Genomic DNA, 134,774 nt, shown 5'->3' with positions numbered 1-134,774 from the left:
AAAATACGCAGATTCTTGAGAACAATGCCACCAGCTACATTGGCTCTGGATGTTCCCACTTTCAGTAGATTGTTTTATCAAAGAGTCTTATTTTAATTGAATGAACTCAAAACAGTGTTCGGGCAAAAAGGAGATCTTGATATGCCATTCGTATTAAAAAGTTTACAGTTTCCCGTGAGAATAGCTTTTGCAATGACAATTAACAAATCACAAGGACAAACATTTGAAAAAGTTGGTTTATATATCAGAGACAAAGAAATGATATTCACTCACGGCCAGTTATACACTGCATTATCACGCTGTAAGACCAAACAAGGAATCAAAATTCAATGCGATCTTGAAGAAACGTTCATTCCAAATATTGTTTTTACTGACGTTTTAAAATAAACATTGAACATAATGCATATGTAACAGTTCCCATGAAAAAAAACACTTTAAATTGTATTTCCATAGGACCAAACCTGGGGGTTGACGAGCGAAGCGAGCAGGGGGCAGACCCCCGTAGTTGTTCATATAATTCTAAGCAGGGAATCACACATTTCTGCAGGCAAAGAATATCTGCCTACTGTTCTGAGGAAACAGTACACAACTTCTCTGTTTGTTTATTAAGCTTCTCTTACATTTATAGATGGTATTCGCATTCACATTTCAATTATTTTATTTCTTTATCTCACTGGTTTTCTTTTATGCTCAAGCTTCATAATACATTGGCTCCTTTGTAGCCAGGATGTTTTTACAATTCACTTTCTGATGTGAATTGTAAAAACATTTTATTTATTCTATTAATTCTATCTGTGTATTCTATTTATTCAATTTATTCTATCTAGGCATTCTTTTGGGACAGTAAGCTGGAGTATCATAGCTCCTTCACATCTTATTTTACCTTCTTTTTTAGGGCCTGGGTGCTTGATTTCAAAACCTTATTTTTCCCTACAGGTGTCGGAAAAAATGCAAAGCTAAAAGCTTCCTCCTCTTTGTCACCCTCTTCTCTTAAATCTGTGTGTACCATCTTAGTTTCTTTATTTTTAATCCTAATTTCATATGACAGCGATCATTCCCTCTTCTAAGTTTACATAGCTGTTCTGATGAGCACTCTTTGTGGTTGTGTCTGATCACTCAACAATTTTTACAATTTTTTTTCTTTGCATTCTGTTGCTACATGTCCTTCATTTTCTGATTATCTGCAGGCTTTGAGTTGTCCTGCATAACATATGAGCCCTCTGTCTGCTCCTGTCTGTAGACTTAGAGGGAGCTGCTTGATCACACCTCTGTCCTCTATATGTCATTTTCTGTGAAATGTGTAGTATCTCGTATTAATACCATTCTTTTCTTTTCTATTATCTCTCTCAAGACTCTACACTTTCGTGCCAACCAGGTTGTTATATTTGACATTTGTACTCTTTCTGAAAACACAGCCGTTGTAAAGAGTCTCTGTGTCAAGGGGTGCATGCTTTACAATTTTACAGACTGAATTAATATTTTCTTTGTTATGGAAGGACTTTATATACTTCCCATAACAAAGTATTCAGGAAGAATTAAAAGACTTAAAGGACTGGCTTGCTTCTACTCCAAGAGCATCAAAAAGTACCTTGGTGGTGAAAGTTCTCCAATTCATCTTTGTACTGTCTTGCAACTAGAGCTGGAATACATTCTTTCACCCAGGAATGTCTCTCATTTCTTCTTCCATTTTCACCTACAACTTTCCAAGAATTTTTTCCTTCTTTCCTCAGTAGATAAATCACCAGTAGCTTTCATCAAACACCTAAATATGTGTCCAAAGGAAGTGTCAGATGAGCCAACCTACTCTCCCTTTCAACCAGAAATTGTTTCTCCCCTGCCAGGTAAGTAAAGCTGAATCAAATGACCAATCAACGTCAAAAGTTTGGGCAAGCGAAGTCAGCATTTGGTGTAAGAGATGTTCCGGTCATGAGTGTGTTCAGTTCACCCAGCTCTAAACATGGTGGACGAGGACTTGATAAGCCGTCCCATTGAACAGGTGGAAGCAGAAGAAGAATGAAACAATATGATATGATATCAGGCAAGCATAACACTTTGTCTATGTGACTTAACACAACGGTAAACCTTTTGAGTGAAAAGTTAAACATACTTCTCATTGTCTCAGTTAATCACTTCACATTAATTATGATGAAAGCTATGCTCGCTGCCAGAAAATAGAACTGTTTAGCAGTAGAATGCTTCTTGCCTCAGCCATAGACACCCGTAGCCCCACCTTTTGATGCTGATTGGTCATTTGATTACATTCAGTTTTGGAAGAATTCATTGAATCGAAATACAATACAGCAAAAAATATCACATTTGCTTTGCTTTTAGTCAAGACATACAATCTACGGACCTAAATTAAATGGAATATGCTTTAGTTATTGCATTTAAAACTGACACGAGGATTACAAGCCAAAGAGAAAAACAATTGATCATTTGTCTGATATGCTTTTAATTATAATACAATAAAAGTATGCCAAAATGAACTGCACCACATGCATGCACATTGCATTACAAAGTAGTTCACACGTTGGAATGTATTTCATTTTACCCTGAATAATCTTCCAAAAGGAGTTGGCTTTTCATTTCACATTTATAATCCTATAAATCACAGTACTGATAGATCAACTGGTATATCACCTTTAAATTTGGAAAGATAATTAACACCAGCCATGGCTTTTGGTACACAGCAGTTTCTTCATTTTCTACTCAATGTTAATTCTCTTGGTTGTTTCTTTTCATTAACTAGTAGCCTATAAAGTGAATCACAAATAATGAGGTAGCAAACATGTAACCTGAATAAACTTGTGCACATAATAAGGTTGCACTTCTTATCCAATATTTCGAGGATCAATTCAGGTTTATAAACGCAGTGCATTTTAAAATGCATTGGGAGGAATGGAGCAGCTGTTCTCGGTCAATTCAGCTTTCACGTCGGTCTTTCCTAAGCATTCTGCATTTGAGAAGTTTAAGATCTAAATTTTTTTTTCCCTCTCATCCACTGCGAGATGGGATGTACACTTATTTCTGCTTATTGTAAGATCCAGACCCATTGTTTGAGGCGGGGGTCCCTCTTTTATTCAGTGGATCCTCTTATTTGTGTTAAACAAACCCTTTCAGGATTGCAAGGACAGTAGCTTAATTAGATCATCAGAAAGTTATTCAGCAGTACTTTCAGGCATATTATTAAGAATTTAAAAGTCTGAACTACAACTGGGTATTTTGTATACATTTGCATATGCTACAACAACAATTTATTTCTAATATAGCTCAAAATCACACAAGGAGTGTTGCAATGGCCGTTAACAGGCCATCCAGCCTTCACTCCTTAAGAAGACAAGAAAAATTTCACAAAAAAAATCTTGTAGGAAAAAAATGGAATACATCTTGGGAAGGGCATTTCAGTGAGAGACTCCCTTCCAGGTATGTTGGGTATGCAATGGGTTTCATAAATTGGCTAAATTTAATACACAAAACAGAACACAAGTAAACCTCCTCCAGAACTAGCTGGCCATTTTCCGACATACAATACAAATGACTGTGTTCTTGCGCAGCGCTCCTCACCAACTATACTACCTTGCTCAATTTATTTTTGAAAAAAACAATACCAGCTTTCATAGTGACACCAAAGAGTGAGTTTGAATGGCAGATTTCTCACTTAGCCATCTACTGCTGTAGTTAAACCTTCCTCCCTTGCAGCTCTGGTAGACTAGGTTTAAATAGCCGCCCGATCACCATCTTTGCAGATTTAGCATAATCTTTAAGGTCGGTGTAGATTTATTCAAGTACTCTGACTTTACTCTTGCACTCTAAAGACGTGCAGGTTCAGTTGAATAAGCGAGTCTGTGCGTGTGAGTGAGCGTTGGGCTGTCGAGGGCTGGTTCCTGCATTGTGTCCAATACTGTCAGGATCAGATCTAGACCTTCATAAGCCGATACTAGAATAAAGAGGACTCCAAAATAAGTCTATGGGTAAGACATGGGATTTTTAAACCACAATGCTGCCAGCTCTTATGTCTCACTTTGTACTCCTCAGCAAATCACTTAATGTGCATGTGCTGCAAGTGTAAATAATCCCTGTAAATGGTTGTAATGTATCCTGATCTTGGAAGTGGCCTTAGATGAACACATCAGCCAAATATGCAATAATAATAATACTACTAAAATAACTAAATAATGGAGATATTGGAAACTAAATGCTGTATATAGGAGAACATACTGTACCAAAGTTGGCTTAGCAATGTGTTTAGAATGTATGAGGCCTGGCGAAGAAAGAAGGAGATGCATGTAGTAGAAATGGAGCAGGTCGAGTGCCGAATCTGATAGATGTTGTCACACACGTGTGTTTAGGAAACAGCCAACAAGGGACGAAGGGGTGAATCATGGCACTAATATCTCTCTCTCTCAACCAACAGAACCAACAAAGAAAAATAATGAATCACCGCATCCGACTCAATGACATCCCTTCCGGCACCCACATGACAACGTCGCTTCTGTCAACGAGCCGATGATGTTACTTCCGTCCCCATATTTTGATTTAATTTACTGATTTACTTTTGTATAAATAGGCCCCTATCAACCTCTGTTTTCCATCAAACGGTTTTTAGTTTTGATCCAGTTGTGGTGGTCAGCTGGAGGCTGTGCCCAGTCGTGACACCTGGACGGACCAGGAGAGGGACTGTGCCTTCCAGGACCACGAGAGGGCGGCCACCCTGCCTGGATTGGGGGCCACAGGGTTTGAACATGGAAGCTCAACCCTGTAAGGGCCTGTGGCCACCACGGCAATTATGGAGCCTTCGACGTTAGTGTTTCTGCCACACCTGGAGGTGCTGGCAGAAGGAATACCGAGGACACCCGGAGTGCTTCCAGGTGCTCATGAGACACTTCTGCTACACCAGGAATATGAGAAAATCACTTCACCTGTCTGTGCTCCAAAAGGGAAAACAAAAGAAATGTAATTGATTGTATCTCAAATGTTGTAAGTCACCTTGGATAAAGGCAGTCAATCCAATAATAAGTAAAAAATATGAAGTCCTGCAAGAGATTAAAACACGATTTGAAAGAGATCTCACAAAATATCACATGCTTTTCGAAAACAAATTCTCAGTTTTGACTCCTTTTACCTCAGTTGTATCTCGTTTTTTTGTATAGGAAAAAATATCTGTGACAATATTGCTTCTTTAATGAAACATACAAGACAATCTTTTTTAAGTCTCATGAGCCATGACGGATCAACCTTTGAGCAGTAAAATATTCTTATGAGATGTCCCCAAAGGTCTGGACAGGCAGAGGTCTAAGATTTAAAGCAATCCATTGAATCATAGCTTTAGCTGAAAGGCACCATAATTTAATGAAAAGATAGCATTTAACCAGTTTGGTTCAGGGAAATGAAAACAGCACGGCTTTCAGTACATCCATCATTTTTGGAAGCTTGCAGGCGGATGAGGAGTGCACTCAAGTACGGTCAGTGTGTCATGGCGGCCTGGTCTTGATGCATGGGGCTGGAACGTAGATGTTTTTCTTCAACCTTGAAGAGGTCACTTAAACCTCTTTTTCAACCTATAAATGTAAAAATATTTCAGTTCACTCACTTTTGTCAGATAGTGAAACTATGAATCACTCATCCCATTGCTCCTTGTGTTACATAGTACTTTTCACAGCACAACATCGCAAGGGGCATTATAAAGCACAGATGAGTACGATTCAAAAAGAATAAATTAAAAATACCCAAACTTAAAAGAGTCTACATAAGTAAAGATAAACAGACAAGACATGGTTGCAGATCAAGGGCATTTCTGGCATACAGATTCTAGAGGGTTAGGGTTAGGGTTAGGGTAGAACTCTATCTCCCATGGAGCCCTGCGAGAAACTGCGGCACCATCGTCTACCAAGGAGGCTGCCACCAAGGGTCCCTGGGGAGGTACTGAGGAGCCCATGGATGCTCCCCCGGAACATATGTAGAAGGGGCGTCACGACTGGTTATCAGTTAACTGATAATGTCTGTCCCTCTTTCGCTTATAACTTGTGAGATGTGCAAGTTCAAACGCCCTTCACGTCTTAAAAAAGCAATCAAGCAGTGGGATGCTGGTGCCTGGTCGGTCTCAATTGGCAACAAGTCATCGTGATACCCACTGACACCATCATCATCTGACAAAATACGACAATGTAGATTTAAATGTTAAGTGACTCAGGCCAGAACATGCGGTACAGTATATTGGCTAACTAGCTAGGAATGGATTATATTGAAACAGCAACGGCTCAAGTTTAGATTAGAATAGCTCTGAAGTGAAAAAGAATAGGCCATAATAAAAGAGAAAGAACATGTAGACTGCACGAGTCGAACACAAGAGTCCCGTGGCAGTGCTAACCAATGTGTGGTCAGATGTTTGCTGAATAGCACAAGGTCAGCAAACAATTGAGAAAGAAAAATTTAAACACTCGTTCTTTCTACCACATTGATTTGCAAGGCTTTCTTTGTGGCTTTTTCATATTTAGTTTTGTCAGGCAGTGTTCCTCAGAAGCAGGTACAGATCAGGTCAGAGTATTGTCTTGTACTCAATGCTTTGTTTTATTTCAATTACTAGGGGGCGCTGCCCCCTGTTCACTTTGCTCGCCAACCCCCGGGTGGGTGCTATGCGCTAGCCACTTTGTGGCTCTGCTGCTCGCGTATTGGGAAGTGGATGTTCAATTTAAACAGATTGTTATCTTCATGGGAATTGTTACATAGGCATAATAGAACTAACTATTTTATATTACAGCAAGTAATTAACCATATTCAAAAAAATAGCAAAACGTAATAAATTAAAAGAAAATTACGTTTCATGTTGCATTAGATGTATTCGTTGCATTATACGTTTTCATTCTGTTTGGCTTTGAAATTAACACGCAAATACTTTTTAAACTTACAATTTTACTGTAAAACTTCAGTAAAAACAATATTTGGAATTAACTTTTTGTCAATATCGCTTTGAATTTTGATTCTGTGTTTGGAGTTACATCGTGACAACACAACGCATAACTGCCCGTGAGTGAATATTGTTTCTTTTTCTCTAATAAATAAACCGACTTTTTCGAATGTTTGTCCCTGTGATTTGCTAATTGTTATAGCAAAAGCTATTCTAACGGGAAACTGTAAATGTTTTAATACGAATGGCATATAAAGATCTCCTTTGTTGTCTGTTATCTGCGCAAGATGTGTGCTACATTACCTTTCTTGTTGCCTGTTAACATTTTACATGTCAGAGTTGTTCGACCAATTTTGAATACAACTAATCTTGTCCTATTGCATAGCCCATCACTCAAAAATAAATTACGCAATAACATTACAATATATCCTTCTTCAACAGTAATTCGGCCAGTGGAAGACCGGACAGTGTTAACAATTATAGATATTCTTCGGGATATTCTGAGTTAATGTTTTCATCTTCCGCACAATCACTACAAACTGTTTCAGCATAGTTGATTGTTATGTATTTAACCAATTTGCCATGTAACCGATCAACAATTTTCTCGTTTATTTGTTTGACTTCATCATTTCTCTGTGCTAGGATTGCCTGTGTACTCATTTCTTCTGTTGATAACACTTCGTGATGAAATTCTTCAATAAGATTTGGACATAATAAGTCATCTTTTATTGGGAACTTAAAATGAGGAAAATGTAAAAAGGGCTGAGAAAGCAGGAGCTGTGTCTGACAAAAGCATTTACATTAATGGGAGTTGATAGGTCCGTGGGTGTGGGCTGTTAACCGTAAATGGTTGAGAGGAGAGCGGGACTTGAAAAAATCTCTTGGCAATAGTCTCATCTCGTCTCAAGATTTTCTTTTATAATAGAGAGACTATGGCTACCTTTAAGGCAACAAATGTTTACTTGGATTTCTGTAACTCTTCTCTCTTTTGTGCTGCATAGCCTTGACTGGGAAGATATCAAACAGGTAAGTACAAATGTGCATTAAAAAAATAAATAAATAAATAAAGGGTAGTCCACTTATTAATACTGAGAATAAGGGGATGTAACCGTCAGGCCTCAAAAGTAAACTGGACAGTTTAAGTTACACACAAAAGCAAATATAAACAGAGAACACTGCACAGAAAATAAAGGTAGCACCATGAATCAGAAATGGGCTTGAGGCACCTGGAAAAAAGATAGTTTTAAACACTACAGAAAGCAATACATTTCTAAAAGAGAAATTGCTTTGAACATATGATAGATAGAAACTATTAATCCCAAAGGAAATTGAGGGGTTACAGCTGCAGACTAAACGAAAGACACAAATATGCGTAAAACAAGACTATAATAATCTTAGTTAGGCTAACATGGTACAAATACACATATAACAAGGATTATCTACAGGCAGGTCCATAAATACTTCGGCAGTGACACAATTTTCAGAATTGTGGTTCTGTACACCACCAAAATGGATTTGAAAGAAAGCAATCATGTGATTGAAATGTAGACTTTCAGCTTTAATTCAAGGGGTTTAACAAAAATAGTGTAGGAGCTGTTTAGAAGAGATATTTGTATCCATGCACCCTCTATTTTGGGGAGCTCAAAAGTAAACTAACTAACTTAATCATAAATACAATGATAATTTGCAATATTTGGTTGAAAATCCTTTACAGTTCATGTCTGAACCCAATGTCATCTCCAGGTGCTGGGTTTCCACCCTAGTTCTACTTTTCCTGGCCTTTACTGCAGTTGTGGCTTGTTCATTGGACTTTCTGCCATCAGTTTCGTCTTCAGCAAGTGTAATGCATGACCAGTTGGGTTGAGGTCAGTCGATTCACATGGCCACTGAAGAATCTTTTTTGCCTTGAAAAGCACTTGGTTTGGTTATGCAGTATGTTTTGGTTCATTGTCCATCTGCACTGTGAAGCGTTGTCCTACCAGTTTTGTAGAATTTGGCTGAATCTGAGCAGATAGTATAGTCCTACATACTTCAGAAATCATCCTGCTAATTCCTCCAGCAGTCACATCATCAATAAACAGTAGTGACTGACTTTTATTTGCAGCCATTCATGATCATGCCATAAAACTACCTCCACCATGTTTACAGATGATGTGGTAGTCTTTGGATCATGAGCCATTTCTTCTCTTCTCCATACTCTTCTCTTTCCAACATTCTGGTATACATTGATCTTAGTTTACTTTGTCCAAAGAAAATTGTTCCAGAACTGGTCAGGCTTTTAAAAAATGTTTTCTGGTAAAATCTAATTTGTTCTTCCTATGCTTGAGGTTTACCGGATGTTTGCACCTTGTGGTAAACCCTCTGTCTTTACTTTAAATAAGTCTTCTCTTGATTGTAGACCTTGGCAATGATAGGTCTACCTCCCAGTGAGTGTTCTTAGTTTAGTTAAATGTTATGAAGCCATTCTTCTTCACCAAGGACAGAATTCTGCAATCATCCAGCACAGTTGTCTTCTGGGGTTTTCCTGGCTTTCTGGTGTTGCTGAGTTCACCAGTGTGTTCCTTCTTAAGAATGTACCAACTGGTTGATTTGACCACTCCTCAGTATTTTGCTATCTCTCTAAAGGGCTTATTTTGCTTCCTCCACCTAATGATGGCCTGTTTTTGCTTGCATGGACAGCTCCTTGACACTCATACTGAGAAGTCACAGTGACAGCTTCCAAATGCAAATTCCACACTTAGAATCAATTTCTGACCTTTTGCTTGCTAAATGGTTAATGAAGATGAGAGATCTGCTCCTACCTGGCTATGGAACAGCTTATCAGTCAAATGTCCAAATACTATTGAGCCCCTGGAAATGGAGGACAATGCAGAAAAATGGCTGTTGCTCCTAAATGGCTCACATGATACTTTTAGAAAACCCCTCAAATTAAAGCTGAAAGTCTACACTTCAATCACATAATGACTGCTTCATTTCAAATATATTGTAGTCATGTACAGGGCCAAAATGATGTCACTGTCCAAATACTTATGGACCTGACTATATAAGTAAAGAAACAAAGTGTAGTTATTCACTAAGTGCAAAGTGATTAGCACATACTTGTAAGTCACAATTTTCTGTTTCATAATGTAATGTTTCTTTTTTAGCCTCCCACTCCAAAATAACACGGTATTACAGATAGTGTGTTTGTGCGTGTGCAGAATTTGAAAAAGAAATTTTAAACTTCCCAGCCAGGGTCAGTCAATTTACATGAGTTCACACACGTGCGATTGGGAGACATCTGAAAGGCCTTAAGAACAGCACTACCACGCCAGACCAGGGGGTGGCGAGCTGCACCAAGTCTCTTTCTCAATCTTCTGCAGATAATCCACGGGAAATCTCGCTAGGTCCTGGCGCCAGTGATGACGTCGCTTCTGGTATCAAAGACATCACTTCTGTTTTTGGTGCCAGCGATGACGTCACTTCTGGTCTTGGGCTTTAAAGCCTGCAACTCTTCCTATTACATTCAGTTCAGTTTTGGACTCAAACCTGTGAACATCACAATCAATTTCTACCCATTTGCAGCCAAGTCACAATATACAGGTGGCTGCCCCAAACCTTTTTATGTCTGTGGTCTCCATTTGTGACAATGTATTAAGAGAGTACATTTTAAGTTGGTTAGTTAATCATCTCTCTTTCCTTCAGCAATACTGGTAATCAACCAAATAATTCTGTAAGCCTCCTACTTTATTTACCTTACCTTTCTCTGTTGTGGGAGATGCGTCTTTGGCTTTTAGGCTTATTATATATCAAGGTAACTGAGGCACACCCATTTTAAGAAACAGGATTATAGAAATATGATATACACTGTATTGACATACAAGATTGGACCTAGACATACATACATACATACATAGAGCATATAGGCTAGCTGGCCGTTTATCTATTTAGAGCTCTAAATTATCTTGGCACAGATAAGTAGTTTTACAATACGAAGTCTTTAAAGATGATGTCCAGTGTTGGGTGGAGTTGTTGCTTTGCTGTTGCTCTGGGTTCAGTTGGAAGATTTCTCATGTGTTCAAGTGCATTCTTTCTCATTGCCACACAATCCTTGTCAGTGCTGTGCTGCTGCTTCCTCAGCTTGCTTTCTGTTGTCTTTTGCCACTTCATAGTGGAAAAATTTGACTCATTCTGGCTCAAGAGTTTAGATGCTGAAGTCGCCTTCAAGGCTTAAAAGCCTTATCAATCTACTGGCACATAGCTTTGGTTTGACAGACTGGGTCTCAGCTTCAGGTCCTCAAAGACAAGAGTGTTTTGTCATTTTCAGCTTCTTGTGCAGAGATTGGCTCACAGCTTGTTAGTTTAAGAGAGGATTTTAGAAAGACATTTTGGAGAATGTGCAGAGTGCCCCTGGGAAGAGTCCCAGAGTTCTCTAGGATTCCCTAGTGACTTTCAGTGTGTTCAATTCACAATTTTCTCAAGTTTCTCTTTGCTTCTTGTCACTTACTTTGAGAGATGGGATGCATATGGTTTTAAAGAAAGGTTGAACCTTCCCCTTATTGGATTAACGTCATTTCCAGTTACAAAAAGAGCATCTTCTAATAGGAAAGCTATTCTGCCCATCATAGGTGTCATTCCTTGGTCTTGGTAGATTCTTGGAAGGTCTTTGTTCTTGCTTGAGTAAATTTCAAGCTTTCTGGCTCAAAAGGTCACTCAGTTTGGAATGCAAGTTGGGGAAGGCACAGCCGGATGCCTGCATCCCTGTTAAATCTGCTTTCTGAACAGGCCTGGTGTACCACTAAAGCCTAACAGAACAGGCAATTCCCACTGAAGAATTATATCATTTGATTAACAGTTCATAGCTTGAATTTCATGTGTTGTAGAAAGGGGGGATTTCCACTGTGGATGACAACAAACAGGTCTGGGATCTTATTGGGTATGCATGATTTCAGCGGAAGGGTTATAAATGAGGGCGGCACGCTGGCACAGTGGGTAACGATGCTGCCTTGCAGTTAGGAGACCTGGGTTCGCTTCCCGGGTCCTCCCTGTGTGGAGTTTGCACGTTCTCTCAGTGTCTGCGTGGGTTTCCTCCCACAGTCCAAAGACATGCAGGTTAGGTGCATTGGCGATCCTAAATTGTGCTTGACGTGTGTTTGTGTGAATGCCCTACGGTGGGCTGGCACCCTGCCCGGGGTTTGTTTCCTGCCTTGCGCCCTGTGTTGACTGGGATTGGCTCTAGCAGACCCCCATGACCCTGTAGTTAGGATATAGCAGGTTGGATAATGAATGGATGGATGGATGGTTATAAATGATAATATAACCATTAAGTACTACTCAATTTGTCCTATCAAATGAACTTACTAAACTTATTTGGTTACATATGTATATTAAATTAAAAATAAAAATTGCTTAACACCAATACTAAAAAAAAACCAAACAAAAAAAAACCCAACTTAATTTATGTAATTGCCACGTAAAATAGTAAAAGCCTATATAATTCAGGATATTTTCACCAACTCTTTTAATAACAGCACACTGTTCAAAGCAGGTTTGTCAGAAAAACACTTGCTATTGTGAGACTGTTGGAGACGCTAGCTTGGTAATAACACAAGACTCGAGGCAAAAAAGCCAAAATAGCTGAAATGCTGGTGCTTTAATCTTCTTTTTTATATTTGTTAGAAGTTTAATGCAACATTTGTGAATAAAATGTTGCATTACTATTATTACTCAATCAAACTTGTTAATTTAAGATTATTATTTCAGAATTCCTGCAAAACAGCCTTTATTCTGTTATTCTCCAGGGTGCTCAATTAATTGACTGGACTTTTTACTACTTATGCTTGTGTACTAATCCAGAATTTGCTGTTGAACTGGACTGCAATAATTATTTGTAACTGGGGGCCACATCTTATAGTCATGTCCATTACAATTACAGGATGACTATGAAGGCTCTGATTCTTTAAATTTGGTTCTGTATTAAAAAGCAATCAATCCACTCATCAATTCTACGCACTCACTCAAATGTGCAATGCTACAATTTACAACAACTACAATGGAAAAGCTGTAACTCTCAAAGAAAGCATGAGTTGGGGATTTTTATTTCAGAACCAATTCTATAAACAGAGAAAAGTGTTAATAAGGAATGCTGTTTTTGCCTTGAAAGCACAGCAGGACTTCTTATGCTCCATGAGCTGCTCTGACTCCTGCACAGTGGATTCACTCTCATCTTTCTCCCTTTCTCTTGGGCTTTGTCTGTTGCTCCTGACCATTTCCTTTTTTTATTGCCTCACCTACCACCCTGAAACTCGTACCACAGGTTTAGGACCACTGCTTTCCATTATTACTGTGAAAGGAAGATACTGTACAGGCCAAACAAACAGGCTAAAAATTTAAAACCAACACAGAATATATGAAAATCTTTTAATTAAGAAATGCAAAAACCACAACAGTAAAAATATATGGAAAAACACATATAAAAACAGGATATCCTTAAATCTCGTTCAAAGCACTAATTAATAACTGCTTTTGTTTAAAAAAAACATGAAGAACTTTAAATAAAACAGCATCTTCTGCAATGGCTAAAAACAATGACCTACTGAAGCCTATACTGGGACAGGACATACTGTACAAGCAGTGACATTTTCAGTTCAAACAGTTAATGAATCTTAAAACAGAATTTGATTGTAAATAAAATGGAAGCAATTTTAGGAAACTAATTCCTAAACTAATCCACAAATATATCAAATTTTATTGCATACCAATAACATACACAAAAGAGATTATGTGCTGGTGGCTCCGTTTAGAGAAACGGTCAGAGGTCTGCAGCATTGTTGTCCTTTCTCAAAAATGTCCTTAACAGATATATCATCTGCGCTTCTTTGCATGCACTGATCCATGTTCCCTATAAGGATGAGAGCGAAGTTCTCTTCCATGTATTTTTTGTGCATCTGCCATTTTCTTTTGAGGCCTTAAAACAAAAAGTATTATTGTAATGTATCATTAATTAAGAAATAATGAAAAACAAAAACCTTACTCAGTATTTGAAATTCAAATTGAGATAATGACATCTATGGAATGCAAATACTAATATCAATGAAAACCACTGAATGGTGTCAAATACTGACCAGGTACTGACTGACAGACAGACAGACAAGTCAAGTCAAGTTGGGGAGCATGCACTGGTACAGTGCATTGACGCAACCACTACACAACGAAACAACTCAACTTGGGATCCTGGTTGGCAATCCCCCAGGCAGACACGTGGTCCAGTCCCACCCTCTGGAGATGACCCTCCATCTGCTGCAGCCAGGTGTTAGGTGGGCAACCCCTTGGCCTGGTCCAGCCACTCGGATCCCCAACAATGAGGATCTTACAAGCTGGATCACCCTTGGGGAAATGCGTCACAAGGCCCTAGTGCCATAACTGACACTCCCTCACAATGCAGGTAATGTGCCTCATTCGGGACTCCACGAGCAACTGCTGATTTCGACACAAAGTCAAAGCAACGGTACCCAAGGATTTTCCGGAGAGACACAGTACCAAAGTAGTCCAGTCTTCGTCTCAGGTGACTGGATAGCGTCCATGTTTTGCAACCATATAGCAAGACAGGAAGCACTAAGACTCTTAAACACTTGGACCTTCATCCTTTTGCATAGATATCGGGAGCGCCACACACCCCTTTTCAGTGATCTCATGACCCCCCCATGCTCTCCCAATCCGTCTACTGACTTCATAGAAAGAGTCACCAGAGGCATGAATGTCACTACCGAGGTAAGTAAACCTCTTGACAAGGTCAGCACTCTCTCCGCAAACAGTCACACTGCTGACGGCTGTGCCCAAGAGGTCATTAAAGGCCTGGATCTTGGTTTTTATCTAGGACACTCGCAAGCCCAGACACTTAGATTCCTCGCTCAGTCTCTCGAGCGCTCCGATCAGAGACTCCATTGACTCCGCGAAGATCACAGACAGACACCTTTATTTAAATCAACATATTGTCCGTTATTTGCCATCTGGGTGACAATTGTAAGACTACCAAGCAAACATGTAGAACAACCTTAAAGTGTCAAAATACCAAACAAATTAATCTTTTAACGAGACATCATTACTTGTCACTTTAATAGATCAATAACAAAGACTAACGTTATCGTTGATATAGATCTCCAAGATATTTTTCCAATTGTTAGATGATTGGTATTGCTGTTAGCTGCTTTTTTATTTCTACATTTTAATGATTTGTTAAATCTAGATATGAAATTTGAATATTGCTTACTTTAAAAGATAAAGGTTGACAATCAAAAACAATTCAGTCCATGGTTAGCTAACAGGTAATTTGTCCCAATATCATATATACTTTAACAGATTTCACATTTTCTACTTGACTTGGTACTTTGTTTTAGATTTTCATAACCTGGTGTACGAGATATTGCTCATTTGTTTCCATCTTAAATGCAATAATTCCATCCTGAGAAAACAACTCATTGTTTAATTGAGATTTGGTTGATGCTTTGAAAATTCTGAGCATCTGCTTTAGGTCACCACACTGCCTACTTTGGCACAACACTAAAGAGGTTTAATTCTCCTAGTGTGTCAGAGTATAGTAGGCCCTTTACTCCAGTGATAAACTTGGTTGTTGTTCTCCACACTACGTCTACAAGTGCACTAGACGTAGGTAACTGCTCAATAGATTATAGCATTTTTCTAAATTATTTAAAAACTGCAGTAATTTAGATAATGTTAGACTTACCTCTAACCTCCCTATTTTAAGCATACTGTAATTTTAGAAAAAGTGTTTTTTTAACAATTGAATGAATAGTAATTTTATTCTTAAAAAGTAACAAGTTATGTTTTAGATATGCTATAATCATAACACAAAAACTGCTTTAGACAAAGCAGTAAATGACTTGTTGTTTATTACTGAATATAACATTATCTTTCCTTGTAGACTTGGCCACTTCATTTAATATTGTAGTTGTTCTCAATCATATCTCTCTATTATAAAAAAATCTTGGGGAGGCAGACTAGGGAGATGAGACGTGATCTTCTTGGAAGACAATTTGTCCCGCGAGAGACACTTTAACTTGCTCCCAGCTCTTAAAACAACGCCAAACATAACACGCAGCTCACCAGCAGATGATCCGACGGCATCTCCTTAGCGTGCGTTCAGCCCCCAAGACACCCCCTTCACAATGCGAGCAGCGTTATATGTCCTGTGAGAAAGAGATTTAACAACGCCCGGGGCCGGAAATAGAGGACAAGTATTGTTTTTACAATGTCACGTGAGACAAGTCAGTGAGCCATCATTTAAAACAAGTCCACGGACATCTAACCTAGCAGCTGTTGGATTGGTTTTGGCAGACATGCATCATGTGCTCCCAGCTCTTAAAACAATGACATGAGACAAGCAAGACATGCAGCTCACCAGCAGCAGAAAGGCAGCAGATGATCCGACCGCTTCTCCTTAGCGAGCGTTCAGCCACCCTATCCATCCCTCCCCCCACTTCACACTGCGAACAGCAGAGACATGAATTTGAAAAGGACAGCTGCTGTACAGGCTTTGAAATGATCGGGCAGCAAGACAAGCAGAACAGGAAGCTCGCCAGCAGCAGAAAGACAGCAGATGATCTGATGGCATCACCTTAACTCTTTTCAGGGATAGAGGGTGATAATCAGCTGTTAATGGCGACAAATCTCACTGTCACGTCACAGGCATTCCTTCTGTGCTTGGAGGAATGCTAGACTCGTTGACTCGGCAACTAATGCTAGCATGTGCGTGAAATTTTTTGAATCGCGGGCTGCGTTTGCATCGCATTCTTGTTTTTCAAAGTGTAAACCCACAACAAAAGACGAGATGAAGCGTGCTGTGGTATTACAAATAGAGATGGGACAGAACTGGTGAATAATTTCAGGGAGCATTGGTCCAAACGTGCTTTGTCCCCTTGTGGCTTTGGACAGGTTATGCAGCATGGTGATAGGTACGTGCTGCTGCAAAGTTTTATTCACTTCTGTAATAAACAGAAGCAAATCCCATGGGGTGAGCCAGGCTATAATGCCATGCATAAAGTTCATAAAGTTTCAGAAGATGAAAAGAGGTGACAATACGGTTTTCATGCGGGCAGAAAACTTGGTGGCAGTGGAATGGCACGATGGCAAAAGGGTGACTTGTCTCTCTACAGTACACACTAACAATATATGTGAGAAAGTGCAGCAACAGACAATTGAAAAGTAGGCACCAAAGCAACACGTATTGTAAGCAGTACAATGTGGCAATGACTGAAATTGGCTGCTTTGAGCAAGATCAGACTTTGCAGGACTTTGCTGTGTAAAATGTATGTGATATGTATGTGAAATCATAGAGTATGCAGGCTCATACAACATGCAAGACAGTAACATTTGTCAAAAGTAAATATTTTTTGTTGATTTGATATGTTAAACAATTGCTTTGTGTTCTTTTTTAAAAAATGTTAGTTTTTGGAAAAATATTCAGCCCTGGGAGATAAGAAACAAAAAAAAAAATTTGCCCTAAAAGAGTTAATGTGAGTTCAGCCGCACCCCCTTCACAACGCGAGCAGCGTTATATGTTCTGCAAGAAAGAGATGTAACCATGCCCGGGGCCGGAAATAAACGACAAGCATTGTTTTTACAAAAGTTTTAAAGTAAAAGTGAAAATAATGCATATGCAACAGTTCCCATGAAAATAACAATCTCTATAAATTGTATATCCGGTAAACTAAACATGGGGTGGGCGAGCGAAGCCCCCTAGTATAATTAGAAGAAAATCCTGTGAGAGTTCTGGTGACTGGGTATCAGAAATATCGTGCATGGTATGCCTCAGGGGTCAGTTCTAAGTCTTTTCATTTTTCTCACTTTACATACCTCCATTAAGAAAGATCATTTTAAACTTAAGGTAAATTACTATAGGCATGTAGATGATATGTAGCTATAATGATTCCAAAGATTATTAAAACAGTAGGAGGCTGAACGTTTAGTTTCAGGGCTCCAAAGTTGTGGAATGATCTGCCTGCTACTATAAGAGATGCCCCTTCAGTCTGAGCTTTCAAATACCAGCTTTCAAAGACTCGCTACTTTAGTTTAGCATACCCAGACTAGAGCTGCTGATTATCTGTGTATACTGCATCTCTGTGGTTAGTCATTAGTACTAAAACATGAGAAATATATTTATAATTTGTTACTAACACTCATTTACTGCTTCTCTTCTCTGTACTCACATGTGACACTTGGTGCCACCACTTAACTGCCAAGTTGTTTGCATGCCTATGGAAAAGTCATCTCAGATAAAGGAACACTGAAATCATTGGGTAGAAGAGTCCTTTCATTTGATTGACTGGCCCAGTATTGACTCAGCTATGGAATGGCCAGTGGTGGGCAGTCAGCTTGTTGGCCGAGGTCTCCAGGACTCTGAACAAATCTGAATCCTCACAATTTATTCCTGCATTTTGTCTTTGTAGTTTGTACTATTACTGTTCTATTGTATTGGAGGTAGCAATGGCAGATTAGCCATCTAAATCTGTGAAGAGAATTACTTGTGTTCTGTTTTGTGTGTTGTGTTTACCTTATTTTTTCATATCCACTGGCACACCCAACCAACCTGTAGTCTCTCTCTGAATTCCCTTTCCAAAGATTTCTTCCATTTTTCCCCCCTATAAAAATTTTGTCTTGTCTTCTTAGGAAGTCAAGGCTGGGGTGATGTCAAAAAACAGGGCATGTTAAGGCCCATTGCAGCACTCCTTGTATGATGTTGGGCTAAAGAAAAAAATTCTTCTTGTTGTTGTATAACTACATATAGCATGGCATGACCCAGTGTGTCTTACAAAGATTACAGAAAGTAGGATCAATAAATTTATTAAACTAAAAAGAAAAACAAAATCTCTAGTTACTAACAGTAGCAAAAAAAAAAAAAAAAAGTAAAATCAGAAGTAAATAATGTAACTGTTATTATGGATTCAAGGCTTAATTTTAATTCACATATTAACCATATTTATTTAAGAAACATGCACAAAGTTGATCTTTTATATCATTGTAATATCATTATATCATTTATATATTTTATATTAATACACTCCTGTTAGGACATAATGAAAAAAGAACACATTTCACCATCATTGCTCTGAATGCATCTTTTAGGATGAATTTTAAAATACTCTTAATTGAACATAAGACTCTAACAATTTTGAATCTCTCGACATATTAGAATATCTATCCTAATACATCCTTAATTGTAATCTCAGATTTTCAAACACTGTCTTGCTCAAAGTTCCTAGAGTGAAACACAGAAGAACTACTTAGGTGACCTTTTGTTTTTATGCACTGAAAATCTAGAATATTTTAGGAAGAGAGGACCGCAGACTAGTACTATATGTCAATTAAAAAAACTGTTAAAATTGCACTTTTAAAATCAGGTTTAAAAAAAAAAATCAATACTAGTGCTCTACACTATAAGGAATGCCATACTTACAGACGGTCTTTTTTCTTTTCCCTTGCTTTCAAGGTAGCAGATGATAAACACGGTGATTTCTGAATGGCTCTTTTATTTTTGTTAACCTGATTAATCAAAACACAAAACAGTAACTTTTGGTAAATATAAATGCTTAATCACATTTTTTAAAGAAATGGCTTTATATTCCACAGGTGAAAGTGAAAATACTATTTTTTTATTTCATCAGATATTTTTCACTTTTATTTTTTAGTAAGCTAATAATACAATTAATATTATTCTTTAAATTAAGATTACTTTTTATTTGTTACTTTTGCAACCATCTTAATAAAAATTACAAGAGTGCAATGGGCAACAAACTATCCTGTCATCATTGGGTACAAATTAGGCTCTAACCCTAGTTGAAAAAAAGGAAAACAAAACAAACACACATCCACAATCACTCATCCTGGGCCAAATTAAACTTAGTAATTAACCTAACATCCATGTCTTTACAAAACTGAAGTGCCTGGAGAAAAAACCATGCTGACATATGATATATGAACAGATGTCACATATACAGTAATTAGGAGGGATTACATCTGTAGATGCAGAAGCACTGACCATAGTGCATCCCAAGAAATTTTTGAAATTTGGTAATTAAATGTATTGAAATGGGGCTGAAACTTCAACTTTGAGTTTGGCAGATGTGCATATTTTAAACATCTCTGAAAGCAACACGACATTGTAATGGCCAGCTCACTCTCCCAGACCTGTGGCCTGGAAAGCTGAGGACATTTGACCCAACAAGCCATACTTCCAAATACAGTGCATCTGGAAAGTATTCACAACGCATCACTTTTTCCACATTTTGTTTTTTACAGCCTTATTCCAAAATGGATTAAATTCATTTTTTTCCTCAGAATTCTACACACAACACCCCATAATGACAACATGAAAAAAGTTTACTCGAGATTTTTGCAAATTTATTAAAAATAAAAAAAAATTGAGAAAGCACATGTACATAAATATTCACAACCTTTGCCATGAAGCTCCAAATTGAGCTCAGGTGCATCCTGTTTCCCCTGATCATCCTTGAGATGTTTCTGCAGCTTAATTGGAGTCCACCTGTGGTAAATTCAGTTGGTCCCACAGTTGACAGTTCATGTCAGAGCACAAACTAAGCATGAAGTCAAAGGAATTGTCTGTAGACCTCCGAGACAGGATTGTCTCGAGGCACAAATCTGGGGAAGGTTACAGAAAAATTTCTGCTGCTTTGAAGTTCCCAATGAGCACAGTGGCCTCCATCATCTGTAAGTGGAAGAAGTTCGAAACCACTAGGACTCTTCCTAGAGCTGGCCGGCCATCTAAACTGAGCGATTGGGGAAGAAGGGCCTTAGTCAGGGAGGTGACCAAGAACCAGATGGTCACTCTGTCAGAGCTCCAGAGGTCCTCTGTGGAGAGAGGAGAACCTTTAAGGACAACCATCTCTGCAGCAATCCACCAATCAGGCCTGTATGGTAGAGTGGCCAGACAGAAGCCACTCCTTAGTAAAAGGCACATGGCAGCCTGCCTGGAGTTTGCCAAAAGGCACCTGAAGGACTCTCAGACCATGAGAAACAAAATTCTCTGGTCTGATCAGACAAAGATTGAACTCTTTGGTGTGAATGACAGGCATCACGTTTGGAGAAAACCAGGCACCGCTCATCACCAGGCTATTACCATCCCTACAGTGAAGTATGGTGGTGGCAGCATCATGCTGTGGGGATGTTTTTCAGCGGCAGGAACTAGGAGACTAGTCAGGATAAAGGGAAAGATGACTGCAGCAATGTCCAGAGACATCCCGGTTGAAAACCTACCTCAAAGCGCTCTTGACCTCAGACTGGGGCAACGGTTCATCTTTCAGCAGGACAACGACCCTAAGCACACAGCCAAGATATCAAAGGAGTGGCTTCAGGACAACTCTGTTAATGTTCTTGAGTGGCCCAGCCAGAGCCCAGACTTGAATCAGATTGAACATCTCTGGAGAGATCTTAAAATGGCTGTGCGCCGACGCTTCCCATCCAACCTGATGGAGCTTGAGAGGTGCTACAAAGAGGAATGGGCGAAACTGGCCAAGGATAGGTGTGCCAAGCTTGTGGCATCATATTCAGAAAGACTTGAGGCTGTAATTGCTGCCAAAGGTGCATCGACAAAGTATTGAGCAAAGGCTGTGAATACTTATGTACATGCGATTTCTCAGTTTTTTTATTTTTAATAAATTTGCAAAAACCTCAAGTAAACTTTATTCACGTTGTCATTATGGGGTGTTGTGTGTAGAATTCTGAGGAAAAAAATGAATTTAATCCATTTTGGAATAAGGCTGTAACATAACAAAATGTGGAAAAAGTGATGCGCTGTGAATACTTTCCGGATGCACTGTGTATATATATATATATATATATATCTATCACACCCCAACCAGCCCTGACATAACATTCAACCCCAAAAGTGACAGACGGAAAGTAATAATAAAAAGGTGCAGCAAAAAGTTAACATACAACATGAACCCTCCCTTGACCCCAAACTGAACATAAAATCAATGAGACACTCAGAAAACACAAACACACAGAAAAGTTCAGAAGTTAAATGGAAAATGACTAACATTTTGAAAATCAGACATTTTGAGATTTTCAGTGAACTAATGCTTGCATGTCTATGTTCCTGTACAATGAATGGTTTCAAATCTATAATTTTTCATTTATCATTAGTATGATTGCCACTATTTTGCCTAAAAGAAAAACTACATCTCATCAAGGCCAACTATTTATATCAAGGTTTATAAACATCAAATAAAACACACTGCTTTTTGATTTACTACAAATGTTTATCAATTTCGTGAATATACTGTACTTTTGCAGAAATAGGCACAAGATTGGAACAAATACAGGATATTTTGCTGTTATGAACTAAGAGAGAAAAATCAGGTACACACTGTTATGATCTTAATATGTTATACATTTATTACAGCTTTGCTTTTCATTTTTTTGGACATTCTGGTTCATGTAAGAGTTTGGAAAGTTGTTGAATTATATTTTCATTATTTTTTTTGTAAACACTTATTTAATGAAGTTTAAAATGTTTTAACATTTTTCAGCAACACCATTTTGTTTTATGTTGGAGTCACCATTTTAACTTTAACGTGTGTAATGTTGTTAGCTATGATTTTACGCAGGATGACTAAAGATTACGCCTGTGAAATGATGAATTTAATGGTTGTCACACATGTGCAATTCAAACGCAGGTAAAGGGCCTGAATAATAGTAGTTCCATGTCAGACCAGGGGGTGGCGAGGTGCACTGACTTTCTCTCTCAAACCTCTGCAGACCATCCATGGGAAATCCAGCACGATTCTGGTACCACTGAAGATGTCACTTCCTGTTGCGACCTTTAAACCCGCCATCTTTGCAACCTTAAATCAGTTCTGTTTTGGACTTAGACCTGAACATCTCACAATCTATTTACCCATTTTGCAGCCAGGGCACAATATATAGGTGGCTGCCCCAAACCTTTTTGATGTCTTTTGTCTATTCTTGTGATAGTGGCAGAGTCGACATGATGCAAGAAGCCCAGAAAAAACAGGGATAGGACCTGAAAGATAACCAGGTGGGAGAGTACTGGGGCTGAGTCTCTGAGCTTTAAGGGGTCTGGGTGTTTAATGGGGTTCGTTTCATGGTGCAGGTTTTGCTCCCAAAGTACATAATCGGGCTATCAAAGAAACACGGGGATTGTGTGAGAGAGACACACAGGAGTGGGCTGGTTCCTAGGGGGGAAGCGAAGGGGGCTTATTATATGCTCTCAGAGGAGAGAGCTGTCCCCCCAACTAGAGTCAAGACCCTAGCTAAATGTGAGACATCTCCAGACCAGCAGATGGAAAAAATAAAGAACTGAATATTCAACCCAGAGGGGTCGACCCAGGAGCAAGCCTTTTCTCTCTGGAAAAAGGTGGCACTATGGCTAAGGCCATTTGAATGTACCACCATCCAGACAGTACAGCAGATAGCCTGCTTTCTGTTAGTCAAGACCCTTCCCGAAAACTTCACCCAGCCAGTCTAGGTAACGTTTCAAAACATGGATGAGCTTATAGAGCTCATTGAATCATCTAGGATGGCCTCGCAATCTGGACACCACAGGGATTACGTCCCACAAAATCTGTCTCTCCCTTACAAGCCAGAGCCTGTTCTGAAGTCCCCAGACCCATGGGTGCGCAACTTACTCGGGAATGAGAAGGAATACAGGTGGAGAGAAAAGCGAGGGTTATGTACACTTACAACCCCCCTGAATATATCACATATGGGAGTAGTGGTAGTAAATGGATTTAAACTTGAAGCACTCTGCCAATATGTACTACCGCAACAGTGGGTGAAAGTAAAGGCCAGTATAACTTGTATACATGCCGAAATCTGACAATATAATACCGTCCTATGTTTCATCAGCCATGGTGGATCGCTAAATAAATTCCCCGTAGCAGTCCTCCCAAATCCACCTTTTCCGTTGATACTGAGGTGAGACTGGTCTGACAATAACTGCGGTTTAGTACAGACTACTCCCAAACATAACTTAGACCTAGTTATAGGCGGGAATGACCCATCTCAGGCTGTCTGCATGCCATGTAATTAGCCAGTGGAGAGTGATATGGTAGACCAAGAGGAGAATGGGGAGATTCCTGAACTGTTGCAGGCAGAAACGTCTTTTCACAGTGCCTTGACAAGCCGGGAAGAATCCCCCACCCCTTGAGGTTAGACCGGACCCTCTCTCTGAGATGCAATTTGAATCTACAGAAACACCAGCTTCTTTTATAAGGGAGCACTGGAAGGATGACTCCCTGAAATTTGCTAAAAATGCAGACGTACTGTTCAATGACCAACGTACTGATGATCATCAGCCCATGCCACAGGGTCCCCACTTTGTGATAGAAAATTACCTATTGTATAGGGTAGTGGTGCATGAGCGGGAAAAGTGCAGAGGCTGTTGTTAATCCCAGAAACCTACCGGCAGTAGGCCTGTGAATTGGTGCACGCCCATCTCCTAGGAGGCCATTTGGGTACCAAAAAAACTTTAGAGTGTATTAAGCTCCGATTTTATTGGCCAGGATTTAATGAGGAGGTCGCTGTTTTTGTATCTCTTGTCCAGAGTGTCAATTATGGCAAATTCCTAGGAGGGACCGACCTCCTCTTGTTCCCCTTCCCTTGACTGATGTCCTCTGTGAAAGAACTGGGGCCTATATAGTAGGACCACTAGAGACCTCAGCCCGAGGACATAAATATATATTAGTTCTTGTAGACTATGCTACCCGATATCCTGAGGCTATTTCTTTGCACTCAGTGATGACTAAGGCTATCGCACAGGAATTGGTAGGGGTCTTTGCGCGAGCCAGCATCCCTAAGGACATCCTTACAGACCAAGGGACACCTTTAACCTCGGAGACGTTCCAGGAGACAGCCAAGTTACTGAAAATCAAGGGACAGAAGGAACTGGGATCAGCTCCTCCCCCTCATTCTTTTTGCCTACCGGGAAGTCCCACAAGTCTCTATGTGGTTCTTGCCTTTTGAATTATTATATGGAAGGCAACCCTGGGGCATATTGGATATTTTGAAAGAAGGATAGGAAGGAGAGGCTCTTCCCTTTACAAACATATTGGAATATATCGCACAGTTACGTGATAGATTAGGAAAAATTCAGCCCATACTTAAAAGTCACATGGAAGAGGCGCAAGCAGCACAGGTCCACTATTACGACCATGGTACAACTCTCCGAGAATTCCATCTGGGGGATTGCGTCATAGTCTTAGTCCCTACCTCCCATTCTAAATTCCTAACCCATTGGGAAGGCCCATATGAAGTTAAGGAGAGGAAAAGACTTGGTGAAACAACCCAATCGTCGACAGAGGGAGTGGATATCATGTAAATTTGCTGAAGCTGTGGAAGGAAAGGGATCCCGATTCCTTTAAAGCCGCCATCTTTGCACCCTTAAGTCAGTTCTGTTTTGGACTCAGCCCTGTGAACACCTCACAATCTATTTACCCATTTTGCAGCCAGTGCACACTATATGGGTGGCTGCCCAAACCTTTTTGATGTCTTTCGTTTATTCTTGTGGCAAGGTATAAACATCAGCTCAAAGACTTCCTGATCACCTGAGTTCAGGATTAAAAAAATCTCCAGTGGCAAGAGTCTTCTGATTATGAGTTAATGCTTTAATTTCTTTTGATTTCTGGTATTTAGATTAGACTTGATGACAGATCAGTTAGGCTTCCTGGCTTTGAACTTTGCAAGGCTTTAGACAATGTTTCATCTCCTAGCTCTTCCTCATTTAAAATCTGTGCAACACCCAAACTCTCACCATTTAACATGATTCCAGTCTTTGAGCTGAAAATAAAACTTGGGAGTTCCTGGAGGAAACCCTTACAAATTTTACTATTTTTTGAGAAATTCTTGATTGAAAATTCAAAGTACTCTGTTGGTCTACCAAAATGGAAGAAACCAGTTATTGCATCTTAATTATTCTCTTGCAGACAAGCAAATAACTTTGTAGTTTGCAATGAGCCTTTTTGAGAATAAAGAAGAAATCGTTTTAAAGCTGCAAGGTAACTTATTCAGTGATTCTGAGAAACAAATATTTATTATCTACTTCTAGAGTGGGCTAAGCAGGATATTTCCAACTGGTTTGATACATACAGTATGTTATTAGTGACAGGGATTAAGAATTGCCAGAATAAATAATTTTTCCAATAACCTTGACCAAATTATTTTTAAATCATGTATAAATAACATGATTGTTATTATCTAAAACCCCACCAAGCAAAGTTTAAACATGAACCATATAGAAAGGCTTAAATAATTAGTGGATTTATACAGTAAAGACACCTATACTTGTTTTTTCTAGACTAGAAAAAAAATTGACATATTGTCAGATATAAAGCATAATAAATAATACTGTACACTGAAAATTATCTGCCAATTTTGAGTATTGTAATTTGAAATTAAGTTCAGAATTATGTATAAATGTTTACATAATTCTAATTCTTTATACTGTTTACCAATTTTCTTGGATTTTAATACCCTTAATGCATTTACTATGTCTGTGTCTATGGTATTATGGGTGTTGTCAAATTTCCATGTACAAGATGTGGTTGAATAAGTCTTATAAAATTGCCTTTGGTATATAATACAATGTATTTTTCAATCCTTTTTAACATGATTCTTCTTAAATCATATGGCTCTATCAAGCATTTATTTTCAATTGCTTTTGGTTAAACAGTGGAGAGTGCCTTTATCACAGGTGTTTCCCTAATAGATTTTAAAGTTCCCAACTTAAATCAAGCAGTAAGTGCAATTTTAAACTTTTACTATCTTAAAAAACAAAGGAAAAGGAAAAATGGAAGCAAAACAATAAGACAGAATACATTACTCTTTGTTTTAACTCTCTCTCTCTTCTCAGAAGACGATCATGGGAGATAATCTGCATTCTCTCTGCCGTAGACCAGGTAAAGAAAATATCATGAAATTCATAAAGAGCAGACCGTAGCTGCAACGAAAGTGTCAAAATGATTTACACAATATACAGTAGTAAGTTTTCATAGGTTTACAAATTGGAAAAGTTACATTCCAACCTAGCTCAATTAACTGTACCAATATGTCACCTTGATGTTAAGAAGTCACCATGGAAGACAGCCATTAACTTAAAAAAGTACATATATTGATTTTACATTGGACATCTACTGTATACTTGTTATTTCCATACTAGAAAAAAATTTTATGTATTGCCAGATATACAGTAGGAAACCACAATATCATCAAATGTTACTAAGCTGTAAAGGATGGCAACAACAAATACAATTACTGTAGCTGGCAGTGTTGATTTACTGTAGTTTGGTAGACAGTGTGATCTTCTGTGCAATGGAAAATAAAGCACGGTTATCAGTCCATTTTTAACTCAGTGTGCTTCTGTGACTGTTAAGAACAATATGATACGGAGTTCACTAGAGTAAAATTACATTAAATAAAAATTACTGTTGTTTAGTTGTTAATTTAGTTGGTAATCCGGCTGAATGATAATTAAAACTGTGGTGGGCTGGTGCCCTGCCTGGGGTTTGTTTCCTGCCTTGCGCCCTGTGTTGGCTCCAGCAGACCCCCATGACCTTGTAGTTAGGATATAGCGGGTTGGATGATGGATGGATGATAATTAAAACATAGAAAGACAAACAAAATTGCACTTTATTTAATTTGTTTGGAAATCAAATTACACTACGGTGTTATAAATGAGGCATCAGTGATAGGTAAGAAATGATTAATCATTGACTGTGCTGGAAGTAGCAAACACAAGCTCTGCATTTTTATGCCCCATTCTTGTTGTATGTTCCTCCATGAGATTTTGATTTTATCTGCATTTTAATCAGATGAAAATCTCATAACCTGGCATGTTTTTAGTATCTTGAAATTAAACATTTCAGACTTCTTAATTACTGTAAATCAACTTAAGTAAATCAAGTCCTCAGATTATAATTATTCAATCACTTGTTTCATGATCTATTTTCCATTTTACTAACCATAAAATTACCACTCACAAAGACCTCCCCAAAATTTATTTAGAGTCAGCAATTAACCAAACACACATGCTTTGCCAAAAGTGGCATAAAAAGTCATCAAAAAGTCTATAATTATATTAGTTAACAATAGAAGGTATTGTATGTTACTTTATCGGTCATTGTAAATTTACTGAGAAACAAAATCTACAACTAATACATTTCTCAATGGCTTCGCAACAATTTTATTGTAATATTATATTTGACTAATAGATTAACAACCAGTTTGCTGCATTACCATTGATAAATATCATGTTATTTGGTTCTTCTGGGATACTTTCTGAAATTAGTCCAGACCTGCTAAAAATATTCTACATAAATTAATACCTGCAACAAAACACGTTCTTCTAATGACAGGTCTCTTCTGGAGTTAAATCCTGTTTTCCCCGGGGACTGAGATTCCAATGACTGAATAAATTGTCTTGTATCCTTGAAACAAACAAAAACAATGAATGTTTTACTATACTGTGTGCTTTGTTTTTTATTATAAACAGTCAGCCCTATGATAAAGGGACAAGCGTGTTATGAAAGGTGCAGATAATCTGCATTTCTTATTTTACGAATTGACAACTGAAAGCACATATTTCTAAAATATTAATACAAGCCACAAAAGGTTACCATTTTTTAAACAAAATGCCTGAATCATAACCATGCCTTCAAGTTAAGAAGTTTTGAAGCTAACTACACATACTGTAAAAAGCCTTGCTGGCTAAAGGTGTGTTTTGGAATGTTAAAATCAAATTGTGAACTTTTAAAAAACAAGTTTTTGTCAAGTGTATTATAGATCATTTTTACTTTTTTCATATACGAAGTATAGGGAAAGTACTGTAATCGTCCAAAAATTCGATGTTGAGATTTTGAGGAATCTCTATGTTTTAGACCTCCTTGACTTTCTTGTATACGAAGTACAGGGAAAGTATCGGAATCCTCCAAAAACCCCATTTCAAGATTTTAATGAATCACAACTTTTAGATCTCCCCAAGTCCAAAAATACCACTATTGGAATTCTGTCTGTATGTTTGTGTATGTAAACATGATAACTTGAATACACTTTCACTTCGTTCAACCAAATTTTGCATACAAGTATTAGGTACAAAATGTAGATTTTTATCAAGTTTTGGGCTATTTTTCGTTAACCAGAAGTGGTACTTTACCTTTTACTCATGCAGCTGCAGAGTGCGATTTATTCAACCTTTATAATAATTGTTCAATATATTATTAATTTGATTTGATTTGTTGTTGATAGTTCTTTAATGTTCAACTCTCTATTATAAAAAAAAAATCTTGGGAGGGAGCCTAGGGAGACGAGACGTGATCTTCTTGGAAGACAATTTGACGTTCCACAAGAGACACTTTAACGTCACGTGGGACAAGGCAGTGAGACAACATTTAAAACGAGTTCATGGACATCTAACCTAGCAGTTGTTGGAATGCTTTTGGCAGACACATTTCATGTGCTCCCAGCTCTTAAAACAATGACAAGCAGAACACGCAGCTTCCCAGCAGATGATCCAACCGCTTCTCCTTAGTGTGCGTTCAAATCCCCCCTCCCCCCAAAATTCACAACGCAAGCGGCAGAGACACAAAGTCGCAAAAGAACAGCTGCTGTACAGGCTTTTAAATGATCAATGTGCAGCTCGACATGCAGAACATGCAGTGCACTAGCAGCAGCAACAACAAACCAGCAGATGATCCAACTGCTTCTCCTTAATGTGTGTTCAGCCGCCCACTCCTTTACAATGCGAGAGAGTTATACGTCCTGTGAGAAAGAGATTTAACCACACAAGTATTGTTTTTACAAAAGTTTTAAAGTAAAAATGAAAATAATGCATATGTAACAATTCCCATGAAAATAATTTCTTTAAAATGTATATCTGGTAAACCAAACCCGCGGGTGGGCAAGCAAAGCAAGCAGGGGGCGGAGCCCCTGGTAATATAAAAATATAATCATTGTCTTGCAGTTTATTCCTCAAATATCCATTCCCATATCTGAGAATACGAGAAAATCTAGGAAAGACCACTTCTGATTTCTTAAATATGTAATTTATATAAAAGAATATGCTCAGTTTAAAAACAAAATTACCTTAATGATTCTAATCAGTCCCATTAATCGCTCTGTTTGTAAAAGCCTTCTTGTCAGGTAACCTTTGACAGCAGCTGCAATCTTGATTCTTCTTATGGTTAAAATGGAACCACTTGGCTACAATTAAAATAAGGATATCTATTTAAATCTGCACAATTCAACAGCATTTGATATACAAGATTCAAGAGTTTTATTCGTTACAGGTACAATGTGCAGTGAAATGAAAAAGCTAGCCTACACCAAGATTGTGTAAAACTAAAGCAAACACACAATATAAAAATGAACAAAACTAACTAAAATTAACTAAGTTAATTAAAATTAACTTAAACTAGATTAAACTTAGCCTCCAGTACAATCAAAAAATGCCAAGAATCAAATGACAAGTGTGCTCTGATGTCATTTGTCACCCTAACTAGCAACATGTTCAAGCAAGTGGTTATTTAATTTCAAATAGATTTTTCTTTTTTTTTTTTTGAGATTCCATGTGTGATCACTGCACAACTATCAGTTTTACAGCCATATGCTGGATGGACATCAACCATTAAATTGGTTTTAGTCTGCCAAGTAAGGATGGAAATCCTCTGTTAAAAACTTAGCAGTACTGTATTATTCTAAATATATTTAGATCATTGCAGTCTATCCATCTACTTTCGATGAAGATTTAACATAGAGAAGTTCACCATGATAGTATGACAGGAATGTGAGCTTCAACACTACACCAACCATCCTACCATCCTCTTCCGAGGTCGGGTCGCGGGGTAGCAGCTTGAGCAGAGAGGCCCAGACTTCCCTCTCCCCGGCCACTTCTTCCAGCTCTTCCGGGAGAATCCCAAGGCGTTCCCAGGCCAGCCGGGAGATATAGTCCCTCCAGCGTCTCCTGGGTCTTCCCCGGGGCCTCCTCCCAGTTGGACGTGCCCGGAACACCTCACCAGGGAGGCGTCCAGGAGGCATCCTGATCAGATGCCCGAGCCACCTCATCTGACTCCTCTCGATGCGGAGGAGCAGCGGCTCTACTCTGAGCCCCTCCCGGATGACTGAGCTTCTCACCCTATCTTTAAGGGAAAGCCCAGACACCCTGCGGAGGAAACTCATTTCAGCCGCTTGTATTCGCGATCTCGTTCTTTCGGTCACTACCCATAGCTCATGACCATAGGTGAGGGTAGGAGCATAGATCGACTGGTAAATTGAGAGCTTTGCCTTACGGCTCAGCTCCTTTTTCACCACGACAGACCGATGCAGAGCCGCATCACTGCGGATGCCGCACCGATCCGCCTGTCGATCTCACGCTCCATTCTTCCCTCACTCGTGAACAAGACCCCGAGATACTTGAACTCCTCCACTTGGGGCAGGATCTCTCCCCCAACCCTGAGAGGGCACTCCACCCTTTTCCGGCTGAGGACCATGCTCTCGGATTTGGAGGTGCTGATTCTCATCCCAGCCGCTTCACACTCAGCTGCGAACCGATCCAGAGAGAGCTGAAGATCACGGCCTGATGAAGCAAACAGGACAACATCATCTGCAAAAGCAGTGACCCAATCCTGAGTCCACCAAACCGGACCCCTTCAACACCCTGGCTGCGCCTAGAAATTCTGTCCATAAAGTTATGAACAGAATCGGTGACAAAGGGCAGCCCTGGCGGAGTCCAACTCTCACTGGAAGCGGGCTCGACTTACTGCGGCAATGCGGACCAAGCTCTGACACGGTTGTACAGAGACCGAACAGCTCTTATCAGGGGGTCCGGTACCCCATACTCCCGGAGCACCCCCCACAGGATTCCCCGAGGGACACGGTCAAATGCCTTTTCCAAGTCCACAAAACACATGTAGACCGGTCGGGCAAACTCCCATGCACCCTCCAGGACTCTGCTAAGGGTGAAGAGCTGGTCCACTGTTCCACGACCAGGTCGAAAACCACACTGTTCCTCCTGAATCCGAGGTTCGACTATCCGGCGGACCCTCCTCTCCAGAACCCCGAATAGACTTTTCCAGGGAGGCTGAGGAGTGTGATCCCTCTATAGTTGGAACACACCCTCCGGTCCCCCTTTTTAAAGAGGGGGACCACCACCCCGGTCTGCCAATCCAGAGGCACTGTCCCGATGTCCATGCGATGTTGCAGAGGCGTGTCAACCAAGACAGTCCTACAACATCCAGAGCCTTAAGGAACTCGGGCGTATCTCATCCACCCGGGGCCCTGCCACCAAGGAGTTTTTTGACCACCTCGGTGACTTCAGTCCCAGAGATGGGAGAGCCCACCTCAGAGTCCCCAGGCTCTGCTTCCTCGTGGAAGGCATGTTAGTGGGATTGAGGAGGTCTTGAAGTACTCCTCCCACCGACCCTAGCGTCCCGAGTCGAGGTCAGCAGCGCACCATCCCCACCATATACGGTGTTGACACTGCACTGCTTCCCCCTCCTGAGGCGCCGGACGGTGGACCAGAATCTCCTCGAAGCCGTCCGAAAGTCATTCTCCATGGCCTCTCCAAACTCCTCCCATGCCCGAGTTTTGCCTCAGCAACAACCGGCCGCGTTCGCTTGGCCTGCGGTACCTATCAGCTGCCTCCAGAGACCCACAGGACAAAAAGTCCTATAGGACTCCTTCTTCAACTTGACGGCATCCCTCACGCGGTGTCCACCAACGGGTTCGGGATTGCCGCCACGACAGGCACCGACCACCTTGCGGCCACAGCTCCGGTCAGCCGCCTCAACAATAGAGGCATGGAACATGGCCCATTCGGACTCAATGTCCCCACCTCCCTCGGGACGTGGTTGAAGTTCTGCCGGAGGTGGGAGTTGAAGCTACATCTGACAGGGGACTCTGCCAGCCGTTCCCAGCAGACCCTCACAACACGTTTGGGCCTACCAGGTCTGACCGGCATCTTCCCCCACCATCGAAGCCAACTCACCACCAGGTGGTGATCAGTTGACAGCTCCGCCCCTCTCTTCACCCGAGTGTCCAAGACATATGGCGCAAGTCCGGCGACACGACCACAAAGTCGATCATCGACCTGAGGCCTAGGGTGTCCTGGTGCCAAGTGCACATATGAACACCCTTATGCTTGAACATGGTGTTCGTTATGGACAATCCATGACGAGCACAGAAGTCCAATAACAAAACACCGCTCGGGTTCAGATCGGGGGGGCCATTCCTCCTAATCACGCCCTTCCAGGTCTCACTACACCAACCAATGAAAATTAAATGTAAATCTGCAATAGCTCAATTGATAACATTGACTGCATGCAACATATCTGCTTAATCTGTCACTGCAAAGGTATCATCACTAAACAAGTAATATTGTTGGGAAGTAAGGTTAAATGGCTAAAATTCCTTTCTTCTTTGGTATATAAAGATCACATTTTTTCCAGTCTATTGACTGAATTTGAAGCATAGGGTGACTATTTGTCAGCTTGATAAATCCTCCATGGCCCTAATTGTCAAACTATTTAGCTGTATCTTCCAAACAGGTGCTGTTATAATTTAAGCAAATGTTTTCATTGAAGTTTGGAGAAAATACCCTGCCATTCACTGACAAGGGAACATCTGTGACTGTCGGACAAGAACAAGTCATTGACAAGTGACGAGGCTTTAGTATTCCCACAGTTCTAAAAGGAAAAGCTGACTGATGGATGAAAAGACCAATGAAATCAACAGATTCAGATGCTGGCAGCGAAGGATGCACATGCACACAAATTAATGCTTGGTTCTACCCAAATTTATGACTGTGTGGAAAAGTTATAAATAATGTATAATAAATATACCAGCAACTGCATGTTCATTTGTACATTATGCAGTATGGTGAAAATCAAGAAAAAAATAGCAAAAACTAGTTTGGTTTTTATCTTTTCTAGTTTTCAGAATGTGTTTCATTTTTGTTTTAGTTTTAATTAATAAAGGGATTATTTTTTCGTCAATGACATTTCGTTAACCACTACGTGTAACCAAGGTTTCCTCCAGTAACACTGAACCCATACAGACTATTTTAATTTTAAGCACACAGCCTGAAGAATTAAACACTAACATTTATTTGGGTCATAGTTACACATTACAATGCTTATTGTTATAAAACACCTTTCCAACACAATCAGAAGCCATGAAACACTAATACGATGAAACAATATGAATTATGTAAATAATGTTTTAAATGATTACTGTACAATATAAAGTCTGAGGCAGGTAAATCTACAATCTTTTTCATCACTTCTTAGTCAACCTTCCTAAAAAATGCATCTAAATAGCTTTTAAAAAATGTAAAAACTTATAGAAACAGACATGGAATCAAGCATGAGCAACTGACAACTAAAATCATTATTTAACTATGAACTCACAATTAAAAACTTCCAAAATCCAGATTTATTTTAAAAAAATACAGAATTTCACATTTTTTCAAGATGATAATGCATTTACTGAATTTTCAACAATTTCAAGAATTAGTATAATCCGTGTGCAAATTAACAAAACTCTCTAGCATTTTTACTGTCTTAAACCACAACTGATTAAATAAAATTATTATTAATACATCTTCAGAGTCACCTACGGTCTTACAATGACTTATCTGGACCTACTTAAACCAAGTGATACATGAATATTTTTATAATAAGGAGAGGTGGATATTGTGGCAGGTTTTCTTTCAACAGCTGTGTTGATATCAAAAGAGAGCTGCTGCATTTCTTGTAATGTTGCTGTAGTTAAATAACAATGGGGAAAAATTGTAAACCTCTTGATGAGCTAAAATGTACTGTATATAGTGTGAAATCAGTGGATGTGGTACATTAAGATTAATAATATGCTAGATGACATACTTACACAGTACAAGATATTACTACATTACATGGTAAGGTGAACTAATTTTGAATAATTTCCTGTTTAGACAAAAATGCAAGTAAAATAACAATTCATTATTTCTAGCATTTTGGGAATGTTGCCTGAAGAGAATATTTAAATTAAAGATTATACACAAATGATTTTACTTTTTTATTTTAAATGTCATTTAATCTAATTAAACATATAAGTACTGATTCTTTACGAATACCTTTCAATAAACATGATTAAAAGAGTAGTATGTGTAGACTGAAATCTATGAAATGATGAAAATCTTACCTGAAAATTAAGATTCCACTCTCCACTTTCTTGTATTGAACCTGCTGAATATTTTTTGCTTGTCTCATTAAAGAACTGATTTGATGTCTTTAGGTCTGAGGGATTTGCTATAAGGAAAGGTAATAAAAAACTTCAAAGTAAGAAAAATAATGTATACACAGGTCAATAATTTTATATCAAATCTACGATTATGTGGTTAATTTCTATTACTGAAAAGCAGTGATTCTATTAATTAAAATCTATCAGCATCAAATGCCTTTATTTGTAATATTCATGTTTGTATTAAATATGAATTATAAGGAATGAACTATATCTGATTGAAACATGAGCACTGTGGGGAATCATATAAGAAATAAAGGAAAGGAATCATGTAAGAAATAAAGGAAACATTAGTGAGACATACTTTCACAAGACCTATTTTATAATGAAAAATCATTTACATGCCTATGTTTATTTTAATACCACAAATACCCTAGAGTAAAAGATGGTAACAAATAACACTCTAAGAAGATACTGTTTTAATTAGCAGAGATGAAGAAAGCTTCTTGTCCAGTGAGAAATAATTAAAGAACAAAAATATAACACACAGTTAATTAATTGTGCCTTATTTACAAAGTGAAAATAATGCCAAGTATCATTTTAAAATCATGTTTCTGTGACTAGGTGAATGTAATCAATCATATGATAAAATAGACGCTATCTGAATAAGGATACAAACTGCAACAATGGCAAAAACTGGGCCTACTTTATGTTTGGGTAAAAGAAGACACCTTTTATGTGGAAGATATACTGTACATGCAAAATTTAGCAATGTTAGAAAAACCATCCAGTAAAATGTACCAACCAGAAGAATTTTTTTTTCATAATATGAATGAATAAGCAAAGATCAAGAGTGTGTTTATTGTTATAGTAATGCTTATCTATGTTGTTCAGTTTTTTGTTTTTTCTTAATGAAGAAACTGATAGCTCACTGACTGGAATAAAATCAATTCAAGCTTACAGTACCTTTAAAAAGTATTTGTTTCAGGTGTTCTTGGACTGTAAACAATACTTGCAAATCTCATTGCAATCAATTTTTTAGGTACTTGCAGGATCAAGAAGTAATAGGCAAAAGTAGTAATTTACCAACAGAGATCTTATGGTTAAAACCAAACATTTGCTGCTTGTTTGTATACTCAGACCCAAGTGGTGACTCAAAGCTTTCACAAGTGAAGGTAATTGCTATACTGTAATGAAGGAACATTTCCTTTACCACTCCACTCTATCTTTGTACCACTGGAAGTCACTATTAGGTTACTTAAAATTACAATTTGTTTAGGAATTATTGGTGACGCATTGAATCTGAAGGATATTATGCAAATGGAGACTAAGGCTGATTCTAAGGAACACAACATCACCAACACACTACATAAAATAAATCTATCAAAGCCTGTCGCCTAAGCATAATGAAAGCCTGGTGGGGGGACAACCATTATTTTGAAAGATGTACAGAGTTCATTGACTGCAAGCAGTTTAAAAGTGCACCAGTTGACAATATTATTATCTGTAAGCAACAATGGCCTGTATTTGAGGGTTGCAAGATAAAAAAAGTATTACTCAAAATAAGACAACAATTTAGCTTTCTGTCTTATTTAGTGTCAAAAACCCTCAAATACCACCCATGCCCCAAAAACATTATTTTTACAATGCATTATGGTGATGGCCACATTATTCAATGTGACATAGTGAGTGAAACTTTGGACGGGAGCCTGTGTCAGATTACTAAAAAATCATCTGGAGAACAGATTCAATAAGGTAATCATTCAAACACAGGAAAACATCAAAACTGGGAAGACTCAAAACTAAAAAAAAAAAAAAAAAAAATTCTTGAATGATTCAGTAATTCACTAATAATGTTATATAGCAAATTATTGAACTTGGACAAATCTACCAAAACATCTACCACAAAAAAAAAACTCTTTTGCAAAAACACTACTAAATCAAGTATTAAATGGTGATTTTTTTTCACAACAAAGACGTAGTTATTTTACCCTGTCACACACATGTGAATAGGAGGCGGCTAAAGGGCTTGAGTAATTGTAATACCACATCAGACCAGGGGGCGGCAAGATGTGCTGACTGTCTTTCCCAGTTACTTACAGACCATTCCCGGGAAATCCCACCAGTTTCCGGCACCTTGGATGATGTCAATTCTAGTTCCGGCCCTGATAACATCAATTCCTCTACAGGCCTTTAAAGCCACCAGCTTACCTCCAGTGTCAGTTCTGTTTCGGACCCTGTCTTGTGAACATCTCTGTTCAATTATTTTAAATTTTCACAGCCAGGATACAATATACAGGTGGCTGCCCCAAACCTTTATGATGTCTGGAGTGAATTACTTGTTACAGCCCCAAAATACTTGCTTTGATGAGATAAAATGAAATTTAATAATTTCAGTTTCTGACTAGTTCCCTAAAATGAACTAACAAAAAATGAATGTTTCTTCTTAAAGTGTTAAGTTTATATATTGAAATAGAAAGAAATTTGAACAAAACATTTAGGTATCATTTGTTGCATTTGAAAAAACCTATGTGAATCCTTTGGGAAGACAAACACATGTACACATAAGTATAAAGTAGTTTATACATTTTTTAATTAATAATGAGGTATGTCTAATGTACTTTGAAATATTATGAAAGTTAATCTCTAAATTTACATCAACAGGTTCAATTTCAAGATTATTGTCAGATGTATTAAATGCAGTGGAATTTCTACCTGCCTGTTTGATCTACATACAACAAAACTCCAGTCTCTAGTGCAACAATCAGCAGGTTCTACTAGTTTAAACATTAACTACAGAGGTCTCAAGGTAATGTCTAAGAGATATGGTCAAAATACGACTTAAATATCTTAAATACTGGATAGTTACTGGAATAAATATTGTCCTAAAATAGGATTTAAATGCCATGATGAACTCTACTGATCTCCTCCCTCTATTCTATAAGGTAAACCATATTACATGTAAACTTCACCAACAGTCACTGCAACTTTATACAAGGAAGGAAAGCAAGATCTTAAACTATTAGCTACGTAAAGTGTCCTGTGCTTTCAAAATAACTTCCTATTATTTTTAGATATTTTAAAATTGATTTGATGTATCTTGATTCACAAAGGAAATTATATTTACAAAATAAAATAATTTAACTCAAAACACATTTTACATATCCAAATTCATTTGAGATATCCAAAATTGTCTGGAAATGATTTCAGAATATCTCTCTATTATATAAAAAATCACGTGGGAGTGAATGACTAGGAGATGATATGTGATCTTCTTGTAATCTTTGTGCCAAGAGATTGACACAGGAACATCTTGCGGGGACGTAGACCATGAGATTCTTGCAAGACATGTCCTATTTACAAGCAATATCAAATAAGACCACGAAGAGAAAAACCATCAGTCGTGTGTAAATGCTTTGACCACACACAGATCCAGGGCTCTCAGGGCATATAAAGCGTATAAGGACAATACATTATAAATGAAACGTCGACAACTAAACGAAGAAGAAACAGAAACGCGGAGAAAAGAGACCCAAAAGCGCTGAGAGGTGCAATCTAGGTACAAATGCAGACAATAAGGAAAGTAATAATCAGCTCGGAACAAGTGGAATTGAAAAAAAAGAATGTCCAATCGGGCGCAGAATTACAGAACTAAGAGTAAAAGACAAAGTAGAATTTCATAAAGATGCTCAAAAACGTTGGCGCGATAAACACGATAATTCAATGATTGTACCATATAACCCGTATTTGCTAAAAATATTCGATTGTCATATTAATATCGAGTATCGTGCATCAGTGATGAGTATTAAGTACATCTACAAGTACATTCATAAAGGGCACGATAGAGTACGCATAACTTTATCGAAAGAACAAGCACAGGACAAAGTTCAAGCATGTTTAGATACTCGATATGTTAGTGTAATGGAAAGCGTGTGGCATTTAATGGAATTACCAATGCACGGGCGAAGTCATTCTGTAGAATTATTACCAATTCATTTACAAGGACAGAATATGGTTCAATTTAAAGAAGGTGAAGAAGCAGATGCTTTACAAGTAGCAAAAACCAGAAAAACTTATTTCGAACTAAATAAAAAAGACATAAATGCATAGGCATATACGTATGCACAAATTCCTCAACATTACACGTGGCAAAAACAAAAAGGCATATGGCAAAGAAAAATTTATTGCAAAAGTGTTACACGATTAAATATTGTATCACCAAAAGATAGCGAATGCTTTCATTTAAAATTGTTGTTACGAGAATCGAAAGGAGCAACGTCGTATAGAAATGTTCTAACTATAGATGGAAATATGTACGGTACCTTTCAAGAAATGGCTCGAGCAGCTGGATTATGTAAATCGGAATATATGTATGAAATGAAGTCTGATGCATTGTCTGTAATGATGCCTGACAAATTAAGACACTTCTTCGTATACTTTATGACAGGGGAAGTTGATGCTTTACAATTATGGGACGCGTTCAAAGGACCATTATCCGAAAAGTCAAATGAACAAACGGCTCTTTTAATCATCAAGGAACTGTTAGAAGCAGAAGATTTAACAATGCAACAATTTGGACTTCCACAAGAAATTAACGAATCAGAGGTAAAGAAAGAGATAAAAGCAGACGAAGATGTAACAGTGGAAGACTATAGAAAAATACATCAGGAAATGTACTCACAATTTAACGATGATTCATTTTATGACACACTTCAAGAAAGTGTCCTCAGAGAAATTAAATAGCAATTATTCTTCATAGATGGACCAGGCGGAATGGAGAAAACATTTTTGTATAAAAGTTTTTTCTCCATTATTGCAAACAGTTATTCAAAAACATTACATCGATAGCATGGACAGGTATAGCAGCAGTTCTTCTTCCATACGGTAAAACAGCTCACAAAATGTTTAACTTACCTTTAAATATCACTGACAAAAATGTTACATTGAACTGGAAAAAAAGAAGATGAAACAAGAAATGCAACAGAATGAAATTTGTTTTTGGGGCGAAGCATCAATGATCCCACAAACAATATTAAATGCAATCGACAAAACGTTTAGGGAGGTTTTTGAATCTGAAAAACCTTTTGCAGGAAAAACCTTTATACTGGGAGGTGACTTTAGACAAGTTGTACCAGTGGTCAAGAAAAGAGACTGAATGCATATTTACGATGCATGCCTAAACAGTGGACCTTTATGGTCTTTATTTCAACAATTAAAAATAAATAAAAATATGCGAGCAAATAAAAATTCGAATGATTTTGCAAACTAGCTATTATACATTGACGACTTTAAAATTCAAAATCTCGAAATAAAAGTTATGTAAAAATCTTATTGAAGAATTTTATCCCTTAGGATTATCAACAGAAGAAATGAGTACACGTGCAATCCTAGCAACGAGAAACGTGGAAGTCAAACGAATGAACTCAAAAATCGTCGATCGGTTACAAGGAAAATTGATTAAGTGCATATCAATAGACTCTGCTGAAGCAGTTGGTGGTGATGCTGCGGAAGATGAAAACATTAACCTACAATATCCCGTAGAATATCTACAAGCATTAACACCATCCAGTCTCCAACCAGTTGAATTACTGTTAAAAGGATGTATCATAACGTTACTGCGTAATTTATGCATGAGTGATGGACTATGCAATGGAACAAGATTAGTTGTATTAAAAATTGGTGGAATGATTCTATCATGAAAAATTTTAACAGGTGACAAAAAAGGTAATGTAGTATATATTCCACGAATAACATTAGACACCAAAGGAGACCTTGATATGCCATTTGTATTAAAACGTTTACAATTCCCCGTTAGAATAGCATTTGCTATGACAATTAACAAATCACAGGGACAAACATTCGAAAAACTTGGTTTATTTATAGGAGAAAAAGAAATGATATTCACTCATGGACAGTTATACGTTGCATTGTCACGATGTAAGTCCAAAAACGTAATCAAAATTCAATGCGATCTTAAAGAAAAAAATAATTCAATAACAAATATTGTTTTTACCGAAGTTCTAAAATAAAAGGGAAACTAATGAAACAGAAACAATTCCAAGAAAAAAAAGTATCATAGAAGTGTGTATCCGGAAAACCAAACACGGGGGTTGGCGAGCGAAGCGAGCAGGGGGCGTAGCCCGCTAGTCTCAAAATAAATTCAGATATAATACACATTGATTTCGTTCATTGAGGACTCAAATTTATATTCTGAAATCTTAAAATTTGAGATTCTCATAATATGAAATACATTTCAATGAATATAATTTGAGCATCTAAAATATTGTTAAATTATATCAAATGCACTTTGAGATAACTTAAAACAACTTCCTATTTAGTTGAAGGCATTCAAAAATAATCTGTAAAATGAATTAGGAATAGGCAGTAGACCAATTAGAACTGTTCGTTATACCAGATTAAAATTTTTTGGCTACAGGTTTTACAAAAACCATTTACCAATGTGATAAAAATTAATGGAAAACTTCCAAATGCATTAAAAATTAAAATACAAAACATGCATTCAAAAGGAAATGGTAAATAAGAATATAAGATAGGAAGCAGCTGTGTATTCTGCAGACTTTGGCAGTGCTGGCTGCAGCAGCTTCAGCAAAAAAATGAAAAAAAAAATTTTAGTGGTTCAAGAGAAGTGCTTTTGAATATATTTGAGTAGCAAAGATCTTTCAACATATATAGCAAGAGACATGTGTTACTTGTTGCTTTCCATAATAAACAACTTCCTCCAATTTAAGCAGTGCACATGAGTTTGCACTACTTGTCCACAATTGTCTTTATAGCAAAAACAACTTATAAGATCACAAACACGGTAAATCATATTACAAAAGGAAGAAGTAAAAAAGAGTAAGTTTAGAATTCACACTTCATGAGTAATTTTTACAATAATTTCAATAATTCTTCTGCACAACCAACTTCTCCATAAGGAATATCTAGATAGTCCACACCATCTGAAAATATTTTCCAAGACTGCAAACTGTTATGTATTTTGATTTAATCATTTTTGTTATTTTAGCTTTGGTTAAGTTAAATAACAATAATTCTAAAAATAAAACAGCAATTTGCTGAACCATGGTACTATCATCCCCACCCTACCTCTCACACACATGATATGGGCATGACATATATTCTGTATAAATTACCAAGATCAGCAAAACAAACAAAGAAATATCATTGTACAGGTCAAAACTCGACCTGTCTCAACAAAACAAAACAAAACATACAGTGGTACCTCGGTATACGTCCTTAATCTGTTCCTGATCCTTTGACTTATACCAAACAGGACGTATACCAAACTAATTTTTCCCATAAGAAATAATGGGAAAATGATTAATCCGTTCCCATGAAAAGAAATCCTATTGTTATTGGCATATTATACATTGATGGGGTTGTATAAAATAATTTAAAAAACTGCTTAATACTAAAATACATAAATAAAAAAGCAATTAGATGAAATAAATGAAAATTTAACCTAACTTTACTTTTTAATAACGTCTTTGTTTTTCACAATCGTAGATACCATTGTTCTCGGCAAATGGTATGCAACAGCCATATCCCGGATACGCATGCCACCTTCAAACTTTTCAACAATCAATTAAAATTTACGTGAAAAAACACAAAATTACGTTGTGACGATACGGGTTTACTGTATGCTCCCATCTGCTGTCGGGGAGCCCTTGAACCCTACACCGTTGGTAATGTGCCTCATCGGTAACAAGAAAGCAAGGGGAAGGTGCTTTTATTAAAACAATCAACAAAACAAGGTGTTCAAATTAAAGTGCAGTCTCCAAAGTTCCAATAAATAATCCATAAAATCAGAAGTGAAACGTGGAGGTTAAAAACAATAGAAAAAAGTCTTCTTAAAAACAATGAAGTTAAAATACAGTAGGAAGCATTCTTAAAAAAAAAACAAAAAAAAAACAAGAAGAAGCCCAGTGCCTTTTTACCTGGTGGCCCCCCTGCTTCCCAACAGGGGAGTCGCCCTACTTGCAGCTGACCTTCACTCTGCCTACTTCAGCTACTTCATATGCTCTCTCTCTCTCTCTCTCGTCCATGCTTTATTTTTCCCTCCCCTTCTAGCTGACTCGCGCTTCTATTTATCAAGATAAGCAGCCCCAGGAACAATCACAGCTGCTTCAGCGGTGCACACAACCACCACGCCCCCTCACCAAGCCGTGAGCGCGGTGATTATTTATTTTAAAACTGGCCTTTGACAGGATCTGTGGACCCGTTATACCACACACGTGAAAATTCACAGACAGTTATAGCGCTGGTTGTTCACTGAATACTAGCAACTAGTGCACTGACGCTCGTGGGCAGTCGTGGCTTTGTCTTGAGAGAGGTAAAAAAAGGGTAGCGCGCGGTGTTCTAGCACGCGAGTTGTATTCCAAACAAAGGTCATAAACCAAGCAAAATTTTTCGTGTCCAAACAGGACGTATACCAAGTTGGACTTATTCCAAAGTGGACGTATACCGAGGTACCATTGTATATTACAGTAATCCCTCGCTATATCGCGCTTCGATTTTCGCGGCTTCACTCCATTGCGGATTTTAAATGTAAGCATATCTAAATATATAATCACGGATTTTTCCCTGGTTCGTGGATTTCTGCGGACAATGGGTCTTTTAATTTATGGTACATGCTTCCTCAGTTTGTTTGCCCAGTTGATTTAAAACAAGGGACGCTATTGGCGGATGGATTAGAAGCTACCCAATCAGAGCATGTATTACATATTAACTAAAACTCCTCAATGATATAAGATATGCTTCCCGCGCGGTGCTTGATTGTTTGCTTTTCTCTCTCTCTCTGACATTCTCTGTGCCTGACAGAGGGGGTGTGAGCAGAGGGGCTGTTTGCACAGAGGCTGTTTGCTTAGAAGATACGGACGCTCCTCTAAAAAATGCCGCCTTATCGCGGTGCTTCGGCATACTTAAAAGCCCAAAAGCACGTATTGATTTTTTGATTGTTTGCTTTTCTGTCACGCGCTCTCTCTCTAACATTCTCTGCTCCTGACATGCATTCTTTGAAGAGGAAGATATGTTTGCGTTCTTTTAATTGTGAAAAAGAACTTTCATCTCTGTCTTGTCATGGAGCACAGTTTAAACTTTTGACTAAAGGGTGTTATTTCAAGTCTAGAGGGCTCAAATAATGTTAACAGTGTGGGAGAGTTTATAAGGGCTTAAAATATATAAAAATAACCATACAAACATATGGTTTCTACTTCGCAGATTTTCATCTATCGAGGGGGGTTCTGGAACGCAACCCCCACGATCGAGAAGGGATTACTGTATTATTATATTTGAAAACCAGCTAACCATTAAAGAGCAAGCTAACTTTATATAAAACAATATTATGTTAGTCACTATTTCACAGAGGCAAAGCTTAATAAAGATAAAACAAAATTTTAAAAGTATATGTAAGGTCAGGTCAGGGAGGATACTTTGGTACAGCATGTTTCTGCTTCTGCCACACAATGAAACAGCTCAAGATTCAAGTTGGCAACCCCCCAGGCAGACACCCAGTCCAGTCCCACCCTCTGGAAATGACCCTCTATCTGCCGCAGCCAGGTGTTATGTGGGCGTCCCCTTGACCTGGTCCAACCACTTGGGTCCACAACAATAAGGATATTGCGAGCTGGATGACACTTGGAGAATCGTACCACATTGCCATAACTGACACTCCCTCACAATGCAGATGATGTTCCACAATCGGGACTACATGAGCAACCGCTCATTTGACACAAGGTCAAAACAGCGGTACCCAAGGAGTCTCCGAAGAGACACAGTACCAAAGGAATCCAGTTTTCGTCTCAGGTCTCTGGATAGCGTCCATGTCTCACAACCATATAGCAAGACAGGAGGCAACAGGACTCTAAAGACTTGGACCTTCATCCTTTTGCATAGATATTGGTAGCACCACACACCCCTTTCCAGCAACCTCATGACCCCCCATGCTCTCCCAATCTATCTATTGACTTCATAGGAAGTATCACCAGAGACATGAATGTCACTGGTGAGGTCAACACTCTCTCCGCAGACAGAAACAGTACTGATGGCTGTGCCCGAAAGGTCATTAAAGGCCTGGATCTTGATTTGTATCCAGGACACTTGCAAGCCCTGACACTCCGACTCCTCACTCAGTCTCTTGAGAGCCCCGATCAAAGCCTCCATTGACTCTGTGAAGATCACAGCCTCATTGGCAAAGTCAAGATCAGTGAAGAATCTTTCTTTGCCAACAGATGCCCCACTACACCCTACAACCTTGCCCAACAACCAGTCCATGCAAGCACTGAACAGAGTAGGAGCAAGTACACATCCCTGATGAACCCCAGAATCAACTGGGAAAAAACGCAGCACTCTGCACAGCACTCACAGTACCATTGTACAGGCTGATCATGATATCCAGCAATGTTGAAGTCTCAGGATGTCCCACAGAGCAACTATATTAACTGAGTTGAACACTTTTTGAAAATCGACAAAGGCTGCAAAGAAAACCAGAGTGCTCCGGTCATTGGTATGTGAGAAAGTGATCACAGATCCTATTGAGGATGACCATAGCAAGGACCTTACCCGGCACTGAGAGCAGTGTTATCCCCCTATAGTTGCTATAATCCAGGCAATCACCCTTCCCTTTCCAGGAAAGGGATGACAAGTCCCATTTTCCAGTCAGTTGGGATGACGCCAGTCTCATAAATGGAAGCAAAGATTGCTTGCAATGCCAGGAGGATAGCCTTTTCACCAGTGTGGAGAAGTTCACCCCAGATACCACAGATCCCAGAAGCCTTTTCTCCCCTCAGCTGGTTCACCACCTTTGCAATCTCAGTGAGATTGGGTGGTTCAAGGCTAACCGTATGGTCCTTAATATATAAGGTCTACTTAAAAATTACAAGTATTAAGGCTCAAGAGGAAATTATTTATATTAGGAACTGGCAAATAATAAGTAATCTATCCATTCATTAACACTAAAATTCCTGAAGCCTACGAAAAAACTCATAATCCCGGCCCACCTTAAATTCCTTTGCACCTCTCCATCGGTGTTATTTGTTTTGTAAATGTGTTGATCAGCACAAGCAGGAAACAGCCTGCTGTCCCATCCCCCGCCTTCACTGAGTTCAGCTTTGGCAAAAAGTCCTTCCACCTAAAGCCATAGTGAGGTGAGGTGCCCGGAGTTATATAGGGTAAATAATACAGTATATTGTTATTTGGAATACATGCATTTCATGTGTGTTCCGTGTAGGCGGAATGGTGGCTCTGAGGCTAGGGATCTGCACTGGCAATTGAAAGGTTGCCGGTTGGAATCCTGTAAATGTTAAGAGGGACACTCGCTCTGTTGGGCCCTAGAGCAAGGCCCTTAACCTGCAATTACTGAGCGCTTTGAGTAGTGAGAAAAAGCGCTATAAAAATGCAAATAATTATTATTATCTCTTATATATATTTCTCTTCTGGTTCGTCCTGCTTCCACCACAAAACTGGTCCTGCTCACACGCAGCCCACAAGGCGTTTCTCGATCATTATTCGTCGTCTTCCAAACCCTTCCCCACGCTGCCTGCGGCCTCCCATACACCCCCACGCCGCTTTTCACTTCGGCCATGTGTGCATTTACATAAAACACACGTTTAGATATCATAAATGACCGAGAACGGAATCCACATGCCAAATAAAAAATGCAGTGCAATATGCAAAATTAAAAAATCAGTCTGATCAGGTCTTTAATGGCACGCTGCGGAGAATGAGAATTAAATTAAATTTAAGAAATGGCAAGGCAACAGCATCACTTCTAGAGAATGTTAGATTTTGTTATCATAACTGATTTAGCATGAAACGTTTAAATACACTCATTTGCAATAATAGAACTTAACATTTTGTGCTGTAAGGTGTAAATTAAATACATAGAAACATATCCGTCAATTTAGTAAGAAAAGCAGCATAGGTGTTTGCAGACTCTCAGTTAAAAATTCTACATATATATATATATTTTACAATAATCCAAAACGCATTCACATACACGTGGGTCTACTCAATCCCTGCATGTGGATGGTTTGGGCATCACTTCAAACGAAAGCAAATCCGGAACCGATTTAAAAAAGTGTAAAGGGAATAAACCACCAAGAATGACGTTGCCTTTCTCCAAAAGGCTGTAAGTTTTCATGTTCCCTAAAATCGTGCATTTTAAGGAACCGTTGGCAGTGCACATCAGATTGTTAAAAAGAATAATCATTAATATGATACTTAAATAGCCAATTGTTCGGCACTAAAACTGCTTGCATTGTACACAAAAGCATATATACTGTAGGTAGGGGAAATGTAGTTCAGTAAAACAATCTGATGAAAATAAACATTGTCATTATTATAATGCAATGGGATTTGGCACCCAAAAGGCATATCAAACAGTACTGTCTGGGAATATTAAAGTAATACTATGAAATACAAATAATCCTCACTTTTACAGGTCTTATTATTAATATAACATGTAAAAATTTTCTGCTTTAGGTATGTGTTCAGCATTTCTTGCATTTCCTTTCATCTTGCACTTACCCAGGTCTTTGTAGACATGGCACACACATGAAATGCATGTGTTCCAAATAAAAATATACTGTATTATTTCACCTATACAACTCCAGATCTCATATGCAGATAAGGAGCCTTGGCTTGAGCTGGGAGAACTTTTTGCCCGAGCTGAGCTCCGTGAAGGCATGGGATGGGAGAGCAGGCTGCTCGTGCAGATTGACAAATTTGCAAAAGAAAAAACGCCAATGGAGAGATGCCATGAAATTTGAGGTGGCCTGTGATTACTACTTTTTTTGTAGGCCTCAGGGATTCTAGTGTTAATACTCATTTCACATGTTGGATTGAAATGGTTAAAAAAACAAACAGAAATCAGCAAAATCAGAAGAATGTGATAAGCTGCTTTATAACTGCTTTGCATCAGCCATAGCAAAGAGCTCACAAGCAAGCAGCAGATTAAGAATGGAAAAAGAGAAAGGTACCCTAATAACAAAATGGAAGAATGCATGCTGCATTATTGAAATCCTACCTTGCCATAACACATATACAAAATAAAAAACGCTGATGGAGAGGTGCAAAGGGATTTAAGGTGGGTCAGGATTACAAGTTTTTTCGTAGGCTTCAGGAATACTATTAATAAAGTTAGAGGTTGTCTAATCTAGTCCCATTCACCAAAAAATGTAGTTTCAGCTTGAAAATCGTCAGATAAAATTAGGTTTAAGTAAACAAACCAAACAGTAATCTAATGAAGGTTTTGTTAGTACTAAGGAAAAATATGGTGTTTTACATTATTTTACTTTCATCGTAATGAAGCATTAACAGGAGAACAAAGGTTCCTTCTTAAAACAATATTCACAGCAGCAGTGTTTTCATGTATTCAGGAGGCTTTTCTATGTGTATTCCAATAGCTGTGCCATGTGATCAAGCAGGTACCCCTGTCCTTTTGACCTTAAAACCCAATTCACTTTTATTTTCACTGTGGAAATTAAAATTGCTAATTTACTTTCCACCCCCCACTAAGATCCATGTTCTCTTTATGTGCTAGGGTAGACATCAAATACAGAATTGCCTGTGCTGTTGACCAGTATCTTGAGCTGAAAGAGAGAGTATACTCTCTTGTAATAAGATCTCAAAGTAAAAAAGAAGGAACACAAAGGTTTTTGTGTAGTTTTTCAAACACTGGGCAAACACGGAAGGCACGTAAGCTCCACTAATGATATAAATTGTTAATACAAGGATATGGAATTTACTTAACTGTTTTTTTCTAATACTTTATGATGACATACTTTACAGTGTGCACAGGCAAATAGAACTGAAGTAAAAATCTACACTTATAACTGTGAATTTGTATAAGGAAATGCACTGCTGTTTCAGTTGAGTAGAAAAAAAAATACCCTTCCATGTAGTGCTGTAATAGGTGAGTGACAGAGTAACAGACATCATACATGCACTGCATCACTGGTGGAATTAGCTTAGAATAACACAATTCTATATGAGAATGCAGAATTTACAGAGAATGACTGTCTAGAATGTGTACCCCACAATCTAAAGGAAGAAGAAATAATGTTAAACGAAGATATAGTAGTAATGGTATGTTTTGATGAGACTATTTTAACACAAAATGCCAAGTCTAAACTTAAAAATGAATACAAATACCACTAGTGTACAAATAACCATCTATAAGAATGTATCCTAAAATAAAAATAAATTAAAACATTTACCTTTTAGTTAGCTTTCTGCTGTCTTTAAATGTAAGAAGATTATTTATTTTAGGAAAATATGAGAGAAACAACCAAAAAACAACAACTATGTAAACTAACCAAGATCAAAGAATGATGGGTCAAGAATCCTATATTTGCTAAGTAGGCGTTCCTGGAAAAGTTATAAATATGATTACTTACTGGTCCATGTCCTTAAAGATGGGTTTCTTGGAAAAGTGATTTTCAAATGGTGTTCTTTCTTGTAGCTCCATTTATCCTTGGCTTCTATTACAAATGCATCTTGTATGCTTGATCTCCCAAGTAAAGGGTTATATTTCATGGACATATGAGGCATCTTTAGTAGTCCATCTGGCCACAATGACTTTACTTCAACTGGTTTATTTAGAAAACCAACACAAGGTGTATTTTTACTGTGTTCTTGATCTGTGCAAGGAGCAACTACGGCAGAACTGTCATTGTCAAGTGGTTCTTGTCTGAGATGAAATACAGAGTTGGGCAACAAATCAACAACTAGTCCTTCTAAAGTATTCTTTACCAATGGTTCTTCGTTATATTTTTTTTTAACAGATTTGTGTACTAAGTGGTAGCTTGAATGTTCGTTATAGTTTTCATTTTGTAAGGTGTCCTTATCAAAAGCAGTTGAACTACACTCATGTAAATAAAAAGGTCTCTGACCCTCAATATTGGTACTTATGTCTAAAGTACTGGAGGCATTTAATTTCAGATCCTTTATTAAAGCTTTAAGGTTGGTCAAGTCAACATCCATTGGGGTTATCTCCTTTGCCATGGATCTGGACATCTGAAAGTCTTTTGCTGCTTTGCTCTTAGTTGCTGTGCAGTCTTCATCCTCTGTAAAGATATTTAAGGGTTTGGCAACTGAAGATCTTTCTGTGCTGTGGTTTTTCTTTGAGTGCACTGGACTTCTGCTAAATTCAGGGTGGGGAATCATGTTAAAGTTTTTAATACATTTATTTTGCAAATGCTGTGGAATTTTAGAAGGGAAAGATGTTGACTCTAGGTCTGGTGCAGCAATATGTAACATATCACTAATCATAATCTTGGTGTTAATATCATTTGTTGTTACTTGACTATAGTTTAGATTATGATGATTTTCCTTTGGCAGGATACCAAACGGGGTATCAGCAGCAGGGTATAATCTATCTACTACTTTATCATGACTTACTGTTACTGCAACAGGAATATTTATTTGTTCAGGTTCATTTTTGTGTACTGAGAATGTAGGATCCACTCCAACTGACACATAACTATTGGCATTGCATAATAGCCCTGCACCTATTCCATCATTTGTATTTGACATTTCTGATGAAACAAACCTTACTCTTCCAACACTTCCTTTTTTATCTTTGCCTTTTTTGCATCCACTTTGCAAAATAATGTTCTCATTGTTTTCCTTGTCTGAAAGACTTTCTGTTTTATTCTGTGAAATACCTCTGGCCCTTGTAGTCCTTAGTTGTCGCTGATTGTCTCGATATTCTCGTGACATTTTCAGGAGGTTTTGCAGGCTCAGCTGACGTGGCTCCTTTGGCTGATTATGCGCAAAGTTTATTTCATCATAAGGTTTTCCACACTTTGATTTATTTACAGCATCATCAAATGTGCAGGTTTGAATATCTAACATTGTTTTTTTGACACTGTTACTTTGTTGCAAATTTGCAAAAACATCTTGGGTATCTTTAGAAGTGTCATGAGTACTATGTAAGAAAAAACATTCTAACATTCCAGAAAGTGGCTTATTCCTTTCAAGGAAGATCTGCTGCTCATTGTCCAAATGACACACAGTCTCAGCATTATCCTTGGATTCACACTTTGAAAATATAGTTGGATTGTTGAGATTATCCTGACAAATTACATTATGGCACACTGAGGAGTCTTGTTCTAAGGCAGTGCATGTTTGCAAGGATTCTTCCCTGTAATTCTGAATTTGAGGTTTGCCATGAAAACTTTTAGTATACCATGCTGAATCCCCAAGTTGGGTTAATTTGAAGTCTTTTACTGGGACACCTTCATTAACAATACCTAGAGAGTCACGAACTGTGGGTGTCAGACTTTTGTCATCTTGTATCAAAGGTGACAGTGGGTCAGTCTGTTCAAAATTGATAACTGTTTCATTGTTTATACACTCGTTAAGACTTTCTGATTTTTCTTCAATTTCAGAAGAAGTCATTGACAAAAAAATAGGATCACTTCGGACAAATTCATTGAGGGTTGGTGCTCTTCGAAGCTTGAGGAAAAAACAAGACAGAAAAAGTAATTTAATTAATAGACTATACAAATAAATCATTGACAATGATCAGGACTATTTAAAAATAGTCATGCATAAGATATTCTGACAAATAATCTACTATGTGATCTAATTTTACAACCTCTGAAATTTGTCAACAAGGTATACCGTAGATCCCGGAATACAGGCCGACCCGGTATATTAGCTGAACCCCTTCTCTACCTACTAAATTACATGTATTTGCCGATGACCGGTATTTAAGCCGACCCCCTTCTCCAAGCAAAATTTTCTACATTTCCTTAAAAGTGTCACTTCGGGTATATTTATCATGTTTATCTGTGAGAATTTGAGACTGCCGGCATTTTTGATATATAATATAATGTGCATAATTTACCAAAACACCAATCATTTTTCTAATGTACTAACCAAAAAGTTATAAAAAGTGCCAAGCCTACTTCGATTAAGCTAGGAGCATGGCGGTGCGCATGGTCGCAGCGGCTCAGGGCTCTCCTTTTCAGTGCACTTTTTTGTTGTTTTTGTACTTTTTTTTTGTCCTTGTTTGTGCACGATCGGTTTGGCGAACATCCGCTACACCATTCAGAACCTTATAGACATCGGTGTCCAGAGCCAGACATCTGTTTCGAGTGTTTTTCATCACAAGCACAACATCCCAGACAACATAGCGAGACCAGCGGGCTCTCCGTGGATTGTTGTGTCTTGGAGACAACACAGACGGAGGAGGGAAAGAAAGCAGAAGCGGGGCCGCAGATCCGGCGTTATGCTAAAGCTAAAAAACAACCATACAAGCCCTATACAGAACTTTTTTCTGCACTGAAGGAGCTGCTTTTAATCTCATTGTAGATGCGTATAGTGACAATAAAAGGCATTCTATTCTAGAAACAATTTCATACTGTACTCACCATTTAATTTGACATCTTTGGGCTGCAGTAAGGGAGGAGATATTTCCACACAATGTCCATCTTCGTTTCGATTGCGATCGCTTACTTTTACCTTCTCTTCCTTCCTTAGCAATTATGTGTCTTGCTTGCATGGTCTTAACGAATTATATATATATAGGTAAATCACTGCAATGACGGAAATTACATCCACAAACACATGTATCTGGGCTCCGACTGATGCTACTAACGCTCTCGGTTGTTTGTTTACAATAGCGCAAGCGGATACACGTGACCGCATCCGTTTAAATAGCAAGATGTTGATCGTAAATCAAAACAAAAAAATTCATTTTAAACTTCCCGATAATTTATTATAAATTTTATTAATAAAATCAACAACTAAAGCACTTTTTTGAATAAATTCTTTATTTAATTTAAAGTACCGGCATGCAAAGTTACTTCTTCATCTGAAAGATGGCTCTGTGGTTTCGTCATTATTTACTTACGTATTCATCGGCAAAACCAGCATTGCGCTGGAAATCTTGAATCTGAAACGATACTCATTGTATAAACCGACCCCCAAACTCCAAGCCAAAAATCTAGGATGAAATTCTCGGCTTATATAATGGGATCTACGGTATACAAAATTGCATGTATAATGGGAGTACAGTTCAAACCCCCTCCCATTGAACCAGTACCACAATTTGTCAAGTTCAAATAGTTACAAGATATTCAATATAGATTTTTCTCTATTGAAAAAAGTGTTTTTTTTAAGTCCCATACCCATTTTTTTACTTCCGTATTCATCGGCAAAACCGGCATTGCGCTGGAAATCTTGAATCTGAAACGATACTCATTGTATAAACCGACCCCCAAACTCCAAGCCAAAAATCTAGGATGAATTTCTCGGCTTATATAATGGGATCTACGGTATACAAAATTGCATGTATAATGGGAGTACAGTTCAAACCCCCTCCCATTGAACCAGTACCACAATTTGTCAAGTTCAAATAGTTACAAGATATTCAATATAGATTTTTCTCTATTGAAAAAAGTGTTTTTTTTAAGTCCCATACCCATTTTTTGAAAAGTTATAAAACACCAGCCTGAAAAATCCACCCTTAAAATGAACTAATTCCTTTAACATCAGAATATAATATTGCTGAGTGTTTTTTGCAGCAAACATGTTATATCGAAGGAATATTTTTGTGGAAATTTGCCTTGCGCCAGGCAAATATTTTTTTCTCAGCATTCTATGATGCTTTGCAATGCCAGTGTAACATGACAGAGCTGTAGTAGTCATGTGCAGAACTTTCACGTAGGCCTATTGTAAGAGCATTCCCATCATGACTCAATTTCTTCTCCAGCCAGATTTCAATTTCATTAAAAAAACAAAACAAAATTTGCAGTATTTTTATTTGAGGGGTACATTAGCTAGCTCAATGCAATGCTTCTCAAACACTAGGTCAGTCATGAGTTGCTACCATTGGTTGGTGAGTGGGTTGGCTAAGCAAGTGACAAAGCTGTGTGATGCATTTCCCTGGTTCTATTTGAGCTCGTTTCATCAAGGGGGGATTTCTCCTGCCCTTGTGATCACGCTTGTTTCACCAAGGAGTGGTTTGCTTTGGCTGCTAGTGGGTCGTCAATTACTTTTTATATATTTGTGTGATATAATGCTGGCGTGTGTAGTTTGAAACAAGCTACAGACACTAATATATTAATAAATCATCAAGACCCACTCAAATAAAGCAAGTAGCTTATAGTGGTTGAAATTCTCACATTTAATTATGTGTGTTCTTACAAACTTTTTCAAACTGGGTGTAGTAATAATGGCAAATGAGGAAATACATTAATAATTTAATGGAAGGACAAATGAAGGAAATAAATTGGGTGTTTTAGATAGTTTAGAATCGTATAAAATGATTTTTCTAAATAATTTCAATTGAAGCATTCCTCTTATAATCACATACTTCCATTTTGTAAATTACTACATTAAAATAAAAGACAAACTGTCAGCCAGATTTACTGAAGGGAAAACCGGGAAATAAATACCTTTACATTCTCCAGAACAGCCTGAACACGCTTCATTAACTCATCTTCTTGAAAGTTCTTTTTCTTATTTTCACATTTAAGAGCCTCATGTCTGTAGTTTTGCATTTGAATTCTTTTCTCCCTGGTGAGCTATGAAAGAAGGCAGTATTCTTAGCAAAACATCATGAAGACATTTAACATTAGAAACAAGCTGAAATTCTAATTGGCCCCAGAGGTGTGAATGCACTTACAACATAAAAGCAATCTTTTCCCAGTAGATTCACAAAACTTGGTATATTTACAACAAAAACATCACTGGAATAAAAATGTTTTCATATTATTGCTAATATAATGTTACTGAGACATTTTAAAATATATTTTTTTAAAATAACAAAATTCTGTAAATAAAGCATTCTATGGGTGAGAATGGAAACATCCGAATGGACTAACAGAATATTATTCAAGTCTATATATTATTTGTATAAATGCTCGTGAAACTAATGAAGTATAGTTTATGTTCATAAATACATTGCTCATGTAATAATATCTATAATTAAATTTTATTTGAAGTGGAGAATTTATTGCCTTTTTATTTGACATATTTAATAATTTTGGTGTAAAAAGAATCCCTTTTTACACTATGAATTCTTAAAAACACCAAATTAAAGGGCAATAAATTCTTTGCTAAAAAAAGCACATCAGTCCCACCCTGGACAGTCATCTAATTGGGGTGGTGGGGCTTCTGCACCCCAAGCATTCTCACGGCTAAGTTGTCTAGAGCTTTGTGCTTCTGGTAGGGTCTCCATGGTGAACAGGTTTAGGCTGAAAGGTCAGACAATGAATTAGAAGACAATGTACACTATGCAGGATAGAGTTATGGGTAGATAGGAAAACTGTGTTACTTGTGCATATGCACTAAACAGCTGTTTGGATTATTCAGCCTTAGATTCAAAGAGAGGGGCATAGGCTGAAGAAACCAGGGAAGCCTAGATTAGCACTTGGCATGTCCTGAGAAAGTTCGGCTGAAGCTTCCATTCATGATATGGTCAACTCCTACCTCCAAAAGAACTTTTTCTACGCACAGAGTGAGGGTGGGGACATCAAGTACAAATGGACTCACAACCTCAGTTAAGGAAGTGATTGCTAAAAGCTGTGGTCTTAAAGTGGTCAGTGCATCTAATGATAGAAACCCTAGGACCAGAACTGAGAGAAGCTGTCAGACTGAAAAAGTGTCGGATTCAGTTCACTGACAGGCTAAAAGGTCTGCTGCAAAAGTGACTGTAGAAGAAAAAGTTCAACCATGAGAAGGTTAAGTACAGGCCATGAAAAGCTATTGGATGGCTTAGAGGCTGTTTTGGCAAACTGTTTGACACTTCAGAAAGGCAAGGTGCGACGGGCATAGAAAGATGCTGACCTCTTCTAAAGAAATTGTTGGGCAGTAGAAGGAACACTCTGAGAAACTCCTCAACCCGGTTGACTTGACCACCTATCAGGAGGTAGCACTGGGCACTTCCAGTATGGGGGTAATTCCACTACTGTTGTCTAAGTCACAAAGGTGGTCTGGGAACTCCAGGGTGATAAGACTGTTAATGTGGATAAAAACTAACTGGAGATGTTGAAAACACTGTACATTGTACGGATAGTTAGGTTAATACATTTTTTAATATCACATGGAAAGCATTAAAGTACCCTTGGACAGGCAGACTGGTGTGGGGGACCCCACTGGTTCAATTACAAAAGGAATGCCTATAACATGGTACTGGAGGGGAGACTTATTCCAGGGCTTAGCCTAAGATACAGGAGAAACAATGTGGATTCCATCCTGGCTGCTTGTACAAGCATGTACATGATGCAGAAATACTTTTTTTTTTTTTAAGGGCTGCTGTGGTGACACTCTGTGATAAGGTGAGAAGGTCAGTGGGAGAGCCTCAGAGTAGAGCTGCTGCTCCTCTGGATTGAATAGCCAGTCAAGGGGGTTTAGGTATATTGTAAGGATACTCCATTTACATGTCCCACTGGCTGGAGACTCTGTGGCAGACCCAGGACACATTGGAGGTATTAAATCTCTCTCAATTGGCTCATGTGCACATGGGAATTCTCCAAAAACAGCTGGAACATGTAGCTCCGGACAGGGAAGTCTGTGCTGACCTGCTGCCACCACATCCCTCACCAGGAAAAAGTTTTATAAGATAAGATGAGATGGAATGGAAAAAGCACACCTAACATACTCACTTTACCTTATAACAAAGCCATGGTCTGCCACCACCTACCTACCTACCAATGTTATAAGTTGTACAGTGGAGGAAATAATTATTTGACCCCTCACTGATTTTGTAAGTTTGTCCAATGACAAAGAAATGAAAACTCTCAGAACAGTATCATTTCAATGGTAGGTTTATTTCAACAGTGGCAGATTGCACATCAAAAGGAAAATCGAAAAAATAACTTTAAATAAAAGATAGAAATTGATTTGCATTTCATTGAGGGAAATAAGTTTTTGAACCCTCTAACAAAAAAAGACTTAATACTTAGTGGAAAAACCCTTGTTTGCAAGCACAGAGGTCAAACGTTTCTTGTAATTGATGACCAAGTTTGCGCACAATTTAGGAGGAATGTTGGTCCACTCCTCTTTGCAGATCATCTCTAAATCCCTAAGGTTTCGAGGCTGTCTCTGTGCTACTCTGAGCTTGAGCTCCCTCCATAGGTTTTCTATTGGATTAAGGTCCGGAGACTGACTAGGCCACTCCATGACCTTAATGTGCTTCTTCTTGAGCCACTCCTTTGTTTCCTTTGCTGTATGTTTTGGGTCATTGTCGTGCTGGAACACCCATCCATCAGTTTCCTGGCAGAGGGAAGGAGATTGTCGCTCAGGATTTCACGATACATGGCTCCGTCCATTTTCCCGTTAATGCGATTAAGTTGTCCTGTGCCCTTAGCAGAAAACACCCCAAAGCAAAATGTTTCCTCCCCATGCTTGACGGTGGGGACGGTGTTTTGGGGGTCATAGGCAGCATTTTTCTTCCTCCAAACACAGCGAGTTGAGTTAATGCCAAAGAGCTCTATTTTGGTCTCATCAGACCACAGCACCTTCTCCCAGTCACTCTCTGAATCATTCAGGTGTTCATTGGCAAACTTCAGACGGGCCTGCACATGTGCCTTCTTGAGCAGGGGGACCTTGCGAGCCCTGCAGGATTTTAATCCATTGCGGTGTAATGTGTTTCCAATGGTTTTCTTGGTGACTGTGGTCCCTGCTAATTTGAGGTCATTAACTAACTCCTCCCGTGTAGTTCTAGGATTCTTTTTCACCTTTCTCAGAACCATTGACACCCCACGAGGTGAGATCTTGCGTGGAGCCCCAGAGCGAGGTCGATTGATGGTCATTTTGTGCTCCTTCCATTTTGAACAATCGCACCAACAGTTGTCACCTTCTCTCCCAGTTTCTTGCTAATGGTTTTGTAGCCCATTCCAGCCTTGTGCAGGTCTACAATTTTGTCTCTGACATCCTTGGACAGCTCTTTGGTCTTTCCCATGTTGTAGAGTGTGGAGTCTGCTTGATTGATTGATTCTGCGGACAGGTGTCTTTTATACAGGTGACTAGTTAAGACAGGTGTCCTTAATGAGGGTGACTAATTGAGTAGAAGTGTCTAACCACTCTGTGGGAGCCAGAACTCTTAATGGTTGGTAGGGGTTCAAAAACTTATTTCCCTCAATGAAATGCAAATCAATTTCTATCTTTTATTTAAAGTTATTTTTTCGATTTTCCTTTTGATGTGCAATCTGCCACTGTTGAAATAAACCTACCATTGAAATGATACTGTTCTGAGACTTTTCATTTCTTTGTCATTGGACAAACTTACAAAATCAGTGAGGGGTCAAATAATTATTTCCTCCACTGTAAGTAAAGAAGTTTTACACTGTACACATATTAATTATTTTCATTTATTTGTTGACAATTCTCATATACAATATTATTTAGACATACAATCAAACCTTTAGAGAAATTGTATACATTGACTTTGCAGTAACAAATCAATAGTTAACTTTTCCAAAGAGGCAGGGAAATTGTTAGATGAACACAAATTAATATCAGCTTAGTCAGTGTGGAGCATCCCTTTTCATCAAAATGTATTTAAAGTCACTATGTGGTTAAAATAAACCAGAATACTCCCAAAATACTTACTATTTCTGCTACTTCCAATTTTCCCATGCTCATCCTTTACACTGTACTTACAAATGTTAAGTATGTTTCATTTCGTGTTATGCCCCGTAATGAACTTTTTAAAATAACATCATCTTCTTGGCGGTTCTCACCATTACGCCATAAGGAAGTTTAGGAACTGAGCTCTCCTTTTGGCGGTTTCATTCCTTATTTCCATTAAAAGAGGATGTATTTCACACACAAGGGCCATCCCCGGTCCCCCTTCCTTTTTCCACACGGCCGCTGTCCACACTCCTACCACGTGGTTGGCTCCCTGCCTATATACATTAACGACATCCCGTGTGCCTCCTCACTCGCTTCCTTACTGTCCTCAGCTGTTTGTGCTCACTGCTAACTTCTTCTTTACTCCACCGCTTCAAGCCTGTTATTGTTCGCCTTGCTTCACGTCTGCCTGCTGGTGACTCCTGCCTTTTCGTTTAATCCACCGCTTTACTACAAAACTTACAACCACCAAAACTTTGTAATGGCACCAGGCTTTAGATCGAATCTCTGCACAAGAACCTCATTGAGGCAACTGTCTTCACTGAAACAGGCTCAGAGAAGACTGTATTTATTCCTTGCATCCCACTCATACCCTCTGACCTCCCATTCCAATTCAAATGCCTCCAATTTCCAGTAAGGGTCTGCTTCGCTATGACAATAAACGAGTCACAGGGTCAGACTCTAAAAAAGGTCAGCATTGACTTGACACAAGATTGCTTCTCACATGGCCAACTGTACGTTGCATGCTCAAGAGTAAGCTCAGCAGACATTTTACAGCCTGAGGGCAGAACTGCAAGCGTTGTTTACAAAGAGATCCTTACATCCTAAAAATGTGTATTTTTCATACACAACATTTGCAATCATACTCATCATTCTCAATACTAAAATAATCCTACGACAATTACATTGACAATCACGTTACATTATTTTTAAAATGTTACCTTTTTTTTCATAACTTCTTTAACACACTACTTCTCCACTGTGAAGCGCGGGTATTTTGCTAGTATATTAATATATTCTACAGAGAAAAAATAAAACAAAAAAAGAAACAGACTGTTGAAATCATTCCTTATAAGTGTAGGAATGACACATTTTTTGACATTGTAATACTGATTTGGGCCCAAATTATTTTTATATTTTTCATTCACTTTAGTAAATTAAACTGTCCTCAGTTATTCCACTGGTAGATGAACACATCATAATTTATTTTTTTGGCTACAATTTGGGATGTGAATAAAAACTGTTCAAATATTACTTGATTCGAAGTTGAAAATCGTTTAGAAAAACAAAAAAATTGGGATGTATCAGTAGTGTTTGTGCCCTAGGAAGCAAGTTACCTAAACTATTCTATAACATTTCAATAATCTATACTAATAAAAGGCAAAGCCCTCACTCACTCACTCACTCACTCACTCACTCACTCACTCACTCACTGACTGACTGACTCATCACTAATTCTCCAACTTCCCGTGTGGGTGGAAGGCTGAAATTTGGCAGGTTCATTCCTTACAGCTTCCTTACAAAAGTTGGGCAGGTTTTATATCGAAATTCTACGCGTAATGGTCATAACTGGAAGCTGTTTTTCTCCATTTACTGTAATGGAGATGAGCTTGAACGCCGTGGGGGAGTTTCATGTGACATCATCACGCCTCTCACGTAATCACGCAGTACATAGAAAACCAGGAAGACCTCCAAAAAGCGCTGAAGAAAACATGCATTATATAATTGAGAAGGCAGCTAAACAATAAGAAGCGGCGAGTGACATATACAACCATATTCATGAGTTCTGCTACTGAAACAAAGCACGATGTAAACCTACACTTTAAATTAAGTTCATAGACAGGCTGCGCTGGCGTTTGTAATTTAGTGCCTGCCCATATAAGGCCGTCCGTCAGCGGCAATCCAATAGCAAACTCCCACTAAATATTCACGGGTGAAGGACTGTGTTTATGGAGAGGAAGATGAGATGGTCAGGGTGGTGTTTGACACAAACTCAGCGAAACTGCGAGAGAAAGTTTTAAGTGCCAGGACTAAGGTAACATTAAATACAGCCATGGACATAGCACGAGATGGCACCAGCACAGCTGGGAACCTTCGATGCATGTACACCGAGCGGCTCACGTGAACTGGCGCGTGCACAGATAAAAGCAACAGTTCCAAAGAGCTGAACAAAACCGATTACACAATTGAAAAGGCAGCAAAAATATGAAGCGCCTGATAAGCATATTCATAAATCCAGCTACTGTGGAAACAAAGCACACGGTGGAAAAAGTCAATGTCCCGCTAAAGGAAGACAGTGTAAAAAAACCCGTGCATGCAGTGTGTCAGGTCTCAGATAAAGAAGAAGACGAGCTGTTTATTGATGCAGTAAGAAACGAATCGATGAATGAAACCTGTCATCTTTACAACGATTGACAAACACGGAATGTAACTTGAACACAACACATCCTACAAATACGAACCTGATTGAAAGAAATAATGATAATCAAATCCTTGATGACAGCAACACTCAGTAACACTCACAAAACAAATACTGTATATTGACAGTCATGTTACGTTATTTTTAAAATGTTCCCTTTTCTTTTTCTAGCTTTTTTAACACACTACTTCTCCGCTGCGATACGCGGGTATATATATATATATATATATATATATCCCGATCTACATACTCGAATAATGGATACTTTATTCGCCATCAATGATTGTTTTGGTAAAGCCATACTCAGTGTATTCATTAGATGAGCGGTAAAAAAGTAAGAGCGAGGGGAGGATGCAGGCTGTAGTGCGCGTCAACTCTATCTGAATTGCGCGATCACATTTCAAAAATATATCTTTTCAAGTTCTATTTAGTCCATATTTGTCAAACTCAAGGGCCAGGCCACATCCGCCCGGTGTAATTATATCCGCCCGAGATCATTTTATATACTGTATTATTGTTATTAATGGCCCAGGTATATGAAGCGCTGGTAACACAATAAACTACAGATCCCATAATGCAGCGCTTCAGCTGCCTTTCCGAACACTTACCGTTAATCAAGTCTAGCTTATGATGCTGCAAGTTATTGCGAAGCTAGCTCACACGATGCTGAGAGAAAAGTTGATTCTGAAAATAGAGCCTTTGAAAAGCGATGGGAGGCTGAGTATATGTTTACTGAACCCGTGTGTCTCATTTGTGGAGCTAATGTGGCTGTAATTACAGAATTTAATCTAAGACGGCACTATGAGACAAAACATCAGGGTAACCTGAATGCAATGCAGAAGATACAGAAAGCAGAATAATTAAATAAGAATCTGACACTTCAGCGGACGTTTTACCCGTGCACAATCACAAAGTGATTTCAAGTGAAGCTGCTTTTATGGGAGACACAAATGCACCAGTGCACCTTGCCCCACTTTCCCTGTTGCCAAGTAATGTTAAACCAAGTCGTCACTACGGTGTTCCCAAATCGCACTTTGCTGATAAACTGAGCGCACTGAGTTTGCACGCGCTTTGGTGACTTTGAAGAACAAAAAAAGTCCGTCTACATGCGGCTCGAACCTTGTGCATGTTTGGTAGCACATATCTGTGTGAGAAGCTCTTCTCAGTGATAAAGACTAACAAAACAGCACACAGGAGTCGCCTCACTGATGAGCACCTGCAATCCATCCTGAGAATCTCCACAACACAGAACCTCACACCAAACAGAAACGAACTTGTTGCCAAAAAGATGCCAGGCGTCCAGCTCTAAAATGACATATGAGCAAAGACAACTGAATGATTTGATTTGTTATTGCTGAAAGGAACACATTTTATTTATATTTCCAGGTTTTGTTATGCAGCATGTTCATATTTGAATTTGTATAATTTTGACAGGATATATTTTTATGGAGAGCAAAATCTTTTGGGATATTTAAAATCTAAGTTTATTTTTATATAAAATTACATAAGAGTAAAGAAATTTGAATGTTTGTTCTTTTAATGTTTACTTTATTTCTAACTTGTATAATTTAGACAGGATATATTTTTATGGAGAGCAAAATATTATAAGTTGTTTAAGGTTTGAGTTGATTTATTCAGGAATAATATTCCTGTCTGTTTTTACCATTCCTACCAAAGATATTTCTGTCGACTAAATAAAAATTCCTTCTATTTAAAATTTAAATAGAACTTGAACAAATACGATAGTTCATAATATCCACGCAGACTTGCACGTAAGAGCGGGAGTTATCCATTTTAACAAGCAGCGTATTGCACTGATATGAAATAGCTGTGTGTGTATATATGTAGATATGTATGTATATGTATATATATGTTTATATATGTGTGTGTGTATGTATATATATATATATATATATATGTATTTGTGTGTATATATGTGTGTGTATGTATGTATGTATATGTATGTGTATGTGTATATATGTAGATATATATGTATGTATATATGTGTATATGTATAGATATGTATATATATATGTTTATGTGTGTGTGTGTAAATATATATATATATGACAACAACACTCAGCACTCACAACAGTGACAAAACAATTACATTGACAATCATGTTACGTTATTTTCAAAATGTTTCCTTTTCTTATTCATTGCTTCTTTAACACACTACTTCTACGCTGCGAAGCGCGGGTATTTTGCTAGTAGATAGATAGATATGAGAACAACACTCATATCAATGACAAAACAATTACATTAACAACCATGTTACGTTATTTTTAAAATTGTTCCTTTTCTTTTTCGTACCTTCTTTAACACACTACTTCTCCGCTGAGAAGCGCGGGTATTCTGCTAGTTATAATTATAAAATACATCATTAGAATAGCAACTGACGAGAAAAAATCATAATTAATTGCAGAATTACAGTATTTGAGGGTTCCTCTAGATTGCCTCTTTCTCTTGCACGATTTGGCTCAAAAACTAATCAGCACATCATCATCTCATAACAGGCTTAAGTTTCGAGTTTGGTATTTTTCTGTCCAGCTGTTTTAGCTCTAGATGTCCTCAAGAAACTGTGACAAACAGACACACACCCATCTATGAGTTTTAATATCTGGGGACCCTAAAACATCGAGATCCATTGAAAACTGGAGATCGAAATTTTTTGACAAATCTAAAGCTTTCACTCCTCCCCACAGATGATAGGATATGGTGGGGTAGGGCACAAGGAAAAAAAATGTGTTTTAAAGAGTAAACTATATTTCACTATAGCCTCATTGAAGATCAATTGCAGATCAATTCTATAAACCAAATGTGCACAGCTGAATAAAATTAAATATTATAACGAAGAAATATCTGACAGGTCCAGGTAAAGCAGGTTTAGGAACTCTTCCTCACTGGTCTTCCTCATTTTGTACACTCCAGTGACGCAAACAATTAGAACTTATAAATACAGTACATGTTCCCGCACTGGCCATTGCACCTGTTCTAAAGCAGGCATACAAGCCACAGTGAATTTATAGTCAAGCAGAAAGCAAACAGAGTAGAGAAAAAGCTTACTTAGTTAAGTCTGTGAGACTACAGTGTGTAGAAGTAGTATGGGCACACTAAGAAAATAAATGTCAAAACTTTTTTGGATTCAAAATATGAAATGCGGAGGGCATAATAAAGTCTTTTAAAACGTTTAATTTAATACTATTTCTTTTTAACAGATATCTATCTCTCTTTGTTCTTAAATAGACGGTGACAAGATTGCGTTTTTTTGATTATAAGCGTCCAGGAGCCCATACATACTTTTTGTGCTCTTTTAGTACTTTACCTTTCTTTTATGGAGTAAATTTAATCCTCACTTTCATATCCTTGAGACTTTATGTGATCGCAGTCATTGCAGTTTTTAACTGTATTTTAGTGGTGCCAGAGTAATCCCTTCATTTCAAAGTATATAGAATCCCCCAGCAAATAAATGATTAATATTTATAAATTAGGATTCCTTCCTTATCCAGACCAGTTACTTACTGGTATTTGCTGTATGGGAGGTGGAGACATATCCGGATTAATAACTGTCATACTCTGCATTGTATTTTAACACTAGAATCCCTGCAGCCTATGAAAAAAGTCGTAATCCCAGGCCACCTTAAATTCCTTGGCACTCCATTAGCATCTTTGTTTTGCAAATGCGTCGATCCGCACAAGCAACCTACTATCCCATCCCCACCAACGACGCAGCTGAAGTTCTCACAGCTCAAGTCTGTTTATCTGGTGCGAGGTGCCTGGAGAAATGCGAGGCAAGAAATGTTGAACAAGTAACTAAACAGAAAGTTTTTCCATGTTATAATAAAATTAATAAAATGTTAATGTGAAATGTATAATGTGTGAAGACTGAAGTCCAAATACCAAATTAACACTTTCACAAAAGGTATAACAAAACAAGTGAAAAAACATAACTGAAGAAAAAGAAATTATTCAATTTACATGTTGTGCCAATACATAAAAACCGAAGCCCAAACACCAATTTCATGGCTGGTGTAGAAGTAAGAACAGCTGCTTCTGAAACGAGAGGTTGCAAGTTCAATCCCGGGTCTTCCCTGTATTTTCCGTTCTGAGTAGCGAGCTTCTGTTTTTATTACTATTATATAATAAAAACATACGTTTGGTTTGAGTCTGTAACAGCTGTTGTAAAGTTTTGCTACTTGTAAAAGATATCACTGAAGGGATATAAGCAGACACACAAACGCTAGTGAATCTTGTCTTCTTGATATCTTGTTGTTACTTGAATTTTTTTTATTCGGTTTTATTCTTAAATAAAAGCACACTTTTTTCGTTATACCTTTGTGAAAGTGTTTATTTTATACTAGCCAACCCGCGGCGTACCATACGCCACATAATCAGGCCGGTTTTTAATGATTTTTAAGCACAGGGAGAAAATTAACATTTGAAAAATCGGTAATGTAATAAATCAGCAAGAAAAGCAACATTGTAACAATGCACGGAACGAACCAACACACAATCATCCGTGACTGAAAACTGGCGGACCACCATTGCTCATGTGCCCACCTCCAACTTGTCACTTGAGTCGCTGTCGTCTTTGCACAGTCCACATACATCTGTGACTCACGTAGACTTTCCGTGTTCCTGCAGGAGCATCTAAGAAGACGCATGTTTGTTGCGGATGCGAATTGCTGTATGTAGCGTGTAAAACAGTTTGCTATGGTGCATGTGGTCGTGTCGTAACCGAAAACTCGGTTTTAAAGACTGTTTACTTCATTGTGTTTTAACCTCAGTTGTAAAGGATTGTTTTAAGGATCCCATGGGATACCTCTTGCAAACCGTTTTACACGCTGCATATGGTGATTCACCTCCGGCGTGGCTCCTTCCTGCGTGCGCCATAGGTGTCGTACTTGTCGGCAGCTTAGTGAATCCACGCCCCTTCCGACGTGCTTTCCATGGGTGTCTTGCCTTAGTGAATTATATATATATAGATTCCAGTAAACACTTGAATTATATCAAATCTGTCTCTGCCGCTCTCATGCACGCACACATGCATGAAAATGCAATTTTTTGAAAACGTTATGTCACTTGAACATGAGTTGTCATTTGAACATGTTTTTTTTTCCGATCTTGCCCAACCTCCTTGTTATGGTGCATGGTACTGGGAATGCAGACAGACTTCTTCTTTTTGGGCACATACACCGTCAGCGTGGCACTGGCAGATCTAAACAATAGTGTGGAGAATTGCAGGCATACTAAAGTGAGTTTAGTTGCAGGTGGAAGTTTCCATCTCATTTTATGGTGCCAAGCAGAGCTGTGTTGCAGTGCAGCAGTTTATTAGCCAGTAAAGGCGACGTGAAGAAATTGTCTGTTATTACAGTTCTGCCTTTGTCCAGAAACAGTTTTTTGACCTCAGTCTCAGAAAGTCTTCCTCCCATGGGACGACTGGGATCTTTTCCTAAATAAGAAGCAGCATTGCACATGAACACGCAAATCTGTCGTTTTTCACACGTTCTGCATGGGCATCTTTGCTGTCAAAGAGCAAATGCCGGATGATAGTCGGATAGCGGTCATGGGGCACTGTATCTTTGATTGTCGGTACAACAAATAGTTCTGACCAGGCATCAATCACAGAACTAACCGTTGTCATCGCTGCTCTTATGAAAAGAATAGAGATAAACAGCATCAACTTAGAGAAGACAAGGCAAGTTTGTGACCGAATAAAAATAAAAAATAAAAAACAACAGTTTTATTAGTAGCAAAAATTTACAACAGGTGTTACAGACTCAAATCAAATCTATGTTTTAATAAATGTCGAATGACATTTTAGATCCAAGTTTTTAACTCATTGACAGCCACATGTAAACAAATGCTTTTTTTTCCTTTGGTTATATTCTTGAATAAAAGTGCACATTTATTCCATATTTGGACTAAAGTCTTCACACATTATACACTTCATGTCATTATTAGTATAACATGGAAAAAGTTTCTGCTTTAGGTATGTGTTCAGCATTTCCTGCATTTCTCATATTTCCTTTCATCTTGCACTTACCCAGGTCTTTATAGACACGGAACAAACATGAAATGCATGTGTTCCAAATAGCAGTATACTGTATTATTTACCCTATACAACTCCAGATCTCATATGCAGATAAGGAGACTTGGCTTAAGATGGGATAGCAGGCTGCTTGCTGCTTGGGCTGATCGACAAATTTGCAAAACAAAGACGCCAATGAAGTGGTGCCAAGGAATTTAAGGTGGCCCGGGATTAATACTTTTTTCGTAGGCCTAAGGGATTCTGGTGTTAATACTCATTTCACATGTTGGATTGAAAAGGCTAAAAAAACAAACAAAAATCTGCGAAATCAGAAGAATGTGATAAGCTGCTTTATAACCGCTTTGCATCAGCTATAGCACAGAGCTCACAAGCAAGCAACAGATTAAGAGTTGAAAAAGAGCAAGGTACCCTAATAGCAAAATGGAAGAATGCATGCTGCATTACTGAAATCCTACCTTACCATAATTTAAGCACCCAAACATCTACATAAACATAAAACATGGAATACATTGCAGGGCTTTTCTGTCAACGGTAGCAGAGGCACAGCAATAAGATAAAAAAACTGACATTAAGTTGATATTAACATACTGTATAAACATTTACATTTTTATGACTCTTCATACAAAATGTTTATCAAAATTCCTGGATTTTAATATCCACGGCGGCAATAGTCCTAAAAAAGTGTAGTAGATATTTTTTTCCTGTCATAAATGAAATCATTTGTGTAATTGAAAATTACAATTGCATTTTCTGTCATTTGCATATTGAAATGTAAACGGTAAAAAAATAATGCATTTTCAGGTGTGCAACGCATCTTGGCACATCAGAAGATTGGGGCTAACTCAATTTTTTTGCTAATTCTGTGCTCGCTTGCTTGTTTAGGGTGTTTTTTTTGTCTTTTCTTTTCAATAAAGCCCAACATTTACAAATATATGATGGGTGGCTAAAGTTACAGTATTAATCTTAACAAAGACAAATGAATCCTAAAATATTAAAACAGCTTAATCTGAAGTGTTCGTCTGAAACATGAAGCTCAAGTTAATGATTTTGTTTGAGAAAATACAAATATCACACTTGGATACAATTTGTGCAGAGGAGATGGACAAACCTTTGATGCTCTCTGAACTTGAAGATGCTATACATTCACTGCAGATTGGGAAAACTGCAAGGCCAGATGAGTATCCAGCAGAAGTCTGTAAAAAAGTTTTTGCTAAATTAGCACTGTTAATGCTAGAAATGTCTGTAAGAGCTGAAAATATAACGCACAGCTAAAAACACTATGTCAAGTGTCAAACTGATATTAAAGACCCACTTAAGTCTGCATTCTATAGGCTGCTTTCTAATCTGAACAGCGATTACATGAAAACGTTTTAGCTTAAAGTGTGAAGAAAGTATTCCTGTCTACGGTATCCCATGATGGATAGTAAATCCCAAGTGGATTTATGAAAGGCAGGCATTCAGATTCAGTTGTTTGTCAGTTGCCAATGGACAACAATTTTTTCAAAGGTTTTGTTTCTTGAAAGCTTTTGGTGATGATAAACATCTTCAAGCTGATCATAGGTATAACTGCAGATTGACTGTATCATGCAGAATTCTTGAAAAAAAAGAAATGAACTTTTATTGAATTTAGTTTGTTTAAACTGATTAATAATGCTTACACACTGCATTAGTTCAAATGAACTAAACTGTTTTGTAGCTATATTTGTATCTGTTTACTCCACATCAGATGCTTCTTGATTCAGCCTCCAACAGTAGTCAGCCAGCACTGATAGATTTAATTTACCCTAATACTGACTTTTCATCACTGCAATGTCCTGTTGCAATGTTTCACCTTGTTTGTCACTAACGACACCAAAATTATCACGGAAGAAGTGCTCTGTAATTTCCAAAATTCTCAACAACATCCTCGAATGCCTTCCATGTCATTTGTTCTGGCCCCACCAGCAGATCTTTGAACTGTTTGACATTGATGTCTGATTTGTGGATCAACAAAAATGCCTTTCTTAATCTTGGTCTCAGTAATATATTAAAAGATAAGATATTAAAATCCTTCCCCGCCATTGTTCATTGCTTTCACAAAATTTACAAACACTCCAAGGTTTAGAACTGTCAGCTTAATGAACCATTTAAACTTAACTCGGGCAATATGACATAAAGTATTAAACAAGCCACTAATAGATAAGTTCTAGCTTATTTACACAACTAGGACTGCTGAGATTATTTGATGTAACCAACTAATTGATGCAAAAAAATAATCTAGGTAGATTTTTTAACATTACTAGGGGGTTCCACCCCCTGCTCGATTCGCTCGCCAACCCCTGTGTTTGGTTAATCGGATATACAATTTTAAAAGCTTTTTTTTTCTTGGAATTGTTTCAATTTCATTATTTTCATTTTTACTTTAAAGCTTCAGTAAAAACAATAGTTGGAATTACCTTTTCTTCAAGATTGCATTGAATTTTGATTCCGTTTTTGGAGACACATTGTGACAACGCAATGTATAACTGCCCGTCAGTTTGTTTTTCTCTAATAAATAATCCGACTTTTTCTAATGTTTGTCCCTGTGATTTGTTAATTGTCATAACAAAAGCTATTCTCATAGAAAAATGTAAACATTTTAATACGAATGGCATATCAAGATCTCCTTTGGTGTCTAATGTTATTCGCAGAATATATACATTACCTTTCTTGTTGCCTGTTAAAATTTGCAGCGCTTCTATGTGATCATAAATATACAACTGACTGAATTGTATTTTCTTTGAAATTAAACTTGTCGTTGCTTTAACTTTTGCGGGACCACAGATTCTAATAGCGTATGGTCCATAAGTTCTCTTTATCTTGTTTTGATACCTTCGAATGTTTCTGCTTTTATATTGTGTAACTTGCTCTGTATGTATATCACACCTACGTTTTTTTGTGTCTTTTGAATCTGCTCTGCATGTGTTTTGCCCCCTCGTTTTTTAACCTCTTTATGACATTTTACTTTATTTTCTACTCTTTTCCTTTTATTTCTGACCTTGCTTTGTCCTGCTATTTTTTCAATTACACCTGGTCCTGATGATTAATTTCCTTTTGTTTGTGGTAATGTGATCTTTACTATCTTTTTTTTTGATACTGTAGCGACCTTTGCGTTCGGCTCGAAAAGAGAAACAGACTGATGCAATAAAGTGTCACAAAAGTTTTACTTGAACAATCGCCGACTTCGTAACCCCAAACAGAACTTTCTAGCACCCTCTCTGACCCCTCCTCCCCTGGGTCTCACATCACCCACCGCATCAATCAATACCCTGCTATCAGTCTTCCGTGCTGTACTCCGCCCTCCCTCAATTGGACCTAACAGTCACTTAAAACAAAAAAGGCTTCAACCTGGCTGGGACACTACAATACTTTTGAATTTTGCTGCTTTCATATTCTTTACCTTTCTCTGCATGTGTATTGCGCCGTTTGTTTGTTTGAGTCTTTCTAATTCCACTGATTTCCTAATCTCTTATCTGCCTTTTTTTCTCTCCAACGCTTTTGGGTCTCTTTTCTCTGCCCTTTTTCTTTGCTTAGTCGTTGACGTTTCATCTAGAACGTATTGTCCTTATACGCTTTATATGTGCTGAGAGCACAGGATCTGTATGTGCTACGTGCCTTTACACGACTGAGTGTTTTGCTGGATGTGCTCTTATTTGAAATTGGTTGTAAGTAGGGCGTGTCTTGCAAGAATCTCATGCTCCACGTCCCAGCGAGATGGTCCTGGGACAATCTCTTGGCACCAAGACTCATGTTTATGGTCCCCGCAAGATGCTCCGTGGCCAGTCTCTTTCGTCTCGTGGGTCTTTTAAGTGTCTTCCGAGAACTTCTGAGATGATCACGACTCGTCGCCCTGCTTTTCCTTTCCAAGATTTTTTTTTATAATCGAGATTATCCTTTCCCCACTCCCAAAATGATATTTGTAAAGTGTTCGAGTGGTTGACTGAGCTGCCTTTTGGGACATCCTGGGACTTTGGGGGATCCCCTCAGGGTTGCTGGATATCATGACCTGGCAGTACAATGGTACTGTTAGAGCTGTGTAAATTGGGTATTTTTTCAGATATGATACATAAATCCAGTCAGTCCGCTAAAAATACTTGCCAGCTGCCACATTTACTACTCACTGAAGTAAAAAATGCTTCAATACACATGCTGGCTAAATATGATCAAGAACGCTGTTAAAATGCACTACCTAGCTTTTGGGTAGAGGTGTACACTCAGCCCTTGCTAGATAATGTTGCTAGGGCCAGTAACTTGTGACTATTTAAGGTCATCTGGTGGATCTGAAAAGCAAAGTAATTGTTGTGACTCAGTGAAATCTTTGTTCTCACATTAAAAAGTTTAAATATCAGCATTTCTAAAGTGAAACGGCTCTGGGCAATTTTAGCCTTCTCTCTAAAGTCAGTGCAGAAAAAAGCAATGGCCTGCGAGAGCAACATGTGGAGTTTTATCAAATACCAGCTATCAAATGTTATGTGGTTGTAAAAGTTTTCTCCTACTTCATTACTTCCTCTCGTAAGACTGAAGGAAAGTGTACACTTTTACTTTCTCATATACAAAGTATAGAGAGAGTACTGGAATCCTCCAAAAATTCCATTTCGAGATTTTGATGAATCTCAACGTTTTAGTCCTCCTGGAGTCTGAAATACCATTTTTGGAATTATGTCTTTGTGTCTGTCTGTGTGTGTGTGTGTATATGTATGAATGCAAACACTATACCTTGAATACACCTTCACTTAGGTCAACCCAATTTTGTACAAAAGTATTAGGTACAAAATGTTGATTTCTATCAACTTTTGGGCTATTTCTGTTAACTGTAAGTGGTACTTTACCTTTTATTCAGGCAGCTGCACAGCCCAATTCATTTAACTTTATTTTTAGAATAACTGCTCAATATTTTAATTTGATTTGAGTTGTTATTAATTGTTCTTTAATGTATATAATATAAAAATATAATAACTGTCTTGTGGTTTACTCCTCAAATAACCATCTCCATATCGGAGTATACGAGAAAGTCTAGGGGAGACCACTCTCGATTTTTGGAATTATGTCTGTGTGTGTGTGAGTCTGTGTGTGTGTGAGTGTATGTAAACAAGATAACTTGAGAACCCTTTCACTTAGGTCAACCAAATTTTACATACAAGTATTAGGTACAAAATGTAGATTTCTATCAACTTTTGATCATTTATGTGTAGTATATCATTTTTCTTTGGTACAATACCGAATAACACAGCACTTTTGATGGTTTAATATTGTGCATGTTATGCTATACTAATGTGTTAAAATCCTAATCAAGATATCTCAGAGGCTGGCTTTCCAAAAAGGGAAATGGTGCTGATAAATATCAAAAATTCAAAGAGGAATGGACTGATTTATCATGTGTGAATTAATAACCTGTCCTGTCTCCATTTTTATACTCAGTATCTAAAAAGAAGCTCAGCAATGCACTGATACAGTTGGCCTAACTAAAAATATTGTTTAAATGTGATGATGGCAATTGCAAGCAACGAGAATAAAAAAAAAAAGCTTGCTGCATATACACTGCCAAATTTAACTGTTACAGAGAAGTTTAAATTCTATAATCATTTAATACATTACAGCTACAAAAACATAGCACTGAGGTGCTGTCCCCAGCAATATGCTTTCAGCTAGTATCATTTATACTTTAAACAAATTATTAATATGCTTTATGCATAATGTAAGTGGCTGAGTCAGTTCTCTTGGATCTAGAAAAAAAAATAACACTACAGGTATATTTATGATGTCTATAAATAAGCACCAATGTACATAAACACTTAATTAAAAATACATTTTGTTAAAAATGTATGTGTATGCCAGTTTTAAGATAGATAACTTACATACACACATTAAAAAAAATTTGAGCTTAATTATTTAAATTACGTTCAAGCCAAGATAGAAATATATTTAGTTTTGAGATTGTTTCTCATGTATATCTCCCTTCTCTTCATTTGAAGAAAAAAAAGTCATTTGGATTATTTCATATTATTTGCTTTTGAAATCCATGTATATATAATTATTCAGCAAACATTCATATGACTATTTAGATACATTAGATAATATACTGATAAAAAAAGATGAGAAATCTTTCTATTATAAAAAAAAATTCTGGAAAGGCAAAGCAGGGTGACAAGACATGATCATCTCGGAAGACACTTGATAGACCCGCGAGACGCAAACAATACCAAATAAGAGCACGGCCAGCAAAGCACTCAGTTGTGTAAAGGCACGTGGCACACACAGATCCTGTGCTCTCAGCACATATAAAGCGTATAAGGACAATACGTTCTAGATGAAATGTCAACAACTAAGCAAAGAAGAAAGAGACCCAAAAGCTCTGGACAGGAAAAAGGCAGATAAGAGATTATGAAAGCAGTGGAATTCGAAAGGCTCAAAAAAATGATGGCGCGATACACATGCAGAGAAAGTTAAAGAATATGAAAGCAGTAAAATTTGAAAGTATTGTAGCGTCCCAGCCAGGCTGAAGCCTTTTTTGTTTTAAGTTACTGTTAGGTTCGATTGAGAGAGGGCAGAGTACAGAACGGAAGACTGATAGCGGGGTACTGATTGATGCAGTAAGGAGGGGGATGGGGGGCGAGACCCGAGGGATGAGGGGTTGGAAAGGGTGCTAGAAAGTTGTGTTTGGGGTTACGAAGTTGGCGATTGTTCAAGTAAAACTTTTGTGACACTTTATTACGTCAGTCACTACAGTATCAAAAAAAAAAGATAGTAAAGATTGCATTAGCGCAAACAAAAGAAAATGAATCATAAGGACCAGGTGTAATTGAAAAAATAGCAGGACAAAGCGAGGTCAGAAATAAAAGGCAAAGAGCAGAAAACAAAGTCTTTTCCCAGCATCATTCAATGCACAAAATGTAGATTTACACAATAATGGACCATACGCTATGAGAATCTGTGGTCCCGCAACAGTTAAAGCAACAACAAGTTTAATTTCAAAGAAAACACAATTCGGTCAGGTGCATATTTATGATCACGGAGAAGCGATGCAAATTTTAACAGGCAACAAGAAAGGTAATGTATATATTCTACGAATAAAATTAAGACACCAAAGGAGATCTTGATATACCATTCATATTAAAATGTTTACAGTTTCCTGTGAGAATAGCTTTTGCTATGACAATTAACAAATCACAGGGACAAACATCAGAAAAATTCTGATTATTTATTAGAGAAACAGAAACAATATTCACTCACGGGCAGTTATATGTTGCGTTGTCATAATGTGTCTCCAAAAATGGAATCAAAATTCAATGTGATCTTGAAGAAAAGGTAATTCCAAATATTGTTTTTACTGAAGCTTTAAAGTAAAAGTGTAAATAATGAAATTGAAATAATTTCAAAGAAAAAAAAAAGCTTTTAAAATTGTATATATCCGATTACCCACGAAAGACACTTTAACTTGCTCCCAGCTCTTAAAACAATGACAAGCAACAAGCAAAACACACAGCTCGCAGCAGATGATCTGACCACTTCTCATTGCGTGCGTTCAGCCACCCTAACCTCTTCAAAATGCGAGCAGCAGAGACATGAAGTGGCAAAATAGACAGCGGCTTTACAGGCTTTAAAATGATCGACAGGCAGCGCAACAGGAGCTGTCCCCTCTTCACAACACGAGCAGAATTATACGTAATGCAAGGGAAATAAACAACAAGTATTGTTTTTACAACGTCACGCGAGACAAAGCAGTGAGTCATCATTTAAAACAAGTCCACGGACATCTAACCTAGCAGTTGTTGGATTGCTGTGGGCAGACACGCATCATGTGCTCCCAGTTCTTAAAACAATGACATGCGACAAGCAGAACAGGCAGCTCGCCAGCAGCAGAAACACAGCAGATGATCCAACGGCATCTGCTTAGCGTGTATTCAGCAGACCCCCCTTCACAATGCGAGCACTGTTATACGCCCTCCGAGAAAGGGATGTAACCCTGCCCAGGGCCGGAAATAAAGGACAAGTATTGTTTTTACAAACGTTTTTAAAGTAAAAGTGAAAATACGGCATATGTAACAATTCCCATGAAAATAACAATCTCTTTAAATTGTATATCCGGTAAACCAAACAAGGGGTGGGCGAGCGAAGCGAGCAGGGGGCGGCACCCCTAGTTAGTTACAAATTTATTATTATTGGTAGCCCTAAACACATGTATTAAAATGACTACTTTACAAAGACCTAAAGAAACAGGGTCATGGTGTTTTCTAACTTTCTGTTTTGTTACTGGGTGCCACTGACAGTTTGGAAGGGGGTACAAATCAGTGAAATCATGTCTACTTGGCTAACAATGGAAATGTGCTTAGAATTTTTAGTGTCACGTTTTGCTATGTATTCGTGTTAATCCTAATTACTGTCAATTTACAATTAATCCTGCAATCCATCATTCAGTTGAAATATGGAACCACTGTACAACACACTTTAAAACACTTTTACTAGCTGCATGCCTATACAAAAACTTAAATTCCAGCTTTTAACCTATTCTGTATTCAGCATACAGAAATCCCTAGGTATTGTGTCCTTTAGAGATTTTTACACAGGCAATAATTATGCTTCTTTTGGACTGCTTTCTCATAAACACATAAATAAACATTTTTTCTTTTAACATAAAAGTTAGAAATTTGGTGAACTGTACTCTTTTTTTCTGACTTTTCCATCAACCTTTATTCCTAAAGCCACACTGGACAGTTTTAGTGAAGATACAAATAAAATTTCTAAGTTTTAACAAAAACTTTTAAGTAAAATATCCATAGCAGATCTTAGGTAATGGGATAAGGAACTTCCTATTACAATTTCCGAAAAGAAATGGATCTTCAGTTTGTACAAAAAATAATATATTTGGGCTTCAAATTGTACATTAGGCACATCTACCTTGTTTAAAAATGTATCCATGACAAAATCTGCCTGTATCACTGGGTTGTATGTTGTGGAGTTGCTCTACACTCAAGGGCATTTAGGGGAATTTTTTTTTTATTTTCTTTAATTATATTTTTATTCATTTTATTGCAATCCATACAAATCATTCAAGTTTTTACCAAAAAAAAAATTGAGTTAAGGACAAATTGATCCCTACCCCTGAGAGAGAGAGAAAGGCAAACAGTGTGAAATTTAAGACTTGTAAATATACCTAAATTAATAAATTATCTGTGCTTTATGAGCTTATTTTAAAATATTACTGATTAGATCCTGCCATGTTTTGAAAAAAGTCTATACGGATCCTCTAACTGAGTATTTGATTTTTTAGTATAACACATCAGTTTCCCACTGACTTAAAAGAGGAGAGTTTGGGTTCTTCCAGTTTATCAGAATAAGTCTGTGTGCCACAAGTGTAGTGAATGCAATCACAATTTGTTTGTCTTTCTCCACTTTAAACCCCTCTGGAAGAACCCCAAACACAGCTGTTAATGGGTTAGGAGGGATTGTGAGTCAAGGCTGTCTGAAAGGTAATTAAAAATTTTGGTCCAGAATAATGTTAATTTGGTGCAGGCCCAGAACATGTGACCCAGGGAGGCTGGGACTTGGTTGCAGTGTTCGCAAGTTGGATCATGCCCTGGAAACATTTTGGAGAGTTTTAGATGAGACAGATGTGCTCGATATATAATTTTGAGTTGTATAATTGTATATAATATAATGAATTCTCTGCATTGCTACTTTCAACTCCTTTTCATATTAATTGAGAGATCTTTTTCCTAGTGTCCTCTTGGATCTTTGAAAGGGAAGGATTGTAAAATGATTTTATATATTGTAGAGATGGAGTCTATGTCCTTGAGATTGAGCAATATTTTTTTCCAGCATGGATGAGGGTGCAAGATGAGGAAAATCTGGAAGGTTCTGTTTAACAAAGTTCCTGATTTGAAGATAGTGAAAGAAATTTGTAGCTGGAATGTTAAATTTGGAATGTAATTGTTCATAGGATGCAAAGACGTTGTCTATATAAAGATCTCTAAGCAAGTTAATTCCAAATTTTTTCCAGATATTAAAAACTGCATATGTTTGTGAAGGTTGAAAGAGGTGGTTCTCTTGCAGAGGTGCCACAGATAGAAGCTTCTCCGTCTTAAAATGCTTTCTACATTGGTTCCAGATTCTAAGTGAGTGGAGCACAATTGGGTTATTTGTATATTGCCGATAACATGTATTTATTGGAGCACAGAGCAAGGAATACAAAGAAGTACTGCAGGATTTTACTTCTATTGTGGTCCATGCCTGTGTATGTTCTTCTATTTGTGTCCTGGTTCTTATCGCTTGTATATTTGCTGCCCAGTAATAAAACTGGAAGTTAGGTAGAGCCATGCTGCCCTCTGTCTTTGTAGGGTCGCTCTTTTGATGCGAGAATGTTTTGAATTCCAAATAAATGAGGTTATTGAAATGATTTATTAATGTATATTGGAATGTTTTGAAATAAAAAAAGGAGCTTAGGAAGAATATTCATCTTAACAGTGTTAATTCTTCCAGCTAGTGTGAGATGAAGGGTTGACCATCTATGCAAGTCTTGTTTAATTTTTTCCATGCAGACGGTGAAATTTTGTTGATATAGAGCTTTATGTTTACTTGTGATGTTTACCCCTAGGTATTTAAACTGTTCTGCAATGATAAAAGGTAGGGTATCTAATCTAATATTATATGCTTGAGAATTCACTGGAAAGAGTACACTTTTATTCAGATTAATTCTGAGACCAGAGATCTTTTGAAATTCTGTGAGTGCTGTTAAGACTGCAGGCACAGAATTTTCTGGGTCCGATATATACAATACCATATCATCTGCATATAATGAGATTTTCTGTTCCAGTCCTTCTCTGCTAATCCCCTTTATCTGATCAGTATTTCGACAATGTATTGCCAGTGGTTCAATGGCAATTGCAAACAGCGTGATAAGGGGCATCCTTGTCTAGTGCCACGTTCTAGTTTAAAGTAGTCTGAGCAAATGTTGTTGATGCAAACTGAAGCTTCTGGGTTAGTATACAGTAATTTAATCCATGCACAAATGTTCGGCCAAACCCAAACTTCTCCAATGTAGTAAAAGGTATTTCCATTGAATCATATCGAATGCTTTTTCTGCATCCAATGATAATAATATTTCTGGGGTGTTTGATTTAGTTGGTGAGTATATTACATTAAACAGGCGTGAAGATTTGAAGATAAGTGTCGGCCTCTAATAAATCCAGTTTGGTCTTGTGATATTACCGAGGGGAGCACTTTCTCCATCCTTCTAGCTATGATTTTAGAGAGTATTTTAACGTTGTTATTCAGAAGTGAGATTGGTCTGTATGATGCACATTGTAATAAGTCCTTATTTTGTTTTGGAAAAACAGTGATTAGTGCTTGGCGAAAGGTTTGAGGAAGAGATTGGTTATCTCTGGCTTCTGTAAATGTTGCTAATAGGAGGGGAGCTAGCTGAGCTGTCATTTAAATCATACTCAAAAAGGAATACCCAAAAAAAGAGCATATATACAAATTCATATGCATTGTTACAGACTGTTTAGAGAAAAGTGCCACTAGATACACATAAATATATGATGATATAGGATACAGAGCATTTTCCACAGTGTTCAATCCTTAAAACTGCACTGTACTGATATTCTGTTTGGGCTGAAATTTTAATTCTGCAATTTAATGTAATGTAAATCAAAAACATGTATTTTATGTAATTAATGTATGCAATTGTGTCATATCATTACTGTTAATTTTGAATAAGACTCACAGTCCAAAGACATGCAGGTTAGGTGCATTGGCGATCCTAAATTGTCCCTAGTATGTGCTTGGGGTGTGTGTGTGTGTGTCCCTTGCGGTGGGCTGGCACCCTGCCCGGGGTTTGTTCCTGCCTTGCACCCTGTGTTGGCTGGGATTGGCTCCAGCAGACCCCTGTGACCCTGTGTTAGGATATAGCAGGTTGGATAATGGATGGATGGACTACAAAGGACACTTAATACAAAGTAAGATCTCACTCTGTTTAATGAAGTAAACAAAATTAAAACTATTCTAACTTTGAAAACACTTATGCACCTAAATGTAGAATGCTGCAATGCATTTGCTTGAAAATTCCAGTGGATTTTGCCACCTCTCTTATTGCGCTAGGTATCTTAACTTGCGGTATCAATTTTTTTTGCACGAATCCGAGAGAGACAAAGCAGGCCGAGTAGAGGGGGGCAGGGCCTTCCTTACTAGCAAACGAGAGAACTACTTAACGGATTTAGATCAGTTTTTTTCTAGAATTTGCTTCAACATTCTGGTTGATTTTGCGACTTCTCTCATCGTGCTAAGAATCATAGTTTGCTTGCAGGAGTGATATATTTATGCTAATCTGAGACAGAGGCTCCAGGCTGAGGGGAGGGGGAAGCGTGACATCAGGAGTGGGGAGGCGCCAGCCTCTGTTCAAGTCTGTGTAGTTCTCGTCACGTTTTTGAGTTTACCTTGCCTCCACTTAGCTAGCAATACCTTTTTGTTTATTGATTTTTAAAGTCACTACTACTGCCTGAAGAAGGGGACCTGACTTGCCTCGAAAGCTTGCATATTGTAATCTTTCAAGTTAGCCAATAAAAGGTGTCATTTTGCTTAAGTTCTCACTACATCCATAATGGCTAACACGGTACAACACCCTAGTACTACAGGCTAGCAGTAGCAATTCACTAAAAAGATGCCAATGTTAAGCAACACACTCACAGCCCAAAACTGTATACAGTCCATCAACATCAGTGCAGAAACAGAGGTTGGCAACCTGTGCAAACAAATTTGTCAAATCCTCTTGGTAGCTCCAACAAGACAGAACTTTTTCGTACCTGTTGACATCACCCTTGTAGTCTTCAGCTGAGTAGTTCTTCTTTTGCATCTGTCTGTATCATCATAGGAGGCTCCCAAGACATAAACAGTTTAAAAGCTGGATCACGGTCATTTTTCACATCCATGGCATCTTCATCTAGGCTTAATGTCTCTTTTGGCTTTGGTACTAGGAAACTTTAATCAAGTAGCACTGATCTCATGGAGCCAGATTTGGGTATTCAACAGATTTTACATTTTTAGCAGAGAAGAGACATACCTTGATCAGACATATGTCTGTTATGCAATCTTTCTTTTCTTGCTGTATCTTCAGGACTTAACAGCTTTAATTTCTGAATACCTCTGAACCAAGCTCTGAAATTACCAGTGTACAAGAAATGTGAAGAGCCAACAATTTGTCTTGACCACCAATTTTGCAACTAAAGTAGAGCAATTATGCTTTTTAAGAATTGCACTCATGCTGCATCTTTGAAGCTTCAGAATATGCTTGGCACAAATGTAACAGAATTTATCACAGCTGTTGTGACATTGATGATACATTTCTACCGTAACAAATGGTAATCTACACAATATATTTTAAGCACACACATTGTGCCTGTAGACCATATGCATCTGCATATGTACAAAATGATAGCACTGTAATGCAGAGCATTTGTGAATGAGTGCTGCTTTTAGTCTGTCCTGCCAGTGACCATTCTGTGAAAGCATATCCAGGCAAGACCAAGTCATAACACATCCATTGCATGATGCTCAGTCTCCACTGAGTACATGACCAAGAATGCCTAGACTAAACAAAATAACTTACTTAAGAGGAAACCACATAAATAAGCAACTGCAACAAAACAGTATGTGATAGAAAAGGTGATTTTTAAGTCCAGCATGGCAAAAATTTATAAGATACACCTAATAGTGTCTATGATGCAAAACCTTTGTTGTCCAATGTTTTCAACTAAAAAGGAAAACTAAAAGTTATGCACCCTAGAAACCAATGGGAAAATGTCCACTTTTCTTTATAACCCTTTTTCAGCTGTAGGTACCATGTTGTGCAGCAAGAACCTATTTCATAGGGTGCTGCAATAACCAAAGTATGGAGAGTCACAAGGTCACCTAGTGCCAGAATGTAAGAGTGGCACTGTAACCGAATTGGACCTTCGGTTGCATCAAGTTGGGTCTCACTGAAGAACAGCAAGGTGCACAAGCAAGAGAGACCATACATAAAAACAACATGCCCACTGTGCTCAAGAAAGAAGTTGATCAGTTCCAAACAGACATACTAAAAGAGGACTGTAAGAGCCATTTTCCTAGTTCTATAAAATGTATGAATATTTACTAGATGATAATGCATAAAATATGGGAGGTTCCTAAAACCCCCGTTAATAGAATTGAGTTGGTATTTTCCTGTCATTTCTTAACAGTTTTTGAGTAAACAATGTCCTTTAGTAAGTGTTTAGCCTTACCTTGTGTAAGGTACAGAGGCATACGGTTTTTTAACCGTTTCCTTGGAAGAATTCTTTTTGTGCTCGCGTTCGTGCTTATGCACGTCACTGAGGCTGGCGCATATCTAAGTGCCAACGGCCTAAGGGTCTTTTGAGTGTGAAGTAACTCGTAAATTAAAAGATCTATGTTTTGAACCGTATGTTTAAAGCATACAGAAGAAGAAATAAATAACCTTTAACTACAGAAGTAACCAAAGCTTCATAAGAAAAACTAAGTTTATAGAAGATACATTTTTCCCTTTTTGCCTTTATTCTTTGTGTGTAACTATTTTTCTTTTTATTTTTGTATGGATTATTTGCCTTTAACTTTCACTAAATATTTTTAAAACAAACTTTTGGACTGAGAGATTTCTTTGACACGCGTCTTACCCGTGCCTGACTTCACCTTACGCAAAGGCGGCTATACTAAAGTTAAAAAACCTGCCTGAAGTTTTGAAACCTGCTTAAGATCTGAACCTGCCTACGACTGAAAGTTTAAAATTGCCTTGGATCATAAAAGAAAGCAAGCCTGCATTTTCAACGCCATGGCATCTGAGTTCGGGAGCCAGAGAACATTTCGAACCCCCATTGAAAGTAACAGTGGTGTGAGTGGAAGTCACAACGATCAGGATGTTTCAATGGAAGATCATCTTGATGATGACATAAAGCCGTCCAATTCATTAACATCTAAACTTCAATCTGAAATAGACTGCAAATACAAACAATTATCTAGTGTGATGAAGGCTGTGAAGGAATTTTAAAAAAATGAATATAACTGTGAAACTATACAATCGATCATCAAGAACTCGTTCTTTAACCAGAGAATTGAATATACAAGGTTAATTGACAAGCTCTTATCCCTCCAAAGCAATGAAGATATACAGAAAATGCTACAAAAAGACTTTGATGCTAAAATGGAAACTTTTCGCACATTTTCGGAAAATACGATGGAATGGGCATTTGAAGTACGTCAAAATATAAGCCTCAACCAGCAGCCTGACTTTTCGGCTAGCCAATTCAAGGATTACAGAACGAAGAATGACTAAAGTATAAGTCATATAAGTTTGGCGGCGAATTCAGCCAAAGCCTCCCAAATCTCCGCAAAATCTAAACATAGCACAAGTTCAGCCGGGACTTCTATGAGCCATCAGATCTCAAGAGGCAGCACACGCTGTGCTGTTGGCTAAAGCGGAAAACCAAAGAAAGCAACAAGCTCTAGATTTGGAAGAAATGCAGTTAAAAGCTAAGAGAAAAGCTGAGAAAATGCAGAGAAAAGCTGAAGAAGCTCAACTGAAAGCTAAAAAAGATCAAATGGCCTTGGAGGCAGCTATTGCAGAATCAGAAGCGAAATTAAAAGCACTTAAAGGGCGCAATTGCAGTCCAAATAGACTGAGCCAGAAACCAGATGCGAACAGTTACAACTTTACAAATACGAATGAAAGTAAAAATAATCCTCAACAACCGCCTTATCAGCAACAAAACAAAGCACCTCTTCAACAATCGTTTTATGATAAGCGCTACGATCAACAGAAAGAACAACAGTATAAGACACAAGCTCCTAATGTACCCCATAAAAAGATCCCAGTGTTTGAAGGCGATCCATTGACTTATATAAACTTTATAAGAGCATTTGATCGAATCATCGACCAAGAAGTGAGTGATCCTGGTAGCAAACTAGAATATTTGATACAATTCACTAAAGGCGAACCTAAAAATATAGCTCTAAATAACTTATACTTACCGCCAGAAGAAAGATATAAAAATACCAGAAGAACGTTAGAAAAATTTTACAGAAACCACGCTCATATAGGAGATGCTTACATGAAGAAAGTAAGGAAGTGGCCACATTTGAAATCAGGAGATATTGATAGCTTAAAGACATACACGCTCTTCATTGGTAATTGTAAAAGTGTTATGTCGGGCTTAAAAGACGGACACGAATTCGAAAACAATTTAAATATCCGCATTATGTCATCGAAGCTTCCCCAAGAACTACGAGAGCTCTGGCAAAATAAAGCAACAGAGATGAAAGTAAAGAAAGAAGAAAACCAGGTCTAGCTGACTTGTATATAGTTTCTTGGAAGATCGACTCATAGTTTCCCTGCATCCAATGTATGGTGCTTACTATTCAAACTATACCTTCAAAAGAGAGAAAGAAAAGGCTGATGAAAAATATCCTGCAAAAGGCAGAACGAGAAAGGACAACTTCGTCTCAAATTTTGCCACTACTGTTGAAAAAGAAAATAAAAAGGAGACAACTGAGTGTATACACAGTAAGCACTGTTTTTTCTGTGACAAAAAGCATGATCTTAATGACTGCAACGCAATTCAGAAATTAACTTATGAAGGTAAAATTGACTTTTTGAAATCCAAAGGCTTATGCTTTAAATGTCTAAGACAAGGACATCTTAGCAAAGATTGTGAAGAAAAAATTAAATGCAGTATATGCTCTCATTTCCATCCAGCTATTTTGCATATAAATAAAGAAAAGGACTCCGATGATAAAGCTAAATCCATTAAAGAAGAGAGTTCTAAATCGAAACAGAAAAGCGCTTCTTCTACCAAAGCGCCCATAACACCGAAAGAGTCTTGTATGGCTACCGAGGTCGGAGATAGTGTCATAGCTGCGGTTCCAGTTAAACTCAAATCCAAAGGGAATGAAAAATATATTGAAACATATGCTCTAATAGACCCATGTAGCTCAGCCACATTTTGCACAGAGAGCATAAGACAACAATTAAACCTTTCAGGAAGAAAATCGCTTATGTATCTCAACACTCTATACAATCTAGAAAAACCATTAAAATGTAAAATCTTAACAGAGTTACAAGTCAGTGGGATAGAAGAAAACACGTTTTATGATTTACCAGAGGTACGTACAGCAACTGTTATACCTGGTAATAAGGATAAAATTCCTACTCAAGAAGATATTTTGAAATGGCCTTACCTTAAAGATGTACACCTACCCCAAATAAACGCAGAAGTAGGTTTAATAATAGGTACAAACTCTCGCAAACTCTTAGAGCCATGGGAAATCATACATAACGAAGGAGATGGACCTTTTGCAACAAGAACACCTCTAGGTTGGACTGTTATTTGTTATACGAAAGAGACAGATAATGAAAGTGAAAAAAGATGTTCAGTCAATTGTGTAACAATAAAGCAAGTAGAACAAATGTTACTCAAGCAATACAATATAGACTTTCCAGAACGCTCCTGTGAAGAAAAAGAGGAAATGTCACAGGAAGACATTAAATTCATGCGCATAGCCTCAGATACTGCAAGTCTAGTGAACGGACACTATTGCATTAATCTGCCTTTTAAAGATGAAACACTTAAAGTGCCAAACAATCATTGTATTGCAAAACAACGTGCTATAGGACTTAAAAGGAAACTTACAAGGTACCCGACGTTTCATGAGGATTATAAAGCGTTCATGAAAGACATTTTAGACAAAGGTTATGCCATAAAGGTACCCACTGAACAGCGGACCCTCGAAAATGAAAAAATATGGTACATCCCTCATCATGGAGTATACCATCCAAAGAAAAACAAAATAAGAGTAGTGTTTGATTGTACAGCCACCTATCAAGGTTTTCTCTAAATGAACAGTTGTTGAAAGGACCTGATTTAACTAATACACTCATCGGTGTTCTTACAAGATTCAGAGAGGAACCAATCACTCTCATGGCGGACATTAAATCAATGTTCTATCAAGTGAAAGTACCAGAAAAAGACATGGATCTTCTTCGTTTTCTGTGGTGGCCTGAAGGTAATCTAAACAATGAACTTGAGGAATACAAAATGACAGTGCATCTTTTTGGTGCTACTTCGTCAGCCCAGTTGTGCCTCTTATGCCTTAAGAAGAACAGCAGAGGATGCAAGGGACATAGCTCCAGAAGCTCCAGGAAGCAGTTAACACTGTGTTAAATAATTTCTATGTTGATGACTGTTTAAAGTCAGTTGCTACTGAAGAACAAGCCATAAAATTGGCCAAAGATCTTAAAGCCCTTTGCTTAAAGGGAGGATTTTATCTTACAAAATGGATAAGTAATAGCAGAGCAGTTTTGCTGTCAATCCCTGAAGAAGACAGGGCAAAAGATCAAAAAGACTTGGACTTAAGCCATGATCTGTTACCAGTTGAAAGAGCCTTGGGTGTTCAATGGTGCACACAGACTGACAGTTTCAAGTTCCAGGTAAAGCTGCAAGATAAGCCTGCTACAAGACGCGGCATTCTGTCAGTGGTCAGTTCAATATATGACCCACTTGGATTTCTAGCGCCAGTCATACTGCCTGTCAAGCTTATTCTAAGAGAACTGTGTAAAGAAAAATATGCTTGGGATCAAGAAGTGGAAGCTAAGTACATTCAGCAATGGAAAAAATGGATGGACGATTTGCAGCTACTTGTGGATTTTAATGTAGTCAGGTGCTTTAAACCGCCTGGATTTGGTCAAATAATGACAGCACAAATGCATCATTTTGGAGATGCTTCAGAAAACAGGTATGGCACTGTTTCCTACCTCCTTTTGACTAACAAAAAAATGAGAGACATTGTTCATTTCTAATGGGGAAATCAAGAGTGGCACCACTAAAATCTGTCACTATACCAAGGTTGGAACTTACAGCAGCAGTGATTGCAGTCAAAATGGACAAAATGTTAAAACGTGAACTGCAGATTCCCCTGCAAGAGTCAATCTTTTGGACTGACAGCACCACAGTACTAAGGTACATCGCAAATGAAAGTACACGCTACAAAACCTTGCCAACAGAATCGCAGTGATAAGAGAGCACACGCAACCTTTGCAATGGAGGTACGTCGCATCTGCGCAAAATCCTGCGGATCAGGCATCAAGAGGTTCGACAATAGAAAGTTTCACCAAAAGTAAGACGTGGATACAAAGCCCAAATTTCCTACTACAGCCAGAGCACGAATGGCCTAAGAGACCGGATGAGGTGGACTTGTCTACTAGCGATGATCCGGAAATCAAATGGTGTGTAACAAATTTTGCATGTGTAGAAGAAAAAACTGAACCGGTAAAAAGAATTATAGAGTACTACTCAGAATGGTACAAATTAAAGAAAACAGTAGCTTGGTTCCTTAAGTTTAAAGAAGTGCTAATACGCTTGAAAGAAGAGAGAAAGGCAATTCAATATACAGTTAGCCAATCTGGACATAGCCCAGAAAAACAAAAGACGCTGATCGCGAAACATATGAAAGAATACAAATCAACAATGAGACTAAAGCCTCTGTCTCTAGATGACTTGTCTAAAGCAGAAAATGAGCTTATTCGCCTAAGTCAAGTACAAGCTTACCCAGAAGAAGTTAAAGCACTAAGTAAAAATCGGCCTGTAAAGAAAAGCAGTAAAATCATTAAACTGGATCCAGTCCTGCAAGAAGGAATATTAAGAGTCAGAGAAAGACTCAGCAAATCAGCTATGCCAAAGGAAGCTAAGCATCCTGCAATAGTTCATAAAAACTCGCATATCGCTACACTTTTAATCAGACACCTTCACCAAGAACACAGACACTGTGGACGTAATTATTTGCTAGCAGAACTACGTCAAAAATACTGGATACCTCAGGCAAACGCAGCCATCAGAAAAATTATTTCGAAATGCACTACGTGCAGAAGATACAATGCGAAGCTGGTGAGCAAAAATGGCAGATTTGCCAGAAGATCGCCTAGCACCCAACAAAAAGCCTTTCACTAATGTTGGAGTTGATTATTTTGGACCCTTTTTTGTCAAAAGAGGATGAAGCTTAGTCAAAAGGTATGGAGTAATTTTCACCTGTTTAACAACTAGAGCTGTGCACATTGAGATTGCACACAATTTAGACACGGATTCCTGTATCCAAGCGATTCTCAGATTTAAGAGTAGAAGGGGCCGGGTTAAAATCATGAGCTCAGATAATGGAACAAATTTTGTTGGAGCAGAAAGAGAAATACGAGAAGCCACAAAAAAATCAGCAATGAAATGATGCGAAGAGAAATCAAATGGATTTTTAACCCACCGTCAGCCTCTCATCAAGGCGGAGTTTGGGAAAGACAAATCAGAAGTATAAGAAAGATTTTAAATTCGACACTAAACCAACAAACACTCGATGATCAAAATCTTTATACACTGATGTGCGAAGTGGAATCAATACTAAATAATAGACCCCTTATAGAGACATCTAACGATCCCAACGATCTGGAACCACTCACACCCAATCATCTATTGTTATTGGACACTGAACCCGATAAGCCACCTGAACTAGTTTCAAAAAACGAATCATATTCAAGAAGATGCTGGAAACAAATTCAATACATGGCAGATTTGTTTTGGAAAAGATGGACTAAAGAGTATTTGCCAATACTTCAAGAACGTCAAAAATGGCTTACACCAAAAAGAAACCTTGAACAAGGAGACATCGTTCTAATTGTGGATAAAGCTACACCTCGCAATTCATGGGTAATGGGTTGAGTCACCAAGACAATGCCAGATGCCAAAGGTGCCGTCAGAAGAGTTTGCGTGCACACCAAGAACGGTATACTAGACAGGACCCGTGAGCAAACTGTGCCTGATCCAGGAGGCGTCAAATAATTAAAATGACTCATCTTCTTTTACATGCCTAATTTTAAAGCCCTTTTTAAATTTAATGCTTGTGTTTATACATTAGAGTTTAAGCTAGAAAGTTTCCTAAGCTTAATATTTGTGTTTTTATAGTAGAAACTAAGTTAAGCTTCTTAAGGTTTGTTTAAAGTTTGGTAAAGTAATGAAGGCTCTTATTAAGTAAAGTTAAGTAATTGATTTCTGCCCTAGCATAAACAATTAGGGGCCGGATGTGTAAGAGCCATTTTCCTAGTTCTATAAAATGTATGAATATTTACTAGATGATAATGCATAAAATATGGGAGGTTCCTAAAACCCCCGTGAATAGAATTGAGTTGGTATTTTCCTGTCATTTCTTAACAGTTTTTGAGTAAACAATGTCCTTTAGTTAGTGTTTAGCCTTACCTTGTGTAAGGTACAGAGGCATACGGTTTTTTTAACTGTGTCCTTGGAAGAATTCTTTTTGTGCTCGCGTTCGTGCTTATGCATGTCACTGAGCCTGATGCATATCTAAGTGCCAACGGCCTAAGGGTCTTTTGAGTGTGAAGTAACTCGTAAATTAAAAGATCTATGTTTTGAACTGTATGTTTAAAGCATACAGAAGAAGAAATAAATAACCTTTAACTACAGAAGTAACCAAAGCTTCATAAGAAAAACTAAGTTTATAGAAGATACATTTTTCCCTTTTTTTGCCTTTATTCTTTGTGTGCAACTATTTTTCTTTTTATTCTTGTATGGATTATTTGCCTTTAACTTTCACTAAATATTTTTAAAACAAACTTTTGGACTGAGAGATTTCTTTGACACGCGTCTTACCCGTGCCTGATTTCACCTTACGCAAAGGCGGCTACAAGGACCATTGCAGCTGAAACCGCAAAGATCACAAATGCAGTGTAATCAGAATCGTCAGCATGATGGTGTTCTGACATTTAATTGAAAATGTAGGTACCAGAAGAAAGATTTAGTCAAAAGCCAGCCTAAATTACTAAACCAAGTATGTCCTATCGGTTATTAACACACAAAATGTTAACTAGAAATCCTTAATTGAAAAATGAAAACAGAAGGATCAATAAATGAGGTTTCTTTTTAAACAAAAATACACTAATGAAGACAATTAGTTTGTTACTATCTACAATCTTGGAGAGATATATATATATATATATATATATATATACATACATACAGTGGTACCTTGGTATACATCCTTAATCCGTTCCAGATCCTTGGACTTTTACCAAACAGGACTTATACCAAACAAATTTTTCCCATAAGAAATAATGAGAAAATGATTAATTCGTTCTCATGAAGAAAAAAAAAATCCTATTGTTATTGGCATATTATACATTGATGGGGTTGTATAAAATAATTTAAACACTACTTAATACTAAAATACATAAATACAAAAGCAATTAGATGAAATAAATGAAAATGACTTGTCCAAAAACAATGAGTTTAATTTTACTGCACAACAAAGGAGAGGGTTACAGCTCTTCCAAAGGAGCCACTTCAGGCGATTGTGTAGCACTGCCGTTGTTGTTCTTCTAGCAGTGTTCAATCCAAATCCCTAAAGCAGATTCCATCCAGACTACTGCCTTATTACATCTACTTACAACTCGTTTTGAACCCTGGTTAAAAGGACACTGCGGCCGTAGATCTTATATTCCTTTCCTACTTTTTAAATAAAAAGAATTGTAGCCTTCAACAAATCCAAAACGCGTTTACCTTTTCGGCAATCGTTAACATCTTCCGTTTGCACTTGGGCACGGCCCCTGAAGCAGTAGCAGATCGTTTTGAAGCCATAATGAAGAGCTTGACTATGCACAAAGATAAACACAAAAGAGCACAACTCTTTACACAGCGAAACACGTTGATGCTGAATGAGCGAGACGAGACTTCCTGGTTAACACTGCATTCAGCACGTAGGAACTTAACTGCGTGCTCTGATTGGTTAGCTTCTCAGTCATCCGCCAAGAGCGTCCCTTGTATGAAATCAACTGGGCAAACCAACTGAGGAAGCATGTACAGGAAGTAAAAAAAACACATTGTCCGCAGAACCCGCGAAAAATCCGCGTTATATATTTAGTTATGCTTTCATATAAAATCCACAATAGAGTGAAGCTGCGAAAGTCGAAGCGCGATATAGCGAGGGATTACTGTACAGGTTAAAACTTGGCCCTTTTTTTTTTGAAGACGCACGCCCGGTATACCACACGTGTTGTTCTAGCACACAAGTCGTATTCCAAACAAAGGTCGTATACCAAGCAAAATATTTCACCTCTAAACAGGATGTATACCAAGTTGGACTTATTCCAAAGCAGACGTATACCGAGGTACCACTGTATATATATATGTATATCCTACTAGGGGGCTTCACCCCCTGCTCGCCAACCCCTGTGCTTGGTTAATTGGATATACTGTACAACTTTTTTTTTTGGAATTGTTTCAATTTCATTATTTGCACTTTTACTTTAAAGCTTCATTAAAAACAATATTTTTTGGAGACACATTGTGACAACGCAACATATAACTGCCCGTGAGTGAATATTGTTTCTGTTTCTCTAATAAATAATCCAACTTTTTCTAATGTTTGTCCCTGTAATTTATTGATTGTCATAGCAAAAGCTATTCTCACAGTAAACTGTAAACATTTCAATACGAATGGCATATCACAATCTCCTTTGGTGTGTAATGTTATTTGTAGAATATATACATTACCTTTCTTGTTGCCTGTTAAAATTTGCATCGCTTCTCCGTGATCATAAATATACACCTGACCGAATTGTGTATTCTTTGAAATTCAACTTGTTGTTGCTTTAAATGTTGTGGGACCACAGATTCTCATAGCGTATGGTCCATTATTGTGTAAATCTACGCTTTGTGCATTGAATGATGCAAAGGCGAAAAGACTGTTTTCTGCTCTTTTAAAACAGAACAATGATTTTTGAAATGTTGCAGAAAATATGGCAAACCTTATGCTTTCAACTGATATTTGCAGTTTTGTCATGTTAGCATCTTATTTTTTGCTTTAGGTAAAATGAAATTTCATGATGTGAAGTCTACAATTCCACATCTTCTCTGAAAATGTAGCTGTATTTCTTTCCAGTGGTTTAATTTCCTGGTTGTCATGTAATGTCATGTAAACCCCTAGGTGGTGCTGTGTCAGATGAATACAGTGTTAATAGCATCTGGATTTTTGTGATATTCCATTTTTCCTCATTGTTGTGTGGACTCCTGTGAAAATTCCCAGCTTTACATTATCTAGCTGGAAAGTATATGAGCAGCACCTTATATATTTAGCTTGTCATTTTATATGTACAGCATGTATTTTATATAAGCTTGGAATGGTAAGCTGTTTACATGGTAATACTTTTGTTTTGCTAAACTAAACTATACTCCATGTCTTGCATTTTATATGATTAAAAAGTGTTCCTTTAATTCTTTTGAGCAGTATATATATATATATATATTGTGGCAGTAGGGGGCAGTAGTGCACCCTCGAACCCTCAGGTACAACTCCGGAGACCAGGTTACAGTCCAAGACTCTTTATTATTTTTTCTCAATGCACCAAGCACCTTCCACACTACTCATTCACTACAACTACACACAATAACCTCTCCTCCTCGCCCAGACACTTTGCTCCTCTCCCACCCAGCACAGCTCAGTGTCTGGACTGAGGCACCGTCCTTTTATAGCCCCTGACCCGGAGGTGTTCCTGTCCCAGCAGTCCACAGTTCCTTATTCCTTCCGGGTCAGGGCAATCAGTCTTTCACATCACCCCGGGAGCACGCCATTCCTTCCCGTCCGTGACTGTGACGTACTCCCGGGTCATAAGGCACAACCGATCCCACAAGTCCCCCCACAGCGACTCCTGGTGGTCCCCAAGGTATCCAGCAGGGCTGTGTATAAACACTACAAAGTCCATAAGGCCCTGCTGGACCTCGGGGCACGATCCTGGTGTCGGGAGAGCTCCTCCTGTCGGCCTGGGGGTGCGGACCGGCCTGGGAAGCCGGCAGCCTTCCACAATATATATATATATATATATATATATATATATATATATATATATATATATATATACATACATACAGGTGCCGGTCATAAAATTAGAATATCATGACAAAGTTGATTTATTTCAGTAATTACATTCAAAAAGTGAAACTTGTACATTAGACTCATTCATTACGCACAGACTGATGTATTTCAAATATTTATTTCTTTTAATTTTGTTAATTATAAATGACAACTAATGAAAGTCCCAAATTCAGTATCTCGGAAAATTAGAATATCAATTAAGACCAATGCCAAAAAAGGATTTTTAGAAATTTTGCCCAACTGAAAGGTATGAACATGAAAAGTATAAGCATGTACAGCACTCAATATTTAGTTGGGGCTCCTTTGGCCTGGATTACTGCAGCAATGCGGCGTGGCATGGAGTCGATCAGTCTGTGGCACTGCTCAGGTGTTATGAGAGCCCATGTTGCTCTGATAGTGGCCTTCAGCTCTTCTGAATTGTTGGGTCTGGCGTATTGCATCTTCCTCTTCACAATACCCCATAGATTTTCTATGGGGTTAAGGTCAGGCGAGTTTGCTGGCCAATCAAGAACAGGGATACCATGGTCCTTAAACCAGGTTCTGGTAGTTTTTGCACTTTGTGTAGGTGCCAGGTCCTGTTGGAAAATGAAATCTGCATCTCCATAAAGTTCATCAGCAGCAGGAAGCATGAAATGCTCTAAAACTTCCTGGTAGATGGCTGCGTTGACCTTGGACCTCAGAAAACACAATGGACCAACACCAGCAGATGACATGGCATCCCAAACCATCACTAACTGTGGAAACTACACTGGACCTCAAGCAACGTGGATTCTGTGCCTCTCCTCTCTTCCTCCAGACTCTGGGACCTTGATTTCCAAAGGAAATGTAAAATTTACTTTCATCAGAGAACATAACTTTGGACCACTCAGCAGCAGTCCAGCTGAGACGCTTCTGACGCTGTCTTTTGTTCAAGAGTGGCTTGACACAAGGAATGCGACAGCTGAAACCCATGTCTTGCATACGTCTGTGTGTGGTGGTTCTTAAAGCACTGACTCCAGCTGCAGTCCACTCTTTGTGAATCTTCCCCACAGTTTTGAATGGGTTTTGTTTCACAATCCTCTCCAGGGTGCGGTTATCCCCTGTTTGTACACTTTTTCTACCACATCTTGTCCTTCCCTTCGCCTCTCTATTAATGTGCTTGGACACAGAGCTCTGTGAACAGCCAGCCTCTTTAGCAATGACCTTTTGTGTCTTACCCTCCTTGTGCAAGTTGTCAATGGTCGTCTTTTGGACAACTGTCAAGTCAGCAGTCTTCCCCATGATTGTGTAGCCTACAGAACTAGACTGAGAGACCATTTAAAGGCTTTTGCAGGTGTTTTGAGTTAATTAGCTGATCAGAGTGTGGAGCCAGGTGTCTTCAATATTGAACCTTTTCACAAAATTCTAATTTTCCGATATACTGAATTTGGGACTTTCATTAGTTGTCAGTTATAATCATCAAAATTAAAAGAAACAAACATTTGAAATACATCAGTCTGTGTGTAATGAATGAATCTAATATACAAGTTTCACTTTTTGAATAGAATTACTGAAATAAATCAACTTTGTCATGATATTCTAATTTTATGACCGGCACCTGTGTGTGTGTGTGTATATATATATATATATATATATATATATATATATATATATATATATATATATATATACTGCTCAAAAAATTAAAGGAACACTTTTAATCAGAGTATAGCATAAAGTCAATGAAACTTATGGGATATTAATCTGGTCAGTTAAGTAGCAGAGGGGGTTGTTAATCAATTTCAGCTGCTGTGGTGTTAATGAAATTAACAACAGATGCACTAGAGGGGCAACAATGAGATGACCCCAAAACAGGAATGGTTTAACAGGTGGAGGCCACTGACATTTTTCCCTCCTCATCTTTTCTGACTGTTTCTTCACTAGTTTTGCATTTGGCTACAGTCAATGTCACTACTGGTAGCATGAGGCGATACCTGGACCCTACAGAGGTTGCACAGGTAGTCCAACTTCTCCAGCATGGCACATCAATAAGTGTCATTGTCAGAAGGTTTGCTGTGTCTCCCTGCACAGTCTCAAGGGCATGGAGGAGATTCTAGGAGACAAGCAGTTACTCTAGGAGAGCTGGAGAGGGCCATAGAAGGTCCATAACCCATCAGCAGGACCAGTATCTGCTCCTTTGGGCAGGAGGAACAGGATGAGCACTGCCAGAGCCCTACAAAATGACCTCCAGCAGGCCACTGGTGTGAATGTCTCTGATCAAACAACCAGAAAGACTTCATGAGGGTGACCCAAGGGCCCCATGTCCTATAATGGGCCCTGAGCTCACTGCCCAGCAGCATGCAGCTCGATTGGCATTCGCCATAGAATACCAGAATTGGCAGATGCACCACTGGTGCCCTGTGCTTTTTACAGATGAGAGCAGGTTCACCCTGAGCACGTGACAGAAGTGAAAGGGTCTGGAGAAGCCATGGAGAACATTATGCTGCCTGCTCATCATTCAGCATGAGCAGTTTGGTGGTGGGTTAATGATTGTCTGGGGAGGCATATCCATGGAGGGTCACACAGACCGCTACAGGCTTGACAAAGGCACTTGGCTGCCATTAGGCATCAGGATGAAATCCTTGGACCCATTGTCAGACCCTATGCTGGTACAGTGGCTCCTGGTGCACGACAATTCCTGGCCTCATGTAGTGAGAGTATGCAGGGAGTTCCTGTAGGATGAAGGAATTGATACCATTGACTGGCCACCACACTTTCCTGACCTAAATCCAATAGAACACCTCTGGGACATTATGTTTTGGTCCATCCAATGCCACCAGGTCGCACCTCAGACTGTCCAGGAGCTCAGTGATGCCCTGTTCCAGATCTGGGGGGAGATCCCCCACAACACCATCTGTCATCTCATTAGAAGCATGCACCGATGTTGTCAGGCATGTATACAAGAACACAGGGGCCATACAAAGTGCTGCGTACAATTTTGAGTTGCTGCAATTAAATTTTGGCAAAATGGACTAGCCTGCCACATAATTTTTTCACTCTGATTTTTGGGGCGTCTTTGAATTCAGAGCTGTGTAGGTTGATCATTTTCATTTCCATCAAACGATGTGGCATCCTTTTGTTCCTAACACATTAGCAAGTCTATATCAGTATAGATATCCAGGAGGATTTCTTTTTCCCATTGAGATCTGATTCGTTTTCAAAGTGTTCCTTTAATTTTTGAATTTATATATATATATATATATATATATATATATATATATATATATATATATATATATATATATATATATATATATATATATATATATATATATATATATATATATATATATATATATACACAATATATATACACAGTGCATCACTTTTTCCACATTTTGTTATGTTACAGTAAAGCATGGTGGTGGCAGCATCATGCTGTGGGGATGTTTTTCAGCGGCAGGAATTGGGAGACTAGTCAGGATAAAGGGAAAGATGACTGCAGCAATGTACAGAGACATCCTGGATGAAAACCTGCTCCAGAGCGCTCTTGACCTCAGACTGGGGCAACGGTTCATCTTTCAGCAGGACAAGGACCCTAAGCACACAGCCAAGATATCAAAGGAGTGGCTTCAGGACTTGAATCCGATTGAACATCTCTGGAGAGATCTTAAAATGGCTGTGCACCGACGATGCCAATCCAACCTGATGGAGCTTGTGAGGTGCTGCAAAGAGGAATGGGCAAAACTGGCCAAGGATAGGTGTGCCAAGCTGGTGGCATCATATTCAAAAAGACTTGAGGCTGTAATTGCTGCCAAAAGTGCATCAACAAAGTATTGATCAAAGGCTATGAATACTTATATACATGTGATTTCTCAGTTTTTTTTTATTTTTAATACATTTGCAAAAAACCTCAAGTAAACTTTATTCACGTTGTCATTATGGGGTGTTGGGTGTATAATTCTGAGGAAAAAAATGAATTTAATCCATTTTGGAATAAGGGTGTAACATAACAAAAAGTGGGAAAAAGTGATGCGCTGTGAATACTTTCCCGATGCACTGTGTGTGTATATGTATATACAGTATATATATATATATATATATATACAGTATATATATATATATATATATATATACAGTATATATAGTATATATACACTATATATACAGTATATATATAGTATATATATATATATATATATAGTATATATATATATATATATATATATATATATATATATATATATATATATATATATATATATATATATATATATATATATATATATATATATATATATATATATATATATATATATATATATAGTATATATATATATATATATATATATATATATATATATATATATATATATATATATATATATATAAAATCCTGAAAAGGAAAAGCAGGGTGACAACACGTGGTCTTCTCTGAAGTTCTCGGAAGACGCTTAAAAGACCCGCGAGAAGCTAACAATTAAATAACACTCAGTCATGTAAAGGCACATTGCACACACAGACCCTGTGCTCTCAGCACATATAAAGCGTATAAGGACAATATGTTCTAGATGAAACATCAATGACTAACCAAAGAAGAAAGAGCTGCGCGGAGAAAAGAGACCTAAAAGTGTGGGAGAGAAAAAAAGGCAGATAAGAGATTATGAAAGCAGTGGAATTCGAAAGGCTCAAACAAACGATGGCACAATACACATGCACAGAAAGGTAAAGAATATGGAAGCAGTAAAATGTGAAAGCATTGTAGCGTCCCAGTCAAGTTGAAGCCTTTTTTGGTTTAAGTGACTGTTTAGTCCGATTGAGGGAGGGTGGAGTACAGCACGGAAGACTATTAGCAGCGCAACAGCAGCAGAAAGACAGCAGATGATCTGATGGCACTTCTTTAGCATGTGTTCAGCCCAAAACCAACACAATGCGAGCAGCATTATACGTCCTGAGAAAGAGAGTTAACCACACCCGGGGCTGGAAATAAAGGACAAGTATTGTTTTTACAACGTCACGCGAGACAAAGCAGTGAGACAACATTTAAAACAAGTCCACGAAAATCTAACCAAGCAGTTGTTGGATTGCTGTTGGCAGACCCGCTTCATGTGCTCCCAGCTCTTAAAACAATGACAAGAGACAAGCAAAACACGCAGCTCGCCAGCAACAAAAAGCCTGCAGATGATCAGACTGCTTCTTCTTAGCGTGCGTTCAGCCAACCTAACCCTCGCCCCTTGCCCCACCCCCTTCACAACGCGAGCGACAGAGATGCGAAGTGGCAAAATGACATCAGCTGTACAGGCATTGAAATGATCGGGCAGCGAGACAAGCAGAGCAGGCTGCTTGCCAACAGCAGAAAGACAGCAGATGATCCGACGGCATCTCCTTACCGTGCGTTCAGCCACATCCCCTTCACAACGCGAGCAGCATTATAAGTCCAGAGAAAAAGATGTAACCATGCCCGGGGCCGGAAATAAAGTATTGTTTTTACAAAGGTTTTAAAATAAAAGTGAAAATAATGCATATGTAACAATTCCCATGAAACTAACAATCTCTTTAAATTGTATATCCGATAAACCAAACACACACATAGTATACGTGGATGTGATACAGTATTTGACAAATAATACAAAGAGTACACAACATGTGTTTCACCCTTATTAGGGCTCATCAGGCGTACGCACTTTTGAATCCCCCAGCACCTGAGGTGGAGCCTCTTATGTTGCACCATGGCAAAATACATCTTATGTACTATTTGTACGATTTAACAGATACTGTATCACATATCTATGAGCTGCTTCTTGAAACTATGGGGACGTAGCATATGTTTGCCGAATGGCCAAACAACCACAAGCTTTACCTGGTAGGTAACCACCTAAATAATCAGATTGTAAATGTAATACTCCGATCTTCACCCTGTTGTGTGGTAACAACCACAGTTATTCTCATGCAAATTATGACATCAGCAATGAGAAATAAATTCAAAATGGTGATGATAGAAGTCATAGCTGTCATACGGGCTGCAAGGGCATCCTGGCCAGGAGAGGGGATGGGTCCTTACCCTGACAAGAGACTTCTAATAGGCAGATAAGCATCCCAGCCGGGAAGGAAAGAAGGAGCAGACCTGGAAGGAAGGATTGGAAAGGATGGAAGGATGGCCCATTGAAAAGAGAAAATATAGCTGGGGGTTTGTTATTCCCCCAGCACGCTAGATGGCAACAGTATCAGATATCAGTTCCCTTTGGAAAGCCAGCAGGGAATGCAGGGAAATATAGTCCAGAAGAGCAGCTCTGCTGGAGTCACTGGGTGCTGCAAAAGGGTGCTACAGGGAAATACGTTCCTTGTTATATTGGACTTCCATATGACCTGGAAATACTTCCATTGGGCAGGAGCCCTGGCACTGGAAGTATTCCAGGGTCCTTAATAAAAGGGAACACACTCCCTTGGACAGGCGAGTCAGGGCTGAGTGGAGTTGCAGTTTAATTAATGGTTACTAGTAATACCTTCTGTTATTTGTGTTGGTACCTTGTTATGGGGTCATTTGGAATTTCTTCATTGGCTAGCGTATGTGATGAAATCTACTCATGCTCAGACAATAGTGGAAAGAATATGGTTCTGTGGATTTCAGGTTTAACTTTGTAAATACTTATAACCAATATGATACACTGGACCCTCTTGCCTATTAATTCAGCATCACGCTTTGAAAGGCCTTACAAATGATTTACAGCACAATGGTCTTTACCAATCAGTTCTGCTTTGAAAATATATAACTATTAAATTTAAAAAAAATTTGAATAGTTCCTTAAATGTTACTTCGATATATTTTAAGTCCAATTCCAAGTCAACATTTTGTGGATTCTGGATGAGGGTTATGCTATAAAAACAATGGCAAGTGCAGTCTGCCTCAAAATCAAATCTTTTCTTTTCATTATAGCACACCATACAAAAAGAAATACAGTATTTACTTGATCTACTTTAATTGAAGATTTAATTAAATAAAAGACACCCATCCATTTTCAATCCTGTATTTCCCTGTTCAGGGCCTTGATAATTGGGAGTTATTTCATACCCATTTTCAGAAGAACAACCAATGGTTACAACCCACCCTAGTCCTGAACTACAGTGTAAATGCGGTGAAAAAACAATTCCATACCACATTCGTTTTAGAAAGATGTTATTTTTATTACAACGCTACAGAATAATTCAGCAGTAACAAGTCCAAGTATAATCTGGCTGTGTGCGGGCCAATCCACTTTAGGGCAATCTTGACACACAAACACTAACAAACAATCGGACAATATTTTTGACACGCAAGACTGCACTTTCAAGAATTAAAATAATCCAAGCAAAGCAAAGTTATGCTGTTCTCCGTTGATACGTAACGTACCTAAGTAACAGAACTCTAAAAGGTAAAAAAATGCATTTTTATAATTTCAGTTATATTCAAAAATCAAACTGACATTTAAGCTTGTGAAAAAATTATACAGAAACAATCATGATTTACCACTGGTGGCAGGATGGTCATTCCATAGAATCGGATTATAGACGAGCAGCTGTTGATTTTTGGTTCAGCCTTGTCAACCGACGCTTGAAATTTGTTTTTCAAGTGTTGTCGCTTGTACTCACAGAATCGTTCATAACTCTCCATTCTACAACATCAAACACAGCAATATATAAATATATACATTTTTTCTCGGAACATTAATGTTAAATCATTATTTTTATGGCACAGGAATGATCAGTAAAACATGCCGGGATTTAGCATAAAAATGTGGTTTCGAGACCCAAAATTTTTGGTAAAACTGATAACGCTGTTTGCAATATAAAATAGCCATCTTAATATAGTCGCTATATCTTATCTATGATGCAAAGATCAATTAAAATAGGTTAAACATGGTTAAACTCTTGAGAAAACACAAATCCAACTACGTTGCAAGTAAAAAAACAATGTAGGGGTATCACAGATCTAATTCATTTATATTTAGCTGGATGTAAAAGTTCACTGTCATTACTTATGTCCTGTATACACTCAAAGATACACAGAAACATTAGCTCAATGGTAAATACTGTACATTTAAGCAATATACGCTAAATCTCATTTTTCACTAACTCGAAATGTGCAACTGGAATAACAGAACAAAACATGCAGCTGTAAGGCACACCTTCAAGGGGCGTGATTATGCTCTGTATAAGCGATACGCTAGTAAATTCTTAAGATAAGAACGATGCTCACATACTAAATAAATCAAAAGGTAACGTACCTTTTTCAGCGCCACTTCCTGTTTGCCTCAGTTATTTACGCGGCCACAAGTAGGCGGGATAGATGTCATACACTGGAGTGGAACGAGTGGGGTGCAAGCGGACTGACTTCCCGTGCAGCACTGACGTCGGCCAATGGGCGTGGATAGCAATAAGCAGTGAGAAGCTGCCCCGCCTACTCCGACTCGTTGGGTTGAATCAAAAGTATAAAAGTCCAGCCTGGGTGTAACGGTGTGACCTGTTCCGCGTGTAGCTTCAAAGAAGGATTTTAATAAGCATACTTAGCAGTCACGTACTATCTGGGAGTCGTTTAAGACCTTTCAATAATATTGTGTAAAATCATTTTCAGAGGATTATGGGAAGAGAGAACTCTGGAGCATTCGAGAAAGTGCAGAGCAACAGCTGATAACGCGATGTTCTTGCGGGGTCAGCGCTATCTTTAAGTTGGCATTGGTAGATCTGGAAAAGAACTTATACATCTTTTCTTGTGTTTTTCGTTTTTCTGCATTGTACAAAGTGATGCATGAGAATGCACGTGTGGTTAAGCCAGGGTTTTAGGACAACACAGTTTGTAAGATATATTCGCGTAATATGTTTACCCGTGCAGCTTTGTAAACCGAACTGCTGTGGCAAGGACTCATATTAACATTGTGGGTGTAAATATCCTGGGGATAAAAAATAAGAAACTGCAAAGTTTGGTATCAGTGTAGAATGTAACTGCCCTGGAGCTTTCTGTAAAGCTACTTGGACACCTGTTTGAGACGCAGTGACCGATAAAGTATAGATTCTTGCAAGGAAAAAAAAAAAAAGCTAAATTCTACAAGAATGGTAGATATAAATTAACATAGTAAAACTTTTTATGCGCATCGATGTAGTGTGTTCAGTACTTTTTTTAACCTCTTGCTTACCTCAAATCTGATAAACCGAGAGACCATTTACACCCCCATTGGTCTTTACTGTTCTCTCTTGCAGACATTATTTCCTTTTGGCCTGTTTCTGCAGATCCCACAGATTGATCTGGTGACATTTATATACAGTACAAGAATATGCAGATGGAATGAGTAAGTCCTGATGTTAATTGAATTGTAAAGCACGTTTTTATAGATAGATGTGTTCTTTTCAGACTGACAATTTAAAATGTTAACTATGTTGTGAGCTTAAATGTGTGTTTTCAGGGAACTTGCCTTTGGAGAAATACATTCAGAGTTACGGTGGAGCTTTGTCATTCATTCATAAATTTCTTCAGTAATGCTTCATTATGTGACAATTAAGAACACACTATTTCTGGATTATTATTGCTAACAGATGCTTTAATGTTTGTAATACATGCATACATTTGGATGAGGACCTTTCATTTTAGAAACACAAATGGAAGACAATCCAGGTCATTTAACAATCAGTTTCTAATCTAAATGTATTTGAATGTTGCATTTTTCACCTATGTAATTCAAATATTTATTTTGGATTCTCACAACCATTTGGATGTTATCTTAAAATGGAATTCCTCATATTTTCCGTGATATTCTGAAAAACTGGATTAATTACTTAGCTGAAAGAATACAATCAATCAGAGTTTTCAAGACCGGTTGTGTTTTTCATGTAGCTATCTCTAGTCAAGACTAATGGTTTATTTCTCTTAGCCCATCAGGTTAGGACTTGATGTTTAATTAAGAAATATGTTTAGTTACACTTTTCTGTGCAGCCTTGAGTGCTGCTGTGATTTTCTGTGGCACGGTGACATAATTGCTCACTGTACAACATAGTTTCAGTAAGGCAATATACAGTGCTATGAAAGGTATTATTCCCCCTGTTTTTAATTATTCATAACACTTAATTGTGTTTGATCCCCAAACAAATTTACTATAATACAAAAGACAACCTGAGGAAACATAATACACAGTTTTTAAATGATCACTTGACTTACTGTATTTAAGTAAAAAAGTTCAACACCACCCATATATCACTCTTGCGAAAAAATCTTATTGTCCAGAAGATATGCCCAAGCTTCATTACTGCCAGTCCTATTGAATCTAAACATCACTTCAATAGAACCTGTGAAGTTGGCTAAAAGGTCTCAATAAGCAGCACACCATGCCTTGATTAAAAGAAATTCCAGGAGACCTGAGAAGCAAAGTTACTGAAAAGATATCATTTGGGAATTTGCTGAAAATATATCAGTCGAGAAGCAATCTCTAAAACCCTGGGACTACAGCAAACCACTATGACAGCCATTATCTCCAAATGGAGAAAAATTGGAATAGTTGTAAATCTGCCCAGGAGTGGCTGTCCTAGCAACATTATTGCAAGCATCCATAAAAAGGACATAACAGCACTAGAAAAAGTCTAGAGGAGAGTGATTAGACTTATTCCAGGGCTACAGGGGATGAGTTATGAGGAAAAGTTAAAAGAGCTGAGACTTTTCAGTTTAAGCAAGAGGAGACATAACTGATGTATTTAAAATTATGAAGGGAATTGGTACATTGAATTAAGAATGTTACTTTAAAATGAGTTCAGTAAGAACGCAGGGACACAGTTGGAAACTTAATGGTAAATTTCACACAAACATTAGTATTTCTTCACACAGAGAAACATCCACATATGGAATATGTTACCAATTAGTGTAGCAGACTGTAGAACTTCAGGGACCTTCAAAACTGGACTTGATATTGTTTTGCAAGAAATTATTAGATAGGACTGGTGAGCTTTGTTGGGCTGAATGGCCTGTTCTCATCTGGAATGTTCTAATGTTCTAAAATATCTGATTATCAGTTTGTGATTTGAAGCTCAACAACAACATTTATTTATATAGCACATTTTCATACAAATAATGCAGCTCATAGTGCTTTACATGATGAAGAAAGAGAAAAAAGAAAAAATAGTGCAATTGGGTTATGCAGCAGGGCAATAATCTGAAGCCCAAGGGAAAGTCCACATCTAAATGACTATGAAAAAATACAGTTGTGGAGTGGCCTAATCAAAGTCCTGACTTTAACCCCATTGAGATGTTGGGGTGGAACCTAAAATGGGTAGTTCTCAGTTGAAAACCCTCCAATGTGTCTGAATTAAAAAACAATTCTGTAGAGAAAAGTAGGCCAAAACTTCTGCACACTTCTCTTACCGTAAATGTTTGATTGCAGTTGTTGCTGCTAAAGGTGGCATATCTAAGTATTATGTTTTTGGGTCAATTACTTTGTCAAATGGGTAATATAAGTCTTGGTGAGCTTTTTTCCTTCAATAAACTGAATGATCATTTTAAAACTGTATATTGTGTATACTCAGGTAGACTTTTATATTATCAATTTGTTTAGATTGAAAACAATTAAGTGTTATGAATAAGCAAAAATGGAATTAGGAGGCAAATACTTTTTCATGGAACTTTAGGTTGAGCATTATTTTGTTTGATTTTCTTTAAATAGCTGGATTGCCCAGGGGTTAGAGCTACTGCTTATAATTCCTTGAGTCTTTTCTCATAATGGGCATAATTGGGCCCAAGGCAATACTGAAATTGGACCAAATTCTGGTACTGAGCATGGTATATTCATTTGCACACTTTTATTTATTAATATCAGGCTACTTTAGAAATTTTCATTTTACTTTGGTTTATTCTTACAAACTACACTTACATTTAACAGCTCCAGTAGGCTGTACAACAAATACAAATATACTATGGCTTATAAAAAAATGCAACATAAAAACAAAATATAAGATTCTTAGATCTACTTATTCAGCAACAAGCACAACACAGGAACAAACCCTGAACATGATCCTAGTTCATCGCAGGGCCCACTCATGCACAAACCCACACGGGGCCAATTGAAATCACTAGTTAACATCTTTGAGGATGAGGAAGAAATTCAATATAGAAATTGCGAAAATGTTCAATTTAGCCACAGACAAGGACTGGGAGGGTGGCACAGTGGTAGCGCTGCTGCCTGGCATTAAGTAGACCTGGGTTCGCTTCCCAGGACCTCCCTGCGTGGAGTTTGCATGTTCTCCCTGTGTCTCCGTGGGTTTCCTCCCACGGTCCAAAGACATGCAGGTTAGTTGCATTGCCGATCCTAAAATTGTCCCTGGTGTGTGTGTGTGTGTGTATGTGTGTGTGTGTGCTCTGCGGTGGGTTGGCGCCCTGCCCAGGATTTGTTCCTGCCTTGTGCACTGTGCTGGCTGGGATTGGCTCCAGCAGACCCCCATGACCCTGTAGTTAGTATATTGTGGGTTGGATAATGGATGGATATCAAGCAAACATGCATCTTGAGATTGTGGAGTACTTCCTAGAATATTTACATTAGTAAATTCAGTAATATGTATATGCTCAACCATTTAAGAGAATTTTAAAATCATCCCTAAACATAATTGGGAGCAGTAAAGTTATTTCATTTCTGGAATCATGTGGTCATACTTTTTAGTTCTAGTTTAGTTCTTAATGACATACTCCACTTGTATTGTCCTGCTAAGTAAGTGAACAATTTGACCAGTAATTCTGTTTCAGACAAAATAATTGACTGGCTTTTCAAGATTCTGCAGTTTAAGAAACTTATTTCATTTTGCAATATTTTTAATTTGGAATGACAAGGATTTAGGAAGCATAGATATGTGATGCCTTGAAGTAAGATATATGTATCCAAGATAGATTGAACCCAAGTAAAGTTCAAGTTTGTACATTTTAGAATTTTCAGAATTTACTATTCAGAGTTATCACCCAATAAAATAACTTTTTTTCTGTAAAGATTATTATCACTGAACCATACCTTACCTTAACATTATTAAAGCAGTTATTTCATTTAAATGGCAAGTATAACTGGATATTATCAGCATATTCACGAAATTATCTTTTTTCAGAATTACATTTCATAATGGCAATAAAGAGATACAAAAATGAGAATTAGACTCAGTACTGACTCATAAGTGTCAACATATCTAATCCCAGACAGGAGTGAGGACATACTGACTTGAGACCTCTATATAATAAAGACATTTTGGTAAGTACGAAGGAAACTAACAGCAGCATTTGATGGGCTAGCTAAATGTCACACTATTATAGAAAATTGATATTAATTAGAGAATTTAAAAGCATTACAATAATTTCATTTCTTGTATCAGAGTATGTTAGAATATCTTTTACAACACAATTTAACAATGTTTCTTTGCTGAGTTATTTAATGAAGGCTCTATATTTTAAAATAGGATTTGAGTTCTAAGGTTACCATTTTCTCTAAGTCCTTACAAAGAAAATGTAAATTTGAAATTTGTCTATTCTTTTTAAGAAAATCCAAATCTTAACCTTTTTTCTAAATCCAAGTACACCTAAAACAGACTCTGGCTTTAGGTGATCCTGAATTGAAATGAGGAGACCTAAATAAAATAGATGGGTTTGTGTAACGGGCTGTAGTCCCATTCAAGGCTGGTTTTTGTCTTGAACTCTGTACTGCCAGAATAGACAATAGGTTTTAAACTGGATGGATGAATATTCTCCTCATTTCCAACACCTTTTTAGGGAGTAGAGAAACAAAAATATTCTACATATAATAGTCAATATAAATGCTGAAAATTTTAAACGTTGAGTAATAGTTAAGCATGTTCAAGTAATTAAGGACAGTTTTGACAATCCGTGATAAATAGATAGATACTTTCTTAATCTGAAAGAAAATTGCAAAACGTTGCAGACTATTACAAAAAAAGTGCAGGTCAATATAAATTTCAGGCAACAAATCAGTACCCTTCATAGAATAAGAAATCAACATCACTCTGCTAGTAACACAACTCATTACAGAATGTAATGGGTACCTGTTGAAATGACCCCATATAGCATTATGTGCAGCAGTGCACTTGGATTAGTCTACTGCTGAAGGTGCTCTTCTGTGTAGCCAGAATGCTATGCGGACAGTGAGTGCCCTAGCTTATGATGGCTATTATTTTAAACTAGCAAAATACCCGCGCTTCGCAGCGGAGAAGTAGTATGTTAAAGAAGCAATGAAAAGAAAAGGAAACATTTTGAAAATAACGTAACCTGATTGTCAATGTAATTGTTTTGTCACTGTTGTGAGTGATGAGTGTTGTTGTCATATATATATATATATACATATTTACACACACACACATAAACATATATATATATATACATACATATCTATACATATACACATATATACATACATATATATCTACATATATACACACACATATACATACATACACACAAATACATATATATATACATACATACACACACACATATATAAACATATATATACATATACATACATATCTACATATATACACACACAGCTATTTCGTATCAGTGCAATACGCTGTTTGTTAAAACAGTTGACTCCCGTTCTTACGTGCAATAACAAATCAAATCATTCAGTTGTCTTTGCTCATATGTCATTTTAGAGCTGGACGCCTGGCATCTTTTTTTGGCCACAAATTTGTTTCTGTTTGGTGTGAGGTTCTATGTTGTGGAGATTCTCAGGATGGATTGCAGGTGCTCATCAGTGAGGCGACTCCTGTGTGCTGTTTTGTTAGTCTTTATCACTGAGAAGAGCTTCTCACACAGATATGTGCTACCAAACATGCACAAGGTTCGAGCCGCATGTAGACGGACTTTTTTTGTTCTTCAAAGTCACCAAAGCGCCGTGCAAACTCAGTGCGCAATAACTCTAGCTTCACAATAACTTGCAGCATCATAAGGTAGACTTGATTAACGCAGTAAGTGTTCGGCAAGGCAGCTGAAGCGCTGCATTATGGGATCTGTAGTTTATTGTGTTACCAGCGCTTCATATACCCGGGCTTTAATAACAATAATACAGTATATAAAATGATCTCGGGCGGATATAATTACACGCTGGCCGGATGTGGCCCATGCCCTTGAGTTTGACACATATGGACTAAATAGAACTTGAAAAGATATATTTTTTCAAATGTGATCGCGCAATTCAGATAGAGTTGACGCAAGACTACAGCCTGCATGCCTCAATAAGTCATCCTCCCTCGCCTTACTTTTTACCGCTCATCTAATGAATACACTGAGTATGGCTTTACCAAAACAATCATTGATGGCTAATAAAGTATCCATTATTCGAGTATGTAGAGCGGGATATATATATATATATATACATATATATATATATATATATATATATATATATATATATATATATATACATATATTATATACCCGCGTATCGCAGCGGAGAAGTAGTGTGTTAAAAAAGGTAGAAAAAGAAAAGGGAACATTTTAAAAATAACGTAACATGACTGTCAATATACAGTATTTGTTTTGTGAGTGTTACTGAGTGTTGCTGTCATCAAGGATTTGATTATCATTATTTCTTTCAATCAGGTTCAAGTTACATTCCGTGTTTGTCAATCGTTGTAAAGATGACAGGTTTCATTCATCGAGACTTTATCTGAGACCTGACACACTGCATGGACGGGTTTTTTTTACACTGTCTTCCTTTAGCGGGACATTGACTTTTTCCACCGTGTGCTTTGTTTCCACAGTAGCTGCATTTATGAATATGCTTATCAGACGCTTCATATTTTTTGCTGCCTTTTCAATTGTGTAATTCGGTTTTTGTTCAGCGCTCTTTGGAACTGTTGCCTTTTATCTGTGCACTGTGTCAGTTCACGTGAGCCACTCGGTGTACATGCATCAAAGGTTCCCAGCTGTGCTGGTGCCATCTCGTGCTATGTCCATGGCTGTATTTAATGTTACCTTAGTCCTGGCACTTAAAACTTTCTCTCGCAGTTTCGCTGAGTTTGTGTCAAACACCACCCTGACCATCTCATCTTCCTCTCCATAAGCACAGTCCTTCACCCGTGAATATTTACCCGTGGCAGTTTGCTATTGGATTGCCGCTGACGGACGGCCTTATATGGGCAGGCACTAAATTACAAACGCCAGCGGCAGCCTGTCTATGAACTTAATTTAAAGTGTAGGTTTACATCGTGCTTTGTTTCCGAAGTAGCAGAACTCATGAATATGGTTGTATATGTCACTCGCTCGCTTCTTATTGTTTCGCTGCCTTCTCAATTATATAATGCATGTTTTCTTGAGCGCATTTTTGAGGTCTTCCTGGTTTTCTATGTACTGCATGATTACGTGGGAGGCGTAATGATGTCACACGAAACTCCGCCTCCACGGCGTTGAAGCTCATCTCCATTACAGTAAATGGAGAAAAACTGCTTCCAGTTATGACCATTACGCGTAAAATTTCGATATAAAACCTGCCCAACTTTTGTAAGGAAGCTGTAAGGAATGAACCTGCCAAATTTCAGCCTTCCACCCACACGGGAAGTTGGAGAATTAGTGATGAGTCAGTGAGTGAGTCAGTGAGTGAGTGAGTGAGTGAGTGAGTGAGTGAGTGAGGGCTTTGCCTTTTATTAGTATAGATGTCCTTCTCTCAACCACTGCCTTCAGAGGGTCCATGCCAATTGTCAGGATTGAGCCAGTCTTAATTATCAGTTGAGAGTTTGATGGCATCACCTGCTGTACTGACCCGGGAGATGGCTGCATACTGGATTGCATCTACTAAAACAGATTTATAAAACATCTGAAACAGAGACATGCATACTCCAAAGGATCTAAGCCTCCTCAAAAAAAAGAGGCAACACTGACCTTTCTTGTACAACAAGGTCAGCTCAGTGTTTGTAGTCCACTCTAGTTTTTTTATCTGAACGTGTGTAAAGGTTCATGTAGGCTTTCAACATTTCTGAAGAAAAGTGTCCATCAATAGCAACAGAAGATTAATGTCCCTGAACCTTCTGAAATCCACCACCATCTTCTTTGTCTTGACAATGCTGAGGTTAGTACTTTTCAATAACGTCTACCACTCATCATTTTACACTCCCATAACAGACCCCACTCTTGCTGTACAAGAGGACCTCTAAAGCAGGCACAACTCAACATTATACTCAAAGTTTATGAAGTAAAGAATGAACCAAAAGGATGTCAATAGTGTCCGTTGTTTGGCTTCTGTACTGCATAAACTTGTCCTGCATGTGCAATCTGTGGAAAGCCAGACAGGTAGTTGATAATTCAGGATAACCTGGAATGTATCAACCAAAATTAAAAGCACTTTAATTTTTCATGAAGTAACTTAATTTTTTTTAGAAATTTTAAGCAAAACAGGAAAAAAGCAAATTGAAAATAGCAAATTTAACCTGCAACTAGAATGAGGCTGAACATGGCCAGACTCAGACATTAGGCTGTTTCTTAAGAGTTTGCACACAGTTTGTGTGAGGAACCTGCAGCCTTGGATGTGACTACTGATTCTAATATGCTGTGGGCATGTGATGGAAAGTTTCTTATAGATGACGCTGCAGTTGTGGCCCAGTGAGCTGGCTACTTTGAACAATGTAAAGCTGATCCTCCGGCTAGGACGTTGGACATCTATGGGTCCACAGTTCATGAGGCTGATCCTCTAATTATCTGTGAACCAGCAAATCTCACTGAGTTTGCATAAGTGTTGAACCAGCTGGGGGTAGGGAAAGCTGCCGGGATCTGTGGTATCCAGGGTGAACTTCTCCAATCTGATGGTAAGGCTGTCTTCCTTGCATTGCAAGCAATCTTTGCTTCCATTTAGGAGACAGGCATCATCCCAATTGACTGGAAAACAGGACTTGTTGTCCTTATCTGGAAAGGGAAGGGTAATTACCAGAATTGTGGCAACTACAGGGGAATGCCAGTGCTCTCAGTGCCTGGTAAGGTCCTTGATAGGGTCATCCTCAATAGGATCTGGGATCACTTGCTTACCTACCAGCAACCAGAGCAGTCTGGTTTTACGCCTAAGAAGTCTACCATCGACTGCATCCTGGCACTGAGGGTTCTTATTGAGCGCAAATGTGAATATCGGCAGAGTTTCTTTTGTAAAATGTTTATGGTGGTACTGTGAGTGCTGTGCAGAGTGGAGACAGAACCTTGTAATTTTTCCCATTTGATTCTTGGGTTCAGCGAGTTGTGTTCTTGCTCGTACTCTGTTCAGTGCTTGCATGGACTGGGTGTTGGGCAGGGTCGTGAGGTCCAGTGACTGTGGGGCATCTGTTGCTGAAGAGAGATTCACTGATCTTGACTTCGCTTACGGCGCTGTAATCTTAGTGGAGTCAATGGAGTCTCTGATCGGGGCGATCGAGAGACTGAGCAAGGAGTCTGATTGTGTGGGATTGTGAGTGTCCTGGATAAAAACTAATATCCAGGACTTTAATGACCTCTTGGGCACAGCCATCAGTCTGTCTGCGGAGGGAATGTCAACCGCCTCAAGAGGTTTATTTACCTTGGCAGTGACATTCATGCCTCTGGTTTGTCTTCCTATGAAGTCAGTAGACAGATTGGGAGAGCATGGGGAAAATGAGGTTGCTGGAAAGAGGTGTGTGGGGCTTGTATATCTGCAAAAGGACAAAGGTCAAAATCTTTAGAATCCTGGTGCTCCCTGTTTTGCTATATGGTTGTGAGACATGGTGACTAGAGACAAAGACTGGACTCCTTTGGTACTGTGTCACTTCGGAGAATTCTTGGATACCACTGGTTTGACTTTGTGTCAAAGCAGTGGTAGCTCATGGAGTCCAGAATGAGGCACATTACCTGCATTATGAGGGTGTATCAGTTATGGCACTTGCAGACATGTGGCACGATTCCCTAAGGGACCAGGCCAAGGAGACCTCTATGCATCACCTGGCTGTGGCAGTTACTGTAGGTGATCATATCTGGAGTGTGGGCCTGGCCTGTGTATCTGTCTGGGAGGTTGCCAGCCGGGATCCCAAGGTGTTTTGTCATGTGGCAAGTGCTGAAATGTGTTGTACCAGTGCATGCTTCCCAGCCTGACTTTACCTTTCTGACCGTTACATGGTTCTATATATCTAGGTAGGTTCAGTTTTGTGTGTCTAAACATGATGGCATTATAGTTTGAGTTACAAAATTGGAGTGTTTTCTAAGTAATAATGATCCATTGGGTATTATTCATGCATGGTTTTTGGGAGGACTAGATTTAGGATTGCATTAGTCCCTATTTACAATAAATTAGCAAATATTTTACTTCCATAATATCTGAGCAGGAGCCTTCCCAAAACATGACCCTGTGAAGCAAGTGCTTGACGACATTGCACACAAGTATGACCTTGACTAGAATGAATTTTGGATATATGAGGTGAAAGAAATGTGTGCGAAATACCACTGTAAGTCGAGTTAGCCCACGTTTCACACACATTGAAAGTAGAGTTTTTTTTGGTTTTTTTTTTAGGCCCAACCACCATTCTTAATCAGAAAATCTAATTGAAAAGTCCTGTTCCTAACATTGTCTCAGATAAAGTAGTGATTCACCCTTTAGAAAAATCTGGTATAATTTGGAAATACAATACTACTATATTTTTATCACATTATCACAGCTACAGTAGAAAGTAAAATTTCTAAAGTAGATACTGAGGAAAGGTTAGGAAAGTTAGCTGGTGTCTTTCTAGCAGTCTCTCACTTACATTTATTAAAAGAAATGTTTTGATTAAAGGTTTTCAGTGTATGCAAACAAACTGCATTTTCAATATGCTGTGATGGACGGCCGGCAGCTCAACCTATCCGGGACGCCCATCAAATGGAAGTGTGGGGGAAGGCAGCTACTTGCTGACACTGCCTCCCCCAAAACGCTAGATGGCAGTTCCCCTGGAGTGTAGCGGTGCCTCGGATTCCCGCAGGGCATCCCGGGACTTGGAGTTTGGTTTGTCAGCCCTGTTGGGTGTCGTGGGTTCCTCCAGGGGGAGCTGTTGAAGGACTTGGGGACTCATGCTTTCCCTATAGCCCGGAAGTACGAGGTAGTCACTAGGACGGAAGCCCCGAAGTATTTCCAGGCTGAGGAAAAGGCTATTTCTTCATTAGACCTGGAAGTACTAGCCAGTCACATGGTCATAAGGACAGAAGCACTTCCGGGTCAAGTACTATTTAAAGAACTGATGAGAACCCAGCAAGTGAGCCAGAGTTGGGAGGTAGAAGACAGAGCTTGCTGGGAGGTGTGAAGGAGAGAATTGCATTAATGTATTGGTTGTTTGATTGTGTTATGGAGGCTGTGGTGCTTAGGAAGCACTATTTAAAGAAGAAAAAAAATTTAAAAACTTCTGAGTGCTTCTACCCTGTGTCCTGTGTATCTGTCTGTTGGGTTTAAGGGGCAACAGCAACGCCTAGCGTTCCTACAATGCAAATTTATAATTAATAATTTCCTATATTAAATACTGCGTACTTTAACTGTGACAGAAATATACGGAGATCTTGCAAAAGTACAAATGACTGCACTTCTACTTACTTACTTACAGGTTACCGTCAATTTCAGGTGACTTTTCAGTTCCCCCTCTTTCTATAGTGTGTAGAATCTACAGCTTTAGATCAGATTACAGGACTAGAAAGCTTGTTGCTTATCATTGTTTTAAGAGCTGGGAGCACATGAAGCATGTCTGCCAAAAGCATTCCAACAACTGCTAGGTTAGATGTCAGTGAACTTGTTTTAAATGTTGGCTCACTGCCTTGTCTCACGTGACATTAAAGTGTCTCTGGGGGGGAATGTCAAATTGTCTTCCGAGAAGATCACGTCTCTTCTCCCTCTCCCTTCCTAGATTTTTTTTTTTTTTTATTATAATAGAGAGATAAAGAGATATTTATTTTATATGCAGGAAAGACCATGAACTTCATGTTTGTTGTCTTCCTCTACAGAAGGTAGTTCTTCAACCTGGATAAAATTTCCCTAAACCTGCCTCCAGCCAGCCAGTACTGTCACTTGCGCCAGTCTTTGGTGTATTAAGCCCTGAAGGCACAACACAATGCTGTTTCATTAGTCCAGCTAGTAATGGGGGCACACTGGTGTCACTAAAGGATGAACTCACTTGTTAACTTTTTGACAATCTAAACTTATTGTCATTTAAAAGTAATGTCTGTAGTTGCAATCCAACTTTTTTGATGTTTCTCTTTTGCTGACCTTCCAGCACACTCACTGCTTTTTGTGTCAGTCAGTAATGTGCTGCCTGATTAAACTTGGTGCTGTATGAATGATTAGCTGTAATATCAAGTTCAGTTGTAATTTCTGCCCTTTTTTTTCTCTTTTCACCTGTATACTTATGATTGTGTCTCCACCCAGGACAACACCATCGTCATTAAATACGCGGATGACACCACCATCCTGGGGCTCATTAAGGGGGTGGATGAGTCAGGGTACAGGACCCTGGTAAACAACATTCTTGTCTATGGAGAGGAGAATGACCTCACCCTCAACACAGACAAGACCAAAGAACTAATACTGGACGTCAGGAAGAATCCTCCCCATCTACGGCCTCTTGTCATCAAAGGGACTGAGGTGGAGAGGGCTAACAGCCACAGATTCCTGGGACTGCAGGTTAAATCAGACCTGAGCTGGACTCTTAACACCACAGTCACCGTGAAAAAAGCCCAGCAAAGGCTTTACTTCATTAGGCTGCTCAGGAAAGCCGGCTTGAACCATCGCCCTCTCACCCAGGCCTAAAGAGGACTGATAGAGAGCATTTTCACTGCAGGCATCACTGTCTGGTATGGGAACACCACACAGGCAGAGAGGAAGGCTTTGCAAAGAGTCATAAAGACTGCAGAGAAGATCATAGGGACAAAACTTCCTTCCATGGATTCTATGTACGCACATCTTTGTTGTAAAAGAGGAGAAGGAATTATCAGGGACTCATTCCATCCAGCTCACTCTCTGCTCAGACACAAAAAATGTACGCACAATCTGAGACACAGCAGAGCGGACAGCATCATCACTCACAGAACAAGGTTTTTCCCCGCCACATTTAGACTGATAGCAAAACAAAATTACCGAATATGTGAAATAACCCCAAACTACCTCACTTCACTTGTCATGTAAATGTTTTAACTGTGCAATGTCTGCAATATATGTGTATTTTTTTTGTGTAGATATTATCACCTTTTTGTATAGTTTTGGTATAATTCATTTATTAAATTGTTTTATTGTTTAAATGTTTACTATGATGACTCTAAAAGAGCTCTGCACAAGAATTCGAATGTGCCAAGATGTTGGTTTTATGCACACATGGCAAATAAAGAAACCTTGATCATTTCTAGGGCTGTCTTGCCTTGAGCCTAAAGTTAAAAATGAAAGAGGTGAAATACAAAATGTTTGTTCAAGACTCTGTATGTGATCCGTATCATGTATTGGGTGACTAGCACTATGTGTTCTGCTTTTAAAAATATTTTCAAAAGCTCTTTGACATAAATTAAAGGACATTTAGGGTGGCTTCCTGATTTGGCCATTTTTCTCTATAGTCTAAATAGTCTTCAATGAGGCAGTCATGTTGCATAACTAGACATTTTTGCAAAGCAAACCCTGTGTATTGTTCAGGATATGCTACTGTGTCGTTCTTGCTCATTGCCATTATCCTAGGCTTTAAATAGATAGATAGATAGATAATTTATTAATCCCAAGGGGAAATTCACATAATCCAGCAGCAGTATACTGATACAAAGAAACAATATTAAATTAAATAGTAATAAAATGAAAAAATTAAAATAAAATTAATGTTAGCATTTACTCCCCCGGGTGGAATTGAAGAGTCGCATAGTGTGGGGGAGGAACGATCTCCTCAGTCTGTCAGTGGAGCAGGACAGTGACAAAAGTCTGTCACTGAAGCTACTCCTCTGCCTGGAGATGACACTGTTCAGTGGATGCAGTGGATTATTCATGATTGACAGGAGTTTGCTTAGTGCCCGTCGCTCTGCCACAGATGTTAAACTGTCCAACTTTAATCCTACAATAGAGCCTGCCTTCTTAACAAGTTTGTCCAGGCGTGAGGCGTCTTTCATCACCGTGTAGAAGAGGGCACTCGCCACAACCGTCTGGTAGAACATCTGCAGCATCTTACTGCAGATGTTGAAGGATGCCAACCTTCTCAGAAAGTATAGTCTGCTCTGACCTTTCTTACATAGAGCATTAGTATTAGCATTCCAGTCCAATTTGTCATCCAGCTGCACTCCCAGATATTTAAAGGTCTGCACCCTCTGCACACAGTCACCTCTGATGATCACAGGGTCCATGAGGGGCCTGGGCTTCCTAAAATCCACCACCAGCTCCTTGGTCTTGCTGGTGTTAAGGTGTAAGTGGTTTGAGTCGCACCATTTAACAAAGTCTTTAATTAACTTTCTGTACTCCTCCTCCTGCCCACAATAGCAGTGTCATCAGCGAACTTTTTTACTCCTTTAATGGTGTCACATACGCATGCTTAGGGGACAACTAAAGGGCTTGAATAAAAGTAATTCCATAACTGACCAGGGGGTGGTGAAGTGCACTGATTCACTCAATTTTTTGCAGACCATTCTCGGGGAGTCCCGCCGGTTTCGGGGCAACCAATGACGTCACTGCCGGTTCCGGCACTGATGACATCACTTCCTCTACTTGCATTTAAAGGCAGCCATTTTAAGGCAGCAAGTCAGATCTGTTTTGGACTCAGTCGTGTGAACATGTCTGTTCTTTTTGAATGATTTTGCAGCCAGGAAATATTATACGGGTGGCTGCCCCAAACTTTCCAATGTCTCTTTGTCGTTCTTGTGACAATGGTAAAAAGGTAACCTATTCAGAAGTGAAATGTACGCAACCCTCCACTGGATGGGACAGTGTCCCACTGCTGAGCTCATTCATGCACGCACACAAAGACAAGTTTAGAGTGTTCAATCAACCTATGCTTTTGGAACACGGAAGAAAAAGTGAAATACCCATTGAAACATGCATAACGACACAGTGAGAACATGCAAAGTCTACACAGACAGTGGCCAGGCAAGATCTGAACTCCAGCTCCTGGAGGCTTGAGGCACTGCATCAGAATGTGAATCACAACCACAATGCGAAAGAGGCTGTGTCTCAGCTTTAGCCTGCATATTTCTTGTGAATACAGCATCTGGGAAATCAAGGTACTGCTGCAGGGAATTCAAATTACTTGATCCAGTGTCCTCTTTTGTTTCTTTGGCAGTCTTCATGGTACACAAAAGCCCTCTTTGACCTGCTCCCTTCTCTCATAGGTATCTTGGCTTTCGCCCTCTGGTAATACTCCTCCTCAATCAGCTCCTGTTGAGTAAACTGAGACGATACCGTTGAGGTGATGAACTGTAACAAGCAATGCAGTGAACTGAGTGAGGAAAGGCAAATGATATTTTGTGATGTAAGTATCCCTCTGTTTTAATAGCCGACTTGCCCACTATGGATTCCCAGGTAATTGGCAGGTACACAGTAGCATAGCATGCCAAAGATACTTAAAGAAAGGTACTGACTAGGACAGCATAGAGCAACAGGACCATTTAAAATGTACAGAGATCTGACTATACCATTTTAACTTACTTAATAGATATCTATAACACTATTTGAAATACATCAAACAAGGTAAAACAAGAAATGTAAAGGAATAAGCCACCCAAAAATATTTTTATGTGTTAATTACCAATTGTGGTTTATATTGATGGCTGACAAAATTTTTTAATCTAATAGACATTTGAATTGTAGGCCCTGGCCACGCTATGTTAATGTTACCTGTATTAAGATGCTCTTAAGCTGTTTCAAATACATCTTTCAATATCTTTATTTTATCTTGTTATCAGATCACCTGTGACATGTATCTAACATGAAAAGTACATCTGTAACCTCTTAGGTTCTTCTCTTAATGGGGTGTCTGCCATGTAAAAGTGCTCACTAAAGGTACTTTAATCTCCAAGGCTTTTTTGTATTGGTGGATAAGTTAATACTGGAAATGCCTAAATTATTGCCCTTGATTTATTTGTAGACCCTGCATTCATTCATCAAACAAGTTTCAAAACACATTGACCAAGGGCCTGTTTCTATCAGTGCCCCTGCTGGGTTACAGATCAAGTTAAAGTAATTTTGGAATATCTTAGCAAGAGCCAACGGTCTATCACTACCCCTAGGCACTTCCCCTGAAAGGACTTCACTTCAAAATAACTTAGCAAAGGCCGAGAGCTGCATCAAGAGCTGTGCTCCTGCTGGGGCTTACCAGATAAACGTCCTTTGAAAGGGCTGCATCAATCAAACAGAGCTATAGAAGGGGCCAGAAGCTGTCTGCCTCATTGTTACTCCTAACATAACGAGTACAGCTCACACCCAAACAATCATGCAAGACACACTCCAACAAGGCCAAATCGCTGCCATTGAAAGAGCTAAACAAATAATATATCACACTGGGGCAAATGATATCAATAAGCAAAGTAAGTTTCAGTGAGGAAATATTCAAACTTTAATCATCAATCATATTTATTTGCAGAGAACATTATTGGGGTGCCTCTCCCTTCACTACATTACATATTTTACAAACGCAGCGTCCACAAGGCCTGCAGCATTGTGCAGGACCCCTTACACCCCTCATATGGACTTTTTACACTTTTGCCATCCAAGAGAAGATACTGTAGCATCAGAGCCAGATCTGCCAGGCTGCAGGATAGTTTTTACCCCCAAGCTGTCAGACTCCTTACCACTATGCTGCCCCCTAGAATCTTCCACACTGCTTCAACCACCTCTAAAAACCCGCTGACACAGAACTTTTATATATGCAAGCCACTTTCCTGCAAAGACTAATGTGCATGTAAAAATTAACTGAAAATTTCATACTGACCATTAAGTATTTTGACACTCTTCATATCCTTCTGCTGTGAAACATTCTGACATTGTTTATATGTCTTAAACTACTATTATCATACACTGATAATTTCTGTATTATCTATATTATTTATTATATTACATATCTATTGACTATATTCATGTATCTACAATAGATTGCAAATACCATACATTGCATCAATGTTCATATTGCTAACTACACATCAATATTTCTGCAACTTCTTTGTCTTGTCTTTACACAATGTCTTGTCTTGTTTGTGTTTTCATTTTCAATTTTAATTTTAATTCTATTTTTAATTTATTATTTGCACTTCATGTTGTTACACTGTGAACCCTGAGCTTCGCAATTTTGTCTGTCTTATATACTTGTATATGGTTGAGATGACAATAAAGTTCGCTTTGACTTTGACTTTACTTTGACTAAAAGTCAACAGTAGAAAAATTAAAATCAATATCTATGCAGCAACCGTAGAATAACTAGTGATGTGAGATGTCCATGTAATTTAAGGTGTAAATTGTTCTTAATCAAGCCCAGGCATTCTTTAAAAATATATGCCACCATGACATCACCCTTATTACAATCTCCTTCATTGGGGCACATTCTAGATGTTGCCTGCACTTTCATAGCATTATAGTTCAGTGCAGCTTCATGGCTGCTTATGCCGTCTCATATCAATGCTGTGTTGTCATCTTTCCACTTCATTTGCCTCTCCCAAAAGCTGTGCTCTGTTTTATACCATGTCTTGGAGCTGATTTCTAGTAAGTTACATCACTTAAAAATTGGATGATTTAGAATTTACCCTTGATCTTTGCTACTTGTCAGTCTAAACTTATTTTAAGCTAATTATGAGATACAAATGAAACAGCAAAGTCCCTAAAAGCACACATTTCACATCTTCTTATAACTATATACAGTACACACTGGTTAATTTATCTGAGATTAAACACAGAAAACAACACTTCTTCCTAATATTTACTTTACATTTGCATACCCTTCCCATAATGCTTGTATCATGTACATTTTACAGAATTTAGTGTTCTGTTAAAATATATTGTTTGTTCCACTCAATTTGCTTAGAGGATGGTTCAAAAGAAGAACATATCTAATGGATCCCTTTTTAAAAGTGGTTTCAACCTTAGCCCACACCTTCTAAATCTTTTACTTCTCTCACAAACCCTGTGGAACATCTTCATTCAGCTTTCTCCCCTGACCTTGCTGTGATATCTCATGACAGTATGATGCCATTACCTGCCTGTCAACTTTCCCCCCAAACCTTTCTACTAAGCTCTGGGCTAAATGCACACAATTAGAAGTAATCCTAGTTTCCCTTATCAGCTCTGTAATACAACTATAGCTTCGGCCACACAATTTATTCACTTAAAACTCTAAATAAAACGTTTAAGTTAAATATTTCAAGTATTTTTATAATAAATTAAAAACATCTGAAATTTTTAAGCCCCATTCAAGTGAGGAATAGGAAGAAATGTTGGAACCAGCTATGCAACTGTTATCTGTAACCAGTCTCATTGTCCTTATTGTACCCTGCATATTCAACCCTATAGCCTCTAATGGCAGGCCGCTCTTTTATTTTCATTCCTTGAATTCAACCCAATTTATCACTAATTGAGGATTCCACAAAGTATCTTTTGAGCCCTTGAGGTGCTGTAGCTAGACAATGAATGATAATCGGCACTTGGTTACACTAGTATTTAATAATAGGACAGAGGCATTGAGTTTTAGCTTTTATTTAAAAATCATATTTATCTACGTTAAAGCCAATTATAGCAAATATAAGCAGTACAAAGAGTTATATAATCTGGGTGGGTATACAGTCATATGAAAAAGTTTGGGAACTCCTCTCAGCCTGCATAGTAATACTCTACTTTCAACAAAAAAAAAAAAAAACAGTGGTATGTCTTTCATTTCCTAGGAACATCTGAGTACTGGGGTGTTTTCCAAACAAAGATTTTTAGTGAAGCAGTATTTAGTTCTATGACATTAAATCAAATGTGAAGAACTGGCTGTGCAAAAATGTGGGTACCCTTGTAATTTGGCTGATTTGAATGCATGTAACTGCTCAATACTGATTACCTGCAACACCAAATTGGTTGGATTAGCTTGTTAAGCCTTAAACCTCATAGAGCGGTGTGTCCAATTATAAGAAAAGATATTTAAGGTGGTCATTTGCAAGTTGTGCTTCCCTTTGACTCTCCTCTGAAGAGTGACAGCATGGGATCTTCAAAGCAACTCTCAAAAGATCTGAAAACAAAGATTATTGAGTATCATGGTTTAGGGGAAGGCTACAAAAAGCTATCTCAGAGGTTTAAACTGTCAGTTTCAACTTTAAGGAATGTAATCAGGAAATGGAAGGCCACAGGCACAGTTGCTGTTAAACCCAAGTCTGGCAGGCCAAGAAAAATACAGGAGCGGCATATACGCAGGATTGTGAGAATGGTTACAGACAACCCACAGATCACCTCCAAAGACCTGCAAGAACGTCTTGCTGCAGATGTTGTATCTGTACATCGTTCTACAATTCAGCTCAATTTGCACAAAGAACATCTGTATGGCAGGGTGATGAGAAAGAAGCCCTTTCTGCACTCATGCCACAAACAGAATCGCTTGTTGTATGCAAATGCTCATTTAGACAAGCCAGATTCATTTTGGAACAAAGTGCTTAGACTGATGACACAAAAATTGAGTTATTTGTGTCTTGGCGAAAAAATTCATTATCAGAAGGCTTTTTACCTAAAAATAAAGGCTATTAGGACTCAAGATAGACAGACAAGAGTTTTAAGGCTTTATTGCAATAAATCAACAACACGAACTCAACCCAGTTCGGCCGAATGAGATTGAGCCCCGAACATTACAGCAATTGAAGTTTTTATAACAATTTCTTATCATTTTTTGCCTCATTCGATTAGCTCATTCTGCACCTGGTTTTACTGTCCATTATTCCTCTTGGTGTCTGTTCGGCTTATTTTGATTGGTCTAAGACTGGGTGGATGGCTTCCTCTTACCATCTTTGGGCTTTTCTTATGTCATTTCCGATCTTTTCTGACCTCGCTCGAATGAGCTCTCTTGCCCATCTTCTCTGACTCCCTTCTACTCCTGTCCGGCTGAACCTTGAGTTCCATGGGGACCCTCATTATCTCCTTACTTTTCCTATCACTGGCCCCCTCGTGGAATTTGTTATTTTACTATGCTGTTCCCATTTTCTCTAACTTGCCAAAGCCTCAATTCCATATATGGGTTTCCTCTCATCATTTGCTCTCTTAAACCTTCCAAACTTTTTATAATAGTGACCTGAAGCGTAAGCTTTAATTAAAAAGAAATATAGTATGTACTTTCATTTAATCATTACTTGGCATGCTTGATTTGTCTTAATTTCTACACTAAAGTTAATATATTCTTCTAGTATTTTTGCTAATGCCTGAATTTACTAAGATTTTCTCTTCATGCATTATGTCAGCGTGACCCTGCTTATAGCAAAAGCCTTTTGTTGCCTTTCTGCTGATTCATCAGCCCAGCTGCTTTTCGATATGAGCCTTTCAGAGGTATCTTCTCTGTGTTATCGCTTCCTAGCCTTGAATCACAGGTGTTCTCAAACTCTTATCCTGTCCAAAACTGGTTTTGGTGTATCAATTTGCTGTCCTTTTCTTACTCTGGAAATTTTACTGTAAGCCTAAATGCAATATAACTGATTTTTTAGTTAACTATTTGCTAGACCTATCTTATTTGCTTAACATTTTAATTTATGCTTAATTTTAATACGTTAGAAGCTTTTAATTACTTTTTATGGCTCTAAATGTTAATTTGCTATTTTCTACGCGAATATAAAAAATTTTACTTCTACATTTGGTCAAAACTAAAAGCGCTTTGCATGGCGGAAGAAGAACACCGCATTCCAAGAAAAACACCGGCTACCTACTGTCATATTTGGTGGAGGTTCCATCATGCTGTGCGGCTAGTTCACGGGACTGGGGTCCTTGTTAAAGTCGAGGGTCAGATGAATTCAACCCAATATCAACAAATTCTTCAGGATAATCTTCAAGCATCAGTCACAAAGTTACGCAGGGGTTGAATATTCTAACAAGACAATGACCTAAAACACAGTTCGAAATCTACAAAGGCATTCATGCAGAGGGAGAAGTACAATGTTCTGTGGCCGTCACAGTCCCCTGACTTGAATATCATTGAAAATCTAAGGAATGATTTGAAGCATGCTGTCCATGCTCGGCAGCCATCAAATTTAACTGAACTGGAGAGATTTTGTATGGGAGAATGGTCAAAAATACCTCCATCCAGAAACCAGACACTCATCAAAGGCCATAGGAGGGATCTAGAGGCTGTTATATTTGCAAAAGGAGGCTCAACTAAGTATTGATGTAATATCTCTGTTGGGGTGCCCAAATTTATGTGCCTGTCTAATTTTGTTATGATGCATATTGTATATTTTCTGTTAATCCAATAAACTTAATGTCACTGCTGAAATACTACTGTTTCCATAAGGCATGTCATATATTAAAAGGAAGTTGCTACTTTGAAAGCTCAGCCAATGATAAACAAAAATCCAAAGAATTAAGAGGGGTTCCCAAACTTTTTCATATGACTGTATCTAGCAGGGGATGCATGCTCCATAGGAATATGTTCATTAGAGATAAAGTAGCAGGTTTTACTAAACCAAAAGTCCATTTATTATAAAATAAAATATTATATCCTTCCCTAGTGGTAAGGGGGTGATTCTAAGATAAAGAAAGAAAAAAATAAAAGGATACACTTGGCTTATTTTAAAATTGGCTGGTCACTCACAGCAATTCCATTTTTGAAGGAGTTCAACTGGCGAAAGCAATATAGTTGTGGGATTCCTGCAGTTGGCTTTGGCCTGCTTTGAGAGTGTGGGAGGCATGTCTTCCATCCATCTGTAGGTGAGCTCTAATTTTCAGTGCAGTTGCCAGAGCTTTATGCTTTTCTCAGATCCCAAAATAAGAACATGCATGTGCCAAACATGGGATTCGTTCACAAAGACACTCAGTACCTCCCAGTCATATATTGACCATCAGTAAACAGGGTGTACATCAGCACTTTTTAATAGCCTGCCTGAGTTGCCTCTACTTGTCTCTTCCCATCTCCCTGTCAGGTTGTTTACATGGCAATACTGTTTTTCCTTGTCATCTGGGTTGCATCCTTCAGCTGTATTTATTTCTTCTTCTTTTGGCTGCTTCCATTAGGGGTTGCCATAGCGGATCATCTTCTTCCATATCTTTCTGTCCTCTGCATCTTGTTCAGTTACACCCATCACTTGCATGTCCTCTCTCACCACATCCATAAACCTTCTCTTAGGCCTTCTTCTTTTTCTCTTGCCTGGCAGCTCTATCCTTATCATCCTTCTCCCAATATACTCAGCATCTCTCCTCTGCACATGTCCAAACCAATGCAATCTCGCCTCTCTGACTCTCTCCCAACCGTCCAACTTGAGCTGAACCTCTAATGTACTCATTTGTAATCCTATCCATCCTCGTCACACCCAGTGCAAATCTTAGCATCTTTAACTCTGCTGCTTCCAGCTCTGTCTCCTGCTTTCTGGTCCGTGCCACCGTCTCCAACCCATATAACATAGCTGGTCTCACTGCTGTCCTGTAGAGCTTCCCTTTCACTCTTGCTGATACCCGTCTGTCACAAATTACTCCTGACACTCTTCTCCACCCATTCCACCCTGCCTGCACGCTCTTTTTCACCTCTCTTCTACAATCCCCATTACTCTGTACTGTTGATCCAAAGTATTTAAACTCATTCTCCTTCGCCAACACTACTCCATGCATCCTCGCCATTCTACTGACCTCCCTCTCATTTACACACATGTATTCTGTCTTGTTCCTACTGACCTTCATTCCTATCCTCTCTAGAGCATATCTCCACCTCTCCAGGGTCTCCTTAACCTGCTTCCTACTATCGCTACAGATCACAATGTCATCAGCAAGCATCATAGTCCACAGGGACTCCTGTCTAATCTCATCTGTCCATCACCACTGCAAATAAGAAAGGACTCAGAGCTGGTCCTTGATGTAATCCCACCTCCAGCTTGAATGCATCCATTACTCCTACCGCAGATCTCACCACGGTTACATTTCCCTCATACATATCCTGTACCACTGTTACATACTTCTCTGGCTCTCCCAACTTCCTCATACAATACCACAACTCCTCTCGAGGCACCCTGTTATATGCTTTCTCCAGATCCACAAAGACACAATGCAGCTCTTTCTGACCTTCTCTGTACTTCTCCATCAACATCCTCAGAGCAAACATTGCATCCGTGGTGCTCTTTTTTGGCATGAAACCAAACTGCTGCTCACTAATCATCATCTCACTTCTTAACCTAGCTTCCACTACTCTCTCCCATAACTTCATGCTGTGGCTCATTAATTTTATCCCCAGGTAGTTGATACATTCCTTCACATCCCCCCTTATTCTTAAATATTGGCATCAGTACACTTCTCCACTCCTCAGACATCCTCTCGCTTTAGATTGTATTAAACAGTCTTGTTAAAAACTCCACTGACATATCTCCTAAACACCTCCATGCTTCCACAGGTATGTCATCTGGACCAAAGGCCTTTCCATTTTTCATCCTCTTCAAAGCCGTCCTTCCTTCCTCCTTCAGCTGTTTTTATTTATGGCTTCAATTATCTGTTTTAAACAAAACATGTACGGAATAAACCTTACAGATCACAGTGGCACACTGCAAACCTTTGGCTACTGTGGATTAATATAGTCTTCATTCAATCTCATGTGGCCCAGTTCTTCAGTTTTTGATTGTATATTCTTACTTGAAAAATGAAAAAGACTTCTTGCCAGAGACAGAACCCATTGGAAAGTGTCTGGCAGCTAAGCATATAGCAAGCTCCATTTAAATGTCTTTTGCTCCTCCCAAAGTGTCAGAATGGCAACAACCAAACACTTTATTTTGCAGTGTCAAGGATGCCAGGGGCGATGACACGGCCGGGATGCCTTGAGGAACTGGAAGTGGGCGTGTGCCTATCTGGGATCACGTGGGGGCCGCCACCCTGGTTGCTTTGGGGGCCACGGGTTGGGGGCTTGGAAGCCCAACCCTGTAGGGGCTCGTGGTCACTGCCAGGAGTCGGGTGGAAGTGGACGGAGCTCGGAGGAGAGGAGTGGAGGCGGTCTGAGGACTGAGCAAGGCATTGTTGTACGGCCAGGACTTTAAGGGGTGATTGGTGCTGCGGCACTGGGTACTGCACTTTACTAATATTGTAAATATTGTAAATAAACATGTGTGTGGTGAAACAACATGTCTGCCTGTCTGTGTCCGGGCTGTACCCCACAGCAGCAAAGCTCAAATTGAACTAAGCTAAAAACAGGCCTCGTCTGTTTACTTGAAATCTATCAGCTGAAAGGGTTAAAACACCCCCCCACAATACACAGGACATCATAAAATGGACAGTAGGTCAAGTTCAAAAGATAGATCATTTAACAGAAAGCAATTTAAACATTCTTTTGAGATACAGTATCTATGTATAAGAATGCACTCATTTTCTGATAAGGAATTATTTATTTTGTCATATCTTGAAATAGACTTACTTTCTAATATCTAATGTTCAGGTATCCTATAATTAAATTCAAGGTGTTTGAAGTGGCATCTGGAGAGATCTTTGAATGTTAATTTAGCTTGGAGACACTCAGGTTCTTAAATCTCCTATAAGAAATCCGTGACTAACACATCAGTGTTGTGAAGCTGAAATGAAATGGATCTGTAGCAGGTACCAACTGACTGCAAATTCAGTGTCATGTATGTTTCAGCAGGGAATTTTACTTATTTGAACATAGCCATATTTAAACTACTGTTATTTTATAATGTGCAAGCTGCTGCAAAATTGGAAAAAACAACACACACACACATATATATACAGTAAATATTTACAGTATATGTATACTGTATCTATTATAAAAAAAACTTGGGACAAGCCTTTTTTCCTGCGACGAGATGTGATCTTTTGAAGAGAGATCTTTGAGAGGCAGAGAGAGAGACACTTTCATGTTGCGCGAGACGGGAAAGTCACATCATACTTACAATCTTTGGAAGCAAGTCCCGTGATACACATGCAGAGCAGGTTAGAGATAATGGAAGTAGGAAAATTCGAAAGACTCAAAAAAAAATGAGAGTAAAGATCACATTAGCGCAAACAAACGTAAAATATTACTCAGTGAAATAATGCAACAGTGAAAAGAGATTGAATAGTGTTTGAGGATATCTGGGGGAGAAGAGAGACAAGGCAGTAACTTTAAAACGTTCGAAATGCCACATGAGATGCAGATCACGCAGCACGGGAGCAGAAGCAAACCAGCAGCTGATTGAGCAAAGAGGAGGTAAAACAAAAAAAAAGTTATTTGTTTCACATTGTATCACCATTAAAGAAGAGTTTTGGAGGAGTGACCGCATCTCCTTGGGGTGCATTCAGCCAGTTTCTTCACAATGGCACATAGCGCTGGCAGGGGGGTGGGGGTGGAGGTGGTTGAAGTGGTAGGCAAGCAAAGTGCAGATCATGTGGCATGACAGCAACAGCAAGCCAGCAGCTGATCGAGCAAAGAGAAGGTTAACAAAAAGGAATCACCGTTTAAGAGGGGTTTCTGCCGCGTCTCCTTGAGGTGCGTTCAGCCCCCCTTTTCACACTTGGCAGGAGGGGATGAAGTCCCCTAGTATGTGTATATACAGTGTATATACAGTATATATATATATATATATATATATATATATATACATATATATATATATATATATATACACACACACACACACACACACACACACACACATATATATTGTCACAAGTGCAACAGTGGCCTCTTTCAACAGGATAACACACCCTGGCCTACTGCACAAAATTGTCCAGGAATGGTTTGAAGAACATAAACAGTTCAAGGTGTTGACTTGGTCTCCAAATTCCCCATATCTTGTTTCATTATCTAAGTTTGGTCATACAGTTTTACATTAGGTACATTAAAGCATGGTCAAAAAACTGTATGCCATCTCCTATTTGCAAACATATCAAACAGTTCATGCTAGCAGTGAGACTATTTTCTACTTGGCTAAATTAACACTCTGTTTTACAGTAATAGCTAAGAAAGTTATATCTCATGTTAACTTACAGGAAGTGAATGGCTATACCGAATTCTAAGTAACTATGATAATGGCCAGACTGGTTCAAGCGGACATCAAGGCTACAATAACTCAGAATGACTCTCGAGAACAGAAAGCTAAGGCTGCAGTGAGCACAGGGCTCACCAAACCTGGACTGATGAAAACTACAAAAATGTATCCTGGTCTGATTAATCTTGAACTTTGCGGAGGCAAACCGAGTGCTAATTCTAGTGATGTGGGAGACCGTGTGTCACAAGACCCTGAAGGTTACCGAGGGTTGTGTTTGTGTTGCCGGTGTACCCAGAAGGAGGAATTTCATCTGGGAGGGCACCCTGGATATACTCAAGAGGAGTCGCAGTGCACAGCTTGATGGCAACTCTGGGCTGTACGAGGAACTGAGAGGGATGGCTGCGAAGGCTCAGAGGGCAGATAAGGAGGAGTTTTGTTACCGAAATCTGTGAGCAAGTGACACACCATCTATGGTCTAAGTGACCCACCTTTAGGATGTTGTAGAACAGGAAAGTCGCAGTATAAATGTACATATGATAAATCTGCAGAAATCGCCTGAAGTCATGTCAACATGGACCAGAATCTCAGAGGAATGGTTCCAACATTGTGTGGTATCTATCTATGCCATAAAGAACCAAGGCTGTTCTGAATGCAAAAGGAAGCCATTACCCAGTATTAGTATAGCACTCCTAAGAATTTGCTCAGTGAGTGTATATACTGTACTTGTACATATGACGGTAAATGAAAAAAGTCAAGGCATTTTGAATACTACTACGTAACTGCAACAGAAGCTGACATAATACAACATGTTCATGATGGCTTATGGGTAATTTGAACACACACTTTGCCAATAATCTAGCTGAAGCCAAGATCAACTGAACATGAACACTCCACTGCAGGAGTGCGCCATAGTAAGATTCCTTTAGGCAGAGGGAGCGAAGCCTGATGAAATCAGCTCCCTACAACACAGAATTGGATATGTTTAAAAAAAAGAACAACATACTACATACTGTGTTGATAACATGATCATATGAGATGGTGGAAGGCAGGAAAATCTCAAACCTACTTGCAAAAACAGTTATTACCTAAGCATGACAATTTATCTTATTAATACATTGTATCCTTTATGCAGTAGTTATCCCAAATACAGATTTGTATCAATGCATCTTATAAACGAACACAAAAAGAGAAGATCACTGATGCGTTATCTTAAAGCACCTGCCAGAGCTGTACCTTTAACCATGTAGTCTCAAGCTGGCATCCTCAGCCATGAAGTCAGGTCATAATTACCTGTACATTTTTCCTGCCAGAATTTTGAAGTTCCTAGCAAAGGGGACCTACAGAAGGAATGCTATCCAAGGGGAGATGAACTGTGTGCGTTTGGGGATGGGGAGAGAGAGAGAAAAGCAACAAAATGCCTTGAAAGATGGCTATGCACTTGTTGAAAGTACAATGAATTAAACAGGTGGAATTCTGGTCTCTTTATACAGCAGAGAACATTAAATGATTTTTATTACAGAAGAGACGCAAGTTGAAATATGTTAAAATGAGCATTAGGACTGGAACGATTTATTGCTCTGCTTGCTCAACTTGAAATATCTGGGCCAGGAGAGATTTTAGAAACTGGTTAGAATGAAATATACTGAAGAGAATTAAGTGTGTCCTACATTGGCCGTTAAAATACCTCTTGTTGCAATTTGTTCTTGCCATGGGCTTCAGCAGGGATCTCAGAGCAATTTGAGGAAAGTACAGAGTGAAATGCAGAGCAGCTACCACTGGAGAGTTACCTGCAGATAGATTTTGTTTCCTTTTCAGCTGTGAATAAGCAAGTTCAAGTAGGGCAGCTGCCTAACAGGGTCGTCTCTGTACACAACAGATGCTGAATAGATAAAGAAAACAAGTAGAAGCCATTCTGACAAATGGAGAGCATAACATTCAGGTGCGGACTGCCAAATTAGTTATGGCTTTACACGGTTTGTATTTGCTCTATGGGGCTGCTTTTATAGGTATTATGCTCAGACCTTCTTAAATCCCTGCCTTTATTATGATTTTGAAAATTATTAACTAATTGGGACCACATCATTTATTCAAAAACAAACAAACAAAAAAATCAAGATCCCTCTTCTTAAACAAAAAAAAAGTTTCTTTTCTTTGAACATATGCGGTGTAGCCCACACAATGTTTTTGCATTGCAAACCTGTAAAAGAGAATTGGAAATGTTGGTCTAATTTTACATTTTACTCAGTACACTTGGCTAAAAGGTAGCTAAGCAAGTCTAGGTGCTCCGTTTGTGAAAGAGTCACCGCTCTGAAAAGCAAATGGCTTTAAAAAAGTATGACAATATCCCAATTATTCTGTCATGATTATGTGTACGAGATCATATCACATTGTGAAAAAACTCTATGATGATAATTTGCTTCATTTTATTCTTTAAAATAGAGGATTCTAAAATCTACTCACTCTTTAAATAGAGAATGTGTACACATCAGAATGTCACTTTACTCAGATCATAGATCTGCGATCAGATACTCCGTTTCTTTATTGGCTATAAACTTCTGCTAAAACAAAATTTAGTTAGGAGAAACACATGTGACAATGACACTGTAATCTCAGCAACTGAGCCAGATAAAGGTATGATTAAAAGTAACTTCAATCTTTAACATGCTCACCCTGGCCAATGATTCTGGCTATATCATTTAAACATTCTACTGTTACTAACGTACAATGTCTCAACAGTTGTTAAAAAGAATGAAAAACCTAGAGATTCCTGTGATTTTCCAGTAAAAGATCTACTGATGTACTTTATTGTATATTCTTCAAGAGACAAGTTTGGTTGGTGGAATGTAGCTTGCAGATTACAAAATTGGACAACTACAGTTAAGATAGAATTATTCATATAAGCACCATTAATAAACAGAACTAATTTACTATGCGCATGGCCCATATGAATCAAGGTTATTCAAAGCAGGGCACTGTCCCAAAATAATCTGTCAAACCATGGGAAGCAAAAGCAAAAAATCTCATTAAGAACTGACACTACACACTAGCACTTTCATGCATCTGTCATGCTTTACTAATGCTTGTTCAAAAATAAGTTCTAAAAAGGTTGAAGAAACTGGGACACAATTTGGTAGCAAGCAGTGTGTATGTGTGTGAATATATATATAAATTTATATAAATATAAAAATAAATAAAAAGGCTTGAACAGAACTATTTAATTTTAAAAGATCTGTTAAACAAACAAAACAAGTGATTATTTTTAAAATGTGTTTATTGGTCATATACAAAATAAAGTAATTGTATATCAACAAACATACAGTATGTACATCAATAAATTAGACGCCTCTAACTAAAATGAGTTATTTTCATGATTGTTACATAAGAATACATATTACTTATCTACAGATTGCAAAAAAACCTACAATAATTTATAATAAACACAACTAAACTCACTTTATTCCCAAAAGCACTGTGAATTTATTACACCCCATTTATAGACATAAAAGTAACAAGAACATACTAATCATATTAATAAAAATGTTAATACATATCAAGTTCAGAATCCCTATTGTATAGCAGGATACACACAGTTTGTGCTTTTCCTGAAATCAATTTTGACAGCATGTAACAAAAGAAACAAAAATTCAGTGTAAAGCTTAGATTTTCGTCAATTGAGTATTGTTGGACAGAATTTAAATGTACAAATGTGTGCGCATGATATGCTATTTCACTTCTAACTAAAGGGTGTAATAAAATACATGAAGACTGCAGATGTAAACCATATAGTGCTCTTCAGAAACCTCATAATTTCAATTATTTACCTTTAAATGCAGAGCTCTGAATCTCATATTCACTTGTCTGATAATTATTACCCATATTTATTGACAACAATTTCCGGTGTTTTGCCTAGCAGTTCATTTAAGAGTGGACGGAGATCAGAACTGATGCAGTTATAAACATCACAGAAGGCAGGCAACAAATTAAAAAAATAAAAAATTAAACAAAAACCCCAAATCCCTATGGAGTATATTTTAATTTACATGTGGTGATTTGGGGTAGACACTTAACTCCTGCAATTTAGACAGCTAGTCAATTAAAACCAATGTGTGCATAGCACTTTCAAAAGCCTTCTCCAGTACGAAAGTCTGTGGTAGGTGAAATGCACTTTCAACAATACCCATTCCTCATCCCCATCAAAGTAATTAATCTTTATTTATTATGAAATCATCATTCAAAATAAAAATTTTAGCTGCAACTAATTTCTTCTTAAAATGTTCTGGTTTTCACATAGTTGTCAAGGAATTTTAGCCAATTTACCCAAGACTTCAATTCAGTCATATTTACGGCCTGTGTACGATGACATCTAACTTGAGGTCCTGTCACAACGTCAGTGTGGTTTAGGTCTGGTCTTTAACATTCAGAGTTAACTTCTTGAGCTGCTGTTCTCCTGAGGAGTTCCATGACTCAAAGGAGAATTCATGTTTCCACTTGTCTTGGCAAGCATCCCAGTCCTGAGGTAGCATGGTTTCCAACAACCCTAGCACCCCAAAATTGACACTGGATATATTTTTATTGTGAAGTACACGGTTTATTTTTTGCAACTGCACATAGAACAGTCCTCCTGAATATGTGACCTGCATAATTTTATTTTGCGCATCTCTGGATGATCTAAACTGGATTTATTTTGGTGTGTTAGATAATTATATACCCTCTCAATATTTGGTGGATCTCTCAACATTTTCTAACCAACTCTTGACAAATAAAGACATTAATTTATTTGACTGAAGTAAGATGCATGCACTGCGGAGGGCTGGCGCCCTGCCCGGGGTTTGTTTCCTGCCTTGCGCCCTGTGTTGGCTAGGATTGGCTCCAGCAGACCCCCGTGACCCTGCAGTTAGGATATAGCGGGTTGGATAATGGATGGATGGATGGATGATGCATTTATGGAAACTGTGAAGTGAATGTTCACTGTAATGGAGAGGCAAATGTGAGACTCCTATAGATTTGAGCAGGTAAAGATTTCTTTGACAATTTTTTTAAGGTATGTTGATCTCAAACCTTAGATACATATTTAACTGGTTTGACTGATGCATGTTGATTTTTTTGTACAGAATGTTAAATGTGTTAAACAGGAAAAAATATTTCTATTTATATTCTAAACTATTAAAACCCTTTTTTTTTAATATTTCTTTTATGTAGAATTTCAATGATGATCTGATAGTGTTCAGTGTCAAAAACATACAGAATTTCAGAAAATCAGCAAATAAAGCAAAAAAAATCTCCAGAAACATTAATTGTAATTAATTTTGTTGTATTACCTAACCCAGCCATGAAGGATGCACAAACCAGTGCGTTTGTTCGTGCCAGCCTCAAACCCAGATAAATAGGAGGGTTACATCAGGAAGGGCATCCAGTGTAAAATCTTGCCAGATGAATATGTGGACAACAATACAGATTTCCATACCGGATCGATCAAGACCCAGGTTAGTAACTGCTGCCAACAGTGCTGTTAGCAAACAGGGTGCATGGGGAGGAGAAGAGGAAGGTTAACAGAGTGGAAGTGATTGTAGGAACTTTGAATGTTGGTAGTATAATTAGTAAAGGGAGAGAGTTAGCTGATATGATGGAGAGAAGGAAGGTTGATATTATTTGTGTGTGCAAGAGACCAGATGGAAGGGGAGTAAGGACAAGTGTATCAGAAGCAAGATGAAATTGTTCTACTATGGTGTGAATGGAAAGAGAAATGGGGTAGTGGTTATCCTGAAGGAACAGTATGTCAAGAGTGTTTTGGAGGTAAAAGGGAGTTGGACAAAGTTTTGATTATGAAGCTGGAAACTGAAGGTGTGATGATGAATGCTATTCATGCAGATACCCACAAGTTGGGTGTGCGATGGATGAGGGAGAAGATTTCTGGAGAGAGTTGGATGAAGTGGTAGACAGTGTACCCAAGGGATAGAGAGGGATGATTGTAGTTGATTTCAATGGACATGTTGATAAAGGGAACAGAGGGGGTGAGGAGGTGATGAGAAGGTATGGTGTCAAGGAGAGGAATGAAGGTTTGATGGTGGTGGATTTTGCAAAAAGGATGGATATGGCTGTGATGAATACATATTTTAAGAAGAGGGAAGAACACAAGTCGACATACAAAAGTGGAGGAAGATGCACACAGATGGATTATATCCTATGAAGGAGTGTCAGTCTGAAGGAGACGGTGGTCTGTAGAATGACGTTGGACATCAAGAAGAGGAGAGTGAGGGCAGAACAGTGGAAGTTGAAAAAGGAAGACTGTACGGTGGAGTTTATGGAGGAGGTAAGACAGGCACTAGGTGGCAGAGAAGAATTACCAGATGACTGGAAACTACAGCAGAAGTGGTAAGGGAGACAGCTGGAAAGGTGCTTAGTTTGACATCTGGACAGAAGAAGGACAAAGAAACCTGGTGGTGGAAAGGGGAAGTACAGGAGAGTATATAGTGGAAAAGGTTGGTGAAGAAGTAGGATAGCCAGAAAGATGAAGAAACTAGACAGGAGTACAAGGAGATAAGGTGTAAGTTAAAGAGAGAGGTGGCAAAGTCTAAAGAAAAGGTACATGACAGGTTGGACACTAAGGAGAGAGAAAAGGACCTGTACCAAATGGCTAGACAGAGAGGTCGAGCTGGGAAAGATGAGCAGCAGGTTAGGGTGATAAAGGATAAAGATGGAAATGTACTCACAAGTGAGGAGAGTGTGTTGATCAGATGGAAAGAGTACTTTGAGACATTGATAAATGAAGACAATGAGAGAGAAGGTTGGATGATGTGGCGATGGTAATCCATTGCACTTTTTGGTTTACTAAGGAGGAAGTATGGACAGAAGATGAAAGAAGATGAAGAATGGTAAGGCTACTGGACCAGATGACATACCTGTAGAAGTATGGAGGAATTTAGGAGAGATGGCAGTGGAGTATTTCTCCAGATTTTAATGCAATCTGAGAAACTGAGTTGATGTCTGAGGAGTGCAGAAGTGTACTGGTACAGATTTTTAAGAATAAGGGTGATGTGCAGAACTGTAATAACAACAGAAAGTTAAAATTTATCAGCCAGAGAATGAAGTTCTGGGATAGAGTAGTGGCATCTAAGGTTAAGAAGGGAGGTGATGATTAGTGAGCAGCAGTATGGTGTAATGCCGGAAAAAGAGCATTACAGGTGCAATGTTTGCCCTGAGGGTGTTGATAAAGAAGAACAGAGAAGGCCAAAATGAGTTACATTGTGTCTTTGTGTACCTCGAGAAAGTACATGACAGGGTACCTAGAAAGAAGTTGTGGTATTGTATGAGGAAGTTGGGAATGGCACAGAAGTATGCAAGAGTGGTACAAGATAGGTATGAGGGAAGTGACAGTAATGAGGTCTGGATGCATTTAAGGTGGAGCTGGGATTACATAAGGGATTGGGCTCTGAGACCTTTATTATTTGCAATGGTGATGGATAGGTTGACAGAGGTGATTAGACAGGAGTCCCTATGATGTTTGCAGATGACACTGTGAACTGTAAGGACAGTAGGGAGCAGGTTGAGAAGACCC

The 134,774-nt window shown here is 38.3% G+C and overlaps 1 protein-coding gene and 1 long non-coding RNA gene across 5 annotated transcripts; one reads left to right on the top strand and one right to left on the bottom strand.

The window, feature by feature from the left end:
* Positions 1-13,289: 13,289 nt before the first annotated feature.
* On the bottom strand, positions 13,290-100,521 carry LOC120517712. 4 transcript variants are annotated; one of them, XM_039740165.1, is made up of 10 exons: positions 100,419-100,521; positions 99,662-99,806; positions 54,574-54,702; positions 49,564-51,625; positions 35,108-35,214; positions 30,017-30,133; positions 28,261-28,362; positions 26,760-26,876; positions 19,356-19,441; positions 13,290-13,850 (listed from the first exon to the last, which is right to left on the bottom strand). In XM_039740165.1, the coding sequence occupies exons 2-10, from the start codon at positions 99,803-99,805 to the stop codon at positions 13,748-13,750; spliced, it is 2,967 nt and encodes a 988-aa protein (XP_039596099.1). In that variant the 5' UTR covers position 99,806; positions 100,419-100,521; the 3' UTR covers positions 13,290-13,747. The 4 variants fall into 4 exon arrangements, 3 of the variants coding, with proteins under 3 accessions (XP_039596099.1, XP_039596100.1, XP_039596101.1); XM_039740166.1 differs by lacking the exon at positions 100,419-100,521 and adding an exon at positions 68,333-68,417 and having other exon boundaries at positions 99,662-99,743; XM_039740167.1 differs by lacking the exon at positions 13,290-13,850 and having other exon boundaries at positions 26,760-26,821.
* Positions 100,522-100,621: 100 nt separating this feature from the next.
* Positions 100,622-114,291, top strand: LOC120517736. Its single transcript, XR_005631096.1, has 3 exons — positions 100,622-101,477; positions 105,256-105,395; positions 113,526-114,291. It is a non-coding gene; the product is annotated as an uncharacterized LOC120517736 (long non-coding RNA).
* Positions 114,292-134,774: the final 20,483 nt, after the last annotated feature.

The sequence above is a fragment of the Polypterus senegalus genome, chromosome 17 (assembly GCF_016835505.1).
Source record: "Polypterus senegalus isolate Bchr_013 chromosome 17, ASM1683550v1, whole genome shotgun sequence".
NCBI classification, from domain to species: Eukaryota; Metazoa; Chordata; class Cladistia; order Polypteriformes; family Polypteridae; genus Polypterus; species Polypterus senegalus.
Note: the sequence above shows the minus strand (reverse complement) of the source record. Positions and strands in the feature narration are given on the sequence as shown.

What these genes read in the sequence shown, in the direction of transcription:
- LOC120517712 (XM_039740165.1), bottom strand. Translation starts at nt 99,805, where the DNA reads ATGGAGAGTTATGAACGATTCTGTGAGTACAAGCGACAACACTTGAAA. An exon ending in TGACCATCCTGCCACCAGTG is followed by an intron (nt 54,703 to 99,661) that starts GTAAATCATGAT and finishes CTTCTTTCATAG; the next exon opens with CTCACCAGGGAGAAAAGAAT. An exon ending in GAAAAGAAAAAAGACCGTCT is followed by an intron (nt 13,851 to 19,355) that starts GTAAGTATGGCA and finishes TTTTGTTTTAAG; the next exon opens with GCCTCAAAAGAAAATGGCAG.